We start from the raw sequence: 136,313 nt of genomic DNA on the forward strand, positions 1-136,313 counted from the left end.
GCACACTAACACGACTATTTAGTCCTAATGACACCTCAGTCACAACAGGTACACACACTGTCGACTGTTCTCTTCACGTCATGCTGAGCGTTGCACTTGTTTGCTCTATGAACCCTTGACTTATTTAACAAGAAAATACAAATACAAGGCCAACAGAACAAGTCCTCCATTGATAGCATGAGTGTGCTTTAAATAGCAAAATGACTTTTTTTTTTGCTGTATGCGAATGCGGTGACACTGGTGCTGAAGCCTCCAAGACAAACAAAAAGTTGTGTTTTTCCCTCAGCATACAGAGTGGAGGTGTGTATGAGTGTGTGTGTGTGCATATACTTATATGGTGCTTGCATGCCCACGTCTCACTGGCTTTTTGTGAAGTCCCACAATATGCCGACATTTCGCCACATGACAGTATCCTGCATCATATTTTCCCTCCACGATGCAGATGTTTGCTAGCTCATGTCTGCCATATATGTGAGCAGGCATACATACTGTAGCTTGGCATTGTAGGGTAGTGGAATAAGTCCTCACACTGGAGAGCATCCACTCTGGCTGTAAGGTCTATAAACCGACGCAGGGCAACGAGGTCACATAGTTAGAAATACAACCGCCATGTGAGTCACACAGTTCTCTTAAAAAGTCTGGTGGCTTGAGGTATCGTTAGAAAAGCACACAAGGCATTCATATTATAATAAAGTGAGATATGTATCAAGATAATTATCCAAATTATTTTGAATCTGCCAACTAATGAAAGCATTCATTTCAAACAATCATAGGAGCAGTGGATTTGTACAACAAAACTGGCATCTCCTGAGGCTTGAAATGTACTCCAAATCCAATTTGGCATGTTCACACAGGCAAAATGGTAGCTTTGGACCAAATTATGCTTTAAATACTGCAGCTTGTAGAGGCAATGACCAGCCGAATGTGTCAAATGTTTTCACACAGTCTCATTCATCATCTCACCACTCAACCAAAGTTGAAATATATCAAAAATAACATCTGATTATCTGCCTTTTCACACATGTTTCTGAGTGCTAGTTCCAGATTTAGTTCTTGGTTTTGTGGAGTTCAAGTCTCACATCTACTCGTGTCGTGTACTCTGTGATCTGCCATTGCAGCTCACAATCTCCTCCGATGGCAAATAAAAGTACACCACTAAACGAACAGACCGCGACTTACAGTGAGCGTACTTTTTATTTGCACACAATTTCAAAAGACAGGGATATAAAACTGGCTCAAGTTACAGCAGATAAACTCGTGGTTTGATGGTCTATTTGTCCATCTCTCAATGAGTGAACTTGATTGGTGTTAAAACTGTTAAATATTTGTTGTTCTGTCGCAGTGAAGTCTCACTGTTAGCCAAAGCTCTAATACTCTTTCTTTACTGGTATCATGTACACACAACAGTGTTCCTGTGCCAGTAGCTGAAAAATGAGACAACTGATCTTACTGGGATCAAGTGTTGATCTTATAAGTTGCATCAGTGCCAGTGGTCTGATGAATGCTTATTTCCAATGTTTTCAGTAAGTTTATGAAGAATAAAATTACAAAAAAAAAAAATTAGATTTAAAGGCCATCTTTACACAATTTACTCAGCTTTCCACCAAAGATCAATAAAATGTGTGGGCAAGAAACACAGTATCCTGAGTGCTAAAACAGACTTACATGTATTTTCATTGATGGCCAAATTTTAATGATTACCATGCTTTTGTCATGTTTATGGGCACTTATGTGAAAGATTTTGCCAGGGCAATCCTAATTTAATTCTTTAGAACTTCTCAATGTTTTTTTTTTTCTAAAGCCTATTTCATTACAGTACCATAGCCTACAAGCTACGTCATGAATGCCATTAACAGTTGGTGAATTTACTTTAATGCCTTCAAACTGCACTGTTGATCACAGTTGGTATGAAATCAGAAGTCTCTGATGTCTGTTCAAAAATGTCTGCAGATGAAGAGAGTTTTGCTGATGTGGCAGATTTCCCATTTTGGTTGTAAAGAAATCCATGTGAACCTACTAATTTAGTTCACTTCTAACAGCCAGTTTTCTTTTCAGACTCATTAAATCCATGTGTCTAATGAACAGCCTGTACCTCTCGCTCTGCTCTGTACTGGAACCTTACACTGGGCTCAAAGGAATAGTTTGACATTTTAGGAAATTTAGAGCATTAGGTGAGACGATTGATACCACTCTCATGTTTATACGGTAAATATGTTAGCTTAGCTTAGCATTAAAGCCTGGAATGAGGGTGAAACAGCTAACCAGCCTCTGTCATAACAAAATCCGCCAACCAGCACAACTGCTTTTGCCAAGAAATAGTTTGGCACATAACCCCATGTAAAACATTTCTTGAATGGATTAAACCAAATGAAATATAACAGTGGACCGCATATAAAGATGGACGTAGCGAGGTGTGATGTCACCCATTGGAGCATTGGAGCCGGTTTGAAGCCCAGAGTTGCAGCTTATGGTTGGCGTCATCTTTTCCGTTTGGGCTAACGTTAGCTACTTTAGCTAAATTGTGCTAACAGGACAGGTATCGCAGTCAAGTAACATTAAACTTACTCAAATATTGCGAGTGCAAGAAGCAGGTGAGCGAAGTGTCAATCACACCTGTCAATCAACACCCAACTGGCAGACATCAAAGCCTACTATAAGTCTTCAAATCTTATTAATGGAGCAATAATTTCCAAAATGACCACCAGCACAGTTATTAGAGAGCCCAAATTTAGCGATTGAGACCATAATATCTGAATGATCCCCTTCACGTTTCTACAGAGAAATTGACACTTTTTGAATGAGAGTCAATTGGAGTCAGTCCTCTTATGTAATACTCGGCAAGAGACCGAACAAGCGTATTTCCCAAAAAATCTGAACTACTCTTTCATTAGGGGATTCATTAGTCTATCTTGGCTGTTCAAAAAAAAAAGATATAAATCCATGGAGTTCAACATTCAAAGGTGCTTTCACCACTTACTTAACGCCTTCCAGCTTCACGTGTCTTTATGATAAATGGCATGGTATCAAATTCTTACAATCAATATAAATTTGACCAAATAGGTCAGTTTTATGACATTTTACTCCATAGTTAAGTATTTCATTGAGCCAAAATAGCTTTGTGAGTGCAAGAGAGAGAGAGAGAGGGAGAGAGAGACAGGATGGAGAAAGAGGGGCTGTTAGTTCATGAGCTGGTGGCCCATCTGGTTTGAGTTACTGAACCCCCCCCCCCCTTTCTCAATTAGACTCAGCATGATGTCAATAAAACGTCAGACTGGAGAAGCTATCACTTAAATTGGGCCTGTCAAGCACTGCTCTTTCCTCAGCATTCCAGCAGGGCCGATCGGTCTGAAATGATTTGTAGTTTGATTAAGGTTACCACAATGTGCCATTTCTGATTTGATTTGGGAACTTGCCTGCAAAACGTTGCCATGAAAGTTGTTTGCCTATTACTGGGGATATATATATACAGAGAAAATGGACTGAGGAACGAAAACTGATGCGGCTGAGTGAGAAATTAAAGCAAGAAATAAGTTAGTTTCTACTTTGAACTTTTATTTATTTTTCTTACAACAATTTTCCATGTCTTTCCTCTTGGTCCTTCGCAACATTCCTAGTGTTTTCCAAACTTTTGCCATCTAGCCTCCAGATTTATGCTTGAATATTAAACTTTATACAAGGGAGGTTTGAAGAAACAGTGGTGACATTTATGTTTCTTCTCTCTTACTGCAGAGTGAATTTATTAGGAGTTCCCTGGTTTCAGCGACGGGAGTTTCCCAACAAGACTGTATCCCCTCTCCTACAAACCATGGATCATCCTGCAGCGCCTACGTGCTTACATATAGGATTATTACTGTCATTTTATATCTCTGAATGGTTGCGCCAATTGCAGGCATGTTTCCAGACAGTCAATCCAAGGCCTTAAAAAAACAGCGATTCATGGAAAAGGTCACACATTCCCAACCGCTCCCAGTGGGAAAACAGGAGAGTCCACACCTTCTCAGGAACGCAGAGGCCTAGTACCCTGAAATCTGACAACAATTACCGCATGGATTTCAGCATATTATAATGCCAAACACTTTATCTGCAGACCTCCACTCGATAGTGCTCAGTCAGTCTGGAGATCATCAGCAGATGATGCGTATTTGGTAGTTCTAGCTGTAAAAGCGATCCATTTAAAGTATTCAAGCTTTAAGCAAATCTGCCGGAGAGCTCAAAATTCACATTACAGATGCTTAAAATTCCAAATGATATGCAGGCCCAAAGCCCTGTAAATCACACACTGCAGGTCTATGTCACTGAACCAGCAAGCCTCTATCACATTGCATCTCAAATTCCAGTGTGCCTCGCGAACATAAAGTTTTAATCAAGTGTTGTGAAAATGTGACAGCCACGGTTTAACAGCAGTGCAATGAGAGGATAGACGACCTATTAGCTGCCTCTGAATCAATGCCAGAGCGCTCTTTTAGGTCTAAGAATGCCGGCCATTGCCATAATTGCCGTGCAGCAGGGGTCTGATTTCTGGGACTTAAACTTTAATACTCATATGTTTCTATGGGAACCTCTCTAACATAGTAAAGATGTGGTCTTGGTGTACTGACAGACTATACACTTAGCTTTTATGGTACAAGCATGACTGAAAAGGTTTGTTTTAAATTAGATTGTTCTGTAGCTCTTCTGGAATATATACCGTAGATACAGGGGGTGGGCAAAATGATGTAAACATTTTAAGAAAGATAACTACATTTGCTAACACAACTACAGATGTGGGTCATATAAAAAGACTGATTAGCAGAACCATATGGAACAATATGATATAAATGTTCAACATATCCCTGCTGGCCAGTTTCCGCTTGTGACTGTGATACTTGTTGTTTGTTGCAGTTTGCCACGTTATCGTGATTTCTGAAATGATTTTGCCTACATATTTTTCTTTCCCTGCATCTGCAGTTTAGGCAAAATTAAGTTATTTTCTCTGCTGAAACTTTGAGAACTAACATCAAAGAGCTGATTGCCGGATGTCTTTTATAGCTAACAAGTTGCTGCTAACTGGCATTCAACCTTAAATGACCCATTTTCGAAGTGCTGTTTGTAAATGTGATTAAAGTACCGCAGGAATTAAGTCCTTCTCCATGTTTACATTATGATGTCTACACCCTGCGGGTAGATAGTACATGCAGCGTCTATTTTATTAAGGACACTGCCTTGTTTATGCAGACGGCTCAACCATTTGGGCAGTGAGTCACATTTCAATAACACAATAAGTATGAAGCATGAAAAACCTGGTGGAGGGCTTCAGAAACTGAATGTTCAGCTCACACATTGTAACATGTCCAAGATTACCAATCAATTTATTTGACTATTTCACAATCTTTTGATTATTTTTCCATTCCTAAACCCTACACGCAACTAAGGTTGAATGTATTCCAACATCATTTTTATTATTTTTAGTATTTGAGTATTGCAAAAGCTTTCAGTTTGATATTGCATGGATTCAAAACAGCTATTTCCCTCGTGAATTGCCTTGATTTGCGCTTTATTTCATCATATCTGAATATTTGAATCATCCCTAAATGTGAATCTTCCTTTTTCTGTCACTCCCAGTTTACCATAAACTTCGACTCCGTCAGTGTCATAGCAAAGCACCACCATTACACTAGTTTTAACATTAAATATACTGTATACTAGACAAACAATCAGTGGTATTATATGTATTTAAACAAAATTAAGGCTGACATAGTCTGCATGCACATCATTTTAAATGACATGTGTCCACTGTAGATGTAGAAACAATGAAAATCAGTTAAACATAACAGTCTATGATGTGAGGCTGGTACTAATTTTGCTGGTAGTGAGGTTAGTGCAGATTGAGACATGACCTAGTCCAAGTTCTCTGTATGTCAACAAGGTGAGCTCATGGGAAGTCCCTGATTCTCCCATGTCAGAAAGACAGAGAAACACATTCTCTCTAGCTCTGGCAGTCTAGTCCCAGGCCTTTTCTTTTTAGAGGCTTCTAATCCTGGCGGGTCCCTGGCCTGACGTCACAGGGCCCTCCCCCCACCCCTCTGTCTGCTGATGTGCTGTACCCACACTCTCATTTCCTCCGCAGCTCACGAACACCAATCTCCGCTCTGGTCTTTTTAGCATCTGACGTCTGAGCATCTGATTAAGACACTGCCTCATCTGACGCCCTGGCTGGCTGAGAGGGTTAAACTCTGAAAAAGAGTGAATATGTGGGCTGGTATGGGTATGAGGCAGCCAACCAAGCTCCATCTCCTCCCCTCAGTCACTCACTCTTCCCCACTTCCCCTCTTGTATGTCTCTTATACGGCTGCCTGAGATTCATCATGTGACCAGGAAGTGTGGCTCCCCTCCACTTCCCCTCCTGACAGAAAGGAAATATTGTAACAGAGGGGGCCGGCGCTGGGCTCTGTTACGTCGCTGGTTAAAAATAACTGGCATATTTAAGGCTGCCGAGGAATCCCAGGGCAGGCAAAGGCTGGACAGCCTGCCGCCCGGCAGGAGCTCTCTCCTCCTTCTCGGTCTGTTTCTCGCTGACTTCTCCCTCTGTCTCCCTCCTCCTCTAAACCCATTTAACTTTATACACAAGACCCTGCAACACAACTATAACCACCATCGTTCACCTCAACCACATTTTTTTACACCAGTGGAAGCCCACCACTAAATTATATGACGTGATGAAAGCACAGTGTTGGTTGGTTGCATCCCAGCCTGGCCGCAGCTCTGTCCAGCTATAAAGGCTTGGCTGGAATTGTCCAAACAAACAGCCTCCCACTGACTCAGACCTCATCCATATGCATACCATCACACAGCGAAACTGTCAGCCAGCCCCGTCTGTTAACACAGTAGCCCTATGGAAAACAAATACAGATCTATTTTGCAATAAAAATGACCATAACCAATTCCCGTCACTGTGATGATTTACTGTACGCTCTGCTTGCTGTTGGACGTCTGGACCACAGTAACAGGTGTGGTGAAATCTAGGGGAATAAAAAACTGTGTTGAGCTGAACACTATGTAGGACTGGATCCATCAGGTGTTTTATATCTTCTTATCTAAGTACTTCTGTTCTAAAAGGACTTTTGAAAGGTCTGATTGACTGTAATAATAATAATAATACACGCTAAAGTGCATCTACAGTCAACTCGCATAATTTGTAACGTCAATGTTCTTTCATGTATGTATTAGTTATGCAAAATGATGAAAATAAAACATATTTCAATAATCAGACATCCTAACATGTTGTAGTAGAGTTGAAACGATAAGTCAATTCACAGAAAATGAATCTGCTATGAGAATCAATTCATTGTTTTTAGTAATTATTAAAGCAACAATGACATTTGCATTCAAATTCCACTGCCTCCACTCTCTCAAATGTGGTGATTTACTCGTTTTCTCTGTTTTATATAAAGCGATTTCAACATGACATCATGGACTCGGAGGGATTGGGATGAATGTTTCACTATTTTCACGTTTGTGACATAGAATAAATGATTAACCGATTAAGAGAATAATTGGCTGATCAGCTGATCATAAAAATAATTATTAATTGCAGCCCTAGTAGTTTGTATCATAAGTTGAAGGATTTTAAATACCCGATCAATGGCATGGTGTTCATTATTGGTTTTTGAATTCATTGAATAGTTGCCTGAATGGTTGTTTATGATCCTTAGAAAACACTAAAACTATGGCTAAAGGATGATTTAAGTGGTGGACATTAGATGAACTGACACGTTTTATTGCAAATATTTTTTTACTTGACCCACAGAGCTTTTTTTGAGCCAGTGAAGTCTAATTTTATCTGAGATGGAGAATTATGATTCCAAACTAAAACATTACTATTCATGTCTTAAAACACTGCAGTACCAGAGGAAAGGATTATTATAATTAGACCTGCAGTCTGTGCCATGTTGCCGGTGCTGTTCAAAGATAAACAATCTAAAATTCATCTGAACCTTGCTTCTTTTTTGGCTTTGCATTGGGTGACAAAACAGAAAAAGCAGAAAAACCACCGCTAACATAATAGTTTTTTAGAGCTAATGTGAGCTGTAGTGGAAGGAAGTACAGCAGTGAGAATCAAGAAAGTTTGACTCGGCTTTCAAGAATTAAGGAAAGAATGAAAGCTATTTTTTAATTACTGAACAGCATCTGGAAGAGAGCGGTGAAAACCTCAATATCTGGAGTTATAATCCGCTGGTACTCATATTCACTTGGGCTCTTTCCAGGAGGGGGGAACTTGACTGAGAGACACCGATGGAAACCATGTCAGTCAAGCCAATAAGAGCTGTGCAGTTGAGTTATTTGACTATTCTACAGAGCTCCCCTGGGATCAACTGAGAAAAAAAAAAGATCCATGTGTAAAGCTGTACCCTCAGTTTAGAAAACCGTGCTCTCGGATTCATAATCCATGCCCTCGAGTTACAAATCCATGCCCAAGGAATTGTAAACCACGCCCTAAAATGTTTTAATTATTTTTAAATACTATAATTATAATGATATTATTAATTGTATTATATTTTTTATTTTTAAATATCTAAATTGTCTTCACCGTGTTTGATGCTTCATAACTGGATAAGCAGTAAATGGAAGCTTCTCACATTGTTGTGACACAAAGTTCGGCTAACAAGTAGGCCGGGGAAGCTAACGTTAGCTGTTTCCCGGCTAGCCTCAAACTGAAAGGTTGGTTTTGGAGTGAAAAGCACAATAAATATGTTACACAATGAAAACTGTGAAACGTCCAAAAGTTGTTTGAGCGCATGGATTGAAAATCCACAGTTTACAATTCCATGGGCATGGATTCGTGATTCGAGGGCGCGGATTATGAATCCGAGAGCACGGTTTATAAAGCGATTTCTACACTGAGAGTACAGATTTACACATGGATCTTTTTTTTTTTTTTTTCTCAGCTGACCCTAGGGGGGGCCCTGTTCTGTTCACACTCTACGCTCTATTTAATATCAATGTTCACAACTGTGTGATCCGATTATCAACTGTTTTTGATCTCGATGTGAATAGTAGCATGACCCACAGATTACGTCAACTGTACCGTGACTGTTTTGGAAATACTGAATGACTAACCAATCGAAACTCTCGGAACAGCTGAGACAAACACCCGAGTTTACCTTTAAAACTGCATTATTTTGAATGTGCTTCTTCAGGTGGGTGTCTACACTTGATCCACACCGAGAGATAACGTTGTCAGGACACATGAATAAGAGGAAAAAGTTACACTTCTAAAGTACCGAATTGGTACACAAAAGCTATCCATGTTGATACAATAACATTACCTCAATCTCTCCACATCTGATTCTTGCAATTATGTCACCTTCAGGATAATGTCAATATCTGGAATTATGTTACACTTGAGATGATTCATCGTGGGCAGGTTATTGCAGCTTACTCGTTTATATTCCACGCACTGTAAGTGTTGCATTAACATATTTTATACAAGCAGTAACAAGAGTTACTAAACCACCATGACTTCATTGTGTCAGGAAAAGTGCACAGTGGTGTCATCTTCTCTTCCTTTATCTCTTTTTTTTTCTCTGTTCCTCCTCTCTGTGTCATTATTGCAATGCAAAGCACCTCGGTTGTCAAAGTCAATCCTTTGTTTTCAGGATCATTTTCAAAACCATTATCTCCCACCATAAAGAATATATAATGACTATAATGACATGAGTCCCATTGTGTTCCTACCTGCTGTAGGAAGCAAGAGTTCAAAAACAAGAGATGTAGTACAGATATTGTAGATTTAAAGACATGAGTCCTCACCATGCAAATGCAGAAGTATTTCAAAGAGAATACACCATATTACTGTTTGGATAAATATAGATTAAGTATCTTATTGTTCGTATATCAAACAATAAATCATAAGCTGTCCAACAGGATACATTTTCTATTTACAATGTTCCTGTGCTATTGTAGTCTCTATTTTTCCCACCAGTTTTTGTTTGCTAACCAAAGTAACGTGCATTCACGCAATTTAGAACTTTGAATTAAGAGACCAACAGACACTTAGCCTACAGTAAATGTGTCCTGTTGAAGTGACGGCATGTTTGTTGACATGCCTAACGGACAAGATCCTGATGCAAGCAGGATCAGTGGCAACTGCTTTGTTTGCTCTTGCACTGAACTCTTGAGTCAATGTGTCTAATTATGTCGGATAGAGAGGCTTGTGTTAGCTCGCTAGCTCTGAGCAAACACTGCCTGAACCCAATTCAAACTCAGCTCTGAACAGTTCTCAACATTTTAATGTTCCCAGGTAAGTCTTACTCATCCAGAATTTTCATTTGTTAAACTGTTCTTTGTGGGGTTTTTACGCTAGTGGAAAAGAATGTGAAGGCAATAGAGATATTTAAGTATAGATAAGCTTAATTAGGGTTACTTGCCATAACATTGTAATAGGTATATAATTTTGTATTCAGATACCTACCTGTGTTATTATTATAAATTACATTAGTCTGACATTCGTGTCAAGACATTAAAGTGTTTAAGACGGCTATGTATAATATGTCTACTATGCATATGTGGGTATACTGTATATTTATAGTATAGACTACATGTGCTACGTAAGCTAATTGTAAATTGGCAAAAAAGTAATACAAAGAAAAACAAAGATTAAATGTTCTTTTGCACATGCATGTACAGTATGTGTTGTGGGTTGGCTGCTGCTATTGCAATCCCAGGATGTAATGTAAACCCAACATATGGGAGCATTTTGCATAATTACCTATAGGCTACTTACCTGGTACAGTGCTAGTACTGTATCTAGTGTAATTTTTGCCTCCAATTTATACAAGTGGAGCAATGACAGATGGATTATTTGATAAATCAGATAAGTACACCTAACTTTCAGCCTCTTAGTGTGAGTTTTTTTTTTTTTTTTTTTTAAAGGTTGCTAATGATGCTAATGTAAACTTTTGAACATCCAGGTGATGCCCTCGCCTGCAGGTGTCCCTCCTCCTTACATAGTGAAATAAAAGTCACAGTCATTCCCATGTGAGCCAGACTGAAAAGATGCGCCTGTTCGCCCACATTTCACACGAGTAGCAGCAGTAAGGATAGGTACGGTTGCTATGAATACAAACAAACCTCTCTCTCTCTTTCTCTCTCTCTCTCTTTCGCTCTCTCTTTCTTCCCCAGCTCGTCCCAGCCTCCCCTCCTCCCCCCACACGTGCTCCCTCCCTCGCGCTAATGTTTTTCCGTGCTTGTTGCCGGGCAACGAAGGCGTGTCCAGCTCCAGTGATTTAAGGATACCTCTCACGCGGTTTTTCTCAGTCCTTGCCGGTCCCTGCATGGCAACAGGCGCGAGGGATTCCCCGCGTACGTCGCCACTCTGTCTTCCCGTTCAAAACTGCTTTAGCGTTAAAAAAAAAAAAAGAAACAACAACAAAAAAACCAAACAAAATCTGTCTGGCTGCTTCTACCCGGCGCGCCCAGCGGCGGCAGCATGTCCTGGAGCACAGTATAACGCGCGACGCGGAGCAGAAACTTTAAACCCGGGGATATTTAACCAAAACCCAGTGCAGTCACACCGAAGAGCAGCTGAAAGGACGCCACTTACACATTCTCATTGATGAGGTGCGGACCCTGAGAAACTTTTCAATAACTGACATCTTACTGGTGAACATTATGGACTATATCAGTCGCTTCCTCGGGATCTCTCTACAAGGATTTACCATATTTTCTGTTTAATTGCAGGCAGCCTCCAAATGACGTCGAGATGGCTTTAGGTGGGACTCTTCTGCCATCCATATCCACGTTTGCCAGCGGCCCCACTGTCAAGAGCAAATCCATAGGAAGTGCCAATTTAGTGAGTAGCCTGTGGTCACTTCTTCTTTTACATACACATGCCAAATAACCATCAAATAATCTGTGAGGGGGGGAAAATATCTAGCCTGTGCAGTTTATATTTACAGTGTTTTCCAATGTGTCGCTCCCCATGTTATTATGGGAACAGTCAGGGTTTGACACTGGGCTCTACTGGGGCGTGCACCAGTTTACATAGGCTGGCTACTCCAGGAGGGTTTTCTGTGAATGGGGAGCACATGGGCCACTACACAACTCCAAAGAAAAAACACTGTAAGTTAATGTCCAATCTGATGCACTTGTTTACTTTAATATTAGGCTGTTCAATAGGCTGCACAAATTCTTAGAATTACGGCCCACTGTTCCTTCCTCCATCAGAGAAATATTACCTACCTACGCCTCAAGCTCTCCGGTGCGATTTCTTTGTGAGTAAGAAAAATCTGTATTCTAGGAAGTGCTCTGTGCCAAGGACACTTGCTAAACTAGACTTAGCTCAGTAGCTGAGCTGTCATAATAATCTCTTCCCCTTATAGATCCAGGTTCCGTTCTCCTTGAAGCATTAACTTCTACTGAAACTGATGTCTTAAAACAGATTATTCAAAACAAGCTCTAATTTTAAGTAGGACAGGGTAAAGTCAAGGGTGATTTACTTGTCTGTTTTTTTCCAAACAGTAAATTACACAAACAAGTGCAGTCATAAATGCCTCTGTAACTTTCCTCTAGAGATGGAAGGAGGAGTTGTCCCATCTTAAGAGACCCAGTGTGCCAACTGGAAGCAGCTGCTCCGACCCAGACCATCCCACTGCCACCAGCACAACAAGCCCCAGCATGTCCAAGAAAGACGTAGAGCTAGACCTGGACTTGGACTACGACTTCATTCTCTCTAACTCCATCCTGCAGCAGCAGCAGCAGCAACAGCAGCAACAGCAGGAGGAGGCCATGGCATGCGGCTCTGCACAGGGCCTGTCTCCTTCCCCTGGCTCTTTCTCCTCATCTTACCCTCTTCCTTCCCCTCCGGGCACAGCCAGTGAGCTGCTCTATACCATCCCAGACATCAGCGACGTCTCGCCCTCTGGAGGCTTTGTGGCAGAGCTAATGAGACCCGAGCTTGACCCGGCATACCTCCACCCCACCAGCCTCCACGGCAAGTTCGTGGTCAAGACAACGATGGACATGGGAGAATACAGCCAAGGCGTGAGCGTAAGCAAGGCCTGCGTTACTGCTGTGACAGACCCAGCGCTTTCACGTGCCTCGCCATCCTTTACATGCCACAGGATAAAGCAGGAGAACCCCAGGAACTGCACCCTCTCGCAGCCAATAGACCTACACCTGGCTGGGGTAAACTCCCAGGGCCGAGGGGGCCAGCAGCGCCCTGGCCACTTGGATCTACATGGCTTCCCAGTTGGAGGGAGGTCCATGACAAGCAGCAGGTTATCCTCATCCTCTTCCCTCTCCCCAGACCATCCTCTGAGCCGGGAGCAACAGGGGCTAGGCCACCCTCATTCTCAGATTCCTCTACCTCCCCAGGGATACCACCATAGCTCCCCGCAGGGCTACACCTCCTACCCTCAGCCATCTTCCATGCAGTACCAAGGTTAGAGCACATTTCTTTTTCACATAATTCAGAGTTACTTTATATACTTATAATCTCTTGTGGCCACTGGTTGCAATAACTCAGCGGGGAAGAACGTGTAATTTAAATTCTGTCCATTAGTCAAAGCAAATATATGCATACATTTAGAACAGACTAACAAAGAACAGATTAGTCAACAGGAATACAAAATGAAAGTCCATAGTCTATTTAAATACATCTTATACAACCTTGAGGGCTTTAATTATACCCCAAAAGCCAGTGGTTCAAAAGGAATAAAACCTACAGCCCATGGCCTTGGACAACAAACCTCTCTTGTCATCATAAAGTTAAGTCATGACCAGATGTTGAACAAAGCATCCAGATATTTTGCTGTTTTCATAGGATGAGTGTTATGTTGATTGCGCAAAAAACTGTTGCGCTAAAGTACTAGTAAGTCTTTTTCAAAGCGGGATGTTTTTCATACAAGCTTTTTATGTTATTTAAGAATAACGCAGGTGTTTTTTTTAATTGTATCTTTACGCTAATGACAGAAAAAGTACTTTATCGGCCTATTAAATGATCTTTTTACCAGATCTAGCAGAATATGTGACATCATTACGCTGTGGGATCTCTGATTTATATACACACATAATATTATTCTCTATACATATTACTGTGATAAGGTACAACGATGAAGAAAGTGATATTTGATTCTTTGACCCCACAGAGTCCCTCATGATCTCCAGTGGGGACTGCTTGCCAGAGGAACCGAAGCCTAAACGTGGAAGGCGCTCTTGGCCGAGGAAGAGAGTCGCCACACACACATGTGACTATGTTGGCTGTGGGAAAACCTACACAAAGAGCTCCCACCTCAAAGCACATCACCGGACACACACAGGTATGTAAACTGTATGTTGAAGTTGTCTTTAAAGTATTTTTGTTATTCCTTTAGTTTTTTGTGCCATTTGTATCTGGTTTAAATTAAATAACGTCACATGCAAATAGCTTTCTATGTTCTCATCGAGAGGCATATTACTGGTTTTTATTGTTGCTAATAACTATTTAAAACAGTTGTTTTAACACTTCCATACTGTTTTTATTGTTCAGAGCTTATTAATATCTAAAACAACAAGTCTGTTGCACATTATGTACCAACACAGAGAATAATAGAGACATGAATGGGGTTTAGATGGGGTAGGGGAGTTGTTTGGCAGGTGCAGTGAAACAGGTTGATACTGATCCCTGTTCAAACACAAAACCCAGGCTGATTAGCTTGGCCTTTATACACTAGCTGCAGGACAGGAAGGACCTCTTTTTTCCTGGAGGTGGGGAAGGTTGGGCCATTTTAACCTCAGGGCCAATGCTAACTGCTCCATGTGTGTATTGTGTTTCCATCAAAGGGGAGAAGCCTTACCACTGCGACTGGGAGGGCTGTGGTTGGAAGTTTGCACGTTCGGACGAGCTCACACGCCACTACAGGAAACACACAGGCCACCGGCCATTCCAGTGTCAGAAATGTGACCGGGCCTTCTCAAGGTCAGACCACCTTGCTCTTCATATGAAAAGACACTTATGAGACCTGCTTGGAGGAACTGAGTGGATGGCGGTGGATGAAGGCTCTAGAAAAATATACGTATATGTTAGTGAAACCCTGAACAAACTTGTGACCTACACTTTTAAAAAACCATAATTTGCCTTCAAGCTGTTGTTAAGCAACAAGACAAGCTGTGGTGTTCACGGCAAAAAAAGAGCATTTCTCCCTCAAGAGCCTAGAATTTCTCTTAAGACTGATCCCGTCTTCACACATGGCGCAGGTGACTCGATGAGACCTCTCAGTCAGGGTTGTAAACTTTTATGAAAGGGACAAAACTGGAATTTGTCTTATTTATCCGACAAAACTTGGAGGACCAGGTGCCAACAACTTTTAACTGGAAATGTATTTTTTGTCAGGGAAACCAGGAGCAACAGACAAACATCTCCGGAGGCCTTCTACCAGCAACATGCCATTATAGGCTCTGTTAACTACACACTGTTCAAAATACTGTATTAATAAATACATATATATTTATATACACATTTCACCTGCAATGCCATTAATTTCAGGTACATTGTTAATTTATATAGAGTGGTGCTCAGTGACTCTAAAGAAGGTTTTTTTTTGTTTTTTTTTTAAAGAAAAGGTACCAAAGATTACGGAAAATATACAAAAGGGTGAAAAACTATGAAAAAGTGCCATATGGTTGTTTGTGTGTTTCTTGGAAACCTCTCTTACACAATCTGACTTAAATCAGGTGAACACTTCACTTTTGAATGGTGATGGCAATCTTCAATGCACTGCAGCTGCAAAGTGCAATAATTTATATGAGACATTCATATTTTTGTATTGAATGAGTAACTCTGAACAAAGATTTTTTTGTTTATAGCCAAAATATGTAATATAATCTCGAATTTTGTACATTTGTAAATAACAAACATTTTGTTATTGTTTTGTATTTCACAATATAATAAAATGTATTTGAAATAATAAAACAATGATGACCTTTATACTCTTCTACTATATCTACAACATTATTATTCACTTCATTGGAAACAAAACAACAAAAAAATCATGATGACACTCTCAAGTAAGCGTTACTCACATTAAAAATGACAGAAAGCAGAGGCTCCATGAACATCATTAGTTACAGTAATTGGAGATTTCCATGGTGGTGTAATGGAGAAGCACATTTAAATGGCAGCAATAGCTCACAGTCACTCCCCCCCTTGCTCCCCCGATAATACTCAGATTGCCGCAGGCAAAGTAACACAATGTTGCTGTTAAAAAGATTTTTAAAAAATACACTCCCACAATGTCGTGTTTCCATGGGGTTCTCTTTCCAACTGTCAGCGGGGAAGAATGGGAAGGACAGCCGAGTTGCTGGCTGACATTCAAGTGTGACACCAAATCTGACTGCCACTTTCTGCTGGAGCTGGAGCTCTCAGGTGCACAATATGAATGAAACCCATAGAGAAGCTATAGTGAGATAGCGTCTTGATATGTGTATCTACTGTATCTATCTACATGCATTTTTCATTAATTTTATTTATTTCATTTATCACGTTCACATACTGGACTGGATTCACAGTAAGATACATTGTGTTTATGTTCACTGATTTTTTTTTTCATGTTTTTGGTTCATTTGGTTCCCGAAACTTGAGTTCATGATGCAGTTTAATTAACATATGGTGCCTAATTTTGTAAAAAAAATAAGATAGCAGTTCTGTTTGGTAAGTAATCAAACCTTTAAAACTGATTAGTGTGTGATCACCGAATGTTCTCTTATAAATTAATTTAAAAAATGACATCTACTTCACGTATGGCAACATCATAACCTTGTAAAACATATTTTAAAATTCATATGAGCAAAAACAAGCAACAAAAATGATGAATTACATTATGTTGATAGTAACAAAATCTTCAAACAACATAAAAAGCCCATGTTTTGAATGAAAGCAATACGTGTATCCATAAAAGTCGCATGTCGTCCAAGTCTGACTATTTACATATTTAATTTGTCTTTAGAAGTTGAACTGTTGTAACAATTTATTCAAATGTTGTAAAAAGGCTTTAGATATTGACACAGGCTGTGTTGACATTGTTGACTTTTAGGTGCATGTTGTGGTCTATTCTGCCCCCTGTAGGTTAATTTGGGTTAAGCACACTCAAGACTAGTTTATTTATAAATGGAGCAGTATGGAGGCTGCCTTTTTTGGAATGTGTAAAATTGAAAGAATTAAATTAAAACTTTATTTAAAGAATAAAAAAAATTGCAACTTACTAACAAGCCTGGGGTAAGAACAGTGAAATAAAAGGAGCGGACTGAATGATTCTGATAAAGCACATAAAAATTAAAACAAATCATAAAGGCAAAGCACTCGGGTTAATTCACACTCTACGTTCAGGTTTGCACACAGCCACACACCAGGCACACAAAAGGCTTTCATTTTTCTTCAAAACTTTATTTTTTTTTTCCTGTAAAAATGACAAGTCATTGCAACTACACCCTACCACATGTATGTTAACTATATACATGTAAGAATGCTCTGACATATGCCTTCCAGTTCAGACTTATCTTGTGTCTTTTACACAGCTCTCGCCTACAATCCTGTTGCTTCACATGCAGATGAGGGATGTTAAATAGAAAAAGAACCAGTGCCGTTCATGCTGCTTCTTTGTAATTTTTCTATCTCCAACTTGTCAACTTGAAAAAGAAAACAGTAAGAGTGCATGTATACTGACATTCCAAGCCATATTGATTTTCCTTAAGACAAAAACAAACAAAAAAATAAAATCACATTGAACTTAACTAAAGTAATTATAAAAAAATCAATAGCACACAGGTGATTTCTGATGCAACGTTATTGTACTTTAATTGTTCTTCCGTTTCAAACTGATCAAAAACAACAGCCTGTCTGTGTGTACACCAGCTGATAATGATCCAGTGTTATTAAGAGAGGTGAATGTGGAAGTGGTGAATAAAACTTGTGTGAAATGTAAAATGTGTGTTGAACACATGTATCCGATATCAGCAATCAAAAAGTAGAGGAAGAAATATGAAAAAAAAAAAAAAAAAAAAAAGTCAAAATTAGAATGGCTCTTTTAATCATCGTCGAAATTCTGTTGTAAAAGGAAGTTTGCAGCCAAGTTCTCGTTCTTCTCACAAGCAAAGTAGGCTTGTATAACAAGTCCCTCTGGAAATCCTAAGGCTTTTAGCTGGAACGGGAGAGAGGAGAGTTGCAAATTAGCCAAACGATACTCTAATAAGCACATCACAATGTGTGATTCATGTTAATCAGTCTCTTGTTATGTAAAGAATAAAAAATCAAAGTGAGGATTTTCACAACATCATCAGAATAATGATAATGATAATAATATCCCTGTACTTTTTGTTAACTTTGAACTGATGGGAAATGTTAAGTGTGTTCCTGCTCACCCTCTCAATGGCCTCTTTCTCCTGTGGTGTGACCTGGATATAGCTCATGTGACCTCCGCCGGGTGGATCACCTCCCATCCCTCCGGCTCCCCCAGCTCCCCCTGCTCCTCCCGCTCCCCCTGCTCCGCCTCCACCACCTACCGGTACGGCTTCTGGGTTAGGCTCGTTGAGCATCTGGATGAACTGCTCTTGGTGGTTGCTGATCTCCTACAGTGGTAAATGAACAGTTTAGGCACGACTGCAGAAGCATAGGAGCTGTTAATTGTTGCTTGGTATTTAAACAAAAAAAAAAAGCCAAAAACTGAAACAACAACAGCATAATTTCAGGTTATATATTTGGTTTCTCAGTGGAGTGAAAGAAAAACACCAGTTATGTGAAATATTAAAGGGATACTCCAGTGATTTAGTATTGCATTTCCATAAAGCTGGGGGACTCTCAGGAGACAGACTTACAAAAGAATAGTTGAAAAAGCTACAATTTCCATAATGCAACTCAATAGTGTTTTTCATTAGACCCCTCATTACTCAACTGTCAAAGGCTCCTCTTAGACGAGTGAACTGAAATTCAAGTGTAAAATTTGTGGCTCCAATGACTCTGATTAAACCAGAAACATATTCCATCAGAAATGTGTCAACACATCCACACCTACGGCAACATTCTTGCCGTTTAACACGTATCAAGCTCTGCGAGTGCTTTACCTGCAACAGCTCGGGGTTTTCTCTGCCAATCTCCTGCAGCAGGGCAGGAAGCAGGGCGGCATTCTGCTGGATCAACTGTCGCATCACGTGAAACTGGGGCTGATTTCTTAGGAAACTCAGAGGGTTTCCTGAGAGGATGAAATATGAGCCGGAACGTGTGAGAAGCCAGGCGCAAAAAAAAGACAGACACAGAAGGATAATTACAGAAACAAACATTTGCTTATTGATTCCGCTGCAAATACGCAGAGAGTACGGCCCTCTTACCTCCCCCAGCGCTTGGTGAAGAGCCAGTATTAGCAGGGACGGTTATACCGCCTGCAGACACAGCTGGAGCTCCGCTCACTGGAGGCACGACTGCATCAGACCCTGTTGCATGGGCCTGATCTCTGCCTGGGATACCCTATAAGAAAAGCCATGAAATACAACATTTTAAAAAATGCCAGATATACTGTACAAGCTGTACAAAGATAACTTTGTGTGATAGGTTTGTGGGTTAGATCATGTCATGTACACATTTTAGGAATTCTGATTATTCAGGAAGCATCTTAAATGTTTTTGAGAACTGGTTATGATGGTGGAAGATTTGCATAAACATGCCATGTCTGGTAACAAGTGAAGTAGGACAGTTAAAATTCCTACATTTCAACACATTGCCCAACCCCAAGGCTATGCACCAATCCAGCACTTTGATCTAAGACACATTTTCTAGGGTTCTTACTGTGAGCAAGTACTCCACAGCTCTGTCTGGGTTGTTGAAGCTCGCTCTCAGAGCTGCTACCACCTGCTCCCTCTCGTAGCCCATGAGCATCATCTCAGTCACCATGGCGTCGTATGATGGGCCTGTCACTAAAGGAACACACCAGACACACAAGTGCACTTTAAAGAGTGGGACTAACTCGTCTGTGAACTTTTATTTTGTCAAGAACGTCACTGTGCTTGGCCAGATCTAAAGCCATTTCAGAAAATTAGGAACTTTGGTCCAATCATGTCCTTATAATAAATGACCCAATATTTGCAAATTAATGTTAAGTACAGTTTTAGTATTGAACATAAAACTGTGAATCATTTAATTTAAATCACAAGTGTAAAACTGTCAGGACCACCAGAAAAGTAGATCCTACGACTGTGGAAAACAAATAATCTTTAAACGTACTTGTGTGTGTTGCCAAGGCAATTTAATGAAACAAAATAACAGCATACAGTTAAAGTTATTACTATGACAGCATAATAAACAAAACACTGCATCTGTTGAGCATAATATTAATACATAACAGGGGAAGACACATATAGGAGTTTAGCATACATCAAGGTAAATTTCTCTACTGTGTACAATAAAAACAAACAACCTGCCTCAATTACTGAAAAGTGACATTAATGGCTACATCAGTCATTATAATTAAGACTAATAGTATTTGCTCTGAGCATAGTAATATTTGCAAAGTTAAGAGCTTGTGGCCACTGGGAACTGTGGGATGATGTTTTTGCTGAGCTGTTGTATTGTTGATTAAGATATATTGATGTCAGCACGCCATGGGTATCCACAAAAAAACATAGGTGGGCCGAACTGAACCAATATCCCAGATTCACACACACAAAATTATGTATACCAATGCAGCCTTACCTAGAGTTGAAACAGCCTCTTCAACTAAGTTTGTGTTTGTTGAAGCCTCAGAGCTTCTGCAAAAGAAAACAGACCTTGGGTGAGGCATGATCTGCACGTCACTGCTCAAAGCAAGACACACTGAAATCAGAGAGATAGTTAAAGACAAACATCTACCCATCTTTACCCGACAGGGGTGGAAGGTGGGTCGGCGGTTGTGGACTGCCTTTCCTCTGGTTTGTCATCTGTAGAGACACGCTCTGTTGGGTTGTCCGAGCTGGAAGATGAGGCGGGAGGTGCTGCGGGGGCTGTAGTGCTGGGAGCTGATGTGGCAGGTGAAGGCTGAGAGGCAGCTGAGGTCGTTTTAGGCTGCAAGTCAATTTTTAACAAAACATAAAAATATGTAGCTTGTCCAATAGCACTTGACAGTACTCATTTGCTTACCAACTGTCAAATGTTAATTTTGGGCTGTCTGTCAGCAGCGATAACACTGTGAGCTACTTTTTCCTGTGTTCAACAGCCTTGATAGACATAAGTGGTTCGCAGTGGAAAGTGAAGGTTACCAAATGTAAGCATGGTTCAGTTTTTGCTCATACTCATAACACTCAAAAAAATCTGTTCAACCAACACACAAACTGCCATTTATTAAAACTATTTCTAATCTCCGAACCTTTGTCACCATGACGACCACAAAGTTCTTCTCATCGATTTTGTATTCTTTGATGGCTGTGTCATCGCTGAGGATTTTACCTGGTAAACAAAAAAAAAACAAAACAAAAAAAAACAGAAAGATGAGTCACAATACTACTGACATTACCTGCCATGAACTCTGAAACAACACACAGTGATCTAACAATAGACAGTGTCATATTATATCTTTGAATAGAAGGTTGTTGAGCTGATCTGCTAAATCTCTTGCTTTTGTCCCCGTTTCTGGTTCTTTTTGCTATATTGTAAAGAACTGCTTTTGTTGTGTGTGTGTATATATATATACATATATATATATACATATATATATATAGGTCAAGAAAACCCAACTGTCCAAAATGCTATAATATGCATATACAACATACAGATGGGTGGCAAATTACAGGAAAACCAACATAAAGTGTCTTAGTAAGGTGTTGGGCCACTGCCTGACGCCAGAACATCTTCAGTGCGCCCTGGCATTTATTCTACAAGTCTCTGAACTCTACTGGAGTGATGAACACCGTTCTTCCAAAAGATATTCCCTCATTTGGTGTTTTGGTGATGGTGGTGAAGAGCGCTGTCCAACACATCAGTCCAAAATCTCCCATAGGTGTTCAACTGGGTTGAGATCTTGTGACTGTGAAGGCCATAGCATATGATTCACATCATCAACATACTCATCAAACCATTCAATGACCCCTCGTGTCCTATGAATTGGGGCATTGTTCCTGGAAGAGACCGCTCCCATCAGGACAGAAATGTTTCATGATAGGATAAAGGTGATTAATCAGAACAACTTTGTATTGGTTTGCAGTGACCCTTCTCTCTAAGGGGACAAGTGGACCCAAACCATGCCAGCAAAATGCCCCCCACAGCATAACAGAGCCACCAGATCCTCTCACTGTAGGGGTCAAGCATTCAGAGCGTTCTTCAGCGTTCTCTTGGTGTAACGCCACATATGCACTCATCCACTTGTCAGACCATATTGCTTTCCCCCCCCCCACATCTCTGTAAACCAGTGCCTATGATTTTTGCACCACTGAACTCTCAAATGTGCATTCATCTTTGTAATGAGGGGTTTATGCACTGCAACCCTACTATAATATCTCTCTCTATGTAATTGCCGACAGACTGTTCTCGCTGACGCAGTCTGATCACGTACTGCCTTGACATTCTCAGTCACCTGAGGAAGAGTTGCTCTTCTGTTTTTCCTTTACACTAATGCATAAGCATCACAGTCATCAAATGTGTGCTGTCAGCCACACAGGGCTGAACGATTAATCAATTTTGTTCAGGCTGCAGTGTAGGTAGGAAGGTCTCTCTCTCTCTCTCTCTCCCTGTGTGTGTGTTTGGTTATGTTTGCTTGATGTCTTCAGTGTGGTTTTTGCTCCTTTGTCTTTTAGATATTATTGTTTGACAGCACTTTGAGATGCACTTTTTGCATGATAAGTTCTACATAAATATTAATAATTGTTATTATTATTTAATGTATTATTATTATTACAATTATTATTACTTGTTTTATGATTTGTTTTTCTTATTGTTGCTGATTGTATTGCTTTCTGTGAAGCACTTTGGAAAAAGAAGACTGCACTGACTCAGGCACAGCAAGAGTTAAATCTGCCGGAGCACTCGTTGATTACAGAGTGTCCCACAAGATGGGACTCAAGGGGTATGAGGGTATGGGAGCAGAGCAAGGCCTCGTCTCAGGTTCTGACTGAAGACAGGAAGACGAGTCCCCTGGTCCCTACTTGGCAGGACACAGAGGTCCTTGAATCAATCAACAACGCCCTGCGTCCTCTCCAGGGGTTTACAGATGCCCTCTCTGGTGAAGCGTATGTAAGCGTGTCATACCTAAAGCTAGTCCCGCATCTCTTGAGAACATCAACTCTGGCTAAAAATGACGAGGACACTGACCTTACCAAGGCAATAAAGTCAAGAGCCCTTGGCTACATGGAGGATAAATACAGTCTTCCAGCCACACAGGAGCTTCTGAACATCACTTTGTTCCTTGATCCAAGATTCAAGATTAACTCCATAAACGCAGACAATGTCCCAGACACCACAGAGTGTGACTTCACAAGAGTGAAGACTGAAATGGAACAGGTGGCAAGAAAGGTAACCTGTCTTGTTTTTATGTGTAGTTTAGCGAATACAAGATGCCACATTCAATATGAGTTATTGTATTTTTATTAAACTGATTGGCAATTTTTTGAACTTTTCCATAACATGCCCAGTTGCTCTGAACTACATCACATTGCAAAACTTAACAGCTCTCATCTCTGTGTTTTGCAGAAGAGTGCTTGTGTCAGCACCATAGATGCCGTGCTTCAAAGTGCAGCAGAGGCAGAGCCATCCACTGTGAAGAAGAGAAAGCGGTCATTAGGCAGCTTCTTTAAAGAGCAGCGCTGTGCCCCCCTGCTTCATCCCCTGTGCAGTTAAGAGGATGCCATGGACGCTGAGCTGAACAGCTACCTGATGATGCCTCCCATTGATAGAGAGGAAGAGCCCCTGGCCTGGTGGAAGGTATGCAACGTTAACTTTCCGATGCTGAGCGAATCGGCTCGCAAATTCCTGTGCATACCAGCCATGAGTTCACCGTCAGATAGACTGTTTAGCGCTGGGGGAAATGTAGTCACATGTCAGTGTTCAAGTCTGAAACCAGCAAATGTTGACATGCTGGTTTAATTGTCAAAAAAATCTGTAAAGACCGCAGTGAATGTTGAGAAGAAGAAGAGATTTCAGGAAAACAAGTGTTATGTAAGGCTTCTGTTGTTTGGAGACTGTGTTTTGTTCTGCAGTTGATCATAAAGTGGCAGCCTTGGTGAAAAAAAATGTTCAAAAATTAAAATGCTGGTTATCAGCAAATAAATGTCTCAGTTGAATGTGCAATATTTGGATATTTTGTGTAACATTTATATTCCTATTTCTATTATTATATTTATCACTTTTTTGAAAATTCTGTGGTTGGTCAATCTGTAAGCTAAATGCTGGATATCAGTAAATAATGTTCCATTGATTACAGAATGTGCAATATTTAGATGATGCTCCTGAGCGAGAGGTGAAAGAGCTACCTATTTCAATGTCAGATACTGTTTACACAGTTTTTTTTATTTATTATTATTACTTTATTTATTCAGCTTAACAGTGACAGCTTTTGTGATAATTGTTTTCCTTTATTTTGTCACCTGTCTGTATATAAACAGTGCCTATAAAATGTATTCAACGTCCCCTGGAGTTTGTGATATTTTATTGTTTGAAAACACAGAGTATAGTGGTATAACTAGGATTTTTGAGACTGACAAAAATCATATTTATTGCTTGTTTTTTTCCCCCCATGTTCCCCAAGCGTTATCTTAATGCACCTTATGAAAGACAGATAACTGCAAAGCCTATTTAAACAAATGGTGGTAAGCAGGTCATGAAACACTTGTGCTTACTCAAGCTGCAACCTTTGCAGTTATAATCTGGCAAACGTTTTCATTTGTCTGACAAGCAGACATTCTCTTAGTCAGGTTTCTTGCTACGGGCATAGTCAAGCAGGAGAAAAATCAATAAATTGCATTTTCCTGATCCTGTTTAAAGGCTGGTTTATATCTTTTTTTTTTTTAAATATAAACACATGAGTAGTCCCCTTTTTAAATTCCCAATAGGGCTGGAATAAACTTATTTTCACTCTTTATAAATCTTCCCATCATTTTTCAATTTCAGTTGTTTGGTCTATAAATCAAAAAACAATGAATGGCCACCACATCATCAAATGTCTTGTTTTGTCTGACCAACAGTCCAAAACTGAAAGATATTCAATTAACTATGACGTAAAACAAAGAAAATGCAGCCAATTCTCAAATTTCAGAACGTGAAACCTTCAAATATTTGCCATTTCTGCTTAACAAAGACCTACAGGATGAACTGATTATCAAAATGATTGCAGATTAATTTTTTTGTCAACTGACTTATCGACTCATCAACTGATCATTGCAGCTCTAATTTTCAATAATGAGAAGTTATGAATAGGGCTGTCCCAAGGCAAACTAACGGAGGGGGGGATCCAGGCAGGATTTGTTTGACTGACTGATACTGTCTATTATTAAACTCAACCTATTTCCAACATTCGTCAGTTTACTCAGAGTGTGCCAGCTGTCAAAAATGCCACATTGTGCTCCTCTAAAACACTGGATCGGCACGGCCGTGTGAGCAAGGGAACTAGGAGAGAACCATCAAAGCAGTAAACAGCAGCCCGTAGTTTCAATTATGTGTCAGCATGGAGCAGCAGGAGATGTGAGCAGAGCTGCTGCTGGGAAGAAAAAAAGGAAACTTTGCCTTGATTTCTGCAGTTTTGCTGGAGATGTACCACACCTTGTGCTCAGTATTTTTTCATGCTGGGTTATAAGGGAAGCTGTCAACTTTTCTGCCACAATATAGCATAAATACTACAGTGAACCATTAAAGGGAAGCTGTGATGCAGACTATATTTTCTTTGTATTCAGCTGGCAAATATTTAAAATTTGTAATAATTTTAATGTAGGCCCACTTTAGGCTACATGCATTGGGTATCAACTTGTAGCACAGAACCACATTTCAGGCGTTCAGACCAATTTAGGCTCCTTATGACTGTACAGAATACCACATGCACACATCATCTCATTATGAATCAGAAGAAACCACCAGCATGAAGGCAAACTGTTGGATATAGCTTGATTATACATATCTACACCCACTCATCAAGGTGACAGCAAGGGCTGGAAAGTGAGAATAAACGTCCATTTCAACAGTAAAATCACTGGATAGGTGCTTACTGTCTGAGAGCTATCAGCATCACAAACGTATTGCACTTAACAGTGTAACAAGCAATTAGATTAACATCCAATAAATAAATAAAATACAACATTAGGGCAGCTATCTGGTAGGAAATTCTAAATGTTTTATCTAATCTAAACAGTAAACCATTGATCAACTGAAAATAAAAGTAGATTTTGAATGCATGGGAAAGAAATGATAAGCTCTTATCAAGAAATGGGAGGATTTAAGTTGGGTTAAAACAATAAACAGCCTGTAAACATACCAGCATATATCAGTTTCTGTCCAGCAACTGGAAAATTGTCCTTTCCCTTCTCCTGCTCAATCCTCTCCTTTAATGTCGTCACCTGTGGAAGAATCGTGACAATTTTCCTGATCCTTGCAGAAAACTAGTATATAAAATGAATAAACTTTACAGCCACCATTTAGCCCACCCCCTGAGTGTATGACACGAATAAAGTCCAAAGTGTGCACCATCATAAAATCCATGTGGTCAGTGTCATGATGAAGAGACACATGACACTTCTGCATTCCTGAGACAACTAAGCTAACTCAAACGGAATACAAATTACTCACTCGGAGCTTAAATAAAACCTCAAGCCAGTTCATAAAATGAAATTGTTAGGCTAGTCGAAAGTAAAAGTGAACGGTTGGCGTTAAATTAGCAAAATTGAAAGTTTTATGAAACTGTAACGTCACAGTTGCTATCAGTCCTCAGTAAGAACGACCGTTAGTTTTTATTTCTTCGTTCAGCTAAACGCTATAACTACATTTAACAACGTTAATTAGCTTCTACTGCCCCCATTGTGCCGCTAATTTAGATTTTTATTTCACAGAAAATTAACAGTGTTAATTACTCATAACACGCTAGTTCACAACAGTAAAAGCTAAAGCTAACTTTTCATATTCTTCCCCCCATCTGGAACCTTAAGTGGGCTACGTCTAAAAGCTGATACTATTAACTACTTTTCTAACGGATATTTAATAAATGAAGCTAATCTGTCTGAAGTTCCGCGTCAAACGTGAGCCACATTATCCTGAATCTAAATCTATCTAAACCCAATCACTTATTTTAAAGCACTCCTAGCAATAGATCGTTAACTTTGAAAATAACTAAAATACTTCGATCCAGGACATAACCGACTCCCACTTCACCACCCCTCACAAATGCCATGGTTCCCAACTCTCACCGTCTCCTCTTCATCGATGTCGATTTTGAACGTCTGCTGCTGCAGGGTTTTCAAAGTTATCTGCATATTGGCGACAGAGATTTATCCCCGGCCCTGGTTGAAACGCTGTAAATCCAACTTGCAAGAATCTTTACTGTTTTCGTTCGCTCATTACAAACTGTCAGCCGCCATGACTTCTCGCCTTCTTCTTCTGTGTTCTGTAGGTAAGCTACGGCGCTTCTTCTTCTTCTTTGGTTTTACTGGCGGACTACAAACCAACGTTAAAAGTGCATGCCGCCACCTACTGTATCAGAGTTTGTAACATCATGACTTTAAACAACAAAAACTAACAAACAAACAAACGAAAATATACTTTATAAAGAAGTTGTACTCTGGATATTAAACCTGTTTCGTTTAAATATTTAAATAGGCTACAGCGCCCCTGCTGGTTAGCCTCAAAATTGCAGTGGAATTTGTATTTTCCCCCCCGGTTTTGTGTTGGATCCACTTAAGTTAGTGGTGGAAGAGTATTCACATCCTTTATTTAAAGATCCCTTCCAGACATGTATTAAGACATATATAAATACTCAGCTCGGAACAATAGTGTGTCTGATATGGTTTTTCCACACAAAAAGTATAGCCTATTTACCACATTCAAATCCTTGAAATGGCATCTAATCCCCCTCCATCATAAAAAAATTCAGAATCTCTGAATATGTAGATATATTTCATCTCAGAAGTTTAGTTGCTGGACACAAGACATCTACCTCTCTCAAAAGGCAATGTATGTGTGTACTGGAGGTTTCAGGTTTCCACATCACACTTGTGTAAGTTTGAATACTGGACCACAATTGGCTTCAAACTAGTTGTGATGTCACAAATCACACCCTAAACACCATTCTTTTAGCCTGAAATTTTATGACTTTTACTGTGACCCACAATATGCAAAAATGGAAATATTTCAAGTTTTTTATTTTTGTGCAGCTGATTTTGACACATTTTTGTATATTGAGGGTATTCTATGTTAAATTTGACCTGTATTTATAAATAAAAAAATAAATTAAAACTCACCATTCAAAAAATGTTGTTGCATTCTTCACATTCAATAAAATTCCTTGAAATCATGATGGTTGTTTTGTTCTCCTGTTGTGTGATTATGAATGTTTTTTCTACATAAACAAATAGTGTAAAACCTAAATAATACACTCTTTCTGCTCTCTGAAAACTTCATTACAGCTTGGTTAATTAAATCCATTGACTTGAACAAGAGTCAATTTGAACAACTGCTGCTAAAGCTTGAAACTACTGGAAAAAATATAATTAAGATTGCTTTGTATTTTCTGAAAACAAAAGAAGTTGAAATAGATACACTCTGCAGTATAATTTCTATGCAACAGTTCCACTTATAAAAAATAAAGACAAATACCTCAAATGTTACAAACACTTAAAGTGTGTGAGCACTATATCACATAAATATAGCTGGACTCTTTTGTCATATTTCAAAAAAAGCAGGAAGTCTGTTGTGAAATGACACGTAAAATGCAATTAATTGTACAGTTACAGTTATTTTCATTATCTAATATAGTACAACGTGAGGCAGTGTAACTTTTTATACTAAGTATGAAGAGAAAAAAGATATTTTAAAGGCCTCCATTTTAACGTAAACACACTTGCACTTTACCATTGGATGCATAAGCTGAATGTTTATGGTGCCTGTGCACCATGTTCTTCTCGAGACTTACAATGGTGGAATAAATTTGCTGCTCTTACTGAACTTGAGATAGTGTTTCATGCTGTTATCACCAGTTTCAACAATCCGATCCTTCAAGCATGCTGGAATTTCAATATCATCCATCCAGCACTCAGTATTCAGAGGCTTTATTGACTTCTGTCTTGCATGCTGCCCAGCTCAGACTTTGAGAGGACTGTTAAGTGGGAGAGATAATATGCTGGATCTCAATGGGGTCTCTTCCCCGGGCCACTTCTCCCTTATTCTCATATCACTCCCACTTACTTTGTATGACTGTGTGCATGAATCTTTCTCCCACTTCTCTCAACTGCCTCTCCCTGTCCTCCTGCCACTCTTCACCCTCCCTACTCTTCTTCTGTGATGACTTTTCCTTCTATCTCTCAACTCAATCCCCCCCACCCCCCTTCTCTCTATCATCCAGTTATTACGACAGGAGCAGTGCCCTCGTCTGCCTTGGCCTGAGCGCACACTCATCAGGCATTCCTTATGTTGCTCCACTCGGCAGTGTCCTCCTTTCCCCTCTCCACACAGTGGCTGTGCCTCTTGCTCCTGTCTCCAGGGGTCGTCAGTCTGCCATCAGCCCCCTCTGAAGTGGTGAGCCACAGAGATTACTGTCTGATCCTTGGTGACTTAGAGATATTTTTAAGAGATGATGTTATGTGAAATAAAGACTTGGGCCTTTCTAAAATAGGCAGGAGATGAAATGCAGAGGGTGTATGTAAAATCCTTTGGTAGGAAGACAACTACGGCCTTCTCCAAGTGTTGTTTTTTAAGTGATACAGTGAGATCTTCACAAAATGAAAAACCATGTTGGAAGCATAGCTGAGTGAACTTGCTGATCTCAATGACTTAGTATTCAGGAGCTGCAGCATTTCATGCATGTACATTACACAAGCACACAAGAACGTACACAAGTGCACACTCACAAGTGGCATTTTCAGTGTTTGTGGTTTTGGTCAGCAGAGCTCTTGAAGGATGTGGGGTGGAGTAGAGAGAGAGAGGGGTAAAAGAGTGTAACACAGAGTGAAGGTCATTGGGATGCCATTTCCTGTGGACAAGCTGCCTGAACTATTATTGGTTTTCCAGGGGCTCTGTGGACATGCTACAAAGGAAATCCTATGTGTCATTGAAAATGGGAAACATGTCACACAAAATTAGCTGAATGCTAATATTAGCTATTATGCTATTTCCCTGTCTTTTCAAACACCCAGTGCCAAACTAACATGCTGATGTTTACCATGTTCACCACCTTACTTTAGCATGTTAACATTTGCTATGTAGGCTAATGGTTATTTCATTAGTTTTGCAGGAATTTGGTCGTAAACTAAATCAAGTATTGATCAAATTTGACCTGATGTCAGGGGATGAAAAGTTAGAGGATCCCTAAAGTTATTATAAATCAATCACCCTGACAGGGACATGAATATCTGAATTAAATTGTCATGTCCAACAATCACATTGTTTCTTAAAAATTCACAAATGTTAACCTCATGGTGGCACTAAAAGATTAGGATACATCATCTGGGGAATTAGGAGCGTCTGTACAAAATTTTGAGCCAATCCATTCTGTAGATGTTGAGATATTTCAAAGAATAAATGAAAATGTAGACCTGCCGGTGAAGCTATAGACTGAAAGTCAGTGGATCACCAAATGCACTCTGGGCACCATGGATATCTGTATCAAATTTGGCAATGGTAATTCATCCAATAGTTGGTCTAGCCTAGCCTAGCATGGCTAAACATATTGTATATTGCCCAAAGATCTGCTCAAGACTGGATTCCTAAATTATCATTTTTGTACAAAGAGAGAAAGAGATTTGAGAAAAGAATGGGATTTTAGTGAGATAAACGATCCAATAGTGAAATTCAGGTGTTTCTTCCCTGTTCAATTCCTCACAGCTTTCAAACACTGGCATACTGTAGCTGACTAACTACCTACATATGTCATATTTGTTTTTCATTTATGACCAGGACAGAGCAGCAATGCCAACACTGTCCTTCATGTTCTGCCATCCAGAGATAGATTTCTCCACAGTTTGGGTATTTGTATAAATACACTGGAGTAAATGGTGCCAAGGTCTCTTCTTCATGATATTCAAATTCTACATTAGCTTCAAGTAATTTAAAATTTGAACCCCAACCCAAGAAATGACATGCAGTAGACCTCGTCATTCTCCAGTCAATTTGACAACAATTGTTTGTTTAAGTATGAAGTTGTTGTGATCACACTTCAGAAAAATCCTTGTCCTTGAAATAGGAAGCACTTCACTTAAACCTTTTTTCTTAATTTGCTATTCAGGAAGCTTGCTTATCAGGGAATTTTAATACTTTGACATCTGTGCTGATATGCATAATTCACTGATTTAGAGGGCAGCAGAAGTTCTATGTCACAAATGAGGAAGTGATATGCGTGATATCAAGTGTATCAAGTCTGCAGAAAACATAAAGTTATTTTACAAGGTAAAAGTACATCATGTTCCCACATTTCTATATTTGAGTGATCACATATAGCTCAGTTAATATCTTAGTGTTAAGCAAGGAAAAGTAACATTTTAGAGGCCTTAAGGAGAAATTGTGTTTACAGAGAGAAAAACCCAATTAACCGTTATCTGATAACTTTATTATCAAGTTAAAAAAAGACAATGAATTACAATATTTACAGAATATCCAGAGATAAATGGAATAAAATTGTAAACAATCATCCTAGGCAACATCACAACCCACCATCAGGTAATCAGATTTATATGGGAAGAAAGGCAAGAAGGAGAGATTCTAGTGTCAAACTATGGAGACAACAGTCTGAAAAGAGAAATGCATCGGAAACAAACTAAACATATATACAAGTATCCAGTGTGTTGTCAGCAGGGACTTAACTTTGGGTAAATTGGGAATATTACAGTCTAAAGACTGCACACAGTGAGGGATTCATAGTCAGTTTCTATTAAAATGATCACAGAACAACAAACAATTTTGGGTTGACAGCTTCATTACCCAGATTGTCCCAATTTATCATCCGGTTTTTACACTGGGCTTTCAAGCTGGGCGACAAGCTGCCTTACAAAGCTTATTTCTACAACAACAGTTTTACTTTCAAAAAGCTACAAGCTGGTTCTGTAAAACAGAAAAAGGGGGCTTTGAGGTTCAGCACCAACTCAACCTGTTTTTAAGGTACAATAAGGATTGAAGAGCATGGCAGGGCTGCTACATTCCCACCTATTGTTGAGTGGGTAGACTATGGGCAGGCCTACTTGGAGCAAGAGAGCTGCTGCCCTTACTGGTCATGGTTAGAAGATACTGGAGTGTCAGATGGGAGACTGGACATGAGTGAGCTAGATCTCAGAGGGATCTACAGGTTGACTGGAAACCCAGTTGGTGACCGAGCCCAGAGGACCAAGCAGTTAAGGTAAACGCTCCCAACGCAACTATTTTTTTTTCTTGTGTCTTTCTTTGCAATGTTTTTCCTTTTCACAAATAACGCCCTGGCCATTAATTAGTAGGGAACTGCATCATTGGCTTTTACGTGTTTAAATATGGTACAACCACACTGCTCTTCCTATCTGCTCGTTCCCATTACAGTACAAAAAGGAGATATTTTTCATTGTAGCCAGACATTGTACAACAGCGTAATAATGTTGGATTGGGGACTCAAAAAGCCCCTAAGGGTTATCTATCATCTTTAGATTTCTTTTTTTTCTATTTTTTTCTTTTTTTATGAGAACACCTAAAGGAAAAAAGGGTTAAAGTATCCTTTCTGAAACACCACAGTTCAAACACTTAACGAGTAGTTTTGTTTTCTATACATGGCTGCAAACATGTAGTTTACCTGGGATCCACCCATAGAACTCCAATTCTAAAATTCTATTGTCCAAACCCAGATTTCCCATTTCCATCAATGGTTCAACGCTCAGGAAAGACAATCACAGCAGCAGCAAACACAGCAGGCGTAGTAAATATTTTGGTACCAAGAACACAATAACAATTTATTGTGTTTCTCTACAAATTTCATATTGTAGTTATCAGCCATTTCATTTCGAACTGTTTAACGTTGCTTATTGGTCATGTTGGAATTTTGACATAAATTTGACTTAATTGCTATTCATTTCTTATAAGGCTTAAGGGCATTCAAGCAGCAACTTGCAACAAATACAATCTCTGCCTTTTGTCAACATCAACAATGATAACTTTGTCTAAAAAGAAGAAGACAAATGCAGGCTATGACAGTTGTGTCGATACAGGATAAGAATTTAAAGGGGTTTAAGTTGGGGGATTTGACACCTTTAAAAATTCAATCTTCACATTACAGTCCCAGTGGCACATATACTTTATATATGTGGGGGGAAAAAAAATGGTTTCAAAGCTTTCTGCCCAGGTTACACTTGTCTTTTCAGTGTATCCGATCACGTCAAAACTGAACCATAGACTGTTAGTCCGTGGCATCAGCCATATGTTTCTGAGGGGACGTTTTGAAGGCTAGATATGAGTTAAATGCTTGATGTCAGCCTGTCATCCAAATTTGGACAATGTGGCATAACCTGTATGGAGTTATGGTAATCACCAGGGCTGACTGTGAAAGGCCGAGACACCTGTCAATCAAGCAAATATACTTCCAAACATACCCCCTTTAGCATGGAATCTCATTTGTGGCGCTCACAGCATTCATAGAGACTATTTCTTCAGTAGAGAGTATGAAACCTGTAGATCATCCACAGTAATGAGACACTGCCTCTGGACTGAGATGTTGAATTCTTAAAATGTATTATTTTCAATGCTGTAAGCACCACCAAACTTAATTCCATTCACTACTTTTATATACAGGAAATTAGAGATGGATACAGAATCTGGGCACATAAAACGGAACTATAGAAGGAAGTGAGAAAATATGTCTTTTTTTATTCTAATTTTGTCAAATGCAACTTTCTATTTTGAGAGAGAAGTTGGGTGTTTTCCTAGTAACTTCAAAACAGTTGGAGTTTTCTCAAAGCCATATGGTGGCCATTAGAGGAACTGCATTTTAAGGCACTTAGGCACTGGCTTCAACACTGAGCAATGGTGATCAACACTTCAGTACATAGTATGGTCCGATTCTGTACACAATGTAATCCAGTGAGCCAGACCCAATAAATTGGAATAATTTTTCTTCTGATTTCTGTCTATGGTGTTTCAGCTCCTCTGACTGATTTGAGGTGGCTTCTGTGCACCAATCAGGAAATCCTGAATATCTCATATTATAGAAAATTAAGTTTTAAAACCAAGTTTTCAGGGGTTTTCATTGTCATGTATGGATACACATACAGTACATGGAGAGAGCTGGATTCTAGCACATCCATACACAGTTTTTGCACTGAAAAGACAAGTGTAATCTCTCTCTTTTTGGTCATGATGCCACTATTGATTAAATCTGTAGTCCTGTTCCAGGCTAACCCTTATTATTCTCAGCTTAACGGACACCTTTATCGTATGGTTTCAGTCATGACACATTAAACATACTTCTGTTGTTATATAAATCCGCTGAGGGCACAGGTTAACTATGATATTGATAACCTGGACTACAAACAACATAATGTATTACATGGGGAAGGTAGATTTCAACTAATCCCATTATTTCCACGATTTCATCAGTGAAATAACTGAACAATGAAACAGTACAGTCAAAATGCTAAGGGTGCCACAGGCTGAAGGCTTATACGTAGTATAATATTAAGGGACCTAAAATATAGCAATTTGCTACAAACATTGGGGTAAATTGTCAGTATTTCTACGAATGAAGAAAACGGGATTTTACTAAAAATAGTTAAGGTGCGACTCGTCCTCAAGGAAAACTTCTACACATTTAACACAAGGATATGATGGAAAAAATCTCAAATTTCAACAAGAAACAAGAAAAGGTAGCTCTACAGTGGGCCATAGTTGTAAATGCTTTCATATCGTATGTGTTTCTTTTGGGTAAGTTTACAGTACCCCTGTTTTGGAGTATAAGGGGGAGTGTAAAAGGTGCTTCAAATAATAAAATGCTAAATTTAGTTCATCGTTTTGGACAACATTCTTTATAAATAGTTTAGTTTTATCTAGGTGGGATCTTTCACTGTAGATTTGACCAGAATGTCAGCAATAAAGAGTTCTGTTCACTATTGGTTACCAATATATTAAGATCTGTCCTAGGGGACCGCCCATTTAAAGAGCTCAGCCGTTTTATGCAGCACAACCTAATACTTATATATGTAACACCTAAAATCTAATAATGCGCCAACTCATAAGAAGTCACTTTTTTTCAGTTTCAATATTTTTGTTTCCTTTAACGTCCTATTTTAAACATCCAACTCAGTGCTGATCCTACCCAGTTTTATCATTTTCTAGCACAATATCCAGAGAGGCCACAATCTGTTCAACCAAACTGTTGATCCTTTTTGGTGTCAAGCATTTCTTTGTCTTCCATATACTGGCTTTGACTTCTCTGTGATGGATCCGCAGGGTTCCCTTCCTCTTTTGTGTTGCTGGACAGGTCCAATCCTGTGTCCATCAAGACAGAGGAGCCGGTGGAAGATGGAGCTGAGGCCTCTATTGCTGAGGTGGTGCTGCTGTCCATTCGACTGTTGTTGACCATCCTAAAAAAAATGAAGCAGAGAATGAAAATTGTGCTTTTAAAATGTGATGAGATACGACTAAACACAAGCCAAATGACAGAGGGGGCTTGATTAGAAATGAGCAGATATACAGTAATAAAAAATTAACTGTGTATTAAGAATCATAATTTCCAAGTCTGAATGCACAACCTGGATGATTTGCCAAATCAAGACTAACCTCAAAGGGTATATTGTATAGAGATAAAGAGGACTATGGTAAAGGAGGAAAGGACAAAATACTTCTCACAGCTCACTGACGCAAATTCACAAATCCCCAAGTTACTATTTAAGACTATAAACTCTCTTTCTTATTCACCACCCTCCTTGTTCCTATGAAGTCTCTGGCACTGAGAGATGTGAGACATTTTTGTCCTTTTTTTGCTGAGAAAGTTGCCAGCATTAGAGCACTAATCTTGCCATCTCTGTTTATCTTACCATACAGTGAGGCATCTCAGGTTTTTAATTCGTTTAGTCTCATATCTCAGTCTGACCTATTGAGGACGATTAATGGCATGAAATCTTCCTCTTCTGTTTTAGATGTTTTACCCATTAGACTTTTAAAACAGTTTCTCCTATTTTTGCATCTGATATTTTATCAACATTAAATAAGTCTTTATCCTCAGGAGCTGTTCCTACTATTTTTAAATCAGCCCTTGTTCAACCACTGCTGAAAAAAAAAAACGAATTTTAATCATTTTAGACCCATATCTAGATTGCCCTTTCTTGCTAATGTATTTAAGAAAGTGGTCTATTCTATACTTAAGATCCTTTACAGTCACAGCATATTAATTGATCAACTAAATCATTGAGTAGGTGCAACTGGGACTGCTGTACACTACTGAGAATGTCTCAACCTAGCAATGCAAATATTACCTGTGGGGTTCAGCAGGGGTCTATTCTTGGTCTTTACTGTTCTCAAACTACATGCTATCATTGAGTCGCAACAATATTTCTTTTCATTGTTATACTGACGATACACAGATATATTTGTCCATGAATCCATCAGACCTCTCCTCGGTTACCTCAATCACAACATGTCTTGCAGACATAAGGGTCTGGATGTGTAGTAACTTTGTGATGTTGAATGGTGATAAAACAAAAGTGATGGTGTTTGGTCCTAAGGGTGATCTGAATTGAATGTCTTTACACTTAGCACTATTACTAAGTCAGCTATCTGTCTTGCTAAGGAGCATCATCAATATTAGATCCTTTCTTTCATTCAGTGATGCACAAATCCTGTAACTCACTATTTGCTGGATTGCCCCAGTAACCGATTAACCGCCTCCAGCTTGTACAGAATACGTCCACTAGGGTTCTTATAAGAAGTAGAAAATATGAGCACATTTCTCGCCTCCTTGCACTGGTTAACTGTGATGTTCAGAATTGATTTTAAAATCCTACTGCTTGTCTTGAAGGCACTGATTGGCCTTGCCTCATCCCACATTGTCGACCTTGTCAGTAATTACACTCCTGTTCAAATTTGGGATCTGCTGACCAGCTGTTGTTGTTGTTGTTGTTCCCCATGGCAAGAATGGAAACAAAGGGTAGTAAGGCATTTGTTTTTATTCTTATTATTCTTATTTTTTATTCCTTTCTTTAAGATTTTTATTTATTTTTATTCAATTTCTTAATTGCACTGAAATTATGCTATTTTGTAATTATGGTGTGCATGACAGGATTGGCTGGGGAGAGATAGGCTCACACACAAAAAGAGAGTACAGAAGAGGAGAAAGGGGAAAATGAAAAAAAATACTAACATGCCATGTCGAAGGACATGACGTTCCCACTCGAAGCTGTTGGTGAAGCAGCGGCCACAGAACTCACAGGGAAGACGCTTCTCTGCACCGCTCGGCCCAGAGCTACTGCTGCTGCTACTGCTGGTGGGAGATGCAAGGACCCCTGGGAAAACAGAATTTAAATGATTGTTTATTCTTAGAATAGTAACTTCATAGGTTTCCTATTTGTTACAATATGACATATTTACTGCTATAGTTTATTTATTGTCATGCAATTCATATTCCACAAGTAATTATACATTAATCACTGAGTAAAAATGCTTAATATATTAGAAATTCTGGCTATGTAGACCAAGGAGGATCAGTACATATTAGTATTAAATCTACTTTTCGCTAGTGACCATGTATATTCAGTGAATTATAAACTTATGGCTATTTTAGGAGACAAGCTGTGTTCAAGCAGAACAGCTAAAACACATTACAAAGCATACGTATGTATGTTATGGGACTTCCAAGATAAACGATATTCTGAAAGAATGTTTGTTTTCTTACTTCTGGGCACATTTATCTGGCTTAAAAAGAGACACATGAGGTTTTTCCACAAAGATCACAATTTGATATGAAATAACCGAGAACACCAGAGAAAATGGCTTTTCAGCAGATAACAATTTACAGTGTAATCCCAGTAGGTTTTCAGTTGTGCAGTAGACTCATATGGTATGGCAGCCAAACAGTACCCAGTAGTGTTCTCTGTTTACCTTGACTGTCTAGGTGTGAAATGTGTGTTTGCTCTTAGAGTATTTACCACCGAACATTGATCTTTTACTGAGGCAAAATATACTGTTCGAATAGTTTTAAGGGATTTTTACTGTAGTTGTATTTGACAATCTGATCTAATGTAGGATTCAAACTTTCTGATACTGTAGAGCCAAGCAGAGAGAAAATTGTTTTACAACAGTTACTGACACACAGGATTAGGAGTATCCTCTTTTGCTCATTAGCATTCATTGTGTCTGTGATGTTTTGGGAACAAATATGCCCTGATCATTGTTTCATGTTTATTTTAAGTGTACAACAACTATTGGATTTGTTAATATAATGTGGTATTATCTGTTTACATAGCTCTGAACGTCTCCTTTGGATATGGACACTGTCTATCTCAGTGGTTCCCAAAGTGGGGTGTTGGACGATTTTTAGTCATTCAACATTTATTGTGTATTTATTGTGCATTTTTATTATTGTTTCACCCTGTTAAATCAATTACAATGTTTTCAAATATATAAAAACAGAAGTAATAAGCAATAAATATCAAAATCGAGCAATAACGTTTAATATGCAGTAACATTACAGCTAATGGTACTCATGGTTCCCAGTTGTCATAGTAACACAACAACCATTGTGGTGGGGGGGGTTCCATGATCAAATTTTTCTTATGAATGGGTGCTGTGGTCTAAAAAGGTTTGGGGACCGCTGGTCTATCTGACAACAGTGTAAGGATGAGTGAGGGTAGATATTCACCTTGTATGGCGGGCTTTTCTTCTTCTACCTCCTTGACTTCATCTTCTTCTTCTTCCTCCTCCTCCTCTTCTTCTTTGATGTTGTTGTCTATCTCTTCGTCATCCACCTCTCTCTGTTCCTCCATCATGTTCTCTGTAATTTCCATTCCTTCATCCTCCTCCTCCTCCTCCTCTGCAGCAACTTTTCCATCTACCACCAAATCCATAATTTCTCTCTCTTCTTCGTCCTCTGTGCTGCTCCCTTGTCCCTTTATCATCTCCAGCTGGTCCAGGTTGACCCGGCCCATCAGCTCAAAGTTACGGATAACCTGATCAAAAACAGGATTGTTTCATAAGTCTTAAAGTCTTTTTAAGCTGAATGTTTGTTATTTACCATATTTATATTAAATAATTTACCAGAGAACCTCTAGAATAATACATACAATGTAAATTCTGGAGCCTCTTTATGCAGATTTCACAACAGTGTTGAGATATTAAAGTTGTTGTTTCTGCTTGGGTGTTTGGTATAGTAGCTATGTTTCTCTGATCTATGTTCATTCATTGTAACACAAATGAATATCCTGCCCATACACACAATTAAAACCATATTAAAAATAAGTAAATGGTTTTTCAATTATAGTTTTATGTTCTGGAGCAAAAAAATTGCCATTAATGAAATTTATAGTAGCCTACAGTGCTAAAACAACTGGGTTGGCCGGCTTTTTGAAAGTAATCATATATTTATTAATTCCAGTGGCAAGAAAATAAAATTAATCTACTGCCTGGTGTGCAATTAAGACCCACAACTCAGGGCTCCGTGAGTGCTAAATGATTGCTTTATGTAGTGGATAATGAATGATTTAAAGCTTTTAAAACATGGCTCAAGTGCTTTAAGGCACTGTCATGCTCAAGTATCTATCCTTTTTTTTTACCTTTATCTCCCAAACATCTTGAGGAGCAACATTTCTGTGCTAAATGACGGCTTGAATGAGGAGGGTGCTTCACTCCCTGTTAATGCGCTGAGAGAACCACATTTAATTGAATGTATTGTGATGTACTGCTATACACGGTAAGAAATGATCTGAAAAGGTGCCGCCTGTTCATAAGTAAAAGACCTTTCCACATCCAACTGATAAAAGAAATCTGATTTCACATTTCTTTTCAGAAACGTACACTCACTGATTATTGGTGGCGGAGTTGTCTTGATCTGTTGTGTGCCAATAAATGTACCTCAAAACAATTATTTTAGTATTCTTTGATTTGCAACATTTGACTTTATCTGTCTATGAATGAATTATTTTCTTATCTCTTATCTTTTATTATCTGTTTTCATTATATACTGTATAAAGTACCCGTTCATCCATTCACCCATTACCTGTACCCACCTATTCCTGTTTTAAGTAACAAGTAACAGTTGGGCAAAAAACAACGATCTGTAAAGAATGAGAAACGATAACCGGGTGCCCTTTTAAGTTTAATGTACTATAAACTCCTAAAATACCATCTGCCTTCTGAGATCAACTCATGAATTATCCTCGTTCAGGGAGACTGAGAGACTTTTCTCTCCTGGATATGTTTAGAATATACTGAGTCTCAAGCAATCTGATATGTATGCAGCAAGTCATCTTATTCCACTGTATCATTCAGCAGCCATTTCTCTGATATTTTTATCTCCTTATCTGTCAAGATGCAATATGCAGTTTAATTTTGGCTTTATAAGCTTGTGTAGCAATGTTATCTGTCATTTGAATAAATCTCTTCCATAAATATTCACATTCAAGGACGCTAAAAGGAAGAAGTTTGCTTAGAAAAATAAGACAAGGAGGAACAGAGACGCTCCAACTTAACTTCATGGCTCAGAGACTCTGGAACTCTCTGTAGCTAAAACCAATGGTGTGTAGGAAAATACAATTGACCCCTTGCCCAAGGCGCTGGAGAAAGTTAAATTAATCTATATAACCCAGATTTATCTGTGACTGTATACAAATGTTCATACCACCATAAAGATATGGTCTGTATTGTTTTTCTATGGTAGTTTATGGCACTTATAACACTTTTTTTTTTTTTTTTACTACTGTCTGTCTTACCCAATGTGCCATCCAGGATAGACAAGTAGAGGAGGGGAAACTTTAAAGACCAGAGGAGCAAAGAAGAGCCTTTGTTGTGCAGTTGATGAATGCCATGATGTACATGGATAGACAAGAGTATTAGGTTTGTACGGTTATGTTAGAATAATCTACGTTCAGTGTTACAGATGTATGTAGAGGCTGATGATTTGTTGCTGTCACTCTAACCTCCAGTATTGAAAAAGAATAACTTTATCACAAAAATACTGTGGCCCACTGTAATTGGAATATAATAAAGATTTCTCATCTAATAAAGTTTTATTACGCATGTTCAAAAAAATAATATCACATGCAAAATAAATGACAGTTGAAGCATTAACAGGATTTTTCTTTCCTGCCTGTCTTAATCTAATGTGGGTTGATTTGGTTTTCACTGTGAAACAGCTGCAGTATTCCCATATAGATACTGGGAATAGCTCAATTATATTTTAACTGACACACAGTAAGTAGTTAAGCTGCTCTAAACTCTCCATTTGGACAGTTATGACTCCGTTTTAATACTTTTTGCCTGTAGGTTCCCTTTCTATGCCGCTGTATTAAAAGAGTTCCACTGCACTTTGGTGGCATAAGACAAAACTTTTTTTACTTGCCTGACTGTAAAGATAGTTTCTTTTAGGACATGCATCAGTTCTTTTCATATGTTTTCAAGATGTTAGATCTTTTTTATAGTCAGTAAGTTTTATTTAGGAGTTTAGGAGTAAAATGGGATTTAGCATAATATGCGATCTCCTAATGCTAAGGCCTTATAGTGTATTTAAACATGTCATGCTATAATTGTCTAAACATGTTACATAAAGTATATCAGTTTACATTTAGTTACACATGTGGACTCAACTGACCTTGTGCTCAAGGCGAAGATGCTCCTCTAGCTGGCTCCGTCGACTGCTGTCATAATAGCAGAGCTGGCACTGGTAGGGTTTGATCTCAGCATGCTTCTGCAGGTGCAGCTGCAGGGCCTGGTCACTGGAGCATGTAAAGGTGCATTTGTGGCAACGGAACACCAGGCCCTGAAGGTGGCGTGACAGCTTGGAGCGGCTCACCTCCAGTGGAGCCACACGCTCCTCTGATGGAGGAAGAGGAGAAGGTTGTTATGGATTATTAGGTTGGAGAGAGGGAAGGGAAACAAGAGGAGAGCAGGGGAAAGGGGAAGAAGAAGAGCATCAACACAGCAGAACACACACAAACACGTACAGACAGCTGTAAAGGAAACAAGGTAATCACAGTAGCTGTTACTGTTTGGTGGTTTTGATATTTTCTCTGTTTCATCGCAAACATTTCCTCTAGATAACTGAAAATAGCCTAATAAAAACTACCCAAAAAAGTTTTGTCAAACATCAGAGCAGTTCCATCCCTCTGTGCTTGCTTTTAAAGGACCAGTGTATAAAATTTAGTGACACCAAGCGGTGAGGTTACAGATTGCAACCAAATGAATACACCTCACCTACCCCTTCCCTTTAAAGTGGGTAGGAGAACTTCTGGTGGCTGTGAAACTAATGAAAAATGTGAAAGGCCCTCTCGAGAGCCAGTGTTTGGTTTGTCCGTTCTGGGCTACTGTAGAAACATGGCGGTGCAACATGGCGGCCTCCATGGAAGAGGACCCGCTCCCTATGTAGATATAAAGGGCTCATTCTAAGGTAATGACAACGAATCTTATTTTCATAGGATTATACACTAATTAAAACATACTTATGAATATTAGATTCCATTTCTGCCAAGTCCTTTCCACTAGATGTCGCTAAATCTTACATACTGGTACTTTAACCTTTCATTTTAAGTTCTGATGAACTGTCTCTTACAAGCAAAGCCTTCATTGAATAGCTTCATTTTTGTACTATTTTTATAACTTGTGTTATTATTATGTCTATATTTCATATACTGGAACACAAGACGCACAGCAAGGTTGTTGAAAAAATTTAGTGTTCAGTTTTTCAGCCATTCAGGAAATATGTTTGAAAATATGTTTTACAGGGTTATGAGGTTTTCACTTGACTGTGATAGCAAATATGCTTATTCCAAGAGTTAGACAAGAAGATCAATACAACTCTTATATCTGTACAGCAAATATGAAACTGGAACCAAGAGTTAGCTTAGCTTAGCTTAGCACAGAGACTGAAAGCAGGCATGGCATGGCTCATTAATGGCAACATTAATAAAATATACCTATCAGCACCTCTAAAGGTAAAAAATTAATGTAATTAATCTGTATAAAAATGGAAGTACAAAAATAACAAGTTGCCATGCTGCATTCATATAGTTCAAACTGTAATCTCAAGCAACTGAGAGAGAAAAAACATTCTCCAACTTTCCTCCAACTTTTAATTTCAGAGTCGAAGATATCGATAATTTCTGACAGTGATGATATCTCCAGTCCAGTCTCTGATATGTTCTAGTCCTTATGCTAAGCTAAGCTAATGGCTGCAGGCTGTAGTTTGATATTTACCATACAGACATGAGAGCAAAACTGATAGTTTCCTCTCAAAAATGTCAAACTATTCCTTTAAAAGTACAGCTTTCTGCGTCCCTGGTGCCATTTTGCATGATGCGTACCTCTGTGCAGGACAATGTGGTCAATCATATTGCTCTTGTGTTTGGTGTGGTAGAGGCAGAGAGGGCAGCGCAGGTCTTTTGGGAGGTCCTCAGGTGCGTTGTTGTTGTGACCAGCCTCCACATGCATGGTGAAGGTATTCCTGAGAAGGAGTCAAGGACAGAAAGAGGGATCATTTAACTACTATTTTTTTGTACAGGTGAATACTCATGTATAAAATATCAATATTTTTTTTGTCAACTAAAAGCGTTTCCTTACTTGTAGCAGGTGAAAAAGGAACAGTCTTTGCACTTGAAGAGCTTCTTGCCACCATGGCGGTCCCTGTAGTGCCGGCGCAGGCTCTGCATGTATCCAGAGCTGAACTCACAGAACTCGCAAGTGAGGACGCCGTCTGGTCGATTGTCAGCCACTGTAGAGCCACCAGGTGTTGAGCCGGAAGACATTTGACTGCGGGAGGCCAGCTGGTAATGACTAAGCTGCTGACGAACATCCGCTGGCTCCAGGTATGATGGGTCTGAGACAGGGGCAGAGAAATGGGGAGGAATTTGCTGTTAATTATACTGTAACACGCTGTATGGATTTCTGTGGACATGGAAAACCTAATACGTTGTTCTAAATTAAGAACTTGCTGGAGTATATTCAGAGTATATTCTTCTTTCATGATTATTTTCTAACATAGACAAGAAGTAACAACTGTCTTTTTTGCTAATTTCAAGAGGATTTGGGCACTAACTTAGTGCTGCAACGATTAGTTGATTAATCGTTTAGTTGATGGACAGAGACATAATGGCAACTATTTTGATAATCGAATAATTGTCATTTTTTAAGCAAAATGCCCAAACATTTGCTGCTTTTGGCTTCTCAAATGATATGATTTAATGAATTTCTTTGTCATACATGATAGTTAACTAAATATCTTTGGGTTTTGGACTGTTTTAATAAGACATTAAAAGATGTCATCCTTGACTCGTGAATCGTCAGATTAATTAATAATGAAAATAATCATTAGTTGCAGCCCGACACTGATTGTCAACCCACAAAAATAAAAAAATCAATGTACATTTAATACTGTTATTCTAATGCACATGGAAGCTGTCAAGACGATGAGATTTTTGCACAGCAGGATGGAATTTAATCTGCATTATGCATCTTTACATCTCTTCTATTCTGTCAATGAGAGATGTCTGATTATTCAAAAAGACAAAGCATATATTTTGTAAATATACATAATATTTAATAAGAAGTGATTAATTTCATTCATCTGTGGTGGACAGCAGTTGATCCTTTCCTCTCCTAAGAAGAAAGGACCCCCCCCCCACCCCCCACTCACTGATACAGAAATGTTACTGTTACTGTCATCATTCGTCCCCTACCTCGTTCCCTCCTCATTCCCTCTCTCAAGAGTCTATAATATCAGTGAGCAAGCTCATCTTTTCGTCCTACTTTGAGCCTCCAACACATCAATAAATAAACCACAGTGACACTAATAGAATATCTATCCATGTGAAAAATGCCTCATTCAGCAGTCGGGAGTATATGAAAAAGCATGGAAGAAAAAAATAAAACTTTTCTTTTAAACTTTAAAAAATGCTTGAGATCCAATTTCTCACTTTTGCAGAAGAGGCAGGGGAATTCATACGAATCAAACAACGCCACAGTTGATTCATGTTTTTAATATCCTCTCTGCATTGTGGAGATGTATGGAGATGAGATAGTAAATTCTGTAGTACTGTGGTATTGTGTCTTCTTGAATGGATTGAGGGCCAAAACTATCTATTACATTGCACAAACGAGAGGTGGAATACTTCTGTGAGGGGTTGAAGAAGACGGATGAGCAGAAGAACGAGAACAATTTCAAAGGACTTGGGTCTTATTTTCATAGTTTTGGGCAGGTACAGGTTTAAACAACTGCAGCTACTATATATCAAAACAGTTTCTCAAGAATTCTAGTAAACATCACTCCCAATAAGAGGCAATCACATGGTAATATTTTCAGAACACATTTCATTTTCACCAAAAGAGAACAAACTCTCTGTATTCCACTGCAAATACCAGAATTTTACAACTGAAGGTAGCTAGTTTGGCACGGTAGAGAGATATTCAATATGTCAGCTCTGCTCTTTCTCTGTGCTTCATTTGTCTTGGTAGGGCACAGCTGACAGTGGTAGTTGGTGCATTGAGGAATGCTGCCCTGCTTCAACTCCAGGGAAGATTCCACAGCTCCAGCAGCAAGGTGACAGCTGCTGCCAAGAACAGTCTGGAAGCTAAAGCAGCGGCTGCACAGCCACTAAAACACCTAAAACTGGCAGCACATCAAAGAGTTAACTGCTGCACCTGCAGTGAAGGTGTCTCTTTGACTGAACATATTCCTAAAATTCTTATATAATTTATCCAATCTGTGCACACAGCCCTTTTCAAGACTATGTCTGTGACACAGACTTGTTGACTATATCTGCTGATTTTCTAAATTTATTGCAAATCTAAATCATGTCACATTAATAGTATAAAAAAAAACCTCATAGATGAAAAGGCCCACCAGAAAATGTAAGATACAAAGTATCTATGGGTCACTATTTTCCACTAAATATTAAATATGATGATTTTGTTTGACTTCCTGTGTATCTGTCCAATTACGTTTGAACCCCTACACATTTGGCACAATGTGTTAAAAAGGCTATATCTCCCACACAGTTCTTCCAATATTGATGTAAACCCCCTCAAATTAAAGTTGAGACTTGCACTTTAATGTAGTATCCATCCATTATTTTATTTCAGATTCTATGTGCTGAAGCACAAAACCTGAAGAACAAAAAATGTGTAACCGTCCAAATACTTCCTGTATGGACTATAGATTATATAGGCTATATACTGTATATACAGTACTGTGCAAAAGTTTTAGGCACTAAAAGTAGTGAGAATGCTTACAAAAATATTGCTACAAATTGTTTTAATTTATCTATTAACTTCTTACAAAGTTGAGTAAACAGCAGAAACCTAAATGAAATCAATATTTGCTGTGAGCAGCTTTGCCTTTAAAACAGCAGCAGTTCTCCTCGGTACACTTCAACACAGTTTTTAATGGTAACTTGCAGGTAAGTTGTTGAGAAAGAATGTTCTTCTGTGGATTTATTATTTAGGCCATGTCGGGCGCTTCTTCATGTAATCCCAGATTGACTCCATGATGTTGAGATCAGGGCTCTGTGGGGGCTATACCATACCATCTGTTGCAGGACTCATCATTCTTCTTGGTGCTGAAAATAGTTCTTTATGACTCTAGCTGTATGCTCGGGGTCATTGTCATGTCATGAATAAATTTGGGACCGATCAGACATCTCCCTGATGGTATTGCATAATGGATAAGAATCTAAACATCTAGGGTGCCTAAAACTTTTGCACAGTACTGTAGATACTTAAGAGTTGCAACTATTAGTCAAGTAATGGATTAGTTGATCAAGAGAAAGTTGATCGGCAGCTACTTTGATAAATAATTAATCATTTTAGTCATTTTTCAAACAAAAAATGCCAAAAATTTGCTGGTTCCTGCTTCTAAATTGTAAGGATTTCATGCTTTTCTTTGTCCTATAATGATCTTTGAGTTAAAAAAAGGGTTGAATAAAACAAGACATCTGAATACATCTGCTGAACTGTGAGAAATTGTAACTATTTTCTGTTATTTCATAGACAGGATGATTCATTGAGGAAATAGTTGGCGATAATTTTATGTTTATTTAAAACATATCAATTAAATATTAATATATAGAAATCTCCTGTGAACCCATCTGGATATCAAACCCTCACAAAGCTGAGGAATTCTGGTTTAAGCATTCTGCCAAAATACTCAATAAAGATTTTCCAAATCTGGTCAAACAAGTGTATCATATGATCTCACGTCTATTAAAATGACATTACGCATGATCTCATACCATCCGGGGTCAAGGGAGTCTGCTCTGTGTTACCGGCCAGCCGGGAGGGCCTGAGGGCGCCATGAGCAGCCTGGGTAGCAGCCCGAAGTTTGTGGAGGGTCAGGGTCTCACCATGGTCTCTCAGAGAGTGCTCCTTCAGCTGGCTGATGGTCATAGAGGAGAAGGGGCACGACAAGCACTTGTACATGTGCTGCTCACCTGAAGGAAAAACACAAATCATAAGTCAACATAAATGATGATATTGGGCTATATAATGGAGAACAGAACTGACTTGACTCAACCGCGACCTTAACCAACCCCTACTATATATAAAAGATTCAAAAGGAATATTAGATTAGGATTTGCAGAGACCTATAAATGGTTGTAAATACTCATGGTGATAATAAACAAATCCTCCACTGCAAACAAAGCAATTCCCCTCTGAGCCAATCTCCAACAAATATGTCACCTTGTACTCACTTATTGCTCCCTTTGCACTAATTAGTCAAATTTTGACACATAGACATGAACTTATAAACAAACACCTTAAGTCAGATCCAGATCGCAACCCTCCAACATATACATTTCTTGTAATTTGTAAGTCAAAGTTGATGGTATATTTATCCTAAACAGCATCTACAGCACAGTATGTTAGAGGCATTACAATGTTTATGTGAAACTACTATCATTTTAGAATAAAAGGCCCTGAGTGTAAACAGAGCCAGAGGGCGGAAAGTCTGAATGGGAGGCAAAATGTCACTGAGAAACTTTTTTTTTCTCCATAATTAGCATGAAGCTTCTTAGCTAGTTTGACTGATCGATGTTGTTTTTCAATGGAAATGGCAAAGGAGACCTGAGTTGACTTGGCTGACTTCATCTGTGCACATTCATTGAGTAACATTAACTGGAGTTTTGTACAGGATGTTGAGCCGGGCACAAAAGACAATGTTCCATACAAGGTTACAATAAGCTATTAGATGACTCACATATGCTGACCAATTCTTCATTGATTCATGCTGCTACAGTATATGACTGTATTGTACGGATGCAGTTGTGGCTACTGTGTGTGTTTGCCAGATTTTGGAGGATTTATAGCGTTTTGCTTCTTGTTCCTGTTGAATATATTTACTTCATAACCTAATGCAAGCAGCACACTCAGGGGTGCAGCCATCACAACCAAATCTGATGGGATTGTAGCATGTTTGATAAGGAAACCACTTCCTTATATAACTGTTTCTGGTAAGATTATTTGGAATAAGACGGCTCCTAGATGTGGATGCGTCAGTCCAAAGTATCTTTAGCCTGCTGGAAGACAAGCAAGCACACAAAGCAAAATAAATAAGCCACAGTGATGAGATTTTATTGTTTCCAAAATCATCAAACCCAGCTTTTCAATTGTAATCGCCTCAAAATGCAATTAACTCTTACTGCTGTTTCTTGTTCTTTCAAATCAGACAGCCAGGAGCTCTCAAATGCCTTTTTGAAAATTGGCTTTTTCTAGTTCGCCAAAGATTGTTTCTTTTTCTCCTCTATCCAATTGTCAGGTGGAGCTCTTTTGCATGTGCTTGTATGTGTATGTTTTTGGATCAATGTCTGCTGTCTGGCTCTCCGAAAAACAAAAATGATCACAAGTGAAGACGTAAATCTAACTAGACACCTGTTTGCCTTCACCTTTATAGCACGCTGCAGGTTTCTCACCATATACTCAAATAGACAATATTAACAATATATTCACCCTGTGCTAAAATCTGAATCTAAATATGATTATTTTGGATGTGCTTAATTAGGTGTACCTAATGTGCTCAGTGAATGGTGAAGCTCCTCCTCAAGCTAATCCACTGGTTTCATTGTGCTGGATAAGCTAAATCAAGCACAGCATCGCTATGTAGAAGATAATAAACAGGGGGCTGCTATTCTGGCCAGGGAATACCTTGTTAGTCATGGATACAGCTGTGAGATGTGATTTTAATGTATGTATGTGTGTGTGTGTGTGGTTTTTTTTTTTTTACCTGTGTGTGCCTTATGCAGGTGGCTCTTCAAGCGACTCACGTAGGCAGATTTAAAGGGGCAGAGCTTGCACTTGAAGGGCTTGTGGTGCCCGTGGTGAGACTGCACATGTCTGTCCAGACTGGCGATGAGACAAAATATACAAAACCAGAAGGGAGGATAGGAGATAAGAGGATAAAAGAAAAAAAAAAAACAGATGAAATGAGGACAAAAGGATAGCAGATAAAGTGAGAAAGTGACAGGAATAGAGTAACGGGTAAGAAAGAGGGAGAGAGCTCCACTCTACAGCGTCTACTTTGATGATTTCAACGGCAGGGTTTTCAGCAGCATCTAAAGCGCTCCATTCTGTTTACCTCACAAACAACAGCCACACATTTCCAATGACTACAGAACAAGGAGCCGTGGGGTGAACTCATCTACCCACAATCCCCTGGTGGGAATGAGTGTGTGAGTGCCTGTGGGGACGGTGGCTGTGTTTTTAATGCCAGCCTCCTAGGTGGCATGGGAATGCGGCTTCTTTCTGGGTCAGGGCACATACAGTACAGAGGGATTACACCTGGGAGCTCAGAGGAGATGAGGACTCTCTCTTTCCCTCTCGCTCTGTGTCTCTGTGATGGATAAAACAAATCACACTATCAAAATGTCTGTCTCGCTGCTGCAATGTTTGTCTTACTCTCCTAGGAGGCTAGAATTCTTAGAGGAGATTGAGGATTCAAATGGGTTTGAGATAGGGTAAACAGAATAAGGTGTAAAACTGTGCTCTGTAGAAAATGAGTTTAACATCGAGTTGATTTGTAGAACAGCTGGTGTAAGACTAGTTTAAGATCAGCTGCTACCGGGGCTACATATTGCACATAGTGTAAGGGTGCAGCTATAACATGCATGACCATTTCAGACAGCAGCCATACAGATGGCAAGAAATGACTGTTAGGCATTAATCTGCTGCTCCAAAGTATCCTAAAAGTCCTGCAATCAACACCACAACACACATGAAAAATTACGTTCTGTTATAGATGTTTTTAACTTGGAGAAAGGTGCTATATGTACAGTATCTATACACAGCTGTGTCAGAGGTGTCAATCATATCGACTCTGCTCCTCCCTACTTACTTGTGTCTGAAGGGTGAGACGAACTGGCAGTACTGGCAGCTGTATTTGTCCTCTCTGTTGAACAGCGCCATGGCTGAGTGGCTCCTCTCATGGGACCTCAGTCCCTGCATGGACATGAAGACTCGGTCACACTGGGCACACGGGTGGCCCCCCGCCGCTAGTCGCTGCTTCATCGGGCCCCCCGATGCCACGGCCCTCGCCGCAGCCACGAGGGCCGCTGCCCTTCCCTCGACAGCATCCATTTCTGGTTCCAGTGTCTCCACGGCAACAGCAACACCGCCAGAGCCCGGGGAAACCAAGGGTGGGCCCATTGTTGTAACTGCCGGTCTCTCGAGGCCATCGGCTTCAGCTGCTTCATCCTCCTCCAGGTCGCCGTTAGTTAGGCTCTCTGAAGGCAGGGTCAGTGGGACCTCGCTGACCTCCTGCTGCAAAACAAAGAGGAAAACTCTCAGATGTTCAGTATTCTTTCGGTGCCTGTTGATTTTGTCTATCAAAGCCTTGAGCGTGTGCTCATTTTAGTTATATGGAGGCACAACACTGCAATGAAAGTGTAACCCTTTATTTGGATAGCCCAATGTTGATACACAACCAACTACCAGATGTCAAAAATAGCTGTTCACTTAAGTATTAGTTAGAGTCTGGCAGCTCTAAAGCTTTTACCCAGATTAACAGCACATAAGCAACAGTTGAGCATCTGTTTAACACCTCAGATTCTGCCAACTCTATGCTGTATTAGTGCAAAAATTTTCAGCTAAGTTTTACCTTCAGCTCTTTCTTTTCTGTTTTTCACTCACGGTCTGTATAGTCATTTGACTACATTTATGCTCAAGTGCTGAACATTGGAAGAATAACATGTGGGTATATCATTGACCTGAAAGCCTTACATGCAAGGCATTTTCCTGAAATACTGGCCAGGAACACATAAAAAAAAAAAGTTGCCTCAAATGCTTGAAGCTGCAGTGCGGGGTTGTATGAGGGTAAAATGAGAGTGTTTCTGGTCCAAGAATGAATGACTGAAAAACATGACTGAGTCGAGTCCAGGACGGGCAAGCCTTAACGCTAACCGTTAGTCCAACTCCAACCCTGACCTGAAACTCTGCAGACTGCTGGTATTTACTACCAAATGGAATGTGACAGTAAAAGTCCAACCCCTTGAATCTGGTTCTGTTACATATCATTCCCAAATCTCCTCCACCTTTCATCTATTCCTCCACCATAAAACTCTTAAGAATAAAAATAAATGCAATAACATTCTTCTTAAAGCCAATCACAATATGCACCCAGTCCTACCTTAATACCAAACCGCAAGCGTTTATTCTATAATCTGTTTGACTACCAGACTTGTTTCATATGTAGCTGATGATGATGATAGATCACCCTAAAGAGCTAAAACAGCAGACCTTGCACATTCACTACAAACAATGAAACATACCAAAATAAATGGATTACTTGTCTTCTTTTGTTTGTTAGAATGGTGTACTATAAAGAGAGAGCAAGAGCTATTCATCAGGACAGTTGTATGTTTAACCTCTTTTTCATTTCAACTTCTTGGCAACTTAGCAAAACAAAACTTCTCCATCTATTTCTTTGTCCCTCATGTGTTGGCCGAGTGCAGGCCGGTTTCTGCAGTCGTCACAAGTAGACAGACAATCACCACGACTTTTTTTATTGCCTCGAGGAAGCTCATTCTTTCTGTGGAAGGACCTGACCCTGCACTTCATGCAGCCATAAATAAGATGTGGCATCCAGAGGCCCAACCTTGCCATCCAGTCTGTTCCTGACTGCACTGTCAGCCTGTTCTTCATCCGCCTGTACAAGAAACAGTTGCAGGTCTACAATTGAAACTGTGTTCGTGATACTAAAAAAAGTAACATTTATTTTTACCCTCTGCAAAGTGTTAAGCATACAGTATATTCCCTCTAGTGGATGTAGTACATGGTCATGGTCATTGTGTTGCTTGATGTATTCATTCAACACGTTCAAGTGTATTGATCTCCAGGAATGATTCCATATACTGAATATACTAAAAAAGTGAAAGTCAGAACAGAAATACTCTATAGATGCCAGCTGCCAAGGTGAACACTGTACATCTTCACTGTATCACTCTCAGTGGCCTCAAACCGTCTCATCTTAAATACATAAAAGACAGACTGACGGAAGAAACAGGCCTAAATTTGGGTGAGGCGTTGGATCCTTAGGCCTGTTCCCCTCACCGGCAGTCTCAGTGGAATACTAATGTTCGAATGGTTACCCACCGCTGCCCTAAAAGTTATGGCTCACCACTCTGTCCTCCACTCCTCCCCCCACCAGTGCAATGGGACACCATTGCTTGTTTTCTCTGGGGGAAGCTGACAGACTATCTACCCAGAAGCCTCCATCAGTAATAAACAAAATGGGAAACAGAAACCAAGTCTAGTAAGACAGATTGCTGCAGAGCTAGGAGGACAGGAGTAAGATTACCAGACAGAAACAGTGGGGACAGAAAAAGTGGGCCTTTCAAATATTGTTTAAGATGATATGATGGTGAGTAAATAATGTATACTGTTCTTTTGCTTTATCAGTCCAACAAGATGTGTTAATACATTTTGCAACAACAACATACATACAGAAATATTTCCAAAACAAATTTTTACTGTAGCAATAAAATAATTAATAATAGTAATGAATTCAATCTTTTTTATACAAACATCTGTTTAACATTGACATTTGGATAATGTAGTAAATCCCCAATCAAAATACGAAAAAAAAAACACCATTTAAGAAATTTGAGAAGATATCTAACTCTGTTTACCTTGACATGTCCCTCTTTGACCTCTCCATACTGGACATGTTTCCTAAGGTGGTTGCAGATGGCTCGGAGGGTGGGGTGCACCTCTACGCAGAAGTTACACCTGAATCCTATGGGAGCTTTATTTACAGGGCTTTCCTGTTGACACAAAGAAAAATGACAAAAGTTATGCAGTTTCCCCCCCCTTTTTGTTTGACATCTTTTATAAATGTAGATGGAAATTATTTATAATAAAGATGTTTATTTCAAATCATATTGTTTAACTTTTAAATGACTTTAACAGTGTAGTTTACTTTTTGCTTAGTGTCATTAATGCATATGAACAGTCTAAATCAGCTGATGTTTGCCACAGTCAGAAGATACTACTATCTCTCTTCTATGAGATTTACCTTTTCTCTGTGAAGTTATAGACCGCCACTGTTCTCAAATATACTTTAAATGAGATCGATGGTATTATTTATTATGAAAGTAATTATCACTCGTCCACTGTTATGTACTCCTGGTGACAGCGAATGGGGCAAATGGAAATATATAATAGTGTCTTTAATTGTCTCTTCATTTCAGTGTTGGCGGAATTTGAATACTTTGGGTACAACTGCAATTAATGTAGGTTTATAAAGTCATGTGATGATAAATTAACAGTACTCTCATTGATAGATATATCTCTATGAGCTATTTTCATAGATTTTCATAGGAGCCTATGGAGCCTATGACTTCCAGGTGTAAAGAATAGCTGTAGTATGATTGACAGTCGTAGCTTGAGACTGCGGCATCAGATGATTTATAGCATGTTCTCATACACATTAATGGTAATAGGATAATAACATTTTACAGTTTTATTGTTTGATTTACAAGGTTTCACTCATATCTGCGCTCACCTTCTCAGGTTTGGTCTCAGGTAGTTCTGCGGCTTTCTGTTTGCTGAGAAGCTGCCTCCTCCTCTCCTGCCTCATGGCTCTCTTCTGAAACTCCTCATTATGGTTGAATAGATGTTTGGCCAGAACTGGGAGAGCCAGGAACTTGAGCTCACAATGAGAACACTGGTACAACTCAGAGTCCTCATCCCCGGGACCAGGCGATACCACAAAGTCCCTCTTCAAGTCGTTGCTGTGGTGGTCGTTGTAGTGCATAGAGAGCAGCTCGCCTGTGCTGAAGGACAGCCGGAAGCATTTTAGACACTTAAATGGCAGCCATTCAACCTCTCTGTCCTGCTCGGGTTCGAGCGGAACCTCCAGTACTTCTTTTTCGTCTTCTGCCATTGCACTGACAGCGAGTTTCTCGGGTTCTTTGGCATAGATAACGGTAAAGTAGCGACCAAGCTTGCTAGAATGCTGCTTCTTGGGGAAGACACCTGGGTGGCGTTTAATGTAGTGTGAGACAATGCTCTTCCTGCTAAAGGCCTGGAAATTGCAAAGAGAACACCTTCGTCTCTCCACGGCCAAACGCAAGTCTTCACTCATTTCTGAATTGTCTCCTTCAGATGGCGGGGGTGCCATCACTTTGTTGGGCTTTTCGGTTATAGTCTTGGAAGCAGCCAGACAATGGGTATAATAGGCATCAATATCATGCCGCTTCTGGTAATGTGCTGCCAGGCCTTTGCGTATAGGGTTTGTATACGCACAGAGTGCACATTTGAAGACATTGTTTTTACCCTCGGGCTGAGCACGAACATTGTTGTGCTTGATACGGTAATGGCGAGCAATGCCTTTCCTGGTGGAGCAGAAGTATTTGCAGAGCTGACACTTGAATATAGCATGTTTCTCTGTCTTATTGATGGGTAACTGGGAGAGAGCAAAGTCCAATTCACTGACCTCTTGGACTTTTGCGCCGCTTGATATATTACTGGCACTGCATTCAGCTACTGGCTCTGTGTCCTTACTGGAGGAGAAATTTGTCAGAGCGGGAGTGAACATATCAGAGGCCGACTGATTGTGATATTTCTCATAATGGATTTTGAGTTTCTCCAGTGTCCCATGTGTATACGGGCACATTTTGCATCTGTATGCGCCAAAGCCCTGCCTTTGAGTTTTGCACTTGTCATCGCTATCATTAACGTCACTGATTTGCTCTATATCATTTGCAAAGTCCTCTGCAGTGACTTTCACTAATGGGTGTCTTTTCTGATAGTGAGTGAGTACGCCATGGATACGAGAGTTTACATATGGACAGTGACGGCATTTATACACAGAACTGGGGTTGATATCTGCCTCCTGTGCAAAATCTGCAGCTTTTACCTTCATGCCCGGGTGCTTCTTTCCATAGTGAGTGAGGAGGCCATGGAGACTGTTGTACTCTGACAGACATACAGTACACTGATAAGGATTATTAGAGATGGAAAGACGGGGGTGGGTAGGATGGGGGTTGCTCTCTTGAGGTGGGGTGGCAATGACCAGAGCTCCATCATCTTCAGCAGACTGGCAATTGAAAGACGCATGCTCTTTGGCAACCTGCTGGTGGATCTTTTCAGCTGAGGCATTTCCTTTGATAATATCCAAAAGCACAGATTCATCCCCTTTAATGGCCCAGGGATGGACTGCCTGATAGTGACTGGTTATGTCCCATATTGTACAGGCCTCAAAGGCACAATCTCTGCATTTGTAATGTTTAGTTTCCGCATTGCCCCCTTGTTGGGTGGTCTCTGGCCCAGCCCATAGCTTGCTGGCCATGTATGTGTAATCAACATTGTGCTCAGGATGGCGTCTTTGGTAATGGAGCAGCAGGCCTTGGGGTTCAGCATGAGAGTAAATGCACCACTCACAGTGGTAGCCAGCCTCCAGAATGCCATCTTCGTAAGCCCAGTGTAAAATGGTCATGGCTGTGGCTTTCACAGTGGGGTGCTCTTTCTTCAGATGCTTCTTTAGAGCATAGACATAGGGTGATGTGTAGGAACAGTGTCTGCACTTCAGGGAACGCAGAGGCGTTGCATTTTCAGAGTCTGGAGGGGCTGGCACCAACGCAGAAGAGACACTGCTTGACTGAACCATCTGTGCACGCTCACGCTGACTCCGGACAACTGCAGTGTGACGACGTACAAGGTCAGCATTGGCCTTGGTTTCTCTATGCTTTTTCTGGTAATGAATAAGCACCCCTTTTACAGTGCGGTTGCCATAATCACAGTGCTGACAAAAGAACAGCTCGTCCTCCCCTTTCTCGCCACTTCCTGGTTTAGGGCTTGAATTGTTGGATCCATCGTGACCGTTGTTTTGAAATTGCTTCAAAAACTGTTTGGGAGCTGCAATTTGCAATTCATCCATTAATTTCATCAAACCTGGGGTGGGGGCACCATGTTTTATATATTTTGCTGTCACTTTTACTTCTGGGTGTCTCTTTTGATAATGGACCAACACACCAACAACAGATCTGTTGCTGTACACACAATGTTTACAGTAGTACATTTCTTCATCTGATCCATACAGTGCTGCACTTGATTGTTTTGGAGGCGTAGCCATGCTGAGGTTAAATGAAGAGTTGGCAACAGGTTGTGACTGATCCACTGAGATGACCTTCATGGTTTTCTGTATACGGAAATAAGATGCCTTTTGCTCTGGGTGTTTCTTCTGGTAGTGGACCAAAACAGAGTGCATGTTGGGGCTCGCAAAAGAACACACATCACAATCATAGACAACGACATTGGCACCCATAGCTTCTTTGAGGGAGTCTGTCTCAGCACTGGCCTCAGGGGTCTTGGGGACTGCTTTCGGTACTGGGCTTGAGGAGGACCTGGGGGTCGACGTGGCTGAGTTAAAACTTTTGGGGCCAGAGTTTAAAATTTCCCTCAAAGTCTGCGATTCGCCAGTCTTGTGGGACTGCTCCACTACGTAGCTGGAGAAGATCATGGCATTGTTAATTTTTACTGTTGGATGCATTCTTTGGTAATGGGGCATTAGACTCCTGACATTGGGGCTTGTGTATGAACAAAAGCGGCACATGTATACCAAATTTGGCTGGTTGAAGTTGAGAACATTGCTTGCTTCAGGGTGGTGATCCATGTAGTGTTGGTGTAGATCGTTGTAATTTGTGTATTCAATGTAGCACTCTAAGCAACGGAAGACCGCACTCTGGTCCTCGGGGTCCAGGATGTACTTAAAGCTGAACTTGATGTAAGGGTGCATCCTCTGGTAATGGGTGCTGACGCTACGAGCCGACTTGTTGTGGTAATCACAGTGTTTACAGTAGAAACGTGCAGTTCCAGGTTCTTCTGAATATTCACTGTTCTCTTGGATAGCATCCCTACTATCACTTGGGTCAGCGGAGATGTTTTCACTGTCATCTGAAAGAGTCAGCGATATAGGAATGTTTCTAGGTTTCGATTTAGGGTTGCTTTTTCTTTTCCCTATTCTACCTCCCTCATGAGAGATTGTTGATTCTCTTGAATGAAGCTGCTGTGTGTTGTAAGCAAAGACAGGGCTTTTGCTATCATGGTTTCTGCCCACTTTATCCGCACTGGCATGATTTTCTCCAGCTTCTTCATCATCCATGTCATCCAGATTTATGATCATGTCCTGTTGGCTTTGGCTAATCTTACTTTGAAGGTTACTGGCAATTTCATCAATTCTGGTTCTCTTCTTGACCGAGGACAAATCCAAAGGCAAGTCATTAATGGACTTCCTGGCTCTTTTCCCTGTTACTAAGGGCTTTTTGGTAGCAAGTCCTAAAATGGAGGTCTGGGTTTTTTGTAGAAAGATCGGAGAGGTGTCCACTTCAGCATCCAGCTGGTCAGTCAGCTGACTTTCAAAGACAGTGGGATCTAGGTCATCACAGTAGGAATGCTTGTGCTGCTGGTGAACCCTCAGACCTTTCAGAGTGGTGGTAGAGAAGCTGCAGAGCGTGCAGCGATGAGGGTTCTGCTGGTCGTTCAGTGTGCTGGTTGTCTTTTTTCCATTGACTTTGGAACTTACATTACCCCCATTAACTGGCTCTGCAGCATTGTCATTCTGAGGTTCTGGACTATCACTCGTCAGGTCCAGGGTCTCTAAATCTGAGGAGGTATGACTCTGTTTGTGTGTGCCCAGTTTAAGAGGGCTGGTGCAAATAAATGGGCATTCATCACATTTATACACTGTAGTTTTACCAGAAAGGTGAATGTTTTCAATGTGGCGGGAGATGCTCCGCCTGTGCATCGTGAGGAAGGAGCAAAAGGGGCACTGAAAGCGATTCATGTACTTTCTGAATGGTATTCCTTTAGTCTCCAGTAATTTATTATCCTCATCAGTCAAAAGCTGCTTTGCATCTGCTGACAGGGTTCCAGTATAGCTGGGATCATCTATATCGCCCAACTCTTCTTCATCATCATCTTCTAAGCTGCTCCTAGAGTCTTCTTCATTGAGTAAGTTTGCGTCCATCTCTATGCCACTGTTGGAGACATCAGATGAAGCAAACCTCTTGGACACAATGGAGGAACCTGTGCTGTTGGGTGTAACTGCACTCATCTGTGCATACTGAAAAGATGAGATCTCTGCAACTGATTTCTCCAATGTATTTTCTGGTGTTTTTCCACCTGACTCCTCGTTTCCACGATCATCTGTGAAACTTATCTTTGATACAGTCGGGCTTTGGGAAGAGGAGGGAGAATCTGGTTTAGGTGAGCTTGCACTTGCCTCCCCTTCCAGCTCTGCAATGGAAGAAACTATCTTGACTTTGTCACTGTGTTCCTTCACCACATGATTAGTCCAGCTGTCCTTCTGGTCAGTTTGATAGTCACACCATTCGCAGGCGAACATTCCCTTCATGAGTCCACTGGCCGAGTCGGATTCCCCTCCAGTCTCAGCATATTCCGAAGCATCTCCAGCGCTTTCTGAGGGAACTTTGTTATGATACATGATTTGGTGTTTCATTATCCTTGCTTTGCGTGGAGACTTGTATGTGCAATACTGACAGGAATACACCTTTGAATGGTCATTATGCATTATAACAGTGTAGCTGGGCTGCTTTGTTGTTTGTGTGGAGATATTTTCCCCTGAATCTTCCTCTACAACATTATGCACCTTTTTGGTGTGATTTCTTAAGAATGACTTCGATCTGAAGTAACGGACACAGAACTTGCACTGGTAAAACGGCAGATGGGTTTCAGCTGTCTGCTTCTGTGACGTTTGGTTGGAACCTTCAGTAGAGTTGGGGCCTTGAAAAAAAAAGAGAACGTGTGTGAGACATGTGTTGAAAAATAGTAAAACATGAGCATTTAGCTTTTGCTGTTGTCTCTGTTAATATAACCAGCTACATGTCAATGCATTTTTATGCTCCTCAATGAAATATACAACCATCCTACTATGTAGAGCTCTTTGAAACAGAGAAAGAAGTGTTTCCTAATCCTCAACAAATTAACTGTAACATCTGAATTAATGTGGTAGGCAGGCATACTCATTCCAGCTTTAGGAGGCGTATAATCCTTGTCATCCTTATCCTCATATTCCTCCTCTTCCTCCTCATCTTCATCCTCGTCTTTCAGCGAGTCAGACTCATCTGCATCTGCAGGCTGCAGGAAAACAGTGTGTACTTCCTGAATGTGGGTCTTCAAATCATCATATGACTCGGCACGGAAGTCACAGCCATCACACTGCAATACCTCCATCACTGAAAGGGGGGAGTACTCCCTGGAAAATCAGGGAAACCTGCAAAGAAAAAGGAAAAAATCATGAGGATATACAGGATTTTCCAGGGAGTTATGGCACCATGCATGTCTAATTCATCTGGTTGTGACTGAGAAAATAAAAATGAGAATCATTGGCTAACCCCCATTTACCCTGCAAGTTCGGGGGGGGGCTTTTATCATAAGGAGACTCTCTGTATGTACAGACCTAAAAAAGCTTGAAGCCTGGAGTCAGTTAAAAATTCAGAACAGGGAACATGTCCATAAAAATGATCTTAGTGATAATCTAACATGATTACCAATGGCAATCCCTGCTGTGAACCAAGAATAATCAAGTACAAGATGAATGACATGTCTTTTCAATATAACAAGTGAGGCGATGGTGAGCAAAAACTATGACGTCTTCAACCGTTCATGATTACATGCTCAAAACGATATCCTTAGAAAGCACAGCCTCATTTGCTAGCTTTATAAAGCCTCTTCAAATTGCATTTGCAAGAATGTGCTACAAAAGCAATGCAGCACATTGCTGTGAATGGAAAAAAATTATCTATGACAGCAATGAGATGGTAAAATAAAAAGTTGTAGGAACGAAAAATTAAAAATTATATGAAGAACGCACATTTGTTTGTTTATGCCACAAATGTCTGTTGTCTCATTATGATGACAAACCACACTGACAAATAGTCACAAATTCATACAAAAACGACACCATTTTCAATCTCTAATGGACTGGAGCTGTCAAAAAACTCTGATAGGGAGCCTCGCAAAACATGTCAAAGAGGGAAATTCAGCAGACGCTGATGTTACCCGGAATACTAAGAAGGTCCCATTTTTTAGCAGAGCATCATTCCAAGAACAATGGAGGGACTGAGGAGGGATTATGGGCTGATTTGTCCCATTTTTATTACCTTGGGATAAGCAACAGCTGGAGAGCAGCTCCACAGCTCAGTATTTAGAGCAGACTATTCCATCAGATTGTATCAACCGCTCTGAAATAAGATTGAATGAATCAACTGAGAGATGAAGGCTTTATGTCTTTGGGCTTCTCTGCAGTTTGGACTTGGCCAGAAAAATGGAAGCTGGTGATGTGGCCATCATTTCACAGCTCCTTCATCGCGGCTTTCTAATCAATTGTCATTTTGTCTAAAAAAAAAAAAAAAAATCGCAAATAGGTTTTATAGCTCATACTGGTTATGACAGGTAGTTTAAGGTCGCAAATTACAACATTGACGTTCAAATAAAAACCTAACCAATCAGACTTTTTCACACCCTCTTTTGAACACGGTAATGAGTAAATCAAAGTATAAAGCTTCTCATTTCTGACAACATATTATGTCTCCTTAAGACAACAGGTGCATACTGTGGTGCACACAATTCATTTGGAGGAAAAAAATCTAACCAACCAACACCACATGAAAACCAACTTTTCAATGCAACAATAAAGGTGAATCATATTACTTTAGTGTGACACCTGATTACACAGTAAATATATGCCAGGTCTCGTGCAAACAGATCAAATGGGCAGTGCCCAAACTGCAGGTTCATTAGTCCCAAAAACTGCATGTTATATACGAAGAAACTGCATCAACAAAAAGTAACCTCGCTAATAGAAAGTCAACAAATGAACACTTAAGAAGATTTTTGTTAAGTTAACACCAAAGTGATTCAGCACCTATCTGACAGTGTCTCAATAAAAACTGTTTTGAGTCTAACAAAGTTGATATTCACACTGTAATAAGGCTCCCATTCAGAAACTCCTCGTATCCCATACCGTAACCCACGGTATCGGTAGCTATGTTCTGGGAATCAATAGGTCTGATGATTGCTCTTCATAGATGCATAATGGCCAACATTTACAGTATGAGGCCTGGTTTACAGGAAAGGATGATTACCCAAACCACTGAGGAAGTTCAAGAGTGGTTTAATGATTACTATGAAGAACTACTAGAAAACGTTGCAGAACATATTAATGCTTTCATGATGAATTAGAGCTGTTTTGAATGCACAGGAGGTCCTCCTCCCTATTACCTCCTTGATATACTGCCAGGTGTTTTCTTTATTTTGTCCACCCCTGCATATCAATGTCAGTTGGAAAAAAAAAACTTTAAACACAAGACTAAAACAACAATGAAGTGAACAAATGGAGATTTGTGTACACACCAACACACTGTGTACACTGTTTGTCAGTTTCGTTTCTAACGGTTAAAAATGACCAGGAAAGAAACTTGTGCAACAACTTTTTATGTGTTTTTCTTTTGTGTCAAACTGACAATTGACAACGTCATAAATCATTCAGAATGTTTTTAAAATATTTTTTCCTTCATTGTACAGCTTGACCGTATGAGTTAACTGGAAAAATGAGAGGAGAAAAACCACTAGTCCATCCTCACATCCAAGGCGACTCATTTAAATCAAATTAGATGTAACTCATTCAAAATAGCACCACACTGACGAGCACTTTCCAAACTCAAAACTCACATTTTGTCGAGAGCTGAGAGCAAGCATTAATTTGTGTGTTCTATTAGGCAAAGATAAGAAATATTTTGCATGTATTCAAAAAGGATTAATGGTTCACACTGCAAGCATGACCCTTGGTGAATATTATTGTATAATCCATTGTTCTTAATGGAAAAAGTCTACATTATAATGTGACTAGAATCTGACTTAAACCACTCTTACTATAACCATAAGTGCTCTTTATACTCTTGCTGAAATGCCAGAGTTATTAAAGAATAATAAAAAGTCAATATTCCACTGTAGCTATAATTAATTGTATAACACTCTCATAATAAACTGCTTCAATTTGGGCATCCTAAAAATATGAGGGGAAAAAGCATCCTAATTGAGTTATATTCATATAACAGCAGCGTTATTAAACTGCTTTGGAGCAACTGTGACATGAGCGCAGTGCCGCTATGTGTTTTTAATTTGGGAATCATCATTTAAAGAAACAGCAACTTTATTTCAATCAATCTGAAGTTGTATTCTACAAGGGCGGTCTCTCTATAGGCTTAAAATACTTGTGTAAAAATGACAGCACATGTATTGTGTAATTATTACACATAATTTGGCTGAATCTATCTTGTCAAAACTGTAAAGTGTGCAAATAAGGAAGTCATTTAATTGGAACTATAGCAAACCTTATAGGCCTGTAAGCTTTTTCCATTTCTTTAAAATAAAGACTAATGACTTTCTTGTCATCAAAGAGAGAGAGAAAGAGTGAGAGAGTACAATATTTACTGTCCACCATTTTAATTGACTGTCTGATACTCCCGTATGTCAGTGATGATGGTTGATGATGATGATTGGTAAGTGTCCAAATTCTCAATATACTGCTCATTATTGAGTAAACTATTGGGTGTCTATTGTCTTGGGAGTAGTGAATGAGTGAAGGAAGGAGTGATCTCAGCCTATGAGTCTTGTATCACAGTTCCTGAATTTATTAAGTGTGACAATAAGCAATCAGACCTTGAATACACCATCACATGAAACAAAAACACTGCCACATTTGACTGACAATCCAAACATTATAAAAAAAAGATGTGAAGTATCTCCAAGCCATCAGCTTGTTGAATTTTGATAAAATGTATTGTTTCAAGTTGTTAAAAGTGAAGCTCCTGTGTAATTTACTTTTCCCTAAAAAAAAACAATGAAAGAAAATTATTCAATACTGAAAACTGAAAAAATATAAATTTGATCTTGTGTTACAAATTCCGCTTTGATTTTTAGCAAGGACACCAATGAAATACAGCTTTGGTAACACTATCAAATTCAGTCCAATGATCTGGATACTGAAACCAAGAAATTTCAAGTGAGATCCAGCCAGAGACAGTTGGGAATCCCGCCCTGCTTCCCACACCCAACTGGCCAGCCAGGGGAGAGCTCCATGTGAGCAGGCCAAGCTGCCAGTATGTCCCTGAGCAACCAGGGGATCCATTGTTATACAGGGTCAGGTTACAGCCTCACCACGGGGCCCCACCCTGCTCTCTTGGCAGTTCACTGCTGTTTTGAACAAAGTTGCCTCCTAATGCCAGGTTCCTTGACATGGATATCAAGAGAATCCTTTCGGAGAAGGAGGGGAGAGGAATGCCTGGGGAGTGAGGGAAAAAAAAAAAAAGCCTCCTACACAACCACCATCTGCCTTAGAGTTGGCTGTGTCTTTTCAGCCAGTCAGTTCCTGCGCCACACCAAGTTAATGGGTGAGATTGTGTAACTGCTTTCATCCAGTCAGCTGGGGCTCTAACAGGCAGCGACTGAGCTGCTCAGATCCTCCTCTGAGCCGAGCTTCAAGGGCAGCCATTTTAGGAGCTGACTATGTGCACTTAGGTGTTCAGCCAGCACACAACATGGACCCACAGATCTGATCCTCTTCCTCAAAGGCAGGCAGCCTGTCACTGGAGAGCTGCTGACAGAAATCTATCTGCCAGATGTACAGCACTGTACCCAAGCCCTCTGCCCACACAGCTCAGCAGAAAACATCTCACATTCTTGCCAGCCTGACTTTGCCTAGTCCCTTTCATTTCTCAGGGACATTATCTCTCACATCAAGAGCTTTTCAGAGAAATTCTAGAAACCCCGTTCGGAGTGAGTGGCATGCACTGACACTTTGTGGAAAAACCAGAGGAGAAATACAGCAAATGCGTTTTGTAGGAACTGCCAGCAACGTTCCGCAAGGGGGTCTAAAAATGTGAGGCATGTCTGAACTTCTTTATCTCAGAGCTCTGCAATCCTGAGCCCTGAGGAGAAGACGAGAAGGGACAGAGAGAAGCAGAAGGGGAGAGCAGGCCGGAAGGGGAAGGGTGGGAGGAGAAGGGGAGGCAGCGAGGGAGCATGACGGAGCCACCTGGAAGACCTTCAGTGGAAAGCAACAGAGGACAAAGCCATCAGACTGGGCTCCCCAGATTCCAAAGTCTACTGACATTTGTTAATCACCAACCGGTCTCTCTGCATCGGTGAGCTCTGCCAGCAGTCACACCCTCTACTCAAACTGGCTGACAGCAGCTGCTCTGTCTGAAAGAGGGCCTTTGAATAAGCCAGCATTAAGCTGATTAGGAGTACAGAGGTTTTGTCCTTAACTGTTGGTTAGTGCTACCATCTCATGCCGTCGGCGAGAGAAAACCCCACGGATGTGTTACATTGTAATATGGCGAGCATCCTGGCTACAGATAATTTATCTGCCAAACAAGACAGGACATGCATCTCCTCAACCTGCACAGCCTCAATAATTAATGACCCATTGATTGAAAATGACAGCCTGCTTTTTAAAGGGAAAAAAAAAAAAATACAGTGGCGGTAGCAGCAGGTAGCCTGAGCCATGGAAATTGATTTTTACCGAGATGAGATGACAACATCAGAGAAAAATCAATAAATTTTTAGTTTCAAGAAAGTTCTAAAAAAAATAAAATAAAAGAGAGAGGAGTACAAAGGTAACTGCATAACATTTGAAATCCTGATCTCTTTCCCACAGTGTTCTCCAGGTTTACTCAGACTAAAAAGAAGAGAGCAAAAAAGACAGCAGAGAAAGATCTCATTGTGTCTGCAGAAGAGCAGCAAACGTTGCGTCACAGGACCAGTGAGAATTTGGCCTCTTGCACAAACAGGAGATAGAGAGCTGGAGATCAAGATGGCTACTCCCATCCTCTGATGTCAGCAGCCCTGGAGGATTCAACACACCGGATCTGATAGCTTGCTCAGCAGTTACTTGTACACAAATAACAGTGACCAAAGAGTTGAAGCTACACCTCTCGTACACAGTCTTGACAAAAATAGGATATAAAAGCAAGTAGTGGATTGTGAATTATGGTAGAGGTGTTCCTACTGTACTCATACTGTTAACCTTCTCTATACAGATAGATATGGAGCTACATGAGACATACCTGTACTGTAAAGAGGCAAATTTATAATGAAACTCAACCCATGATCTCTCAAATTCCAGCTAAACCACAATCTAAATATTTAGCTCACATGATGATCATATTCACAGAGAATGACCCATCAACTAAAAACATTATTACATAATATTTATTGCTCAGATGCAACCATGCAAATCTCTCACTATGTCTGCTCAAAGGCAACATGTATTAGACTTCAATACGACTGTAAATGTAACCTCAGGTAATGTTATCCAACCAGGAAAAGCTTGGATTCAGCATCTGAAGAGTCAAGACTGTAGAGCGAAGGAGCACAACAAAACTCTGGACAACAGCATACTTGATAATGGTGGATGACATTTTCTATTCATAGTAACACTGATCTTATGGCAACAACGTCTGTCGTTCGTGTTCTCAACACATTTGCTTTGTCTTATTTTAATTTTAGCTCATGGTGAGAAACTGCGGAGACATTTTTTTGACTGTGGTACACATCACAACAGTTGACAGCCTCTGTGATGTTTTTGGCTCGACTACCAGGCGTTGCCATCGCACCTGAAGAAAGATACTGTTAACAGGCACCGGGCCAACGTATGTCACAGACAAGATGTGGAACTAATAGCACTTGATGTTTAATTTAATTCTACCTAGCGGACGGATATTGGTTAGTTCACATTTTTTGATGCTTTATTTTTTTTCCTTGGATCACCTACTGTGTGTGTTGTCTTTCCATGCTGTGTGCAGGCCTGCATCACACGTGTTGTTTTATATTTACTAAACATACAACAGCACAACCTGCTTTTCCTGAATGTGCCAAATCTACCGACGGGTCTCTGAATCTACACAGTGCTACACAGTTATTTCCTTATAATTCTGTTAATACATTCATGTTTTTGGTATCATACAACATATTTTGTGGGGGTTCTATGAAGTACTTATCCATAGTCAGTGTATTACCTGCAGATCTGTGCACTTTATTACACCACATATCAGCTGTTTGGGTCAGAACGTACTGCTGCGGCATAATACAGTGCGCGAAAATACGAACTATCCCTAAAAGGGCCTATAGCTTTGTGATGGTATGACATGAAGCAGCATTAGATAGCTTTGTATCTCAATAGAAGGCTCATATCAATCTCCTGAAATCCAACATCTGCTGATGCAAGTATGGGCCAAGTCAAACAGGAGCAAGATATATTTATTTTGGCATCAAACCTTTAATCGTTCTCTTTACCAGATACAACTGAGCAGCTTTGATACCAGAAAAAAATCAAGTAAGGCTTTTGGTTTCAAAGCCAAGGTTTTGTTGGTTTTTTTTTGCTCATCCTACACCTGGTGATTGCATCATTTGGTGTATCTGGAGTCGTGGTTGGGGCCTTTAGATGAGATATTTCACAACTGTTCTGGTTTACACAGTAAGCATTAAACCTGCAGTTTAACAGTTTCTGTCGGTCACTACACTTTGAAAATGTTGTTGTGAAAATGTGAGAAAAGAGCCGACCGTTAAGAGGGGTTATGATTAAATCAAGTATTGATTTTAATATGATTTAAAAAAAAATGTTTTCACCAACATTTTGATGTGACTGAACATGCACCCTTCTGAGCTGCCCCTTGGTGAGATGTCACAACTGGTCTCATGTACTGCTAGATAGTTATACATGTGTCAAGGTCAGCACTGCGTCAGCCAATCAGTCATGAATAATGCTGCTCCTAACATCCTGTTTCAGGACTACAGCTGAAACTATTAGTCTGTCAATCGATAAGTCTACAATCAAATAAATATTTAAGTTGTTTTTCAGGCAAAAATGCCAAATATGATCTAGTTTCAGCTTCTCGATTGTGAGGATGTCGGTCGGGCAAAACAACCGATCTGAAGTCACATTTGGCATTATTGTGACAGGCATTTCTCATTACTTCCTGACATTTTATAGACCAAACAATTGATCAGTTAATTATGGAAATAACTGTCAGATTAATCACTAACACAGATAATCGGTAGACGCAGCTGTAGATCTGATTTCTGGTTTTGTAACACTGAAACTGTGTTTTTCTGCTTGAAAACACACACGCACATACACACACACACACACACACACACACACACACACACAGATACTAAGTAAGTACTTTCTTTGTGTAGAAGGCTACTTGTCACAGGAAATATTTAGCTGTCCTGATCTTTAAACCCAAGAAAATAACAACATCCTGAAGGGAGTTCTAAATCTGTTCAAAGAGGACAATATGTGAGGCAAGACCTGACAGGATTCTAACTGTGTTAGGCAGAAATCCTAAAAACAGGTCCAAACCAAGCAGGCTTACTCAGATGGAACACAAAAACAGTTCAGACTCGGTGACAGCCACTACCATCCAGGCGGCCCTGAGTTACAAATAGAGCCACCATAGACACTGACTAGAGGGTCAGGACAACTGAGTCACTCTTTCCACGTCTGTGGAGGATCTTAACACAGCACTTCTGTTTGAGCTGCAGAAGACTCACTCAAACGTGTTAACCACAAATGAAGTTTGATCTGTCAGCCCTGGGCGTAAAAGTTTAAAGAAACTGTTATTTTTTTTTTAAATCTTGATACCCGTATCTATGGAAATACTTCTTAATGTATCCTGTAAACACTGTGAGAAGTTGTTATGTGGTGTTGGTAGAGGTTTTCAGGTTTGATTATCACCACTAAATATGTTGCACATTATAATCTCCAAGAGCCAAAAGTGGTGTCTTAAAATTCTACTAAATTCCTGTTTTTCAAACAGTTTACTATCTTATATGTCAAAGAAAAGCAGCTATTCCTCACATTTGAGAGGCTGAAACAAAAGCCATACAGAAGATGTTTGAAATTTGCCTGAAAAATGACTTTTTAATTAACTGATTGCCAAAATAGTTGCTGATTTTTCGCAAGCTATGTCTCCTTCTGCCCCTCAAACATTTTAAAAACCCCTTTCCTAACTTTAAAGTGAGATTATGTAACTTTCAAAAGGAGATACATTTCTGCTATATTATTTATGACTACGGCCCAGTCAAAGGGTAACCATGAGGCTAACAGTTGTACTGTTGTACCGTCAGCAAACATGCACTTGTACAGTATGCGCATGTGTCTATAGCTATGCATGCACAGCATTCAGAAGAGAAATAACACTAATACACACATATGCACACAGTCTGGCAGCTCTGTTACCATCTCAACTACATACAGAGGTCTGAATTCCTGCGTCGACTAGTTTGGGATTTTTCATGGCCTCAGCCTCACCTGAAGGTCTTAAAACACACATTAAAGCCATGACGTCTGAATATAACACAAGAGTATTATTCCCTAAAAAGGATCTCCCAAGTATTTCTTAATACATGCTTTGGAAGTTATTTCAGTTCAGATTAGGAATGGTGCCCTCAAATACAAGCCAGCCAAAATAACAGCGTCTGGTTTGTAGCCATTCTTTGGCCTGCATGCACGCTGCTCTTGTTGGCTCACAGTTCGGCTTTTATCTGTCGGCACTGTAGCAGATAACAACACTGGTTCAAAAAAGAAAAGCTGGTCCGACCTGACTGACCTTCATATTCCAATAGTGTGCTGCCGCCTCATCCCTCCACAGAAGCAAAACGTATTGACAGATACAACCACAACACTGCATGGTAGTCTGTGTTAGTAAGCATGTAAAGTGGAGATACTGTACGTACAGTAGTTGCTGTGTTTCACATATGCTAATCATTTTCTTATTTTACAGATTTTCATGAAAAGAAGACTGATTTAAACGTCTTTTTCCTTGTTCTGTCCCCTTGCAACTAAAAGTGTTGGGTTTCCTGCTACAAGAAGACTACGTGCACCGAAGTTGACTGTAAAACAGGTTTTCATGCAACACAGGAAGCTCAGATAACGGTGAAGAGTGAGGAGAAAAGTTAACAAGTGAAGAGAAAAATAGGGGGAAAAAAAGCTTCTGATTATGCACAACAGTAGGCCAATCATTTTAATTATCAATCACTGTGTTGATTATTTCAACATTTCTGTGAAATGTCTAAAAATAGTGACAAATGCGGATCACGGTTTCAAGGGGCCGATGTGATGTCTTCAAATTGCATGTTTAGACCAACCGACAGTGTAAAACCCAAAGATATTCGGCACACAATGATGATATAACAGGGAAAAGCTGCAAATCCTCACATCTGAGGATCTCAACCAGCAAATATCTCAACAGCTATCGGATGGATCGCAATTAAAGTTGGTACAGATGTACATGGTGCCTAGAGGATGAATCCTAATGACTTTGGTGATCCACTTTTTAGCTAGTGGCCACCCTTCACTGTGTTTTTTAGTAAAATATTCCAACTATTGAATAGATTGCCAAGAAATGTGGTACATACATCATCAGGTCAAAATTTCAATTTGTCAAATACCTTTTTTATGACTTGCAAAACCAATGAGCGTCAGTTGTATTTTGTATTTATTGATAATTAGCTAATGTTAGCATTCTAACACGTTGAGATGGAGAACATGGTAAGCAATATACCTTCTTAACATCAGTGTGTTAGCATTGCCATTGTGAGCAAGTTAGCATGTTGACGTTAGCATTTAGCTCAAAGCACTGCTGGGCCCGAGTGCTGCCTCACAGAACCACAAGCTGCTTGATAGTGACTTAAACAGGAAATTAATTATTAATCAATTAATGGACTGATAGTTTCAGCACCTCAAAAGAATACTTAAAAGTAAGATAAATAGGATCTAAATTAAGACATAGCCTGAATAAATGGCCTTTTTAACATGTGATTTCCCACCATTTTATATATTTAAATAAAATATGTCAAAAATAAAATTAGAAAATAATGCATTACTGGAACCCCATACTACTTTAACTATAGTAGTGGTGGCTGTCATTTTGGCGTCCAATGCCTTGGTTATTATATGCTAATATAAATATGTAACAATATGTTAATAATACACTTTACAAGTTTTACACACCAGACTTAATCTACAGTACTACCACCACTAAAGTCTGACAGAAAGATACCTTGTTACTCTAGACTTGATGAGCATATCTGTTTCATCACAACAGTGTTTCAGCACTGGTGTGATAAGAACAACAGTGAGCTGGACAGTAAGGTCAGTCCTTCCTGCCTGTGATCAGAGCGCAGAGCTTACTTAAATGATGTGATCATGCGGTGCTGCTCATTTGAGGAAGTCTGAATACACAGAGATGAGACATCGATCCCACCTGGCCGATCAATGGACCAGGCCTTCACAGACGAGATGTGAGAAATCAATAATGTTCAGTATGAACGTTTTTGTCATAACATTCATCAGACATCTGCTGGAATGGAATGAAAGGGTTGGGAATGGCATGAAACAGAACAGCATAGAGCTGGAAATACAACACCAAAGCCATCACACAACACCCTGTAAATTGTTGGTATAAATTTTACTTTTTTGATTCTATTTAAACTTAAATCAAGCCCGAGTACTTCTCTGATGATAATACATAAAGGCTCTGTTGTGCTTGGAGGTCAATAAGAGCATATATTGCAGTATTATTAATCATCTTTAAAGCTAAACCACCAGCTATGCAGCTACACTTTTAGACCTTAATCATAGTAACGCTGAGGCCATATCTTGTTAATAATGAATCAACCAACAGCGGATGGGCCAAAAGTCTAAAATGTCTCTGAGAGTGGTCAAAAACATCAACACTGTCATAAGATACTATCAACCACCTGACAAAAACGCAGGCCTTAATCTGACAACAAATCTGTTTCAGCAAGCATATGGCATTCAAAAAAATAGGTCAACCATTAACCAGCCAACACGGCCTTGACCATAAACATTCTTCTAGCTCTCCTTCATCATAAGCCCCAAGTCCATCTGAAATGACTGATGTGGAGAAGAAAAAAAAAAGTATTCTGCATTAAAGTAAGATAATGACAACACATTTCTAGGCCTGTTGGGGGGGGGGGGGGGGCAGCAGAAACAAGTTGTGAACACAACACTGACATATCATCACCTTTTAAGCTGATATGTTGAACTTGGTGGCAAACAGCTGCTTATTTCCACATCAAGCAGTTACAGAGAAACATTATCATTCATTTGGAGTCGTGTTTCTGTCCACTTGGCGACAGACTAAGTCCAATATTCTTTCTCTTTTATCTCTGTTTTTGATCTCTACCAATCCCTCTTTACCTTCTAAATGCTCCACTATGTTCACCAGCCAGTCGCTAACGGTGTTTGTTGACCATTTGGTGCTGAGCAGGTAGTGTACAGTGAGTTTTTAGAGCTTTCTCTGAAAACAACACTATGAGAGCGGTGAGAGTGAACCAAAACACTAAAGCTGCAGCCAGACAGCTGAACCATAGGCTAAAACTCAATATGAAGCTCCATAAAGCCAGGGGGAGCTGCAATGTCAGGTGATAATTCTCTGTCAGTTCATCACTACGAGCGACGCCTTTGACGTTACAGATCGTCATTTGATACATTGTTATAGTGAAAAATATCAATTATAGCTGCTTTAAAATAGATATTGAGCTGTAACTGACACCTACCGAGTCAGTTCTCTGACTTAATGACTCTTCTCTACTTTGGGCTACTGTTGAATTACTTTTATCCCAAAGTTGCCGCTGTTCAGCAAAAGTTACATTGGATCACTTAAAATGGAGCTAAAATGATGTAAGACTTCTCTGCTGGGCTGCACTGGTTAACTTTTGGAGACAGGAAGCATTTTCCCCCGGTATTATAAGTATTTACTTATGTAGGTTTTTGAGTTACATTCTAAATTAATATATATTTTAATTCAATTTTAGTTTTTGAATGCAGTTTTTGATCTCTGCACATCTGCATTTAGGATATTTCTTTGCAGCCACAATTAGAGTTTATACTTTTTTTTTTTTTTTTTTTTTAACTTTTTTTCTTTACAGTGTAAACAGCTTCCTTGTGTCTGAAGCTATTCTCTTCCCCGCCTCCATCCTGCCCTGCAGCTGTGTAGCAGCCACCACCATGTGTTGCAGAAGGTATTGTCCTTAAGGTTATTACCTGCTCTTGATGTAGCATTGCTCTATATTTAGGAACTGAAGATCAAAAACATTCAAACATGGTCTCATCAGGTCACGAGTTCCATTTCCTGTCATGGGAATTAACCACATGCTTTCAAAATTAAAAAGTGCTTTTGGTGAGAAGTAGTACTCATATTGTCGGCCTACCCCTCAGCTCAGCAGTGTGTAGTAAACACGAAACTCTTGCAAAGTGCATGTTGAGGACAGACTCTGCTATACAGTCCTTCAGTTATTTTTAGCTTCCTTTTGGCCTCTTGGTAGTTTTTCCTTCAGAGCTTCCTCTTTACATGACCGTCCATCATTGAAAGATGACCTGATTCAGATGATCCTGATGGTGCCATAATTCCTCTAAGTCTTGAAGTTTGTCTTCACTATGTTCCAGAAAAGATGAAAGGGTCTTAAATCTGATTTAACGTCTAAAATCTGTCTTCTAATCTGAATCTTTCAGCAGTAACATCTCAAAAATGCTGTGTTGGCTCCTTTTCTGACCATGTTCATCTCTGTACACGTTGACATTCACGGAGAATCTAGTTTGATTTGATCCAGTCAGAATCAATGCACTTAATTTAAGCAACATTAGCTCACTTTAATGCCACTAATTGAATCCTAAGACAGCTACACCCTGAGTTAACAAGTTATGCGCATTATGCAACTGAAATGTTTACTCATTCTTAACTCAGAGGGGATACAAACATTAGCCTTTTGTGTTTAGCTTTCTTTCACTGGTTACTCAAACTGAATGAATGAGTAAAAAGAAAAGTCTGGGTTTTCAGGAAACCAGCTCAGTAATACCAGATTGTCTCAGAGGACTGGTAAATACAGGTGCAGAGCTTTTCAGACGCTGCAATCCAGAAAGCTTTGCTGATCTGTCTGCAGCCTGACCTTCAGTGGTGTCACATTCACAGGGCATAAAAAAGAAAACACCTCACAACAGCAGGCCCTGACCACCCTTAAGGATTCAAGGTAACGGAGAAGCTTGTGTTATGACCACCACCATCCTATTGAGTTGACTGAATACAGGTTTAATTGAGTAAAATACAGCAGGAGCTTAAGAGCTTTTTTGTTGTATTGCTGAAAGATATCATGTCAACATCTGATTCAACAGTTAAGTTACTGCATTACATGATACGGACATGCGCCACCCACAACGAGGTTTGGACCATTTTGATCGTTGGACCTGAAAGTATTCTGCTGGTTGAGGCCGTACATCAAAAAGAGACAGAATGGCTGAAAGAAGGAGCGAGGAATGCTATTAGCATGGCTCCTCATTGCAATACCATGCTAATCCTAGCAAAAGATGATCATTTTCTATTTTATGTCTGGGTCACCCATACTGCAAGGTCAGACAGTGCCTGTGTCAGCCTGTCTCTCTCTGACAGATGGATACCTGACATCACCCACCCAGTCAGATACTACTATTAATACTTAATATCACTGCAATCACTCTCCTCTTTATAGCAGCTTTCTTTCTTTGCCAACCAAGAACATTCCCTTCTCTCAATCAAAGACATCTAACTTGATAACTCCATGTTTCTCTCTAAAGCTGCACCAAAAAAAAAAAAAAAAAAAAACTAAAGAAGCTGGCCATCATGGTACAAGTAACCTTGCTCCAAGGGTAGCCTTTGTGTTTAGCAAAGGGCTCAGATTGTTCCTTCTGAAAAGGGGGCTGCTGCGACACAGAGCACTCGCTAGCAACATTTGGCCTCTTTTGCATAGACAGAAGATAATGACCAAGCAGATTAGGAGGAGACAAGCATTAATGGCCATCTTCTGTGTGACTACTGTCTTTAAGGTTGTCATGGTGAGAACTTGCTGTTTAAAAAAAAAAAAAAAAACACTATTCAATTCACAATGTAGCGCTTACAGTCTTTTACATCTCCTGCATTTACGTTTTAATCATGAGCCTTTAGAGATATTTATGTGACCTTCAAGCCCGAAATTTTCACAAAGCAACAGAGGGCTGGTAAATCCCTCAGCTAAAGCCTGCTGGGTGTGAAGGTTAGATAATGAATACCCTCACTCTCTTCATTCCTGTTAACAAAACCAAAAATGAACCTTTTCATCTTAGCTGATTTTTTTTTTTTTTCTACCCACTGCTGGTCCTTTCAATGCAAAAAAAAAAAAAAAAAAAAAAAAGCACCAAATGAAAAAATGCAGTTAATAACACATATCAAAACCCAGGAAATCAAGTAGTTCAGTGTGGATAGGAGGTGGAAGGAAGCAGACATGCATGGCTTGAGTTCTCTAGAAGTCTACTGCTCAACCTTCTTTTAGTATAGTCACCTCACTTGGCTGCTCTCTCACTTCTCTCTCTCTCTCTCTCTCTCTCTCTCTCTCTCTCTCTCAGGGCTGACAGAATTATCTTCTGCATCAGAGCTGAGGCTGGGCCAACGCTCCACACAGAGGACTCCATTTCACACAGCGGCCCCACTGTGGCCAAGGAGACACAGCCAATCACGCTGGAGTATCAGTGGCATGGCCATCCACCATTTTGTGCTCCTCAAGGTCTTTGACTGTCCTGCTCAGCTGAGTGGAAGCTGCCTCTGCTCCCTCTGCTATCTTGTTACACAGATGGAAGTGTTTAACTTTAAGAGCACAGACCTGAGCGAGCAGCTTCCCCTCCTGTCGGTTTCTCTGCAGACTGTCATGGCAGTCAGCAAAAGCAGAAGTGAGATGTGTGTGGTTTTTGTGCGCTGCAAAGATGGCCACCTAGAGTGCGGCTTGCCTGTTCTTCACAGGCTGAAGACAACGTCCTGAAGAGATCTGCCTCTAAACAACAAAGCTTTCAATCACCCTGTCACACAAAGTGCAGAACTTTATGAGATACATGCAAAGCTTCTGTAGATAACTTTATCAAATAAAGGCGACCCAACATGTTCTGAGGCAAAATCCTTTTTTCTAGACTGAAAAGCATAAAAGATAAAACTTGGGGCAACCCTGAGCAACATGATTAAATATTCCATCCAAAAATGATTAAGTGCACAATTTAATTAATAGCCCGGGGCATGATTATTTTTACAATTTTATATGGGAAGGAATAGGTAGATATATTTGGTTTTCTCAAGAGGGTTCTTCCCTTGAGCTTGAAGAGAAAAATTCTCCGAAAAAGAACCCTATCAAGCGCTGTACACAACACAAGTAGGCTACGGCAAAAAAAAAAAAAAATACAGTTGTCTGCTTCTCCAAACAGTACACGTTCACAGTCCGACACATGAGGCTGACAATATGATTCAGATCTCCTAAAGCTGAACCGCACGGGTTCATCAGGCTAAATAAACAAGACTTAAGTCAGGCAAGTGAAGGATGTCCCAAGGACAGATCTTGGAGAGAAACCAGGAAGTGTTTTTCCACAAGGACAATTACTCCAGGAAACCTTACATTCCATGCAGCCTTGTAGTCCATCTCTCCTAGGAAAACATTTCCTGACATAAATCAATCTGCTGTTGTCTTGATCCAGCAATTGAATAAATTATCTTATTTGTATTATTTGACTACAATATGAATTCTTTCTCACTATGAGTAAAACCGTCTTCCACCAAAGGCTCTTATCACATCTCAATCAAAAGTCTGAAACTTTTTTTTTATTTTGTTCCTATTTTACTTTTGTTTTCTTCTTCAGTAATATCTAACTCCACCAGTTCACCAAAAAAACACCACAAAAAAATGATTACAGGACTGTGAGATGCACCGAGGGGTTTCTGGTAAGTGGTGTTCAGTGGACAACTGCCAGATAACACTGCAATGCTGACTTCCTTGTAAGCCTGAAATGGCAGTTACTACAGTTACAGGGAGTGGGTGAGGTTACAAGCTAGTCAGGATGGAGTATTTCAGAGTGACCAAAAGAGGACGCAGGAAGCAATAAAAAAATAAAAACTCGGTCTGGTTTACACACAGAATTCCAGAGAAAGACTCTGCTTTGGCAATCTTTTAAAAAGCTACCGGTAACTTTATCTAAGAGGAGAAGAAGTGAGGTTCCTCTAAAGGTTTACCAAACCAACCTCCTGAGGCAACTCAACAGGTTTGAGAAGGGAAAGATGAGAGACCCATCAATATTAACTTACCACTGAGACCTCCTTTCCAAGCTCTTAAATATTTAATCGTCCTTGGACAGCTCTGTTGCTTCGTAGGCCGAGCCAGTGGATCCCTTCTACAAGACCACTCCTGTTCCTGCTCAATGAAGGCCTTGTCCAGTGGCACCACACTGCCCAAGGAACGGGCGTCTCCAAAGAATTCAGGATTTTTTCCACCACAGGCAGCTTTAGGCTGACAGACTTGGTTCACTGTGTCTTATTAGAGAAGGGCATAAATCCTGAATTTAGGCTGGAAACCTGAGTACGCCGTGTAGATGGCTTAATTTATCTCACTGGACAAACTGTCTCTTCGGCACAGCCACTATATTCACTTTTTGTTAACCTGGGTCCCTACATGCTTAATATATATGCTAAAAAGACTAGCAGTAAAGATAGAAACAACTGCAAGCTATACTGAGCATTTTTTCCAGTAGGGGAAAGGCAATATTAAACTGTTGATGTTCTGATGGAAAGCAGAGACGAGGAACCAGTTTTGCAGCAGTGTAACGTGGCAACTGACAACAGAAACTGGAATGACACCTCTAGCATGTTACTTCCTTGTTCCATTTAAACCCTGACATGATGTGGCTTTTTAGTTTTTCAAATAGGCTCATAACTAGTTAGACGGTATTAAATTATTCAATGGATCCCGGCAGGTTTTAACAGTGTCATGCTTTCATATGTGACACAATTAAAATGCAGCAGAAACAAATGTGTTCATGGCGTGAGGAAGGTTCATTAAAGTACAACAGGAGATAGCAAGGTTTTTTAGCTGTACTGTAATGACTACAGTGTTTTGGATGTGGGGGCCTGTGTGTTTCAGCACACTTACAAGAGTAGCAGCAAGGGCCAAGCGGCATCTCTTGAGCCATGCATCATGTCAAGAAAGCACTCACTGGAGCGTTTCAATTTGCTTTTGTGCGTCTCCCTAGCCTTCTTCACTGCCCCAGGTAGAGAAGAATGGAGGAGTGCATCACCCAATGTGAGTGAGTGAATGAGAGGGAGGGAGGGAGAGAGGGAGGGAGAGCAGTTGTGTTTGTGTGTGTGCAAGAGATGCAGAAAGAGTATCGGAGTGAGTGATGAGCTTCACAACCACTTCCTTCCAGCATTCAAACCATCACTGAAGTCTCTCTTGTTTAATCCTCTGTCCTCAGTGTCGAGCTTTTTTAGCGTAATCCTGAAATACCTTGCTAAAATCCAGTTATGTAATTTTTTTTTTTTTTCTAAAAGTATCTACCATAGTTCAGTTCTGCCAGGTCACCTTGAAGCCGAACTGCAATAGCAAAACATGTCTGATATTTTCACAGAGGTAAAGTTCAACTAGTTTGATTTGGATAGACATTAGTAGCACAATACAAACATTTAGTCAGTCACAGAACTGGACCATGAAATTACAATGAAACCTACAAATGTCAATATAAAAAATATATGACAATATCTTACAGTATGTTGCAAGATGTTATGACGTCCATTGAACAATTCAATGCTGTGTAACTACATTATAAGTAGAGCATGTTTGTGTGTATGTTTGGAAATGTGTAGCAGGGCCAGATAAACCCTCTATGGGGCCCGGGGCAACAATGGGCCCCTTTTGTGCACTCCCTACACACACATTCTCTTATTACATTTTTGCTAGAGTCCCATAAACCAAACATTATTTATACACTTTAGGTCAGTTAGTTTGTGATAAACTCATTAAACACAAGTTTGTTTAAAGCTATGCACCATGTAAGCAAAATATTGACTGAAATAATGAAAGGATTAAAAAATTTAGCTTTGACACAAGGCCTCTCTGTAAGACAGGGTGTCAAGAGTTAGTAAAATAGCAGGCGCTACCTTAGGGCCCTGACAGATTCAACTTATTGTGCTTTAGGGGTGCATATTACCAGACAAATTTGTAGTTAACCAACCCTGAGAGTATGGGGCCCCTGGTCAGCTGCCCACATCACCTGGTTAGTAATCCAGCCTTAGTTAAAGGCTACAAGAATTAGCATTTGAGTCTTCAAAACTAAGACAAACTACTGGAAATGCCACCTCTGCAACAGCAAAAACAGTCCTGATGTACATGACCTTATCTGGTGAGTTGAACCTAAAACCTGAGTACACAGATAACCTCCAAGAACAGCATGAACGAGCTATACAATGAGGAAGAGACAAGAATGTGTTGCGCACTTGTGAAAGTTACTAAAGGAACTCTAAGTACAAAGAGAAAGCACACAGTGTCAGAAACGGAGTAGACTCAGAGCTCTCCAAAAAAAAAAAAAAAAAACCCCATCACAATCACATCAAGAGTTAAATCACCAGGGCTCATTTGCAGAACATCCACCATCTAGACTATACATTGCACCCGTCTGTGAGACAAATGTGTCGACCGCAGCAGATTCCTGCCTGGCCGTCCTCTATCAGCTCCTCCTTGAGAACCTGTTTGCCCTGCCACGCCAGGGAGAAGGAGCATCGCCACCATTTTGATTGCTCTTCTCAGCCCCAGCATTGTCGCAGCACAGTGTGTCAAGCTCACAGTCTCCTTGTCAGCAAGATTTCACACAGTGGCCGAGGGGAACTGCAGAGCGTAGCACAGCACACACACACACACACACACACACACACACACACACACACACACACACACAGAGCAACTGCCACACACACACAGAAACACACTACAGCTTGCACACACACACACACCTCCTTCACTCTCCTGACAGGCTGGTCAACTGACACCTTTAGGATATAATGTGTGAAAAGTCACCTAAGGCTGTGCAGTGGGCATAGAGTGCATTACAACATATAGTCTGTTAATGAATGACTGACAACATAATCCAACACTCTAAATAACTTTTAAACTAATTTAACATACTTGAAACAATAATAAATTACTACCATCTTGAAATAACAGGCACACGTGTGTGGCCCAATAAACAGCGGGGAGTCTACTAGCTCCTCTATAAATAATTAGTCTACAAATTATAAGTAAGACTATAAAACAAACACTTTACTTTTTCATTCAAAGCCATCACTTAGTGTAAAGACAACAGCAACTGAACCCTTAATTGAGTTTAAAAAAAAAACTCACCAAAACAGAAAGCAGAGAATCATCTTGAGAACTTCCTTATAGAAACTTCACTCTCATACACACACACACACACACACCTGCCCACAGAAGAAAGTGTGTATGTGTGTGTGTGTGTGTGTATGTGTGTGTGTGTGCTGAGACCACTTTGTTGAACATTAACTACCTAGATGGTCAAACCACTGCATTATTCAGCATTAAAATTCCTATCTCATCCATGTGTCCCCATGTGTCCCTCAGCCATCGCAATCTCAAAACACATACTGGCTAAAAAAGCATCAGGCAAAAATCTTTCAAAAAAATCCACATATTTAAAAGTCAAATTATGTTTAAATTATTTAAATGAAAGCAGCAAGTTCATGGAGTTAAAAGGAGAAAAAGACAGAAGTTAACCTTGAAAGCACCCCCCCTCTTCACCCCCCCCCAACTAAATGATCTAACCTCACTTTTCAGAGTTCTTCTGCTTCCTCTAGCAGACCAACTTCCGAGCTGAAAACGCAGAAAAAAAGCAGCAGCAGAAGAAGAAGAAGAAGAAGAAGAAGAAGAAGAAGAAGAAGAGGAAGAGGTTGTTGGCCGATCATTTTTGAACACAACCTTTGTTCTGGCGTGAGGGATCCTGCCTGTCTGACTCCAGGGCTCTCCTTGGAGACTCATCTGCTTTCCTCCATTTTATGGTGAAGCCCTACTAGTATATGACATACCTGACTTCAGAGCAGTGACAGCAAAACAGGCATCCAAACAGTGCAGGAGGGGGGGTTGGAGGAGGAAGAGGAGGAGGAGGAGGAGGAGGAGGAAGGGGTCAAGCGGGTAACAATATAGCAATAAGCACCCAGAACAAAAACAAAACATTAGATGGATACAAATATAAAAGCACACACCGCGCTTACATTCATTTCACCACCATCAAAGTCATATCTAGCTCCAACCCTGTGGAGAACCGACTCAAAATCGCCACCAGATTCTGTTTTAAAATTGAGAGGAGCAGAAGAGGAGGTGAGGTGGGGGGGACACATATAGCCTCCTCACACTGGACATGGCTTTCATGGTGTGTGTGTGTATGTGTGTGTATGTGTGTGTGTGTTTGTGCGTGTGTGTGTGTGTGTGTGACTGGACCAGCGGCTATGCCAGCTCCTCTGTGTCGCTAATGGAGGCTGGTTGGGAAGAGGAGAGCAATCCGTGCAATGGCTTCTCCATGAAGCTAACGCGCAACAACACGCACGGCCGGAGAGGGGGACGCACAGCCGGGGACCAATAATTCCCCTGACCAGACATGTCAGAATAACAAAACACTCCGCTCCGGTGCTGCTGAAACACGCAGGCGAGCCTCTCTTACAACCACCGCGTCCATTTCCTTGTGTCACTTTGACAACAAACCGAAAGGCGACATAGCGAGGAAGCGCTAGGTTGGTTAGGATATTAACTGGGAAGCGAGAAGACCCACTTGACTTTGGCTGCATGAGTGCCAGCCGGAGCGCCCACCCGACTAAAAATTCTCGCCCCGGCTTCCTCTCCCAAGTCGGCTGGACCTGGACTAAATGGAGAAACGGAGGGGGGGTGATCAGCTCTTTCCAGGGCATTCACGAGGCGCATATCCCATGATCTACCATACCGACGTTCTCGCAGACCTTGAAAGCTCAGCCGAAATCTTGGCGAAACTGGAAATATAGTGCAAGAGGGGAAAAACTCACTGGTACAATCTTCTCCTCAAGCGATCCTCCCAAAAGTTGTCCTCGTATTTCATGCGTGCGCCCGGTCGGTCTAATGGATGATCGCCATCTTTCCTGCTTCTCCTTTGCTGCAGCTGCAGATGACCTGAGATCCGTCTGTCTCTGAATAATGAGCAACCACACAGACAAGGAAGACAATCTGCAAAGCAGGCTACACAAAGAAGTTTGGGAGACTAGCAAGCACCAGAGGGTGCACAAGAGTTTACGACGAGACGAGGGAGCATCAGCAGGATGGACAACGTCTATGTCTGAGAAGCTCATCCTTCATCTAGACTGAAAGTCAGATAGCCTGCAAAGCTTTTACCAAGCGGCTCAGACCACCACCAGATACATGCGGGCACCGTGAATTTTATATAGGCTTTCCATACTGTGTCTGCCACGTCATGGGGTTATCTGCAGTTCACTTTGGTGGTGATGATGCTGCTTCACGCTTCTACCAGACAGACAACAAGACTGTTAGATAGATAGATAGATATATAGATAGATATATAGATAGATAGATAGATAATACAGATTTAGTGCACACCCCATGTAAAAAATTAAATGTATTAAAATATTTACATAATAAAAAATATAAACATATAAAAAAAAAAAAAAAAAACACCAGTCCCCTTTAACACTTTCTATATAAAACTGCCTCCATCCACTGATATGGCAAACAAAAGCAAATCAAAACAATAATAAATAACATTTCCCATGAGAGTGTTAATTCATTTTGTCCTCCATTCAGAAAAAAAAAAAAAATAAAATTTAAAAAAAAAACATGGCTAATAATGTTGCAGTATGTTGTCATTACACTGTTACAGTGGGCACGGTGGTGCTGCTCTGTCCACCAGCTGCTAACAAAGAGGGAGCCCAAGACAAAAGGTGCAGGGTCCTGCTCAGATGTATGTCAGTGTAAGGATAGGGTGGTGTGGGTGGGTGGGTGGGTGGGTAGGTAGGTGGGGGTTAAGCGGCAAGAAAGGGGCACACATGGGAGGGTGGGTAGTGAGGAGGACCTTGCATGATTGATCCAAGAACGTTTATGTGCCTCGATGGCCTCTGTTGAGGAGAATTTGACATTTAACGTGTGGGTTATTGCCACAAATGTGAAATGTGTTTAGATTATTTATATAATCTAAATGTTCTTGTCATGTTTCTGTTATTCAAGATATTTTTAATATGACAGCAATTCCTTGAGAAATGTAGACCTCTGGGTTTTATGTCAAGAGCACTTAACACTTAAATATCTTCAATATCTGAAGAGTTCAGATTTGAATGCATTGCATGATGTAAAGCCTTTTTTTTTTCTATAATTGACATTAGTTGATCTTTAATTCCGCAGAATGAATCATACATTATAAGCTCAGACTAAAGCTTCATTTTGGTGGAAATTATCCAGCCTTGGGTCTAATATATTTTTTCTGTCTTGCAGAATTATGTGAAATGATCAAAGTTATTCTGTATATACATGTACACATGAATATCTTTCATTATATTTGTTTAATTCATTATATTTATCTGAACCATGTTGATTCTTTAATACTTGTTCATAGTCATTACTGTGCTCTGGATGATGTTCACAGTTCTGTGAGTAAGACACATTGTGTTTTTTTCTTTTGTCTTTAGCAGACAGAAGATGGAAATAACAGCATCTGTCCTGATTATTCAAACAATAGCATGTGTTGCCAACAGTTCTCTACTGACTTTTTAAAAATTAAACAGTGAGTTTTTATTCATACAAAAAAAAAAAAAAAGTTGTTTGAATCCCAGAAACTTCATTTTGTTCTTGCAAGTCTGTCTGTGACATTCAAACACCTGAAAAACCTCCATCGCCACAAATCTTGCAAGCAGGCTCAGTAGTGATTGTTCTCTGGTTTACAGGCAGAGACACAGAGAGGAATTAAATTTGTGTAAGATACAGACATAGTTAATCATGTCTGACAAGTGTTGGTGTTGCCTCTTGCTAGCTTCGGTCATGAATTATGGATCGTGGAATACATATATTTTTTTGTGGCATTTAATAGAAAGCTTCAGATAGGAAGTGATAGCCAGTCACTTTTTGTATCAACAGCCTGTTCATCAGTGCTAATACCCAGCTAGATTCTCCACAATGCTGTTAAACAGTGCGATGTAAACAGCGTCTAAACTATGTGACACATTGGGAGCTGAGTCGTGTGAGAATATGAAATATATAATGTGCTGTTAAGCATAAGGTGGCAGATGGAAACAGGAATGAGTCTTATTTAATGCACTTCCATAGTGCCAGTTCTCCTGTTGCAGTGACGTACATAGCCCCATGTATTTCCCAAACACTGTGGCAAATGATCACTTGGCCCAAAAGTGACTTCCTCCTCCTTCAGGGATACCTCTGATGCCCAGGTGTTCATTCATGCTTTTATGAACTCAAAGAAAATTTAAAAAGTACAAAAAATAACCACAATATTAATGAAATTTTTTGATGTTTCAATAGATCTTTGTAGGAATGTCTCCAGAGGAGTAATGTGTGAAATACACACATCCATGCAGACACTCACACACACACACACTGTGTTGACAGTGCGTCTTGTGGGTGCCAGATAGCAGCCGGGGTTTATCATGCTGCTTAGACATATGGCTGCTGCGGCAAATCTGATTAATATGGGACGGCCAGGAGTCCAGCGTTACAGCGTAGGACAGACTGCTTCAGGACAACCCCACTGGTCCAACCTCCCCCGCTCACTATGCCAGGCCTCCATCCAGCACAGCACAGCTAAAAACAGACCAGTCGTCAGGGATTCAGATGGTCTAAGCGGTTGGAGAGCTGGTAGAGAGGGGGTGCTGTACAGATTTAGAAGGTGGCCAATGACTTTTTGGAGATTGGATTGGAGATTTGGAGACACATTATTAATGTCATATCACCATATTACTGGAGAACTCTTCCTCATTTAAGTGCTTTAGGTTTTTGCTAATAAACACATTTAAGTTGTCAAGGTTCATGGTTCAGTTTTACCGTAATTACACAATACAGGATTGCACAATGAAATCCAGATCCTTCCATGCTGCACACAGAAAATGTATCAACAAACATTAAAATATTTTAAATTATAATAAAATAATAAAATTGGCAATAAATGAGAACAAAGTATATAAAAGAAGCACTGAAAAAAAAGAAACTGAAATATTATATTTACAAGGAATATATAGTTATGTACATAGTATATACACTCACTGAGCACATTATTAGGAACACCATACTGTAGGGCCTCCCCCTGTTTTCTCTCTGGCATTGATTCCACAAGATACTGGAAACATTCCTTTGAAATTCTGGTCCACGTTGACATGATTGCATCACATAATTTCTGCAACTGCACATTCATACTGCAAATCTCCCGTTCTACCACATCCCAAAGGCGGTGTATTTGATTCCGATCTGGTGACTCAGGAGGTCATTGAAGTACACTGAACTCATTGTCATGTTCATGAAACCAGTTTGAGAAGGCTTTTGCTTTGTGACATGATGCCTTATCATGCTAGAAATAGACATTAGAAGATGGGTAAATTGAGGTCATAAAGCAATGCTAACAATACTCTGATAGGCTGTTCTATTCAAATGATGATTGATTGGTATTAAGGGACCCAAAGTGTGCCAAATAAAACATTCCCCACACCATTAGACCACCAGCAGCCTGTTGACTGTTGACACAAGGCAGGTGGGGCCATGGATTCATGTTGTTGACGCCAAATTCTGACCCTACCATCTGCGTGCCTCAGCAGAAATATAGGTTCATCAGGCCAAGCTACGTTTTTCCAGTTTTCAGCTGTACAGTTTTGGTGAGCCTGTGCCAGCTGTAGCCTCAGTTTTCTGTTCTTGGCTCACAGGAGTGGAACCTGCTGTGGACTTCTGCTGTTGTAGCCCATCCATTTGATGTGAACATTAACTACAGCTCCTGGCCAGTATCTGTGTGATTTTATGCATTGTACTGCTGCCACATGTTTGACTGATTGGATAATTGCATGAATAAGCAGGTGTACAGCTGTTTCTAATAAAGTGCGCGGTGAGTATATAATATAACCCCCGTCCCCGCCCCCCTTATACACAATTTTGTTACAATATGTGCAAAATTCATGTAATATGCAAGTTATACTGCAAAAAGACTTGAGGTAGTAGTGAGAGCGAGGGAAGCACAAAGGCAATGGTATGCTAATGTGCATAAGAAGACCAAAAATAACAGTTAATAGTTCAATGTCAATTTTATCTTTTGACTGGCTGTTCTGCAGATTCTCCAGTTTGCTGGTGAGAACCCAAATGTGTCATCTTGAAAAGTTCCCAAGATGGGAATTGAGACACAGCAGAGTCCTGTATGGGTCAGCAAGCATTAGATGAGGTCTGATCTATGTGCTAGTGGAGAGGAAACAGAGGAGATACAAGGAGATAAAATGATTGCTGTCCTGATAATGCGCGTTTTCATGGACAACTATCTTCAACTACAAGTCTGATTACGCTTCAAGTTATGTCTCCCTTTTATCCCTTGACTTCTCTCCCTCCACAAAACACAGACAAGCACATGCAGACACACTGAAAACATACTGTATGTCGTTTTTAGATTTTCCTGTGAGACAAACAGTAGAATGAAGGGATTCTTCAAATAGAGACAGATTTTGACATGTCTATGCAATTTAAATTTTAAGAGTTTTTTTTGAAACGGGTGAAATGAGAGCATTACAGATTCTTTTTAAAATATGAGATCATGATGAAAGAAATGGCAGTACACATTATTGTTTCGCTCGTCAGAATCTACACCATCTCCCCAGAATAGCCTTTTCTCTTAAAATGACATTGCAAGCTATGAGGGATCACTTAAATTACAAAACACAAGTATAACAATGTGCATAAAATGGACATTAAACCATCGGCAGCTGCCTGCGAGGACTTTTAGACAGAGATGTTACATCCGGAAAATTGTCATGGCATGTGCCTGAATGGAGAAATTATCATGAATTATTAATGCTTCAATTACTATTTAATTTAGATAAGCCCTTTAACTCATCAGAATGTTTCACAAATGTCTTCATGGTTTCAGGATTATTCAGAAACAGTTGGCCAGGCATCTGTCCTGTAAAACTGAGTTAAATTTCAAACCCTGGCCTGGTTTGTGTGAGATTTGCATGTTTGCATGTTCTCCTTGTTTGCACATGGCTCTCTTCTGGGTGTTTAACCATCTTCCAACGGTTTAAAGATGCAAATCAGGTGAATTACAGGCCTTAAGTTGCCCAAAGATGTGTATATGTTTGTGTTTCCCTGCTGTCTTCTCAACGCATGCCGCGTCCAGCTCCCCATGACTAAACAGGAACATGCAAATAATGATAATGAAAAGGATGCGAATCTGTAAAAACGTTCTACCAAAAGTAATGACAAGACTCATGAGCAGTATCTGAGGTGTAAGAAAAAAAAAGCCACTCAATCATTCAGGTGTCTCTGGGCCTTTATTTAGTTGGATTTTTGTACCTCATGTCGTGTCCAGTCAAATTTTCCTCCAAATCAAAAGAGAACAGGCTGTACAATCATTACAGTGCACTTACAGTACATATCAAAATAGCACAACGAACAATCGATATACCTGCTGTGTAATCTGAATGCAATTTTCAGCAGTCTAAACTTGAAATGCCCTTTTGAATGAGAGCTCTTTATATATCTTGTGGAACACAACAATTTCTGATGGCAGACAATGCAGGTTGACTGAGATTGAGCATCTTATGTTTATTTCCAAGCTTTGAAAATGCTGTTTCTTTTAAATTATGCGTACTCAAAATGTTCCTAATCATATTTCCAGAACATCTTTAGTTATTAAGAAGCAAATAGGAAAGGAACACATTGTTGCATATGGTTTTATTGGAAGACTACTAAAACATTTTATGGCATTACATTTATCTTCTACTGACCTTCAACAACGAGTACAATAAAATAAAATGATAAAAGTGAACTAGACAAAATATGCATTTTCACTTAACTTCAATGAGCACCTAACACATGTAAAACAATTCATTCACATACACATCAAAGTAGATAAAAGAAATTTGAACCTTTGAACAGTCTAGTTACAATCTGTGAGTTGTTTGTGAGTGTCAGAGTATTTAAAGATGACATATTTATCTGTGAAATGGCCCAAACATAACAGAACCAGTGTGGCTTTCGGCTGCCAGCAAACTGCTGCCTGGTGATTTGCATAACCCTTCCACACCTCATTTGGCTATGATATTCTAATCTGTAGATGTTGTCACTGGATGTATCACCTTTCTAAAGGGCTTGCTGAGGGATTGCTCTGCCACTCCTGCTTATGCCTCGTCTCCCTCATGGCTGACTGACTGCTTCTCCGGTACTGATGGTGTGTAGGAACGATCTGTGCGCTTGGACTGAATGCAAACAAGTGGATATGTCTTTTTTTCCATCCTTTTTTAAATTTTTTTTGCCAGTGGAGTGCTACACTCAGCATTTTCTCAGATCGTGAAGAAGTCATCTCTTGATACTTTTAATGTAGACAGTAATAATGCTGAAACTATATGATTTAAACAAGAATAGGTCAGACTACAGCCATGCCAGCAGCACCGTGAAGCTCTACTGCCAAGCTGGCATCAGCTAAATGCTAACGCCAGCTTGGCAACATGCTGATGTTTGGCAATATAATGTTAAATGTTCTTAATCACCATCATTTGCTAATTAATACTAATCACAAAATACAGGTGGAGTTGATTGGAATGTCATTAGTTTTGCAGGTTTATTTTTACATAAACCAAAATACTGGACAGATTAGAGTATTTTAAGATGTATAAAAAAATACTCTACTCTGAATAATAATGGGTGTCTTATATGTTTTTTTTTCACAAAAAAAGTTGAATTATCTCATTAAAATTACATCTGCTCCTTCTCCTTCATTAAAAGTTCCAGGATCTATGAATATGCAAATATTTTTAATTTCAACACAAGATGTCTCTTACTTCACTGAAAAGTCCATTCTTAGTGTATGTGAGCTGGAGGTTTCAAAGTTTCTACATAGCGTTTGTGTAAGTTGAGTATTGGACCAGGATTGGCTCCAAACTAGCTGTTTTGTCACAAATCATGCCCATAGGTACACCTCTTAAACTCAGATTGTCAATGAGTACAGAGAAACCTTCCCCCTTTAGCAGATGAATGTGAAATAAGTCTTTTAGTGTCAAATTCTGCTCAGACATCCTTCGCAGTGAAGCTCAAACATCCAACTGGTGGTGCTCGATAAAAAGTCAGGGGATCATCATGTCATCCGCAGGGGACCATGAATGTCCGTACAAGATTTCATAACAGTCAGTCAGGTCGGTTTGGACCACAGTGGTGGCCTGATATTGTCATCCTTAGGGCTATGCCGCTTGTATGGCTGAAAATAAATAGCACTTACTATTCTTATGTTCATGTCTTTTATCTGCTGTATTCAGTTTTCTACAGTTGAACACATATGTGACACAACATGTTAAGACGGTGTTCTTTGCAAAATACTGTTCAATACATTATAAAGTGCTTTTCCATATGTTTTTACACAATGGAAATGTGTGAGAATGCATGTGTGTATGTTGCCGTGTGTGGGCTGGCGGATAATTTCTCATCATGGGGAATTTTATTGCTTTCAAGTCCTCATTCTTTGACCTCAGTGAAGTGATTGCCTCTGATAATGCCATTAACCACTGCCCTTCAATTCTCTGGGGTGCAGTCAAGAGACTGAAAATAGAAAATACTTTTATTTCTGAGAGAGGTGTGGATGTTTCTCGCTCCTGATTTATCAAAGGGCAAAAATTGACCACATTTTATTTGCTTCTAACTAACTGAATCATACATTGATCGGTCCTAACCTACTAAGCCTTTCATTTGTATGCCAGAGGCTCGGGTAGAGAGAGACGGTCAAATGAATTGGCAGTAACAAATGGCACTCTAATGTAAAAAAAAAAAAAAAAAAAAAAAAATGCTCAGGCCCTCTCCTGTTTTATTGCTGTGAACAACAACAGGGCATGATAATGATCTGAACATTTCATTACAAAGAAGAATAGCAGAACTCTGCTGGATGTAGTGTGTCAAATCATTGAGTGTTTGGTCATTATTAAGTGCCCGATATCCAGGTATTATCCTTGAAAGTGTTTTTAGAGTAATAGAAACAAGCGATTATGTCAAGATACTCAATGGAGTTTCATCAAACTGCATTTTTATTAGTCGATGTTGTGATATTCCTTATCAGTTATCATAGGGTTTTAAAACTCTGAGTTTAAGCCACACACAACACACAAAATTTGTTTTATTTTGCTGCGCTGTGAGCTGCATCTTATGTATGAAAGATCCAATACAAATCAAGTTTATTATTATTATTATTACACAGTCCTGTAACTATACTTCTTCTCAATTTTCATGTCTGATCAGTGGAAGAAGTTTGATACTTTCAATGAATGCAACAAGTTAAGGAAACAGATTTGTGCAGCCCACGCATGTGCGTGCATGTTTAGCCTCTGTATTTGAATTTGTCGTCATAGTTTCTACTTCAGAACCATCTGAATCTCTCTGTGTCCCTCCCTCCATCCTACTATCTACGTGCCTGTCTGCAGACAGAGTCCAAGGGGCCTAGTCTTTATCCCCATCTATGTAACAATAAATCTGCTCTGCCACAGGAACTAAAAAGTCCCCAGGTGAGAGCTACGCAAGGAGGCCGTCCTATCAGGGAACAGCCAAGCATACAGTGGACAGTGGCATCTCTGGGATTAAAAACTGCTGCATCCACTGTTCCCCTGGCCCATTGACGGATGGATAAAGCCTTGGACTTCACCTTATTGAAAGAAGCAGAGAGCGCCCGGGGAGCCATGAAATCCATAGACCCTTCTTTAAATGGGTTTGTAAGAGGCTTCCGCCTAGCAAACCACGGCTGAAAGAGCCCATTAAATAAAGCCTAGCTCCTCAACAAGGAGCTGAGGCAGATTCATCAGAGAGAAGAAGGCAAAGATAATGATAGTTCATGGCCAAATGTTAGACATTTGCTCCACTCTCATGTCATGCAGGTCCCTGCCAATAACAACAACAGTAGTCTTTTCTAACTTTTGTCTGCCTTCGCTCTTTGGGGGATGTGTCTTGCCGAGGAGCTACATGCAGGCAGACATATGAACACATAATGTATACAGAAGTTTTCGACATAAAACATGAGTTAATTCACCTCCAGGTGGACCATTTTCTCATTTAAGCAGTCTCACTCTCTTCTGTTAACCACCTTCAGAATATTTCATCATGCATCTCAGGCTAGTGAACTGGATATGAGTGCTGCAGCGCACCACCTACAGCATATGCTCTGTCATTTTTATACATCTAACTGTGGATTAAGAATCAGGGTGGAGACATTAGTCCACCTTCTTTCTCCCTTGGTGGTTTGGCAAGACCTTCACGATGAGAGAAGGTGGAAAGCAGCCTGGGTAAATTTGAATATCAATGTGGTCAGATAGGAATGGGAAGGTGTTGGAAGGAGGGAGGAAGGAAGGCTGAGGATGGCCTCTGGCAGGACAGTGGGTGAGAGAGGGAGTGAGAGAGAGAGAGAGAGAGAGAGAGAGAGAGAGAGAGAGAGAGAGAGAGAGAGAGAGAGAGAGAGACGGAGAGAGAGATTTGTCATTTGCTCTCCGTTCCACCTGCTCCCCTGTCATGCATCCTGCTGGGGGGGAAATACACCCTGATGTCTGTGGGAGACAGAGGGAAAAGGATGAGTGAGGTGGAGGAGGGGTTGGAGAGGCAAAAAAGAAAATAGGAGAGGGGAAAAAGATGGACAGCAATGGGAAGGAGACAAAGGAAGGCGAGATAGAAAAAGAAAGACACACAGTTGTAGGAAAAAAAAGAAGAAAATATATGCATACCATTGCGTATTTGAGGTGCCAAGTCCTGAGATGCAGGAGCACAGGGCTGGCAGGTATGCAAATAGGAGGATGAACCAGTGCGCCACCAGATTACTTTTCCTGCATTTGCTATTCATATATTTGCAAGGTGACTCACTTCAGACAAAGCAGGTGATCAAGAGCTCTTTCCTTTTCCCTCTCGTCCTTTCTCCTTCTCTCTTCCTCCACATCTGAATAGCAAGGAGAGTAGGAGAGCGGGGAAGGATGCATGATGGATCCACAGCCTCAGCAGAAGTCATAAGCCTCGCAAATGTCGCAGCCCACAATTGCATGCCTGCAGATTTGATATGTATTCCGTCAGCAAACCCCATTTAATCCATTTTGCTGTCAGCCCCCCTTAAAAGCATCTCAACTAATACAGGGCGAGTTTAGAGTGGAGGAGAGAGACAAACAAGACACCAACATGCATAGCTAACAATCACGTTCGAATCACTGAGAAACATTTGAAATTTTCATCTTTATGTTTTTCACTGTGCTTCTCCGGACCAGTTCTTTTAAAATTTCTCTCTATTTATGCACAAGATTCAAGCTTAGCATCGATATCTTCATTGACTAATGGTACACAGTTAGAGTTTGACTAAATGCTTTTGGCAACTAAAGCCCAGGTAGCTAATGGATGCAATCAACTTTGGGAAAACCTGCTGTTCACTTAATGAACATCTCATGAAACAGAGTTCAACTTCCTCTGAATACAAATATAGAAATATACATATTGCAAATAATATGTTTCTTTCTTTCTAAGGCTAGGTTTCTACTAGAGTCTTGAAGATTTTGGCTTAGGGTTCTGTACTGTATGAGATTGGAAAGTTGTTCCCGAAACATCTAGAAGTCATTATTCCAACATGGAGGTCCTTGCCCCAGGTACACCAACCATCAATGGAACCACTTTGGTGTTTCCACATCCTCTCTGGTTCCTCTCTCAGCTCCTGTTATTCCTTCAGCTTCTCATATTCCTTCTTCTTGATGTTGCTGTCACCTGGGACCACTGCATGTTTTCCACCACCATATTTCCTTCCCTGTCCATTACCGCGCTGACCAGTTGTGTAGCCACTGCTCATTTATCTGAATCTGGAGGTCCCAGAGGATCTGAACTATGCTATTCTCAACCCTTTGCGGTGTCTCTTGTGTGGACACTATGGCAGGATCCAGCTCCCTATACTCACCTTTAGAGACGCAGCTACAAGGGCACATCATATTAGGATGGCTGCATTGTGCGATGTGTCAACCTTAAAAGAGGTCTTACTTAATATGTGAGATGATATGTGACACAATAATAATGGTGCTCCAGCAAGACTAGCCATGTTAGCTGCTCTATGAGGCTCCACTTAGGCACAACGATGCTTTGCTGACATCAGCATGTTATCATGCTCACAATAACAAGGTTAACATGCTGATATTAAGCAGGTATAATGTTAATCATGTTCACCATATTAGTGTGTTACAGTATCATGCTAACAATTAAAAATATCTTAAGATAATATCTTACAGCTGAGGCAGATGGTAATGTCATTACCATGTCTACCTCACACAAATGTCTACCTCATAGTGGTGCTGGAGGAAAATTAAAGTCAGGAGATTCAAATCAATTCATGTCAAATTTATTTGTATAGTCCAATTTGCCTCAGGGGACTTTATAGTCTGTACAGCAATACAGCATCCTCTATCCTTAGACCTTCAATTCAGATAAGGAAAAACTCCCCTCAAAAATCCCTTCAAAGGGGAAAAGATAGAAGAAACCTCAGGAAGAGAAACAGAGGAGGGATCCCTCTCCCATGACAGACAGACATGCAATAGATGTGTGTACAGAATACGCCAAGATTAGCAAAATTACAGAAATACAGTGGGGATCACCTTGGAACCATGAATATCTGTACAACATGCCAATCCATCCAGTACATGTTGAGATATTTCACTAGATACGTGAACATTTTACTACTTGTGGTCAAGGTATAACCAAAATCATTAGGATTCATTCTCTGGGCTCCATGGATATGTGAACAGAATTTCACAGCAATCAATTCAATAGTTCTTCAGATATTTTAGTCTGAATCACAGTGGACCGACTGACTGGCAGACAGACGATCGACAGACTGACATTGCCGTTGTTAGAGATACGCCGCTAGCATGACTAAACAGCATAAAGGTTCAATACTTGAATACCAGGCACAATGGTCAGATTTAGAGTCAGCTGGCAAGATTCAAACATGGTGGGGAATCTGTAATGGCATGAGCAGCCATCTCATGGGAGTAGGTCCAAAGCACATATATGTCTACAGATATAGATACATAAATGTTTATTCAGCATATTGAACAGGATGATTCTGTGACCATGATACCAGGCACTCGACAAGCCTCTGAGGGCTTTGTCTCAATGAGATCTGAGATGAATTCTTACCTCCAGGACTGTTTGATTACAGCCTTATAAGCTCTCAGTAAACACCAGGGAAAGTACTGCAGGAATAACACTGTGCATTTCCTTTTAAAATCATGAATTTGTAACATTGTGCCGGCATATGAGGGAATACAACATGTAAAGAGAATGCATATCTCTGAAGCACAGCGCTACAAGGTGCCACGGTTGCTCCAAGGTCACACTTCATTTCTCCACCAAGGCTGTCATGCAATCACAAGAAATAAATGAAAAGCATGCAGCATCCTGAGGGGGGAAACCACAAGAAACCCTCGGCTGTGGTCTTCTGAAATCCTACAAATCTGAAAACAAACTGCATCAGGTTCCAAAATCATGTTTGAAACCAATTTTCATTAGATTTTTGTTTTATTTTAGGCCAGAAAACTCCAAACACCGAATGTACACTGAATGGTTATTCATGAATTTAATTTTGGGGCGAATTTTCCCTTTGGCTCAAATCTAAGGAATCAAATCCAAGACTCCAGGCAACATCACGACCCATATTTTTAATGTGGCAAGTTCCCTCACATGACATGACTTCATAGTTTTACTTCACCCAGTTTTGGTATAGGGCTCTTTTTCCCAATCTCTAGTGCGGTCTCCTAACCAATATACAAATATTACAACAATTATTCATCTAAAATTCTCTAAATCTTTTTATTGCTCTTAAAGCAGTTGAATATATTGCCATCTTACATCTCTTAGGTTCTTAGGATTTAATATCAAACTTTCAGGTATTAAAATAGCAGAAAGGAAAATGTATGCTTTAGCCAGGCAAAATATGTTATGAACTTAAGATGACAAGTTTTAAAGTTATATAAAATAGAGTATTACTATTCTAAACTGCAGGGAAGAAAGGATGTCTTGCCAAGGATATTATTTGTTGTCAATGGGGTGTTTTTTTTCTGCAACAATTTAATTTCCTTGATAAATGAAGAAGAAGAGAAAAATGTTTCCACATAATTTGTAAGCATTGCAGGGTCTAACTAATCTTGTGTTAATTGAGGCATCCAGAATGTCTGACAAGTTCATTTTCTCCCAAAATTAACAGCCTGACTACATATTTAAATAATACAATTTACTCCGTGTTATTATAGGATAATTAAAGGGCTATTTACAATCCTAACACGAGGAGTAACCACCGGCAAAATCACAGTCTGTGAAACGACATTTTGTTATGTTGTCTGTTGCCTTGAAGCCTTGAACCCAGCTCTAGGAATTGGTCAAAGTTGTCAATAAAAAGATATGGAAGATATGGAAGCAGGTATGAAATATTAAAGCCAGGGTGTAACTCCAGGAAGCACAGAAGAAGTTGTCGGCATTTAATTTCACTTCTTTGTTGAGATTTCTTCCTGAGACAGTTGGCAGCGTCAGCAGATTCTCACCGCTGGCACGAAATTCATGGGACAAGAGTCCATGTCAGCACTTTCTCCCCCCTCAGCCGGTGTGTAAAAGGACATCACACTTGTCAGCTGCGGTAAAACGAAATTATAAGGACAAATAAAATGGTGTGTCTGTGAGCGGGGCTTTTCAAAGAGGATGTCCTTTTGGCTGAACGATATGATAACCTGTATAAGGTTCTCACATGGGCTGACAGACTGTGTATGTATGTATGAATGTGTGGAAAAGACAGTCTTCAGGATGTCTATGTGTGCATTTCTGTTTGTGTAGACATTTATTTGTGTGATCGCTGCATTTAAAGCATGTGTATAAGAATGCTTGTTATTACACCTCAGTATAAGGTGAAAACACCCGTCATGAACCTGTGTCACACTACCATTGACACACTCTTGCTTACTCAGTGTGAGGTGAGTCAGGTTAGGAATTAGCAGCTGGTAGGGGCGGATTAAGGTTTCTGCTCATTAGACAGAGGTAGCAGAGCTTTAATCCACGTCCTCCCTCACAGCATATACAGTACACGCACTGAAACAAACACCCAGCTCAATCCATTAAAAAAGTTTACATTCATTAATTTTGCATGACCAAATGGCAGGAGCCAGCCTTTCAGGTTTTACACACAGAGTTGCTGATGTAACTGTGTGGAAATGACAGCACAGAGTTGCAGCAGGTATATAGGTTGAGATTTTATCTGAGAAAACTGTGGGAATGGCTGTAGTGTTGCAGTGCCTGGATCTGGATTATGGATGCGGTCTTTTTCTGTGGCTCCTTAATCAGTGTGATGGAGCTGAAGCAGAGGTCTGCAAAAGTCTAATCCTCCCCGAGTTCTATCAAAATCCTCACAGGGTGTCATTATGAAGTTATTGATCAGACAACTTGCCGTGCTGAATGTCACAGCAAAGATAGAGATTTGAAGGTATCGAAATTGGACATACTGTAGTGCTGCAGATAGAAATTCATTCACGGTGTATACAGTATATTAAGGTATAATTGGGTTTACTATAGAGGAAGTGACATTATATAGGAAGTGCTAGTTCCTGTGAGAGGAAGTCATAGCAAGGTCACAACTAGGGTGGAATCCATAAACAGTAATCAGAGATTATTATGGCTTTGTCTTCATAAAACAGCTTTATGTGACAATATGAAACAACACATTATACATTCCTGTTACTACAGTCAATAGATCTCCACAAGGTTAGATTCACAATTTCTCAAGTCTGTCTCAAAACAAAAGTCAGGTGTCCATATGAACACTGAATTAGTTTTTGGTTGCTGTAATCATTCCTCCTGTTCATACTGACAGTTACAAGATCTCTTCCTAATATGCTTCCAGTGTAAATGATGGGGGACAAGATACATGGTGCTCATCCAAAAACACATCTGAAGTTCATATGATGAGTCAGGTGCCCCCCACAGTAGAGCAAACATGATAAAATGCCCTCTAAGGTGCCCACACAAAGGAAAAAACATACCGAAGTTCTGTAATCGCTGTCTGAGTTGTGGGTAAATCAGGATGAAGTGCTATATAGAGTGCCTCTATATGTGACAATCTGGAGTGAAGCGCCCTCATGGGTGCCCTTTCAGTGGAAGGAAATGTGATAGTGCCCTGTAAAGTACCCCCACAAGATGTAATGCAGTGCCCTAGGGGTTTGCTGTTGTAATGAGGTGAGCTGGAGGTTCTGTATAGGTGCCCTTCTAGTGAAAAAAACTGAGAAAAATGCCATTTAGGGTTCCCCTAAGTCTAACATACTGAAATGTAGAATTGGGTGCCCTTTCAATGAAAAAAAGAGGTGAAGTGCCCTCTGGGGTTCCCCCAGGTGTGAGAAAACATGATGCCATGATGGGTGCCCTTTCAATGAAAACAAAAAAGTGCCCTATAGGGTGCACTGTATGGGAGATTCATTGTGAAGTGCCCTTCCAGTGAAGAACATGAGACACTTTGCCCTATAAGATGCCCTTATAATGGAGTTAATTGGCTATTAATTCAGAAATTAATGTATCCTTTGTGACCATTGGGAAAATAAAGTAATCTTAAAAACATTTTGTAGTTGTTGTAGTTGACATTATTCCATTCAGTTGATTATGGTACAATGCTACTCACTAGTTTTCTCTGCCACACCCCCCTTATATTGTTCTGTTGTCTTTGGGTGTGTGCAGTCTAAGCTGCCAGTGACAACTGCATCAGTTGAGCGATTGTTCTCCAAATTGATCAAGACCCAGTTAGAAACAGATGTGGAGAAAGAAGACTCTCAGATCTTCTTCTGTTGTCCACTGGGAGGAACATCCCAGTTGACCATAATGAGGTCATTAACATTCACAAACTCATGGCCAAAATATTCTCCCTCTATTTCACCAATCTTGCATCTCGCTTCCCTTACAAGACTGCTCAAAACAGCTAATTCTCAAAATAGTTCCATGTTTTAACTACAGATTTATTTGAGAAATAAAATGTTACCCATTCTCTATATTTTATTAGAGATGTTTGCTAAATAAATGTTTAAAAAGTAAATCCTTTTTGATACAGAGGTGTTGTGAATATATCAGGTGCCCTTTATATTTTTTTCGCCCCTGCCCCTCAGACAGCCTGGGTCCGCCAGTGGTCAGCTGATTGAGTTATTAAAATCAAACAAGTATATCCCAAAGTTACAGTCTTTTTAGTATGATTTCCCTCTTTGTTACTATCCCTCCACTGCAGCTCAAGAAGGAAAAACTGTCTGGGGAAACAGGAAAAGTGAATTTCACACAATAAAAAATAATTACTGTCTCACTTGATTTGTCCGACTCTGCTTGCTGCTGAAGCCTCAACGTCAGATAAACTTTTGAATGTAGAACAAGGACTGTGTGTCTTGTCCCCCATTACTTACATTAAAAGTGCATTATGAATGGATCTCTTAATGGTCACTATGAACAGGAGGAATGATTACAGCAAACTTTTTATATGGGCACCTAACTACTGACATAAAACTAAGAAATTGTCCTTATTGAGCTGGTCCAGGACTGGACAATAAGATGGGAAGGCTTATATGATTATTGTAGGGCACCAATACTTTGAGTGACTACAAAAATTGTCCCTACTTTACATTACTATACAATAAAGCCTCCCCTTTGCATGAAATTATTAGAATTTTTGCTAATTTTTGCTTTCTATCTCTTTCTATCTATATCTTTTTAACACTGATGCGTCACAGTTACAGATATATTTACAATTTTGTCACACCTCTCAGGCTAATTTATTTCCATTTACAGTGATTCCACTGAAAACAACTCCAGAGACATAAAGCCAATAAATTAATCTATTTGTAAAGCTGCATCACACTGGCAATGTACTCAGTTCTCTGTATGTTCATGAGCGTATTTCCATCCCCTTTTACAATAACAGTAATCCCGCAGTACTATCAAGAAGGCGTCTGATCGGTTCTAAATTCATTCTGCGGCGTGACAATTACCCCAAATCATAGCCAGTGTCAAAAAGAAATATCTTCAGCGACAAGAAAAACAAGGAGTCCTGCAACAGATGGTATGGCCCCCACAGAGCCCTGATCTCAACATCATGGAGTCAGTCTGGGATTACATGAAGAGACAGAAGCAGCTGAGACGCCTAAATCCACAGTAGACCTGTGGCAACTTCTCCAAAATGCTTCGAACAACCTACCTGCAGAGTACCTTAAGAAACTGTGTACTGAGGAGGACTGGTGCTGTTTTAAAGGTAAAGGGTGCTCATGCCAAATATTGATTTTTTGCTGTAAAATGAGGATGCTTTCAAAAAATAATTCCACAAATAGTTTTTATCTATCAATTAACTGCATGCAAAGTCCTATAAACAGAAAGAAACACTTTGACTTTAAAACAGCACCAGTTCTCCTCAGTACACCGGCACAGTTTTTCAAGGTAATTGGCAGGTCGGTTGTTCCAAGCATCTCGAAGAACTTGCCGCAGTTGTTTGGTGGATTTAGGCGTCTCGCTTGCTTCCGTCTCTTCATGTAATCCCGGACTGACTCTATGATGTTGAGATCAGGGCACTGTGGGGGCCATACCATCTGTTGCAGGACTCCTTGTTCTTCTTGTTGCTGAGGATAGTTCTTTATGACTCTGCCTGTATGTGTTGGGTCTTTGTCATACTGCAGAATACATTTGGGACCGATCAGTCGCCTCCCTGATGGTATTGCATCATGGATAAGAATCTCAATATCTGAAATGTCTAAAACTTTTGCACAGTATGTATAATCAAATAATCAATTGCCAGATTAAAAAAAAATCAATCTTAGTTGTGTGCACTTGATCTCAGTATACACTACTGTTCTGATTGTAGTGAAGTTATTCTTGGTAGGGAACATGCTGCATTGTTACATTGAACAGTAACTTGACTTTCCGGGTCCCTCCCTGTTATAAGAACAATATTCAGTTCCTTCATCACGTAATGAAGATAAAGTGTGATTATATGTGTCGCAGAGCTGATAGGCTATTGATTTAAAAGGTTTATTTGGACATAGCTTATGTTCTGGTTCTCCTGAACGCTCTGTTTTATAAAAATGTGTGCAGAAAAACTTGTTACATTCCTGAAAGTCAGTATTCTACTGCATCTTTCTTTTCCAATGTCGAAAAAAAAATCTGTTAAGTATTTGCAGCATGCAGTAATTTGCTTATTGTTGACTGGAGTGAAATTTGGATGAGAATGATGTCAGCAGAAACGAGAACAACAGCTTAATGAGACAGTTTATGAACTAATTGGTGTATATCAACAATGACAGCTCTGAGTAGCTGTGGGGAACTGTGTGGCTTTTGAGCTGCAAGGTAATCATATCTGCTTTAAATAAGCAAAAACCTTTGCAGTGTAGGTGGGTATGCCTCAGTGGGAAGTACATGTGTCTGCATTTGTTAACATTCATTTTCCTTCTTTTGATGGACACATATTCTTCCTAAGTGAGCCGCAGACCACTTTACAAGCATTAACCATCACATTTCAGCTGACAGTGTGGAAAACACACTCATTTGGTATGATAATTTTCATACCTCAAAATGTTTTTTTTGTGATTTTAGTTTGTCGCTGTGTATTTTTATGCACATTCTGCTGTTCACACCCTTCTCTCATCAGCATGTAATCATGTGGGAGGGCACTATAGCTCAAAAAGGCAGCACCTTTATAAAAAAAAAAAAAAAGAAAATCTGAACTGCGTCTGAAGGAGCTCCACCTTATCTTAGAAAGACTGGAGGCAGCTTGTCAGATGTTTTATATTCAGGGGTAATATCTGGATTCAGATGAACAGAGGAACCCAGGTGTATCTGGCCACTGTCTGTGCAGAATTCAATCAAAGCCAAGTCAGATCTGCTCTATCTCCCTCTCCCTCTCTATTTTTCTTAATTTCACTTCAATTCACTGTGCTCTATTGGCATGAATGATAGATGAGAGGTATTGCCGTAGCATCCAACAATAAACATTTGTATTCTTTAACCATTTTTATGATTGTGTACTGTATATGTATGTATATGTGTGTAGTGTAGACATACATACACTGTATATTGATGCATTCAACAGCCAGACTCCTTTGTTCTCTTCTTCTCCAGTCAGGTGATATCACTTTTGACACGTTTGACAGGTTATCATTATTAAGTTCATCCATTTTAACCATTTTAATGAAAAATATATTTTTTCTTTTATCAAAAGAGTTTGTTTCTTTGAAGAATAATTTCACACTGTATTTTAGAAGGAGGAAAATTGATGGATTGGACTGGATTCAGTTACTCTTCAAAGGGTAAGTTCAAGTTAAGAAAAGTTGGAGAAAAACACATTTTCTCACTTCTACTTTCAAGTCATACGGCTAGTTCTGGTTTTATTTGGGTTAACTGAGATTTGAGAGATCTTTGAAATTTCTGCATTGTAACTACTTTTGATATATTCCCTATATACAGTATGTTAACTGTTCACGGTGTGTTCTGCTGTTGAACTTTTAGCCAACGGTAGAAGCCGTAGTTAGCAGCATAGCTCTATAGATAGCGATGTCAGTCAGTGAGTCCACTGCTTTTGTTCAGACGGACATATCTCAATATGGATAAGCATGAAATTTCATAGACTTTCTTACCTCTGCAAGGTTGACATGTCTCAGCTACGACTGGCATCCAACAAGTCCTCCAAATTAAACAACCAAATACGTCAGTTGTGCTGTCCAGAACGACACACAGGAGCGTTTTCTGATCTGGTGCCCCTATCAGCAGTAATTTGCTGGACAACATAATTTGTCTGTGCTTTCCAAAATTGTTACAAATCACTGTTAAAAAAAATAATTCTGTTTTATGGTGTGATAATGCTGTGGTTAAGGTCTGGTTAGGGTTAGGCACAGAAACCCCTCGGTGAGGTTTAGGAAACAATCACGGTTTGGGTTAAAATGATCACTTCGTTAAGGTTAAAGAAATACATGGTGTGGGTTAAAGTTACTATTTCCTTAAAGTTAGGTAACCTTTGTTGTTGTGGCTGCAATAATAACCAGGGCATTAAGGTTGGGGCATGAGCGTAGGTATGTTTTTTTAAAGACAGTCTCAAATTGTGACCATCTGTTTATCCCACTTCCTCTGAATGAGGAAATTTGTCAGCTTATATTGACATCATCTGAACTGTGCCACTGCTCCGCATCATAATTACTATGCTGCTAGATGGCATCTGTCACTGAAACCTAACTATAGGTCATTTTTGAGTGACTGAAATTACAACCTATTGTGTTAAATTTCATGTTTCTCACAGGATGAATTGCAATAACTTTGGTGATCGCTTCACTTTTTATCTGGTGCAATCATCAGGTCAACAAATCAACAGGTCAACATTTTAATTTGTCCAATACTTTGGTTTATGACCAAATACCTGCAAAAGTAAAGACATTCCCGCCAGCCTCGGCTATGCTTTGTGTTTAGTACTAATTAGCAAACTTTAGCATGCTAACACACTAAACTAAGACGTTTGACTGCAAAACATCAGCATGTTAGCATGATGACGTGGCTTCACAGAGCCGCTAATATGGCTGTAGACCCTTAGTTTTGTTTAAATATTGTGTATCAAAGTAATGTAAGCTCAACTTTAGAGCTTTCCACCGCATCTCAGCATCTCCTTTTTTTAAATGTTATTTTGTACTTTTAGCACCAAAACCTAATTTACATAATACCTCCATTAATGGGAGAAAAGAGAAAGATACTCAAAACCTGATCAATTAAACCAACACTATCTGCACAGCTATTTGCGAAAAGAGTGTTGTTTTTGCATTCGCTTGCTGTAATTTGGGTGAACTGACCCTTTAAATAACACAAGTTCCTGGCTTAAAAGAGGGGAATCTCTTCATCCAGCCGTGCTCTGTGGTTCACATTTGCTTCTGTGTGTGTTTGTGATCACACTTTGTTGGCCAGGGATTGGATTTTCTCTCTCCATTTGGGCCACCAGTGATTAGATGAGTCTATGTCTGAGAGTTAATCCTTGTTGGAAGGAGCACCAAGTTGCATGTGGCATGCACACACACACACATATTGACACACTCACAATTTGAGATCCAGATGTATCTTTTTTTAAAGTGGAGCTGCATCTGCAGGGAGGCATGCGGCCCTCATGGCACAGGCCCAAGCTGCTTATTGATGGGCAGATTTAGCCTCCATTCATTTCACTCAGACATTCCTTTGTCAGACCCCTCACCCTCTCTTTCTCTCTCACACAACACACACACAAACACACACACCATGTGTCAGATGATGCCAGCAGGGGCTGGAGACTTTGTGAAACAGACCAGAACATAAAGAAATGATAATGTCTTTTAAAACACTGTTACATACCGGTAATTCAGTATTAAGTTATCTCATGTCTTTATCTGCTCTTTCTTCTTCTTCTCCTACTATACTAATTTTTCTTTAAATAAAAGTTGATGGACTAAATTGACAGTGAGCTCTACTTCAATGCATTGTGGTTGTAAATCTGCCTCAGACAGAAGGACAGAGTGGTTTTTAGCATAATAATGCAGCTTCTCTACTGTACATTAATATTCATATTTACAGACTCTACTCTGACAAGTTGGCCGCTCTTGCACCTGCCAGACATCTGTGTCAGAGCAACAGCCAGAGTGTGTCTTTGCACATACGTATGCAGATTTGTTCATAAATAGTTTTCACACTTCACCTCATAACTTCACCTGTAACACACATGTTCAGAAAGGACCTTGTTGTTGCTCCTCCTGTACAGAAGTGTTTATTTGGATCAAGAGGTTAGTGCTTAAACTAGACATCACGCTTTTATCTTTTTTTTAAACATCCACTTTCATCCAGTTCTGGATGGTAACTTTGCCCCAATATGCTGCTTTCGGAGTTCATATTTATGACTGATTCACCTAATGGCTCCTTATAAAACACATCTAAAGCACTTGAGAGACAGAGAAGTGGGAAATACTTTTTTTTTATTATGAAAATGAATAAATGAATAGAACACTTTATTGAATTTTGCTGAAATAATAAATCATTCAAAGTGTTTCAAAACTGTTAATATGAGGTCAGCGTGACCATTTTTGCATAATGTGTTTGACTAGAGGCCTACTGTGTTGACAGACCTTATAATGGATTTTAGCACTTTTGAAACAAATTAGAGCCAGTTATTAAGTTCAGCCCGGCCTTAAACTAAAACACTGATATATAAAAGGCTAAACTGATGAATTGCAAGCTTTTAGTTCATTTTTTAAATTTCATTGCCCCATCCAATACGACCTAGAGTAAGGTGTGCTATTTAAAAAAATATACAGCTGAAGAATCCTGGTTTGTTTTAGTTATTCAAGGGTAATATGTCGACAGGACCACTGCAGTGTAGACAAAGCACTCTGTATACTTGATAGCATTTTTGTATTTCTACTAAATTTTGATACGTGTGTGTACATTTGTCGAACTGTATATCATGAACTGACCATGACCATTTTGGATGTTGTTGTTTAGAGTCTTGTAAGCCCATATAGGCTGTGCACTATGTGGTGACACTTCAATCAATCAATCAAAAAATATATAAAAGAGAATTTTGTGAAAGGGAAAAAAACCTCAATGATGGGTCTCCTTTAAAGAAAAAAAAAGCGGGGGAAAGCATGTATGGTAGCCGGGGTTTTACTTTTTGAGGTTTCCTGCCTCTGTGCCACAGCAGCTGCTATTTCCTCTGTCCTCTAGTGCGACTCATGCATCCTCTGGCTCCAACACACACCATCATGTTACTCATACCATCCCAAACCACACATACACACACCGTCTTACTCATTTGATCCCAAATGCAAGGCTGCTCAGACCATATTTCATCAGAGACACACCATCTCTGAACAAAACAGGGTTACAGAAGCTCCTCATTGCCTCTTTACATTTCTTTTTCTCCTCTCTTCTTCTCCTCTATGAGAATTTTCCCCAAACACATAATTAAAAAACGGACTATGAATATAATAGAGACATGAGATAAGGTGATTATTGCAGCCTCTCCACTCTCTACAAAAGACTGACTGGTAACACAGAATCTGTTTTATGTATTCAAATTGAATCTTTGTCTCAGTCACTTTAAATATTTCTGTCCCTCCACCAAGCCCTTTATTCAAGAGGTAAAACTGTGCTAATGTGTGTGAGGGAGACATCTGGTACCTGGGCGAGGCTCTCTCCTCAGAACTGTAATGCCTTTGCCTGTCACTCCGGCATTTCATTATTCGTGATAATCTTTTCTCTCAGGCTGGAAATAACATATCTTACAGCACAACAATGGGAGCGTGAAGGTTGAGAGATGCATCAGAGGAATTGTCTGATATTCTTCAGGGGAGAAAAACAAGAGGCTTGGTTTTGTCATTTAATTGAGAAACAAAAGCAAAGGTGTTTGCAGTGGAATTAGAATTGGGAAAGGGGAGAAACAACAGTTGGGATGTAGGATATCACCGGAGGCCGTGAGGAACAAAAAGTGGTTTTGCAGAGATGGTAGATGAAGAAAGCTTGTGTTTATATTGCCACATAGACTTTCTGTCCCCAAACAATCACATTTTGTCCGTGTTTTGATCTACACGGTTCTCCACGGATGATGCCGGATTTTAGCTATTTGGCAACCTGTCTTGGATGACACTTTTTATTGCGACAGAGACAGTGAAAAATGGTCGGTTCCTTGCAAAAATGCCTCGCTCGTTCTCAGAGGTGAGCGTTGCGCAATTAGTATGCAACAAAGACACCTCAATGTAGCCGCAATCTGAATAGAGAAAATGAAAGTTGTGGAAAATATGATGTGTTTTCAGAGCCTTGGGAGAAAGGAGCTAATATGCATGTCAGTCAAGCCTACTGGCAGCAGATAAAGCCGAGTAACCATTTTATACCTGAGAGTGACTAAGATATTGGTGTGAACTAACTGACCGGATGCTGTTTTTAGAGTCAGTGACCTCCAAACAGAGATTTATGCAGAGCAGGGTAGTGAGGGAGAAGGTAACAGTGATTCTCATTTGTCCAAGACATCATTCAAATCGGGAATGGAGTGACACTTCAATTAACTCCCTGTCCTCAACAAAGTTTACCTTGGTCTTCAGAAAGGCACCGTATTTCGTCTCATCCTGCAGGATTAGCCAATCATATTTCCAATCTCAGACCTGTCACCATGGTGTCGCTATGCGGCAGCTGGGAGTCATAATGACAATCTATTCTTCAGGAAGTGAAGAGATGTTCCCTCAATTTTCCCAACCAAAGTGGAACATTGTGTTTTTCTCCCTCATAGCTCCTTCTCATATTTTCTTCCTCATGATAAATGCAGATTTTCTCCTGTCCATCCATCTGTTTGTCTGTCTACCTACCGAAGTGTCAGCTTGCCTCTGACTTGTTGCATGTCTGTTCATCTGTCCATCTGTCCCTCCATCTGTCTGTTATTCTGTTATTCTGTGTATCTGTTTCTCAGTTTGGAAATACAGACAGATTATTTTTTTAAACGTTTCATGCAATGACACATTTTCACCAAACTATGAATACAAAAATGATTGGTAAATAAAAAATGGGATTTACTCTTTCCCAACATTCCACCTCTGGGCTGGGTCTCGCCAGAGGTTTGTGTCTACATCACAAACAATGTTGGCCCTGGCCACGCAGCAGCAGAAATACCCCTGGCATGAGTCCAAAGCTTTGTGTCCACAAGCCTCCTCTATTGCCTGGAAAAGGTTTTCTGCGCTTACAGGGATTTCGGTCCAACAATCTCACGGAGTAGAAAACTCCATCTTGGCGTTGAAGAATTGGGATTAGGTTTGAAGAAACACACTGGGGAATCTCAGGATTTCAGCAAGGCAGCAGATATGGACCAGTGGAAACTGACATTGTTCCAGATGTTGTGTCAGGACTGCTCTGGCCAGTGTTGCTCCCTCTGCTTCTGGAATAAAGCACCAAGAGACAATCGAGGAATGCAAGCAGATGTTTAGTATTATGTAGGCTCAGTTTGGCTTGGCGGTCCCATGATGGATGTCATGATGGCTGACAAAGAGTGACACTGCCTCTGCCTTTGCTGCAGCCAAGGATGTCTACAATGATGCAGTGGCCAGTAATGTTCCATTCTCTGTAAAGAAAAACATTACTGTTGTCAAAACCTTATTGTAAAATAGAGATCAGGATAAGTGGGCCATCATGCAGTCAGATGATTTTAGAATAAGTCTTTTTACTGGAGCTTTTACTTTGATTTCAACAGGGTTTATTTGTCACAAACAATATAGTATAGAGAAATGCAGTGTGGTGTGCTCCTAAGGTTGTGCTAAAAGACTAGCATGACAAATAAGGATTAGAAAAAGAACTATAAAGGATAAAAACTTCCAAATTTAGCATAAATTAGGGCAAATCCCCAATAAGCAATATGCAGGGGACTGTAAAAGATTTGCTACAGACAATGTGCTAAACAAGGCCAATGATATAAAGAGGTCAAAAGACAGAGTTAAAGGGGACCTATTATGCTCATTTCCAGCTCTATATTTTTATTCTGAGACTCCACTAGAGTACCTTTGCGTGATTCACAGTTCAAAAAACTCCTTATTTCTCTTATACTGGCACTTTATGCAGCCCTGCAGTTCAGCAACAACAACATATGGAGATACTTGGAGCTCTTTATTCAGCTGATCAGTTAAAAATAATGCAGGAAGGAATAGTACAGGCAGAAACAGGCATAGTGATGATGATGTTTGATGAAGAGCTGCAGACAACCAGCACACCTCAAACAGGTAAACTACTTATTTTACTTTGCTGTGCTGTGTAATGGAAAAACACTCACAGCGTGCCAGCTCGATTCGAGTCTTGACTCGACATGACTACCCCCAAAACAATGGAAAAATGCCATAATGTTAACAGAGCGGGGCAGTGAACTCGTGCCCTGTGCATGGAGCAGGTGACCGTATAAAGAAACCCATCACTAGCCAACATTGGCTGATAGTACAAAAAACCACTGGAAACCGAGCATTTAAATAATGAGGAAGCAGTCTGATGCAGCAGCTTTAGACTGCTTCCTCATTATTTGACACTTTGGCCATGTTTACTATGAACATCCAACATTGTAACATTATGTATATGACCGAAAATCAGGAAAAGCATATAGATCCCCTTTAACTATCCTGATGGTCTGAGAAAAGAAGCTTTCTCTTAGTCTCTCGGTGTTGGATTTGCAGCTGAGGAGGCGTTTGCCAGAGTGTACAAGCCAGAATGGTCTATTGCTGGGGTGGTGAGGATCCTTCATAATCCTACTAGTTCTGGTTCTGCACCTTCTGGTGTATTAGTCCTACACAGTGGGGAGTGAAGATCTGATGGTATGCTGGGCTGAGCAAAACACTCACTTTAGGGCTTTACGGTCCTGAGCAAAGCAATTGTCATACCAGTGAGGAAGCTTTACAACACCAGAGAAGAGGATGTTTAGGACCTTCAGATACAGACCCCTCCATACTACTCAGCCTGTGAACAGTTGTGTAATTTCTCCTATGGCTCTCAAGGTTTGTCAAGTCTGAGAACACTCAAGTGACATCATCCACATTACAGGAACTGTAAGTGGTCTCGAAGCTTTACCCATAGGGACTGAGAGTGAGGATATGTCTGCGATTCTAACCACCAAGTACCCGACCTCTATGAAAGTGTAATACTAAATCACTGGATTACTTTTTGGAAAAACATTAATTTTATTTCTATAGAGTTACTCTGAAATACAGCTATTTACACTTATACATTGAAAGTTGTGGTTTATGGTCAAAATGTTCACTCATTCACTTTGCCTTAAAATGCCTTCATCCTCTTTTATTCTACCCTGCATGACTTGTGGGTGAATATCACTGCAGAGAACAGACGTATGTTGACAATGGCTTTTTCTTTCTGCCACCATCAGCTAGTCGTCCCTCATTTCTGTAAAATTAGAGCAACTGCTGTGTTATTGTCTCATTTGTACTCTCTCTGTTGGTGGTATGTATTCATTGCTCCGACACATATGACCCTTTTTAAAAAATATATAACTTTGAACTGGTGATTGCACAATAAAAGCTTTTAGTGTTTGCACTGTGAGGGCATAATGTTGCATTGCAATGACTGTTGTTTTGTATAATGAATGACAAGGTTTCTACATGAAAACACAAGATCACGATTCAGCTAAAGTAAAGCTTTGGATGCCCTAATCTCACAACAAAATGTAATATTCCAGATGTAACATCAGAGTCAGTTGAGCTGAGAATTACTTGTATTCCCTGATTTATTATCTGGCTGTCATAAACAAGATAATCATAATATCACACTTGAAGTCTTACATCTATTTTGTCTTCTCCCCCTTCCAGCTGCATTGTAATCCAACCTCTCAGCCACCAAGTGGCTCTAATTTAATTCATACGTGACATTATAAAAATGTACAGTGTATACATGAATGCATTGATTACTTCAAGACCTTTAAAATGCTGCAACAGGTTTTTCTACCTCAACTGCTTCACCTTTCTACATCCAGTATTCATTATTCAACAACAAACAACTCACCTACGTTAGATCTGCATTACATGTGAGGCTAGATGATCAAAAACCACCGTAAGCCACACACAGATCTGATATATTTATTTGCTTTTTTCCATCCTAGTCAACGTGTCATCCTATGCAGGTGACACAAGCTCATTCCAGCTGATGCAAACATAACGAATATCATTCCCTCTATAGCCTTGTGTGGCAGGACATGACTCCTCCATCATTACACACCTTAGAATGTGCATTCATGGTCATGAATATAAATTCAATGCTCCATAAAGAAGAGGGTTTCAGCAAAAGCGTCTAATAAGAATATTCATATTGTATATCAACCAAGACATGCATGAATAAATATAATTGAGCGACTGGGCACAAAGGCAAAAGAGAGGAAATGACAGACAGGCAGGAGATATACTGTAAAGAGATGGAGAGATGGAGGTGTCAAGAGTTGTGTGCTGAATTCAGAGCTTAATGATTGAAAAGGCAAACAAAGAAAAAAATTATCATGCAACAGTTGTTCACTGTTGCAATACATAACCCTGAGCCCTGTACCTTGAAGATTTTTGACTCTTATTTGAATGTATTGCCTGCTTTTAAATTATTTTTAATCCATTTCTGCATTTGTCTTTGGATCATCTTTAATTGTTAATGTAGCAAAATTGTATCAAATCTCCTTTTTGACTGGACTGCAACAGCGGGGCCAGCCCTGCACAGCCCTGTCCGTCACTGAGTTACTGACTAACTGAGTGATGGAGTTACACCATTGGTATCCCAGAATGCATTTTCCACCAACCCACAGCAAGCAGCAATGGCAGAGATTAAGCTGTTGTAATTTTCGCTGTAGGAATTTTGATGTTTTAATATTTTTTTAGGTGAGAATAGTGCCCAATTATCTACCTAAGGAGACTGTTGTTGACATTTGCGTGAGAAGACAGGATGCGTTGTGGATCCCACTGCTTTTCTTGGCAAGACACGGCCTACTCTGCCTGTGATTGGCTTATCCTGATATTCTTACCCTAACCCTAACCGATCTCACTCTTCATGTCTAAACCTTACCAACCCAACCAACGAAGGCAACGAGTACTAGCCAATCAGAGGCAGAGTGGGCCATGTCTTGCCTAGAAAAGCAGTGAGATCCATAATAACGCAGAGAGGATCTGTGCACCATCATCGCCAGTGTAACTTACTGTAACATTACATGTTTGTGTCTGTTCATAGTTAATTAAATAAAAGCAATATAATAAATATATTTACGAATGGAAACTTTACACTTATGAAACACACTGTATTGGGGTCATTTAGACTTAGCATTAACGATTAACTTGGTAGTTACTGCATTAAAACTATTTTTGGGGTTGTGGGTAAGTGAAATAATATATAAAACATATTAAAAAAAAGCATCAATCTTAACTTAACTTAACCCTTCTTACAACTGCACCATATAGCCTACACCTTAAATCTGGTTACAGTGTATTTTAAGTATTTTTAATGTGTTTCTTTTATGTACAGCACCTTGAGTTACAACTACTGTATGAAAAGTGTTATACAAGTAAATAAACTTAAACTTACATAAAAACATACATCTTAAAAATGTTGGTGATGTCCATGTCTGATGGTAACCAAGCGACATACAGACTAAAAGCCCCTTAGCGTTTCATACACAGTTCAGCTATATACGAGGTTTTGACCTTTACACATTAGCACTCCGTATGTTGCTATGTACCTTTGGGAAAAGTCAATATGTTATTTTTTGTACCTGTTATTAACAGAAGGTTGTGTCTTCAAGGGTATTTTTGTGATCTCACAGATGTCTGCTTTCTGTCAGGAGATGATACTGTGAAACAGGGACTACCTTAAAGGATAGGATCACAATTTTTCAGGTCTGTCTTAAAACAATAGTCCGGTGCCCATATGGACATTGAAACAGGTTTTTCTTGTTGTAATCATTCCTCCTGTTAAGTTAAAATCGTTTTATTGCCAAATTCCTTCTTTTTGTTATTATCCTTCCACCACAGCTCAACAGGGAAACACTGTCCAGGGAAACACAAAGGGAATTTTAAACTAAGAAGACAGAAAGATATACAGACTGCTGAAGTCTAATATTAGCTTCACTTACTTGCCTTTAAATGCATTTTTTGTACAAAACTGTGGATTTTGTCCCCCATCACTTTATTGTAAGCACACTTTGGAGGGGATTTTTTAATGACCAGTGTGAACAGGACAAATGATTACATCAATCAAAAACTCTTTTAATGTTCATTTGGGAACCTGAATATTGTTTTAAGATGGACTTAAAAATTGTGATCCTATCCTTTAACAGCAGCAGAGCTACATAAGTTCCAGTATCACAGTGAGATCTGTGAGGTTTACACATCCTCTAACTCTCAACAAAACCTAAGTGCTTCCTGAATGTAGCCTTACCAGTGGCTAATGTTAGCAAGCTAGCTAAAAACACACAATATGTGAATATGACAACTCACTGGGAGGCACATTTCTCCTCTTTTAGTAAAGGCCCCTGTGCCAAACTAACATGAACAGGACAGTCTGTCCACTGAACGACCAAACTGACATCAGCCCTCCATCAAATTCCCATTAAAACAGCAAATTTATCCAACCCCAAATTGTCAAAGTAACAAAGTGTTTCAGGTAACTGTGATCTAATAACTGCATTTCAAATCATAATTCTTTACACCACACAACAATGAAAAGAATAATCACATTACTGTAACATGTTAAAGTAATCCCTGGTAATGCCTTTTAAATAGCAACACTCTCATGCTAAATGAAGCCATTTCTGAGCAGTCTAACCTGTTTTGATAATAATTTTGTCTGCCTGGCTTAGACATGTAGTGGCAACACCTCGTGCCCAGAATTAAAGCAAGTGGAAACATACTACAAAATACTCTACAACTACTACCATTAAATACCACTTTAGAAGGTATTAACTTCCTCAGAGTTGTGGTTTCAGAAAGGCTTCAGGTTTGCTCAAACGCCTGTGCAGGTGACACATTTAACTTACCACGTACCACGTACTATCTGTTTCCAAAACACGCACACATGTTTACAGGCTCACACCATTTCACACACACACTAGTATGATTGATATCATTTTCACACGTTGGCCACCTACTCTGTCAGCAGCGTTTTCCTTTCTAGCAAATCTTCAGATATGAAGCATAGAGTCATGTAGCTGCATTTCCTGGAAAGGTTACAAGGTGACAAGAATTCATTTCAACACGTTTTAAACATCAGCCAAGCTCATTCACATGCACCAACATTTAGTGCACATAAATGCTTTATACAGCATGATTGTGTAGCTATAAACAGATATAAGGACATTTAAATATTAGAAGTATTTTTACTTATAGATAACTGAGCAAACGCCATTCACCATACCACAAGATGTGATGTGTGTTCATCTAGTAAGAAGAAAGAAATCTAGTAAGTAGCAATTTATTGAGTGTTAAAGGGGGTTAAAGTAAAGTGCTACCGTTGTGTCTTTTATGTTATTGGTGATTAAGTTTATTAAAATTATTTCACGCTGACGATATGACGAGTCACCTCTTTTCACCGGATATCAGTCTTCATCAGGTTTAAGTGCATAAGCTTAACACCGTTGACCTTCCCCTAGCTAATGACCCTTGTCATCACACGGGCTTCACACCAGCACTTTACACCAGGGAGACAGTATAAACAACAGCCTCGGTCGACCAGTCCTCAATCACTGCTCCATAATGGCGGTTACCTTGGCACAGTCATATCCATCATCATCATCTTCCGGCATTAATTTATCATAAGGGATGAGGCCGTAGACACTGCAGAGGGACAAAGCATAGCAGTGCAGTGACAGGGGCTCCCTCTGCTGTGATGAAAAAAAAAACACTGGGAGCTCTATGCTGTGATGGGAAAAATAGTGTGTATGTCACAGATGTGACAAATTATGTGTAGGGAAATTGAATGGTGTTTCAAAGAAGATTGCAAGGGAATTATAGTAATTTGAGAGTTTTCTTAAAATGTGTCAGCAGTTGGAGAACTATTTCTGTTTGTTTGTTTGTTTGTTTGTCTGTTTATCGGCAAAGAACAAGATCCCCAGTACAGTTTAATACTGCACAAGTCCTCTAGAAAGCATATAAGATTATCAACGACCCCACACATGTCCTCTATGACAACTTTAACCTAATGCCAGCAGGAATGCGTTTTAGATTGCCTGTGTGTAAAACAAACAGAAGGAAGTTTGGTTTGATTCCAGAAGCCATTAGACTTGTGAGCAGCCACAGTACAAGAAATGCTCAGTTCACCTTGTGTACAGACTGATAAATTCATGCACTCGTAATTTGACTCTTTTATGCGTTTGTGGTGTTGGACATTGTTGGCCAGCTGTAGACCAGCCATTGCCATTAATCCTTGTGTGTTTAAACTCTTTCTGATATTCTGATATTTGTATTTTTTAGATTTTTTTTTTAAATGTATGTGAATGAATTGCACATGTGTACTTTTTTTGCACTCATGCTTGTCTCTAATTGCCCCTTGAGGGATGAATAAAGTATTTTGAATTGAATTGAATATGTACTTCTCTGTTTTTTATTATTATGATATATACCAGTACACAGAGCAGAGTTTCTTGCAAAGGGAATTTGGGGGTTTCAGTAACCTTTAGAGAATTTTAAAATTGCTTCAAGCTGTACTTTTATATTAACAATGGCTCAAATTACTTGAATTATCAGAATTATATCCCAACTCTGCTGTTACCCTCAGCTCTGTGGAGCTTTATAGCATCTTTCAGCTCATTGTTTTGGTTTTCTAACCCGCAACTTTACTGTTTTGGTTCACCACTGTCGTCAGGCATCAGGCAGCTGTTTTCAGTGAAAAAACTCACTATACACCACATGCCCAGCAACAAATAGCACATGAACGAATTTAAAGACAAGCCGGTGAACATAGTGAAGCATTTAGCAGTGTAAGAGCCAGATTTTCTCTCGGGAGATGGTGGAGACCAAAGTGGAGCTAAAAGGAAACTTAATATTGTACTTATATTCATCAGGGGGACATAAACACATCTCCCACTGAATGTTGTGTTTACAGCTTGATGTGCTGCCCATAGTAACCAACAAAATGATGTGAAATGATTTGACCTTCATGCAAGGAAATGAAATAGAAATGCTTTATTTTGCAGGTCTTTAATTTCTGAAGACGTTTTCTGGAAAGAACAATGTAATCCAGTACAAGTAAAAATAGAGACACAGTTGCTAAACAACCGTTTGTGTTAGAGTTTAATCAGGTGTGTAAGGTTTATAAGCAGTTGTTGATATTTAAAGGAGTTTCCTTGAAAAAACTGAAAACACTTCATTTAACTTGCAGAATACATCATTGAACAGCCAACATAAGTAAAACATGAATCCAAATCTAAATAATTAAACATTTTTTAGTCTTTTTGGTAGTGGTAGTGAAAAAAACATCTCAGTATTAGACAATGTTGCCATGTTGCAGCGGTGGAGGTTAATTTTTTAGTAATCAGTAAAACTGGAGTATAATGAGAAAGTCAAACTGAGTAGGATAAAATGCATGAGTTGTGAGCATCATAGAGTATGAACGTGCTGCAGAGGCTTTTCACAGTTACTGTGAGACTGAGCAAACAAGCTTTGGTTTACAGTAAGTAGCATGTTAACAGTAACCGTGATAGGTTTACAGACAGTTCCATAGGGGGCTGTAAGGAGGAGGCACTGTCTCCCACAGGAAGGGTTTTCGGAGCAGATGGTTGCCTGGGTGTGCAGGCTTGGTGGCAATCCTTCCTGCCCTTTTTTTGTCACCCTGGCATCACGCAGCTCCTTCGTGGAGGGCAGCTGACAGCCATTCACCCACTCATCAGCACAGACACTATATTGGAGCTTGTCCTTGGGAGGAGGCAGATTAGAAACAGATTGTGGTGTGGAGGATTTGAGGATGTTTTCAATCATTGATTTACAAAAATGGAGCAGGATTGGTGAGGGAAATGCTGGGCTTTCCCAGATGCAGGATGACTTTTTTTTGTAATCTGTTTGATTTGGCAAGAAATATTGGTTATGGTGTAGCAACCCAGACAAGAAAATTGATATCGACCAATTCTGCAATATCCTGGATTACTTTCCGTGACAAGGTTTCTTATGTCGAATGCCAATTTCTCACTTTCTCGCTATCTGGCACTGCAAGTATGTTATTGTTTTGGTTAGGGAAAGATTCAACATACAATATGTATGTAGTTCCAGGGGATACTTGACTGAATGTGGCCAGACTGCTGTCTTCTCAAGCTAAAAGAAATTTGGACAAAATGTATTCAAAACTAACAGGATAAAAAGGACATATCATGCACATTTCCAGGTCATTTTCTTTATTCTGGGGCTTTACTGGATTATCTTTGCCTGATGTACAGTTCAAAAAAACTCCTTATTTATCTACTGGCCCTTTATGCAACCCCTAAGTTTATCCAACCCTTAAGAGCCCACTCTGTTCTGATTGGGTAGCTCCCGGAAAATTCCCTTTGGCAAACTTCCTCCAGTCCTGGAGGTTACATAAACAAATGGTAGCAGTAGGATTTCACTTATTTTTCTTTTTCTTTACTCATAATTGAAACTTCTCAAATACATTCATGTATGTTTGAGCCCAATTCGATCTGAAATACGTGAGTGCACAACGCCAGCAGCCCATAGAACAACCTTAGCAACAAAGGTTACAGAACTGATGGCTATTTGTGGGTATGTGTGTGCGTCAGTTCAATGGGGAAGTACAGTAGAGGGAACTTTGCAAACAAAACATTCAGAGCAGGCTGAAGCCTGCGCTTTTGACTTTCAGGGAGCATTTTTACTTACAGTATATTCAAATTTTGGAACTTTGACCATGTTTAACATAGACATCCATTATATGCACATTATATGCCATCACATTATGTAGACTTCCGATATTATATAAACGACAGTAAATCACAAAAACAATGTTATGTCTCCTTTAAGAGATTCTGTCAAATCCATTTTATTCTTTAAAAAGGCCTTTGGTTTATTTCTGATATGGTACAGATAAATTCTCCATTATTTGATTGTGTTGGTTTGAGGTAAAACAATGATGTGTATCCACCATTTTGTAACATTTTGGGGGTTTGTTTTGCTTGAATTTCTACAGAGGCCTGGCTACTCTGTAGGTTAATATGTAATTCGACTTATACAGAAGATAATCAAGGATTGACTTGAAGACTGGTTGACTTAGAAGACAATAATCTACCAACCCATAATAAACAAACAATGTTGATCGTTATCATCACCAGGTTGCTAGCAGTACTTCCTAGAAGTGGCATTTCTCAGAGTTTGATCTCCACATGTTGATCTGTCTCACATCACATTGCATGGCCACCTGTTTCCCCCGTCCTCACCAGACATTTCCTTTGTGTCATGATGTACTTCCTCTTCCTGCTCTCATCACCCATACAAATCCAGTGCTCACTCTTCATCACTATCTATTTCCTCTTTCTGCAAACTCTTCCCTTTGAAGACACCGCATTTAAAACCACAGACACACACACACATGCACACACTTGCCCCAGGTTACAATCAACTTGACCTGCGCAACAGTTATACAACACATTCTCAATGCCAATATAAAAAGCATTATTAGTTCAGCCAGTATTGATGTTTGCTGTTTCTAAAAGCACAAGCTCTCTCTACCTCTCTCTCTATCTCTGTCTTTTTTTCCCTTTCTCTTTCTGTCTGGTTTCTAATGTATTCTACCCCTTTGGTGGCCTCTAGCCAGCCTTGCTCTTATGTTCTTTAACAATGGAGAGGGAGGAGGTCACTTGATGCCTCTCCCAAGCTCGACTCGGCTCTCTTTTGCTCTCCTCATATTCCCTAATATGCTGTGTTCCTATCCCCCCTTTCTTCTGCTTTCCTCTCCTCTTTTCTATCTCCCCCTCCCCTCCCGTCTTCTCCCCAGCCCTCTGGGTGAGGTTGTCCTACCAGGCTGTAACTAAGCTCTCTCTCTCACCCTCTCTCTCTCTCTCTCTCTTTCTCTCTCAGGAGAAAAGAAAGAGCTGATACAAGGCACATTACAGCACGGCAGGTTCTTCAGAGGACGATTTGATTCTTGAACATACGGAAAGAAATGTGCTGTATATAGAAAGCAGATGTTACAAATACCCACAGATGGATCATGTACATGCTATGCAAATAATATGAAACAAAAAGAACCACAAAGTACACCATGTCCGTGGCCAAAAGTATGTGGACGACTGAATGTTACAGCCATTTCTGATTGTTGAACATCTTATTCCAAAATCATGTCCATTACTTTTCTGATATGACAACATCTGCTCTTCTGGGAGGACTTTTCACAAGATTTTAGAGCCCGACTGCAGGGATTTGCTCCCATTCAGCCACAAGAGCATTATTGAGGTCAGCCGCTGTTGTTGAGTAGTAAGGCCTGGCTCACTGGCAGCATCGTAGGTCATCCCAAGGTGCTGGCCTGCACAAAGGCCTGACCTCAGCCAAGTTGTTTCCAGCTTAGCAACATGAGGAATTACAGTCATTTTGGATGATTCTGTACATCATGATTTACGTCCAAAGTCAGTGCTCAGTACCGATGCAGGAGATAATGTGCCCTTTATATAGAGAGGCATTAAGTAGGAGGAGGAGTTTGCGCCCTGTCTCACACTTGCAATTATTGTTTCTACAATATTTCCCTAACCTTAACCGTATTATAGTTGCTATGTGCAGATATTGTAGATAGAAATTCACGAGCAAGGACCACACCATCAACTGAGATGCCAATAAATTGTTTATTGAATATGAACTGTGTAGTGACAAGTGGTGTGGGGGAGGATCTAGCAGGGTTCTGCAGATCCGCAGAGGACGCTATGAGAGATGATAGAGAGAAAAGCAGGAGGGAAGGGCACATAAAACAAGAATAAACAGGCCTCTTCCTGTATGACAGGAAGAGGAGTGTTTGAGGTGTGTTCCTGCTCCTGAACTTCATCTAAAAATTTCAAAACATTGACATTTAACATGCAGGGTTTTGCAGAATGGGCCTATATCGAGGTTCTCATCTGGCGACCTATGAAAAACAGCCTCTGACCAAACATATAGTCCTACAGGTAGTCCACCAAAACTTTAGCCTTTCATTCAATCCGTAAGTGAAGCTTTGATCAGAATTTGTGCTTCTCAGCCTCCTTCCTTCCAATTTTCTACCATCTAGAGTGGCAGCTACTGCTACTACAGCCTCATATGCCGTATGTGGAGTCAGCAGAGGAACTTGCTATCAGGTCCTGATCGACCTCCCCTCAACCCCTCCGCCCTTCCATCCCTCCACCCTGGTCCTGGACCCTGCTGGCGGCCATGATGAATGATTCATCCTCTCGGTGAAAAGAGCTGACTCAGCTTTCAGCTCCATATTTCCAAAGTGGGCAGGAGCTAAATGGCTTTACCAATAGCCTGTCCTTCTCCCCAGCTACAGCTACCTTTTTGTTGTGCTGCTGAATATGCAGAAGAAGGAAATACAGTATTAAAATGTATTGCTGCACTTTGAGTAGAAGCTATAGAGGCCTATTTATCTCACTAGGCTGCAGCTAATTGCAGCATAGTATATCTATATAATTTCAGAATGTAGGCGAATGCATGACTTTTATCTAATATGCTGCCTCATGAGGTTATTACTCAATTCAAACGAGGCTATCTGATCTGGCGATTTATTAAATGGTCATCTTAGAAGCTGAGGCCGCTTAATAGTCAAAAATCTCACCAGAGTCAATGTCTGTCTCTTTGAAGATTGGCTTTGAGGACCTGGTGCACACAAATATTCACAAACTCACACTCACAGTGTGACATTTTGAGATGAAGGACATTTTAGTTCTGCTCTGCTGCAGTGGGCTAATGGTCAATAACAGATTTATTTTCATCACAGTACAGTACGTGTATGCATGTGTGTGTATGGGCTGTGTGAGCGTGCATGTTCGTGTGTCTGTCCTTCACTTCCTTCTCCGGCAGTTATTATGGACATTTGAAATTCTGAGCCAGCTTCTAGATTGAGCGGGGGGGATTACTCATCTGCCTCAGATATTGTGCTCCTTGGTGGTGCTTGGCTTTGTGGCTGACTTAATGAGAGTGGAAGGCTTTGTTGTTGTGAATTTCTCTATTCATCCAAAAGGAGGAGGAAAGGTGCTCCACTGAGGAGAAAGAGAAAAAAAATAAGGTAGCTACTCTCGGGCTGCTTTTCTCGGTGAAAAGGAATGACAACTAATACCTGAGGGCACTTCCTTATCTCCAGCCTGTCAACACAGACAGGCCATATCATTCACCGGGAGCTTTACTCCATGGGAAAAAAGCCATCCACCAATGGGAATAAGCCCTTCCAAGAAAACAGTGGTGCTCTATCTCTTACTGTGACTCTGTAACCTTTATCATACAGTGTTTATGGAAGAATGGTTCCTCCACTCTGCCAAATAGTGAGACTTTCTTTCATTTCCTGATTTCAAAGCAATGCTGAGATGTTCTCGGCTTAGAGGAAACAGGATGAGGTGAGGAGGCAGGAAGTGCATTGTGGGACAAAGATGAGATTATGGTGTGAGGAGAGAAGATCAGGTTTGAGATTCAAAAGATGTGCTGACCACAGGTAGTGTTATTAATGTGAAAGAGTATGTGTGTGTGAAAACTTTGCTCTCGCAGACATTTTTTTTTTTATCCCATGTTTAAGGATCACAGTTTAAACGATGTTGCAGTTTTAAAGCTCTGCTCTCTTTTACTGGTGTGTTAGTGCAAAAATGAAGAAATGGAAGAACATCATTGCTGAATAACATGACAGCAGTGAAAAAAGAGAGAAAGATGCATAATGCCATAAGGCACAAATGGTTAATTAACGTCATACTGTCTTGAGCAAATTTAATTGACTCTTGTTGATAAGATGGATGAATAAAAAATTATGTAACAACAAGACGTCAATTGTGATTTTCTCTAGGGAACCAGTGTGAACGTGTTCATAGCTGTGCACAGACAGGCAGGGACCTAAAGAACAAAAGATGCACCCTTTACATTTCATTTAACCTCCGAATAAAACCACCAAGACCACATCCTGAGAATACCCACTGAAGCCACATCCGTCTGAACCCAAGTCAGTAGTTCTTCACACGCTTGGTGGGAATTCTCATGCGTCGAAAACTCATTCAAAATAGTTATTTGGAGAACCACCTTTAAAAACCCTGCGCTCTGCTGAGCTCTGGCAATTTCCTGATGAAAGAGAATGGTCCAAAGCATCAGCCCCCTCTCTCCCCCCCCCCCCGCCTCACAAAAGTGTCTCCCTAGAAGAAATCGATGACCTTCTGTGGGAGGTGGAGATATGCTACAATCGACTACACAGCCCACTAAATAGGCAGCCACTGGCAGATGATGTTAAATGAGGCTGGGAGGAGATAACACATTTGGTTACATCATTGCTCCAGTCCCACAAGGAGGCGGAAAATGATTCAAGGAAATGAGGTGAAGAGCCAAACAGTCACTAAAGAATTTTATAAAAAATGGTGCGTTAGTAGATTTTTCCTGTACCATGACCTTTTTCCAAAATGTCTGATGGAAATACCTTTTAAAATATTCAGCTAAAAAACAGAACAGTTGGACAATAAATTGAAAACATCTAGAGAGATTAGTGGTGATAATAATTTTAACTATTCTCATGCCAGTGACTCTCTAAGGCATCTAATTGTGGAACATCCAGCTGATGTTTGGTACTGTTATGTACTGTAGTCAAAATCAATTCTCTGATTGAATTCAAGGTTATTTCTTTGCTTTTGATTTTCTCTGCTCTTAGCTTATTTTCATCTTCATTGTTACCTAGCTTTTAGTATTACTTTATTTGTGCGCCTGGTGTTGTATTGTTCGGTCTGCAACTTTTAATGCTTTCATTAGGTTTCCCTTGGAAAAGAGATTTCCGATCTCAAAAGAACTTACCTGGTGAAATAAGGGTTAAAGTAGAAAAAAGCCTTCAGCCTTCATTTATCCTAAATTGTAAACCAGGAACACAGGCCGCCCTGAAAATACTTTTGTGGCCTGTTTTTACTTTTGCCAAGTATAACAAGACTAAGAGTCTGCAGCCATGCTAGCACAGCAGTGCTTTGGGCTAAATTCTAACATCAGCACGCTAAGGCTACATTCAGACCGAAAACATCCCTGCATTAAGACAATGCAAGAGTGATGGTGGTGGGAGGCGGTGAAACAATGAAATACAGTCCTGAAAGCCAGGGGCTACAGATTAAATGCATTTAAAGGCTTATCAGATGGCAAAACACCTCACAGTGGTTTGTACTCACAGAGTGGATTTTACAACTCTGGACAGTTATCGCAGCGTCAACCATTTTATCTTTTGTCTTCTGATTGCAAAGTACACAGCACAGCATTAACGTTACAAATTAATCCAAATGTGCGCTTGCATGTAAGTGATTGGTCAGTTGGTCAAAGCAATGGTGCAGAAAAAGTTGAAATTGGTTCAACACTTTTGGCAGACAGCTTTGCATTGGCATCCCCACTACATCAATGCACTGCCCCATTTCAAATGAATGAAAGGGATATGATTTTTCACGCACAGCTAATGTCGGTCTGAAAGCTGCTCACAATAACAATGCTAACATGCTGATGTTTTGTCGATATGTCGACCTTGTTAACCATCTTGTAAGCATGCTAAAATTTGCTAACTGGCACTAAACTCAAAGTACAGCTGCGGTTGATGGGAATGTCATTTGTTTTGTAGATATTTAGTCATAAAACAAAGTACTGGACAAATTAAAATTTTGACCTGATGATGGTGCTAGATGAAAAGTTAAGGGCTCACCAAAGTTATTACAATTCATCATGAGGGGAACACAAACTGTACCAAATTTCATGACAATCCATCCAATAGTTGTTAAGACATTTCACTCACAACCTAAAGTATCAACCTCATGGTGGCATTATGGGAAACATGAGACAAAATGCAGATATTTCACACACGGTACAGTACACACAGATATCTTTCAACCTTTTTTCCTTTCCCCTCTGATACTTTTATCGCCAGCTTTCCCTAACGCCAAGTCTTGTGGTCTATGTCTGATAATGATAGTGATGATGAAGTATTGAGGACCTGTAGTCTCCAGAGTTCTGAGTGGCTCACATCCACTTCCATCTCTCTCTGATATGATTGGTCGCTGAGTTAATTGTGGAGGTCATGGATGGATGGGGAATTGAACATCTTCCTTGGAGACCAAAAAAACTAGATCACTCAGAAGGAGATGGCATCGTTAAAAGTAAACTATGGCTATAATAATAAAGATGATTGTGACCATTTCTCTGTCCTTCTCTGATTCAAAATTTAAGGTTAATGATCTGTTAATGTAAAATAGTAAATAAAGACTTTGAGTGCAAATTCCTGGTAATTTAACCAAAATATGCTTACTCTGAGGATTTGTGTGCCATGACATGGTAAAGACATGGTAATGCCCTGAATGCAATGTGGTACTGTGGTTTTCACTTCACCGTGGCTCAAGTCATAAGTGGTAAACTGGCGGTTTACTGGAGCAGTCAATCGATATCACCCCAGCACTGTGTTCACTCAGTTATGGAATCTCCCGATAGCGATGGATGTTGTGTCCGCCGTGTTGGTTTTGGTGATGTGTGTGAATTTTCCACTGTCAGTGTTACAGATTGATTAGTGCATTACAACCTGTGACATCCAACAGGCAAACAAAAATATCATAAACTCACTGTTGAGTAGGCACAATAGCATAAAACTACATGATGTAATTCCAAATGTTAGAAATATGTGATGAGTTACTCAACACTCATCTATTAAAAACAGATTTTAATGTTTGATTTTATGTCCTGCTCTATTAGGATGTTTTAGTTTTCTAGATTCTTCTGTCATCTAAAGCATAGAGCTTCTTTGAAATAACTCTGTAGATATTAAAGTGGCATTTAAAATAAGATAAAATCACTTCAAATACCTTAATGTGACTGTAAAGTAATTCCACCCGACCAGATACTTTACTGGTTTAATATTCATACTGGTGAAATATTCATTGAATATCATTGCCTTCCTTTTGTTTGATCATACCCAGACTGACTAGGTTTAATCCAGTTTTTGCTGATTTACTGATGCCAGGCAGAACAAGAAGATGAAGAGTTCCTTCAGACACATGAGCGCAAAACTGTTCCTGAGATAGTCAAGATTAATGATTGCAAACAAGTGGGTGAAATGGAGACATAACAACTATAAATACTGATGCGAGTGAGCTGGGATCAGGCTGGAGCCCTGCACATCAATAAGAGCGTCTTTGGTATCTGTGCCGCTCATTGTCTATGCAGTGAAAAGGAGAGTGAACATTTTTTTTTGCAACACTTTAAGTCACTCTGAAGGTGAAATTTAAAGGTTATAGCACCTGACATTTTGTCCAAGTGGTAATTTTTAATTCAAAGCACATCAGATATTTATTGAGGGCTGTAAGGCTTAAGGTGAAGTACTGACCTATGTTCCTTTGTGGACTAGATTGATGTTTTAACCATCAATCCGTTTTGCTTATTATGCAGTAGTTATGTTCTTGTTTGGACCTACGATGTGATAGATTTATGTTTTCTCTCCTTGATTCTCTCCTTAAGATTGACCCAAAAATCTCAAGTTTTGACTGTGTCCTCTGAGAATGGATAGGTAGACGTTGGAGGCTACCCTGCAGGATGTTAGGTGTCACGGAGTCTGTAGGGTTGTCTTCTTGCCACTGTCGCTTCTATTCTCATGTCCAGGTAATTGGAGGCCACCGCTGTGAAACACAGATCTCCAAAATGTTGTGCACATCAACAGTGCAGCCACAGAAACCGATAATCTAATGTAGCTTTGCCTATCTTTTTTGTTTTCCTACATGTATAACAGAAAAGTGACCAGTTTCTCTGTAAAACTGGCTTGTTGTACCGTCATACATCAGTCTGTAAAGCAAATTAGCGTATTGGGTCCAAGAGGGTACATACAGTATACAAACATTTCTTTTGTGTATTACCCTGAGATAAGTTATTGTCTCAGTGCAGGGGTAGAAACAACCCTAAGAACGCCAATATTGGACAGTTCTGTAAAACCACAGATTATGGTCAATCGCAACATATTTGAAATTCTTGCTTTCTATGACGTCTGCATATGGTAACTGTCACTGTTAACTTTAGGGAAAACTCATGGTTATGGCAAATAAATGGCTGGTAAGGGTATAGGTAAGGTTAGGCAACTACAACTCTTGGTTAATGTAAGAAAATATGAGTGACAACATTGATAAAAATATGTATTAACTGTATCCAGTTGCAGAGTTGACATTCACACTGGCTATTGGTAGCACTACTTGCCGTACTAGTCATACTTTTTAAAGAGTGGCTAAAATAAAATAGTGGCAAGAGGATGAACATTAGAGAAACACTAGCAGAAACCTTGACATGATTGTACCAGTTTCTCAAGTAGAGCGTTTTTCTTTTCACCTATCACAGTGAAAACAGGCCTTCCTCTTTTGCTGCTAGTGCAGTTGCAGTGTCGAGATGTGGTCTGGAAGTCTATCAAATACAGAGCAAATAAATTCTCAACTAAATAAAGTTCTGGGTGATTCACTGGTGGTTAGATGAAAATGTAATCATGTTTACTACAGAAGCAGAGCCCAGGTCAGTACTTTGACTTGGTGTTCAGCCTGGTTTTGTCAGCCTTTCTCGTGGTCAGACTTCTGCATTCCTTTCCAGAGGCAGGTTGGTCTCAGTGCCAGGGTAAGCTGGAGTAACAGATGGTTGCTGGAGCAAGCCTGGCCTTTCCCCGTCTCTCTCTCTCTCTCTCTCTCTCTCTTTCACTTCCTCATTCTCTCTCTCTCCACAATAACCCCACTGCTGTTCTCATGGTAACACTATCTGCCAAGTCTGAAGGATTGGATTTTTACAGGACGCATGAGCTCAGCACTGTACCAGGAGTGGACTCTCTCACTGTCTCTCTCCTTCCCTCCTGCACCTTCATCTTTCTCCCTGTCCCTATTAAATGTTTGATTCCTTCCTCCTCGCTGGCCCAGGATCCCTTTGTCTCCTTTATCTGGCTCCTCCTCTCCTCAGCTCATCTGTCATCGCTGCTCGTTGAGTCAACGGTCCCTTTCCTTCTTCTTCTTCTTCTTCTTCTTCTTCTTCTTCTTCTTCTTCTTCTTCTTCTTCTTCTTCTTCTTCTTCCTCTTCCTGGTTTTGTTTCCTCATCCAGAAATCCCACCCATAACTGGGCTTTATTATCAGTTAGCGTGTGAAAAATCAAACTCCAATCTAATCTGCTGCATCTGCTGTGCTATTGTTCCTCTTTTCTTTGTTCCACTGTTTCTTCAAACGGCTTGCTTCTACTGTATCATGTTCTCCAGGCTACGTTGATATCACAAGACTGATGGTTTCAACTCTGGATATGATCTCTCACTTGAAGAGAATGGCGCCCATTGTGGTGTAAGGTTCTTGCAGTGTGGTTTAGTTGACTATTGGTGTTTTTTGTTTGTTTTTGTTTTTTTGGAAGTTAATTAATCAGGGACACACACACACAAACCCATACAGACACACTTATTAAGGATATTAGATTTAAACAGACTCAGCATGGTGTAGGAAAGACAGCCAGCTGTTCTTTGGACCAACTTAGATTTCTGAAACAGTGGCCATCTGTGGCACAATGATTGAGGGGGTGACCCATCCTGAATTCAAAACATTTACAAATCAAATGCAGGACCACACACACTCTCACACAAAAATTTGCCCAGCCCCTGCTCCATCAAAGAAGAAATTCAAATCACGAGAGCCAAGAAGGGAAGCTGGCTTTCTGTATGTCTTGCCATCTTTCCATCCACAAGGTGAGCTCTCTCATACCTCCTCGTCCCTCTTTTTTTTCCTCTGACGGCATTGTAAATGGAATGAGTCTGGTTGCATTGCTGTATTACGGTGGGATAAAGTATCAGTGCTGGTAATCTTCCGTGGATTAATGGCTTCTTCTTTATCTGCTGCGGCTGCTCCGCTCAGATGTCTGGCCGGGCCAGGAGCCTCCTGCTGGAATACTAATGACAGACAGACAGACAGCTCCAGCTCTCCCTGTCGCTTGCCCCAGCCCAGCCTATGGGAGCTGTGTGTGTGTGCGCGTGCGTGTGTGAGTGTGTGTGAACGTGTGAGTGAAAGAAAGGGAGCACATACGTGTGAAGTGCATGTGCATGTAGATAGAGGGATCCAGAGAAGGAGACTGCACGTGTTAAGAGTGTGTGCGTGTGCACATGTGTGTATGTGTGTGTGTGTGTGTATGTGTGTGTGTGTTCGCCCCCAAGACCCTGTCGCCTCCTTTGTGAGGTAGTCGCTGTCCTCCTTGTCCTGGCTGACACCTGCTTTGCATAAAGGAGGGGCCAAGCGGAGAGGAGAGGAGGGGCAATGATGGTTAAATGAGGGTCCCCCAGGATGTGAGAGAGGGGACGACAGAGGGAGAGGACAGGAAGAAAGAGGAGGGGAAAGAGGGAGGAAGAGATACAGCAGATTAGTAGAAGAAAACAAAGCAGATTGATGGAGTGAAAGGAGGAAGCAGAGAGAAATTTGAGAAAAGGAACAATGGGAAATATGAACAAATCACAGCGACTGGACCACACAACGTCACTCTTTTCCTACATGAGGAGATCCACTGACAGACACCCATTCTGTAGTAAATAACCTGCTGTAGGGTGTAGTCATTGTAGCATGATAACTCCAATTCCATTGCCTTAGCAAGGTCACATTTACCCCATACAGACCTTGAGCTAAGAATATCTAGTAGGTCCTTTTATGAAAAGGAAAAGGACCAACACTAAACGCCATCTGCTTCCTCAGTGAAAGAAGAAAAGAAGAGGAGGAGGAAAGGAAGAGGAGGGGGAGTGACAGAAGCACACCATGTACCAACTACTGGCCATGCTTATGTGAACAGAAATACTGAGGAGAACAAAAGAAGTCTGCACACCCTGAACTAACCCTCATTTCCAAGGTAGAACAGGAACCAATATGAGAGCAGATCATCTCTATGTGATCTGGGATAAGTTAAAAAATGAAAGGCCAACATCAGAAAATAGTTATTTGAGGATCTTCAGCACATCAAACTGCTTACAAGAAATGTAACCATATTTCCGCATCTTCACAAAGTCAACAAAATACCAGAAAAACAAATTAATGAAACTATTAAAATAATTTTCTCAGAAGCAGCAGGTTCGTATATATTTTTAGTTGATATATGTTGTGTCAGCTTTCAAAGCCTCAATTTTATTTAAAGCTGCACCTCACCCATAGATGAACTCTTCATATAATCGTTATGAAAATATAGCCACAAAAAATGACAACAATATTAAAAGTAGCATCTCTTTGAGTCTCAAAATCTGAGTGCATTGGAAGCACTAAAAACTTGGTGTACAGCTGCTATCCAGAGATCTTGGGTGTATTCAAAGCCACTCATGCACAAAGATCCATAAGCTCTTTTAAGAAGCACAAAACCTGGACCCTTGAAATGTAGACTGATTTAGCAGATGTGGACCTCTGAGATAAACTTTTACTACATCCTGCCTTTTTCCATTGACCTTTTTTGAAGAAAATTGTCTTTTTCAGTGAAAAAAAAAAGTTTGCTTTAGCTAACAAACTACATGCTAATGATTTTTTGTTGGCATTTTGAAATGATGGGTGAAAGACAGTATATGACTAAAAAACAAGAATATCAATGGGGATGTTTGTTTCATAATGACAGTTGGGACTTTTCTCTCGCCCTGGCACAGCATGTATGAAGTGTGAGGAGAATATTAAAGGGGGCGTATCATGCACATTCACAGTTCTATATTTTATATTCTAGGGCTCTACTGGAATATCTTTGCATGATTTACAGTTCAAAAAAACCTCTTATTTAACTTATACTAGCCCTTTATGCAGCCCCTCAGTTCAGCCTCTGTCTGAAACAGGCCGTTTTAGTTCTTGTCCTGATAAGCCCACTCTGTTCTGATTGGTTAGCTCCCAGAAGCTGCACCTCGGCTAACCTCTGGCTACGTAAACAAATAGTAGTAGTAGGATTTCACTTCTTTTTCTTGTTCTTTACTCAAAATGGACACTTCTCAAATACATCTGCACATATTCAAGCCTTTATCTGATCCAAAATATGCAAATGGAAAACACAAACAACCCATGGATGAATCCTGGCAACACCCTTAACAACAAAGGCTACAGAATGGATGGCCGTTTGTGGGCATGAACAAACAATCAGATGTAATCATGAGGAGGAAGTAGAGGTTACACTGCAAACTAAACGTCCAGACCAGGCTGAAGCCCTGGATTTTGACTTGCAGGGACCATTTTTCCATGTTGACCTCAAGTTTTGGAACTTTGAGCATGTTTAACATGGACATCCGATATAATAACAGTATAAAAATGACATCACAAATATGTCCCCTTTAATAATTTTGGCATATTCGATATATACTGTTGTTGTTTTGTATTTATACTACATGAAACTATAATAACTTCTACGTTATTGTAGTGTCCTTTGGAAAGTTTTCATGGGAGGAAAAGCAACAGATTTTTGGTCATTCATCATTTAAAAGAAATAAAAAGTCCAACTCTAATTCAGAGGGCTGAGAGTTCACCTGTTTAATCTAATGCAATCCAATGCAACTGCCTTGCAAAAAGCTTTGTGAAGCTTATCATGTTCAGTTTTTGTTGACACTGGGTTGTGTCAGAGAGGTGTTGATTCAGCTCTATGGTCATTTTCTGAGGCTGTATTTCGTGTTTTATTGTATTGAGAGGTGTTTTAAATCTTCTGTCCTCCTCAGAATTGTGAATGAGTTTGGACAAAATGTTAAAAACCTTTCAATATGCGTCCTTTCAATGACACTTTTCAATATATTTTATATTTTTTTCAGCAGTAAATTAAACAAAACCACATTGCTTTAACAGCTATGTAAAGTACTATACAACAGTTTGATCACTCATAGCCAGATTTTATGTTTGCTCATTTTCTAAGTGAAAAATCAACATATATGCTTGTATAGTTTTTTTTGGAGAAAGCCCTTCCATTCACCCATACACGCAGCTAGCTTGCAAGTCAGATTACAGCAGCTCCATTTTTTGGCATTCTCCTTGCAGCTATTCTTTTCAAGTCAGATCTTGAATGGTGGTAGACACAGACTGTTTGGTTGAGCGCTCAGAGCTCTCTGAAGAGACTGCTGTGTGTTTTTGTGTGTGAGAGACAGAAAGAGAGATGTCATGCAAACACCAGAACGTTGTCATGATGACCCGATGTAACTCCAGTTAGTCTTTCTTTCTTTCTTTCTTTCTTTTTTTCTTTCTTTCTTTCTTTCTTTCTTTCTTTCTTTCTTTCTTTCTTTCTTTCTGTCTTGCCCTTTATCTGCCTTTCTCCTTCCTTCTCCCTAACTTCCCTCACAGAGTCTTTTCCTGTGTGGTCTCAAGCAGCTCTCTCCTCACTTTCATCTCACTTGAAGAGATAATGAGTTGGATTGCATCACCCCCAGAGTCATTTGACAAAACTTTGTATTAAAAAAACACTCACTTTGATCGTTAAAAAAAGGAAGAAGTTGTCAGTAAAAAAGCTAATTAATGCCTTGCATTTTGATATGATGCACCTACTGTGTCTTTTTATTCCATTAGGTTTTTTTTTAATTGATATATCAACCATGGCAGGCATCAGCTTAGAGGTAAATTGGTGCACACAGTTCCACTAAAGATCATGTCACGTCCAGCCTCTGACAACACGTTAAGAAACCACTGAGTTGGAGCAGGTGCACTGCCACAAGCTAGGAGATTGCAGCTAGTTTAACACTTTCACAGTCATTTTCATGGAATGAAGCGAGGTGTGATAGGGCAAAGCATCAATGAGATGAATGAGACTGACTGGGATAAAGCAAAAAAAAAAAAAAAAACTCTTTTTAGATACCTTTCAGTCTAATCACTGAAATAAAAAATGCTCTATCGAAATTTGGACAACCTACAGCTTACAAGTTGAACAAAGATACACATGCAGTGACAGCAGAGGTGTGAATGTGCGAGCAGGTCATGTTGGTTTCTCTGGAGGAAGAGAGGAAAACACGCCTTGGTCTCACTGGTGGTTGGAGGGATTTGTGAGTGTGTGGCGCGTGTGTGTGTTTGTAGGTGGACATGCATGCGTGTGTGTGTGTGTGTGTGTGTGTGTGTGTGTGTGTGTGTGGCCCAGAGCTCTTTGTGCCTTTTTGATGGACTCAGCCTTTGTTGCCACTCTGTGTCACATACACATGCACCCTCACAGATGAAAGTACACACACATATCCACATGCAATTTGGCTGCTTCTACTACACTTAAGAGAACATCTTCTTTACTGCAATCAAACAAACTCCAGCCCAAACTTAAAAATATAATCCCTTATTTTGTCATAGCGTACAATAGAATCCATGAAACCCCTTAAAAATGGATTTTTTAAAACTCTCACGTTGACTCTAAAATGTAATTTTGGGGCTGGGGGATGCTAAAGGAGTGTGTCTCTAACCACTAACCCTAAAATCAGCTTTTCAGCCCATATAAATTGTCCTTACAACCCAAAATGTCCCCACAAGAACAGTGAACTGTCTATATTGGATCCTCACAAGCACAGCTAAAGCAGACCACACACACTCACACACGTGCAGGCAGCTACCATTGGTTCTGCAAAGAGGGTCCCCTCCTGTCCCCATCCCTTCTTGCCTGCAGCTGCTGGCCAGCCTGTCAGTTCCCAGGCATCAAGCCATCGGTGATGACGCCTCCGCACGCCACCAAGTGGTAATCACCTGTCCTGCACCACTCAGCAACAGGAACTCTTATCCTCCAGGCAGCACTGGAGTTTCAGATGCTACCAAAGGTGTTTTGCAGTTTCACCAGAGGAGGTTGGAAATCAATGTGTGTTCGTGTTAAAGCTGGGACTGAGAGTTCAACCCATGTAATGAAACTGCATATGAAAACGAGCTAATTTAAACTGGCATGTAAACATGTTGTTATAGCATCATGGTTTTTGTACTGTGGTACCTTTATTAGCTTGTGCATGTGTTAAATTTTATGTAAATCAACTTTTGTAGCATTATAGACTGATAAAGAACAGATCAGCCTCTTTGAAGTGATCAACATTTCAACAAAGATCTATGATTTTCATTAAAGTCCTTTCCACTCAAAAATGTGTTTTGCATATTTTTATCTCGATTGGATGTTTGAGCTTCACTCTGCAGAACGACGTATGAACAAAGTTTAACACTAGATGGCTGTTTTCATATTCATCTGCTGAAGGGGGAAAGTTTCTCTGTGCTCACCTTAAATCTGAGTTTAAGGTGTGTACTTACAAGCATGATTTGTGACATCACAACTAGTTTGGAGCTAATCGTGGTCCGGTATGCAACTTACACATGTGTGATGTGGAAACTTGAAGCCGCTGGTGCACATATACTGAGAATTGACGTTTCAGTGAAGTAGGAGACATCATGTGTCCAGCAGTTAAACTTTTGAAGTGAAATATATTTACAGGTTAATCGCTTTTTGATTTTTCTGGAGGGAGAAAGAGTGGTGGAAGTTTTAAGAATTTTCAACAAGGTTTATTCAACTTTTCTGTGGAAAAAAACTGACAGACATAACATTTTTATTCTAAGCAGATCATGCCTTAAAACATGTCTGGAGGGGCTCTTTAATATTTTACCCGCAAACTCTAAGGATAGACTTTTATTAACTTTTTATTAAAAAAGGAGTAAAGTAAAAGGAGTTGTTTTTTGTTGTTGTTGTTGTCCAAAACCACCATGCCTTCATTCATCTTGCCATACCTTCTTACCTCCTGTCTGCGGCATTTAGCCCCTAGCCCATTCAGAAGGCATAAATCTTATTAAAAAAAAGGTCAAAAATATATTACTTCATTTTTAGAAAAAGACTAAGTGATTTCCCAAAATGTTTTTTTTCTTTTTTTCTCAGGGGTAAATGTTGAATTTGTCAGGGACTATTTTCAGATTTGGTGCACTAGTGAGTAGTTTAAGGCAGCAGGACAGTTGATGCGAGATTGATTCAAAGAGGCTCATGTCACGCACAGAGATATCAGGGTCTGGCTACAGACAACACTTGTTAGGAGAATCAATTCATTGTTGGTTTTGGACTTTTTGTGGGATTTGTTGACAATAAGAAAAATATAGAATATTACCTGATTTAACCTTTCAACTTTTAATCTAAATGTTAGAAGTATAACGGGTGGTGGTGTTTATGAAAGGAAAAGTAAAGAGCAACAGCAAAACAAGTCACAACTTCAAGCTGTTCGTGTCAGAAATACCCCTAGTCTTTCTCTCTACTGTGTCTCTCTGTCAGCTGTGGGTTTGTTTGTGGGTAGTATGTCATGGTCTTGGTATGTCTCTGACCTCTACTTAGAAGTCACTGTGGGTTCAAAGTCATGTTTGAGCTTACAGTACTTACTAGCATTTTGTCTATGTGCACAGTTTATATGTGTGTGTGCACGAATCGTAGTATGTCACATCTTCATTATATTCGTGACCTCTCAGACACCACTGTGGTGTTCAAAGTTATATGTAGAAGAATGTGTGTATGCATTGTGGCCAATATGTATGTGTAAACAAGCTTGTGTGCACACATTTAGGTCAGGATTAATCTTCTGCAACTAGACAACAGGCAGAAATCTGGGGCTAGAAAAGAGTCTGAGGGGATGTGTGCTGTAGGGCAGGTGAGGCACAGGGATGAAGGGGCTGAGGTGAAAGGAGCAGGGGCTCGATCAGTTCAGTGAGTAATTGTGGTAGGGGTCAAGTAGGTCTGGACCTCATTAAGAGAATTGCTTGGGAACTTTCAGGCTCTGGGCTGTCATCATGTCATCAGCCTTTTTGTCATAGGAGGCAGCGTCAGGAAAACATTGGCTTATTAATGTGTTTTTCAGTTTTCCAGGTCAAACAGTTCACCATTACAGTCAATAAGATCACACGCACGCACACACACATATACACATACACACAAACATAAAGCAGTTTTTCAGCTAACACTTTGAGATACAAGCCTGTAATTGACATGCATGCATCTGACAATTTTGGACTTGAGGCGTATTAAAGGCAAGTGCATCATCTCTACCAGTATCGCTTTTGATCGTCTTTGAGCATCTTCTTTTTTCTCTTCAACACCCCCTCCCCATCCCCCAACCCCCCCACTGGTTTTTAATTTGTATTCACAGGTGGATTCTTTGCCGTCTGAGGTTACATAGATGAGAACTGGGGGGGGATTTGGGGGATCTCTCTCCAGCAGCTTTATAAAGAGGGTGAGGTATCAATCAGGTGCTGATGTTACACTGATGCAATGTTTCAGCCTATAGAGGAGGTTACTTCTGGGCACTGTACTGATTTATATCAATTTACCAGCAGCTAATATAGATATCAGTTACTCTTTAGATATGATATTGAGAATAAATGTAGCTTAGAGACATAGAAATGTATTTCTATTCCACTATAACGTTCTCAATTTGTGCATCCGTGTTCACTTCTATCTAGATCTAGAGGCGAGGAATCACATCAACAACACATCGTCTAGTGCATGTAAACATGTTTATTCTCATGCTTTCAATTGTAATTCAACGCATTCACCAAAGAAACAGAACACACTAAATAGTTGTCTTCCGTTTCGATGTTATACATTCAGAGTGCAATTATGTTTTTTTATAAATAGAATAAAATATCTGAATATCGTAGTATATAATCTCTCTTTTAAAAAAATGTTTCTGCAGAAATTACTGCAGAATAGGAAATATAGCATTTACATGAAGCAGAATATACACAGAAAGAAAAAGATATAGACATTCATAGATCAGCGGGTGCACAGCACTGTTCCCAAAACCCAGAGATAAAATCATCATAAGATTGTTCTCAATATAAATGTATATAAAAAATTAAGCTACACAAGTGTACTGCAAGTGTGCAATCAGCCCAAGGATAGTAAGATGTTCATATCCAACAGCATAAATATTAATACAGTTTACAGTACATTAAGGATGGGGTGATTATCCCAGAATAAGGTACAGGGTTGATTGGAGTCAGCTCTTATCGGAATTCTGTTTCAGTGTCTTTTAAATTACATTTGAAAAAAAAAAAATGCAAAAGAAACATTTTGGAATAAAAACGTTTTTAGCCAGTAGGGCAAAAATGTCTTTCTTCATAACAGAAAACAGAGCTGAAAGTTTAAATGACCTCCTGACATGACAAAACTGAATCAGAAATGACTCCACAACCCTGCTTGGAGGTAAAAGGGGAGAAAGGGCAGAGGCTGACTAGTCGGTCTTCTTGCAGCTTGTTGTCTCTGCGTTCTCTGACTCGTCTTTGGCTTTGAGCGATCCGCTTTTTCCTTTCCCTGCTGCCTCATTCTCACTGGACTCTTTGGTTGTTGTGGTAGAGGTCGTCCGGTTCGCTGCGCCGTTATCAATATTTGCTTTCTTCACATCGGCGGTGAGGGCGGCGTAAGGGGAGGAGCCAGCGAAGAAGGTCTTGTAGATGGCTGACTCGATGGCAGCGAAGGGCGAGGTGGACGAGCCTGTCAGCATCATCCTTGACTGAAAAAGAGACGATACACTTGTGATGACAGAAGCAAAATATGAGAAAAGAGAGAAACATTTGACATTTGTGATTTTCCAAACTGTGGGAGTGGCTCAAATCCCTTCAATATGGCAGCTGTCTTTGACATATCCTCAGCCAAACAACCATAAAAAGTGACTTTATCTAACATCACATGATGGGGTCAAGTCTAGTGCTGCTATGATTAGTCAATTAATCGATTAGTTGATTGATAGAAACTTAATTAGCAACTATAGTAATAACTGAACGATCGTTTTAGTCATTTTTAAGCAAAAATGCCAAAATATTTGCTGCTTTTAGCTTCTCAAATGTCACAATTTAATGCTTTTCTTTGTACACTAAATATATTTGCGTTTTGGATAGTTGTTTAGACAAAATAAGACATTTAAAGACATCACCTTTGACTCTGGCAAATAATAATGGGCATTTTCACTATTTTCTGATGTTTTCTAGATAAAGCGATTAATCAATTAATCAAGAAAATAATCTGTAAATTAATCGATAATGAAAGTCATGTAACTTGTCATTTTTTTCACAGAAAGCTGACCAGTTACGTGATGTTGGCCTCTTTTACATATAATAGCACTGTATGGGTATTGGGTGTATTAGTTACGTATTAGTATTAGGGGATGAGAGTATAACGCTTGCATCATCAGGAACACAAAATAATAAACAGCAGGTTGGACACGACTCTTAAATCTGATGAAATGGCTTGGCGCTAATTTGACAGATCAGAGTCAGAGGGAACTAACAGAATGAGAGTTGAAAGAAGACATGGTGGATTTATCTGTGTCTCAGTCAAGAGCACAAGTTTCCCAGAGAAGAGAGGAGAAGATGATGCAAGCTGAAGAAAATGATGCAAAAGCCCCAGCCCTACGGGTAATACCGAGCTAATGTGAGTCACCACAGCTAAAACTTCAAAAAAGCAGAGGCAGAAAGGTCATTTAGAAGACAAGGCTCCGGCAACGCCACAGATTTGGAGGGAGCCTCGGCTCCAAAACATTTGTTATACCTGAGTTAAGATCTGAGTCACAGGTAAGCAATTCAATTGAGCAAAATACACCTTCCTGTTCTGTATCTCAACCACCGTTTTGCTACCTTGGGTATATATTGAAGGTCACAGTGTCAAGTATAAGCTACTTCAGACTGACCTTGTTGACGACGGTAAAGATGGTGTAGATCAGCATCAGGTGCTGCTTCTGGAGAGGCAGGTATTGGGTCTGCTGCAGAGTGAACAGCACCGCCCCTATCAGGGTGATCTTGGTGGGGCTTCAACAACAACA

At 40.0% G+C, this 136,313-nt stretch overlaps 4 protein-coding genes and 1 long non-coding RNA gene across 7 annotated transcripts in view; 2 read left to right on the forward strand and 3 right to left on the reverse strand.

The window, feature by feature from the left end:
• The first annotated feature begins 11,244 nt into the window (after positions 1–11,244).
• Positions 11,245–15,568, forward strand: klf4 (Kruppel like factor 4). Its single transcript, XM_067573517.1, has 5 exons — positions 11,245–11,598; positions 11,719–11,830; positions 12,550–13,420; positions 14,127–14,297; positions 14,800–15,568. The coding sequence occupies exons 1-5, from the start codon at positions 11,594–11,596 to the stop codon at positions 14,973–14,975; spliced, it is 1,335 nt and encodes a 444-aa protein (XP_067429618.1). The 5' UTR covers positions 11,245–11,593; the 3' UTR covers positions 14,976–15,568.
• Positions 15,569–17,783: 2,215 nt separating this feature from the next.
• Positions 17,784–27,559, reverse strand: rad23b (RAD23 homolog B, nucleotide excision repair protein). Of its 2 annotated transcripts, none has more exons than XM_067573519.1 (10): positions 27,352–27,559; positions 26,427–26,508; positions 21,342–21,421; positions 20,859–21,040; positions 20,693–20,745; positions 19,790–19,917; positions 19,336–19,471; positions 19,072–19,199; positions 18,373–18,579; positions 17,784–18,152 (listed from the first exon to the last, which is right to left on the reverse strand). In XM_067573519.1, exons 1-10 carry the CDS (start codon positions 27,415–27,417, stop codon positions 18,039–18,041), a joined length of 1,176 nt encoding a protein of 391 aa, XP_067429620.1. In that variant the 5' UTR covers positions 27,418–27,559; the 3' UTR covers positions 17,784–18,038. The 2 variants fall into 2 exon arrangements, with proteins under 2 accessions (XP_067429620.1, XP_067429619.1); XM_067573518.1 differs by having other exon boundaries at positions 20,693–20,748; positions 27,352–27,558.
• Positions 27,560–31,678: 4,119 nt separating this feature from the next.
• Positions 31,679–82,022, reverse strand: znf462 (zinc finger protein 462). 2 transcript variants are annotated; one of them, XM_067575081.1, is made up of 13 exons: positions 81,733–82,022; positions 59,767–60,017; positions 54,288–59,527; positions 53,413–53,547; positions 50,622–51,046; positions 49,515–49,633; positions 47,527–47,724; positions 43,862–44,117; positions 43,606–43,745; positions 41,898–42,121; positions 38,955–39,261; positions 37,458–37,599; positions 31,679–35,682 (listed from the first exon to the last, which is right to left on the reverse strand). In XM_067575081.1, the coding sequence occupies exons 2-13, from the start codon at positions 59,975–59,977 to the stop codon at positions 35,463–35,465; spliced, it is 7,617 nt and encodes a 2,538-aa protein (XP_067431182.1). In that variant the 5' UTR covers positions 59,978–60,017; positions 81,733–82,022; the 3' UTR covers positions 31,679–35,462. The 2 variants fall into 2 exon arrangements, with proteins under 2 accessions (XP_067431182.1, XP_067431183.1); XM_067575082.1 differs by lacking the exon at positions 81,733–82,022 and adding an exon at positions 80,639–80,771.
• LOC137171127 (uncharacterized) lies at positions 70,767–76,042 on the forward strand. Its single transcript, XR_010924713.1, has 2 exons — positions 70,767–72,862; positions 75,252–76,042. It is a non-coding gene; the product is annotated as an uncharacterized lncRNA (long non-coding RNA).
• A 51,969-nt stretch (positions 82,023–133,991) lies between the features above and the next one.
• tmem38b (transmembrane protein 38B) overlaps positions 133,992–136,313 on the reverse strand; it is an 11,638-nt gene continuing 9,316 nt past the window's right edge. Inside the window, exons 5-6 of the mRNA XM_067574444.1 lie at positions 136,182–136,299; positions 133,992–135,008 (exon numbers count right to left, since the gene is read on the reverse strand). Of these exons, the coding sequence (XP_067430545.1) occupies positions 134,730–135,008; positions 136,182–136,299 (397 nt within the window). The 3' untranslated portion in view covers positions 133,992–134,729. The remainder of the gene's footprint in view (positions 135,009–136,181; positions 136,300–136,313) is intronic.

The sequence above is a fragment of the Thunnus thynnus genome, chromosome 19 (genome assembly GCF_963924715.1).
Source record: "Thunnus thynnus chromosome 19, fThuThy2.1, whole genome shotgun sequence".
Lineage (NCBI taxonomy): Eukaryota > Metazoa > Chordata > Actinopteri > Scombriformes > Scombridae > Thunnus > Thunnus thynnus.

Bases quoted from the DNA above. Each gene is read 5' to 3' on its own strand.
- klf4 (XM_067573517.1), top strand. The intron at 11,831-12,549 runs GTGAGTAGCCTG...ACTTTCCTCTAG, and splicing joins CCATAGGAAGTGCCAATTTA to AGATGGAAGGAGGAGTTGTC. The intron at 14,298-14,799 runs GTATGTAAACTG...TTTCCATCAAAG, and splicing joins ACATCACCGGACACACACAG to GGGAGAAGCCTTACCACTGC.
- rad23b (XM_067573518.1), bottom strand. From the start codon at position 27,417: ATGCAGATAACTTTGAAAACCCTGCAGCAGCAGACGTTCAAAATCGAC. The intron at 21,422-26,426 runs GTATGTTTACAG...TTTGTTTACCAG, and splicing joins ACAGAAACTGATATATGCTG to GTAAAATCCTCAGCGATGAC. The intron at 21,041-21,341 runs GTTCGGAGATTA...ATTGACTTGCAG, and splicing joins TGGTCGTCATGGTGACAAAG to CCTAAAACGACCTCAGCTGC.
- znf462 (XM_067575081.1), bottom strand. From the start codon at position 59,977: ATGGAGGTATTGCAGTGTGATGGCTGTGACTTCCGTGCCGAGTCATAT. The intron at 47,725-49,514 runs GTAAAAAAAAAA...TTTTTCCTTCAG, and splicing joins CCTGCATAAGGCACACACAG to GTGAGCAGCACATGTACAAG. The intron at 37,600-38,954 runs GTGAATATCTAC...CTGTTTTCCCAG, and splicing joins AGAAAAGCCCGCCATACAAG to GGGTCCTTGCATCTCCCACC.